Source organism: Bos mutus, chromosome 22, assembly GCF_027580195.1.
Source record: "Bos mutus isolate GX-2022 chromosome 22, NWIPB_WYAK_1.1, whole genome shotgun sequence".
NCBI classification, from domain to species: Eukaryota; Metazoa; Chordata; class Mammalia; order Artiodactyla; family Bovidae; genus Bos; species Bos mutus.
In genome coordinates this window covers 66,584,475-66,710,325 of record NC_091638.1, presented here as the reverse complement: position 1 = coordinate 66,710,325, position 125,851 = coordinate 66,584,475, and the positions used below count along the sequence as shown (strand labels likewise).

The following is a 125,851-nucleotide window of genomic DNA, read 5'->3' as shown; positions in this document are numbered from 1 at the left end:
TGGGGGCTGGCCAGAGGAGGAGGGAAGGGGAGAATCCAGAGGAACTGGGGTCCTCCTGGGGTCCTTCCTGCTGGAGAACCAGCCCACAAGGAGACCCAGACCCTGTGAGGGGGTGGGACAGCGCTGAGGAAAGACAGTGGAGTTGCTGACTCTCTTCTTCCGGATCTCCTCCTAGCTGAAGGCGTTAAGTCATGTGAAGGACTGGTTCAAAACTGGGAAATGAATAAGTCAAGGCTGTATATTGTCACCCTGCTTATTTTGTGCAGGGTACACCATGCTAAATGCCAAGCTGAATGAATCACAAGCTGGAACCAAGACTGCCAGGAAAAACATCAACAACCTCAGATAGGCAGATGCTACCACTCTAATGGCAGAAAGTGAAGAGGAACCAAAGAGCCTCTTGATGAAAGTGAAAGAGGAGCATTAAAAAGCTGGCTTAAAACTCAACAATCAGAAAACTAAGGTCATGGCATCCAGTTCTATCACTTAATGGCAAATAGAAGGGGAAGAAATGAAAGCAGTGACCGATTTTATTTTCTTGGGCTACAAAATCACTGCGAACAATGACTGCAGCCACATAATTAAAAGACACTTGCTCCTTGAAAGAAAAGCTATGACAAACCTAGATAGCATATTAAAAAACAGAGACATCACTTTGCCAATCAAAGTCTGTATAGTCAAAGCCATAGCTTTTCCAGTAGTCATGTATGGATGTAAGAGTTGGACCGTAAAGAAGGCTGAGGGCTGAAGAATTGATGCTTTTGAACTGTGGTGTTGGAGAAGACTCTTGAGAGTCCCTTGGACAGCAAGGAGATCAAACCAATCAATCCTAAAGGAAACCAACCCTGAATATTCATTGGAAGGACTGATACTGAAACTGAAGCTCCAATACTTTGGCCACCTGATGTGGCCAAGAGCCAGCTCATGAGAAAAGACCTGATGCTAGGAAAGATTGAAGGCAGGAGGAGAAGGGGAAGACAGAGGATGAGATGGTTGGATGGCATCACTGACTCAATGGGCATGAGTTTGAGCAAGCTCAAAGAGATGGTGAAGGACAGGGAAGCCTGGCGTGCTGCAGTCCATGGGGTTGCCAAGAGTTGGACATGACTGATGGACTGAACGACAGCAGTTAATCAATCAAGGGCTCTGAACCACTCCCCACACACCCATGCACACACCCCAGTGTGCTAATAAGGAAGAGAAGTGAGGACACCTGCCCAAGATCACACAGTACCAACAGGACACAGGTCTTCCTGAAGGACTGGGGTGACTCCTCAGACTGAAGCTCTGTTCCATCAAAGTGCTAGCGAGGTTTTTATTCAGAATTGTTAACGGGGATCCAGGAATCAGTAAACGAACTCTTTCTGGATTATTCTATGACACTCTTGGTTTCAGATACATTGATTCATTGTCAGATCAAGATTAGTAACAGTGACTAACTAAATGGGTGATGCCTGGGCTTCCTCTTCTGTGAAGGGGCAGTGGTAATACCATTGCTGGCTCACAGGTTGGAAGGGGTCATAACTCCCAGCCTAGTGACTGTGCAGCAGATGAGCCCAGTGGGTGTGATTAGTGACATCATTATTGGCATCTTGCAGGCCAGAGCCAACCCAGAGGGCAGCTCTGCTGCAGAGCTTATGACACTGTGGAGGGCCCTGTGGGGCTCCTGGGCACAGGACCTTTCTGTGTCCCCCATGTCTTTGATTATAGGGAACAGCCTTCATTCAGCCTCCATGACCTTCCCTGAGTTCTGATGGGCAGATCCAAGCAGTTGTTAATCAGGGAAGGGAGGGGTTGGGGTAGAAACAGTCAAGAGCAGCCTTGGGGTAAGATCTTGTTTCCCCATCAAAGGATACACACAACAATGTCTTTGAGCTATTTTGCAGATACTGAAACCCCCTCCAGGTATGTGTATGCTCAGTCAAGTCCAAGTCTTTTCGACCCCAAGGACTGTAGCCCACCAGGCTCCTCTGTCCTTGAAATTTTTCAGGCAAGAATACTGAAGTAGGTTCCCATTCCCCACTCCAGGGGAATCGTCCCAACCCAGAGATCAAACCTGCCTTTCTTGCATCTCCTGCATTGGCAGGCGGGTTCTTTACCACTGTGCAACCTGGAAAGCCTTCATACTACACTTGATTTTAGCCAAAAGGTCAAGAAGGGATGGGAGAAGTTAATGATTAATGATGATATACTGCCCACAAGTATGTAGATGACACAACCTTAAGGCAGGAAGGGAAGAGGAACTAAAAAGCCTCTTGATGAAAGTGAAAGAGGAAAGTGAAAAAGCTGTCTTAAAACTCAACATTTAAAAAATGAAGATCACGACATCTGGTCCCATCACATCATGGCAAATAGATGGGGAAACAGTGGAAAATAGTGAAAGACTTCATTTCCTTGGGCTCCAAAATCACTGCAGATGGTGACTGCAGCCATGAAATTAAAAGACGCTTGTTCTTTGGAAGAAAAGCTATGATCAGCCTAGACAGCATATTCAAAAGCAGAGACATTACTTTGCTGACCAAGTCCATCTAGTCAAAGCTATGTTTTTTCCAGTAATCATGTATGGATTTGAGAGTTGGACCATAAGGAAAGCTGAGTGCCAAAGAACTGATGCTTTTGAACTGTGGTGTTAGAGAAGACCCTTGAGAGTCCCTTGGACTGCAAGGAGATCCAACCCGTCAATCCTAAAGGAAATCAGTCCTGAATATTCATTGGAAGGACTGATGCTCAAACTAAAGCTCCAATACTTTGGCCAACTGATGCGGAGAACTGACTCATTGGAAAAGACCCTCATGCGGGAAGGATTGAAGGCGGGAGGAGAAGGGGATGACAGAAGATGAGATGGTTGGATGGCTTCACTGATTCAAAGGACATGAGTTTGAGCAAGCTCCAGGAGTTGGTGAACAACAGGGAAGCCTGGCGTGCTGCTGTCCATGGGGTTCCAAAGAGTCGGACACGACTGAGCAACCGAACTGACTAACTGCCCACAAGGATGTAGATCCCAACCAGTTGGATCTGAAGGTTGAAAATGCGGACTCCTGCTGACCTCACCACCAAGCCATCAGAAGAGTGTCCAGGAGCTGATCACACCCTCTTTGAACAATTTCTATAAAACTTGTCACTATCTTCCCCAAGTGGGGATATTTAAAGGGCATGAGCCCACTGTGTCATCCTTTGCCTGGCAATGCAATAAAGTTATCCTTTTCTACTTCACCCAAAACCCCGTCCCTGAGATTTGATTCAGCACGGGTGCACAGAGAAGCTGAGCTTGCAGCATCACTTAACACCAGCTACTGAGGGGTCTTTGTGGGTGGGAATGCTGGTCCATGTCTCCCACCACTCCAGTCACCCAGGACTGTTTAGGGCTCACCTTGAACACCCCCTTTGGGGGGCCACTCTCTACCAGCTCCCAGTGCTCCCAGCAACCCTAATGGCTCAGAGAGTAAAGAATCCGTCTGCAATGTGGGAGCCCTGGGTTCGATCCCTGGGTTGGGAAGATCCCCTGGAGAAGGGAATGGCATCCCACTCCAGTATTCTTGCCTAAAGAATTCCATATTTGGGCTTCCCTGGTGGCTCAGATGGTAAAGAATCCACCTGCAATGCAGTAGCGCTGGGTTCAATCCCTGGGTTGGGAAGATCCCTGGAGAAGGGAATGGCTACCCACTTCAGTATTCTGGCCTGGAGAATTCCATGGACAGAGGAACCTGCCAGGCTATAGTCCATGGGGTCGCAGAGTCAGACAGGACTGAGCAAATTTCACTTTCACTTTTCAAGGGTTCTCTTAACAGAGAAGTGAGGAATGCAAAGCTCCTTGGGATTCAAATCTCCAGGAATTCCATGATCTCAACTGCTGCAATACACCAACCCCCTTTCTGCCCCCAGCAGCCTTCCTGGAGCTCTCCGGTCCACTGAGTGCCCCGCCTCTCAACATCTGAGCTGTGCTGCCAGGCTCAGGGCTCACTGACCAACAGAGGAAGCACTCGGTGGGGGGGAGGGGGGCGGGAGCAGCAAAGCAGAGGCACCAGGGTGAAAAAGGAAAGGAAGGAAATAGGGAAGGAAGGGAGGGAAGCGAGAGAGAATGAACAATTTGGGAAATAATTTTATTTTTATAACAAAAATTAATCAAAGCACTTTGCCTCCATGATCTTCCTTCCCTAACCTAATCATGAGAAAAAACCCCAGTGGACAGATATTTCATAAGCTATCTGAGAGGTTGTCCTCAAAACTGCCAAGGTCATCAAAAATGAGGAAACTCTGAGAAACTGCAACACAGAGGAGCCCAAGGAGATAGGAAAACCAAGAATTCCCTGGTAATCCAGTGGTTAGGACTCCACGCTTTTACTGTCAAGGACCCAGGTTCAGTCCCTGGTTGGGGAACTAAGATCTCATAAACTGCAAAGTGCACAGCGTGGCAAAAAAAAAAAAAAGCAAGCCAAACGTGTGGTGTGCTGGATGAGACCCTGGGATAGAAAAAGATAAAAAGGTAAAAACTGATATATTAGGTATTGCTGCTGCTGCTGCTAAATCGCTTCAGTCGTGTCGGACTCTGTGGGACCCCATAGACGGCAGCCCACCAGGATCCCCCGTCCCTTGGATTCTCCAGGCAAGAACTCTGGAGTGGGTTGCCATTTCCTTCTCCAATGCAGGAAAGTGAAAAGTGAAAGTGAAGTCGCTCAGTCATGTCCGACTCTTAGCGACCCCATGGACTGCAGCCCACCAGGCTCTTCTGTCCATGGGATTTTCCAGGCAAGAGTACTGGAGTGGGGTGCCATTGCCTTCTCCTATATTGCTGCTAAGTCACTTCAGTTGTTTCCGACTCTGTGAGACCCCATAGACGGCAGCCCACCAGGCTCCTCTGTCCCTGGGATTCTCCAAGCAAGAATACTGGAGTGGGTTGCCATTTCCTTCTCCAATGCATGAAAGTGAAAAGTGAAAGTGAAGTCGCTCAGTCATGTCTGACTTTTATCGACCCCATGGACTGCAGCCTACCAAGCTCCTCCGTCCATGGGATTTTCCAGGCAAGAATACTGGAGTGGGTTGCCATTGCCTTCTCCGTCTCCTATATTAGGTATTAGATATTAGGTAAAACTAAGGAAATCTGCTAATGTATCAGTGTTGGTTCATTGAAGTGAAGTGAAGTCGCTCAGTCGCGTCCGACTCTTTGCGACCCCATGGACTGTAGCCTACCAGGCTATGCCGTCCATGGGATTTTCCAGGCAAGAATACTGGAGTGGGCTGCCATTTCCTTCTCCAGGGGATCTTCCCAACCCAGGGATCGAACCCGGGTCTCCTGCATTGCAGACAGATGCTTTACCGTCTGAGCCACCAAATGTAACAAATGCACCTTATATTTGTACAGACAAATATAAGGTGCTAACGGGGGAAAACAAGATGCAAGTGTAAATAAAATTCTCTGTATGATCTTATTCTTTGTTAATATAACATACAGTTTCTAAAATAAAAAGGTTATTTAAAAATTAGTCCAGGACATCCCTGATGGTCCAGTGGTTAAGAATCCGCCTTCCAACGCAGGGGACACGGGTTCAATCAGTGGTTGGGGAACTAAGATTCCTCGTGCCATGGGGCAACTAGGCCCAAGTGGCACAACTACTGAGCCCTGACACTCTGGAGCCTGCTCGCCACAAGTGGAGAGAAGCCCATCCCGAATGCCGCAACAGAGACCATCCCACCAGTGGCTCTTGCATTGCCCCGCTCCGTCTTCAGCCCAGCTGCAGAAATTCTCCAGGGTTCCCCCATCCTACCTGGCTTTGCCTGAAATTCTTCTCTCACCTCCACCACAATGCCCCATGCCAGGGCCCAGCCTCATGCACAGGTGACCAGAGACCACTGCCCCGTAAGGCTGATCTGGATAGAATTTTGGCCAGAGGCAGAAGGAGGCTAATTGTGGTTCTGGAGAAGACTCTTGAGAGCCCCTTGGATAGCAAGGAGATCTAACCAGTCAATCCTAAAGGAAATCAACCCTGAATATTCATTGGTAGAACTGATGCTGAAGCTGAAGCTCTAATACTTTGGCCACCTGATACGAAGAGTCAATTCATTAGAAAAGACCCTGATGCTGGGAAAGATTGAAGGCATGAGAAGGGAGTGGCAGAAGATAAGATGCTTGGATGGCATCACTGACTCGATGGACACGAGTTTTAGGAAACTCTGGGATATAGTGAAGGACAGGGAAGCCTGGTGTCAGTCCGTGGGGGTTGCAAAGAGTCAGACACAACTTAGCGACTGAACAACATATAGGGAGGCTGTAGCCAGGTGGTCCGGGGATCAGGGCCGCTTCTGGCGGTGGATAGCTGTGTCTTATTGTCTTGTGCCCTGCCCTGGCAGGCCTTTGATACCTGCATAATCCTTTCTGCTGAGGAGGCCCGCTATGGGGTGTGAAGAGGGGCCAGTGAGCTGGAAGAGCCTTGGGAGCAGCTCCGCTGGACACCCAGAGACCCTGGGAGGAGTGAACTGGTGTCCTGGGCCCTTAAAAACCAGGGTCACTCAGGCAGGCCGTCAGCCCAGGGGCGGGGCCGTGCCCTGGGACTCCGAATTGAGTTCACTGGGACCAAGGGCTTAGATGTGATTCCAAACTGTGTTTGGATAACTGACTGACCCTGACTCCTGGGCCAAGGGAACTTGGGCTCTGGCAGACCTGGCACAGCGAGAGTGAGAATGTGTGAGCAAACCCATTAGGGGTTGTTTACCTCTCCATTGTCTGAAGCCAGTGTCTGTTTGTTTAAACTTCAGGAGGTCTCTTGCGGGTTCATTTGGGTCTTTGCTGCAGTTGGGAACTTGAATTTCACAAGTATGTGTGAATTACACCCATCTTATCTGTCTTGCCTGAAAGTAGAGCAGTTCGGGCTTTAGACAGTCCACAGGCATTCAATAAATATTGTTTGTACTGAGGGATGTCACCAGGGGTGTCACCAAGCCTCTGGGACCTGCCCTCAGCCATTTTGCCATCTAGGTTGGACAGGGGGGTTTGCTCAGACCCTGATGGTTAGTCTTTAGGGGCTCTCAGCTGAAAGAATATGGGTCCCCCGCCCTGGCATAGGTAATAGAGTATCCAGCAAGTCCAGGGCTTCCCTAGTGGCTCACACGGTAAAGAATCTGCCTGCAATGCAGGAGACTCAGGTTTGATCTCTGGGTGGGGAAGATCCCCTGGAGAAGGAAATGACTAGCCCACTCCAGTAGAGGAGCCTGGCGGACTGCAGTCCATGCTTCAGTCCATGACTGAAGCAACAAGGCGGCAGCAGCCAACTCTGAGGATTTATCCAGGCATCAACTTTGATTAATTTAAATATATCTATATCTATATATATATATATCTATCTATCTTTAACTGATGTTGAAGCTGAAGCTCCATTACTTTGGTCATCTGATGCGAAGAGCTGACTCATGGGAAACGAGCCCTGTTGCTGGGAAAGATGGAAGGCAACAGGAGAAGGGGGCAGCAGAGGATGAGAGTGTTAGAAAGCACCAGCGACTCAGTGGACATGAGTTTGAGCAAGCTCCAGGAGATAGTGAAGGACAGAGGAGCCTGTGGCTCGCTGCAGTCCATGGGCACGACAAGAGTCAGACATGACTTAGCGACTGAACAATGACGATGATACATCTATGGATTTGGTTGCATCAGGTCTTTGCTGCGGCTTGCGGGATCTTTTGTTGCGGTGCTCTGGCTTCTCTCTAGTTGCTGCGTGTGGGCTCCAGAGCACGCAGGCTTAGTTCCAGGGCGCAGGTTTGTTGCCCCGCAGCACGTGGGATCTCAGCTCCCTGACCAGAGATTGAACCTGCGTCGCCTGCATTGGAAGGTGGATTTTTAACCACTGGACCAAAGGGAACTCCCTGAACCCCCTTTGGGGCATCTGCTCCAGTCACATAAGCTGCCTGAGACTCGAAGACAAGCCTGCCCTGTTGCCCCACCTCCTTCCTCTCCTCCCTTAGAGGCAGCTTCCGCTCCAGTCCCTCAGGTGCAGGGGCCACTGCAGAGAGTCGTATGTCCTAGGCAGGGAGCAGCTTCTCACAGCGGAGGCCCCCTTCTGCTGCCGGCCTGTGGCTGCAGCCCCTGCAAACCCACCACCCATCCCACCACAATTGCTGCAGGAGCTCAAGGTACCTTGGCCCCCTGGCTGAGCTCTCGTTCTCTCTCTCAGAAGGAAGCAGAACTTCAGTTTAGCAGCATTGCCTCATGCCTACCCTGGAGAACCTCAAGAGGAAAGTAAGCTTGAGCTGGGCAGTTGGAAGTAGCTCCAGAAGATCGCCCCACCAGGCTCAGCTTTGTGAGTGCGTCATCTCAGCACCTACAGAGCCATAGCGTCACCCCAGGCACAGCTAAGCTGCAAAGGCTCAGGACTTCATCCCAGGGATTGGTGTCCTCAGACTTGTCACAAAACTGTGAGCTTTGAGGTCGCGGCTGGGCACCTGAGAGCATGCTGCTGCTGGCCCCTTGCCTGAAACTCAACATCCCCATGCCCAGCATTGATCCGAGGACATCCGGGTGGTGGGGCGTGGGGGCATTTTCCAGCTGCTAACTGTAGTGCTCTGGTGTCACCTGCAGCCTGCTGAAACTTGCACGGAGTGGGTGGGGGGCAGGCAACTGTGGTTACTGGGCCTGGAGGGGGCAGGTGCCTTTAGCCTGCGGGCTGGGTGGACGGAAGCTGGCAGGCAGGACGGAGCGGGTATATGGAGGGGGAGGGCGGGGAGCAGGGCCTGCTTTTCTGGAGGAGGACTCATACCATACCGCCCTCCTGCTTCCCGGGTCCTCCTCCCCTCCCAGGCTGCTGTCACGCCCTGCGTGGCAGCTGTCACCTCCCTCTGGCATTTGTTGTGGCCTTTTTGATCTCCTCCACTGGTCTGTGGTTCTGTTTAAGAGAGACGCCAGGCAGGGCCTTCCTTGGCCTTTGCAAACTTCGTGCATGCTGGGGGTCTGACGGTGACCCCCAGTTTGCCTCCTCAGTCACGTCACGTGACATGTCTCATCCCCCAGCCTGTAGCTGTGCCCAGCACCCAGGGAATGCTCCTCACAATGCCCCACACTCCACCCGTGCCTGACCATCGCTCTGTAGCCATCAAAGCAGCCACCCGCCCTCTGAGAACTTCATTTTACCTCACTTGTCCTTCACTGCACACTCAGCCATCTGTGTGTTAACAGAGCGGGAGCATGCTCTCTTACGTTTTTCGTTGTTTTCGCTGCACTGGCTTTTAGTTGAAACACATAGAACCTTTAGTTGAGGCATGTAGGATCTTTTTTCAGTTGCAGCACGTGGGATCTAGTTCCCTGACCAGAGACCGCACCTGGGCGCCCTGCATTGGGAACCTGGACTCTCAGCCACTGGACACCAGGGAAGCCCTGGTTGTACGTTTAAATAATCCTTCTGGGAAGTGTGGTGTTAGTTGCTAAGTTGTGTCCGACTCTTTGCAACCCCATAGACTGTAGCCCGCCAGTCTCCTCTGTCCATGGGATTTCCCAGGCAAGAATACTGGAGTGGGTTGCCATTCTCTTCTCCAGGAGAACTTCCTGACCCCGTGTCTCCTGCATTGGCAGGCGGACTCTTTACCACTGTGCCGCCTGGTCGGTACATCCTTCTGGGGAGGCTGGCCTGGGGAACACGGGCCTGGGAACCCTGTTATCTGGGTTCAAACCCTAGTTCTGTCTGTTCAAGCCATGTGACCTTAGGTAAGACCAAGTGCTTGTCCTTCAGTCTCTGAAGCAGAGTAAACGTCACACCTCCTCATGGGGAGTTTAGGATCAGCGTGAAGACCGGAACAGGGCTGGGCCCTCAGTACACGTGAATGGTTTAGAGAGCATCTCTAGCAGCTGGTGGGGACCAGATGGTGGCAGCGGGGGGTCCTCTGGGAACAGGGGGTCTGGTGAGATGCTGCCGCCCTCTGGCCTCCACTCACTCTCGTCAGAGCTCAGCGGGTGCCTCCAGCCAGGCTGGCTCCTTTTGGGGTGGGACCCTGGGGCGGGTTTTCTCTCCAGAGGACATGCCTTGACACACCTGCAGACCCCTGCAGCCCCTCATGCCTAGAAAGCCTTAGCGAAGGACATTGCTTGTCTGATGACACTTTCTTTTGGGAACTGACAGCTCTCCTCAGGTGCCGCCTGCCCTAGTTCTCTCTCTCCTAGAACTTTCTCTCCACTGCATTCTGCTGTCCTGGACAGGGCACCCGCCCACAGCCCCTGGGCAGTCCCCATTCTGTACCTCTGCCTGGGGGGCTGCCCAGGCTGCGAACTGCCCCTGGAGGCAGCGCTCAGCCAATGACAGGGGGCAGCTGGTGGGTAGGTGACACTATGAGGCCTGGGCTACCATCTCCCACAGGCCGCAGCCAGGCTGACCTCCGTGGCCCTCTGTGGTAGTTTTTTTGTTGCTGTTGTTTTTTAATTTATCTGTGGCTGCACTGGGCCTCCGTGGCTGCACATGTGTTTTCTCCAGTTGCAACAGTGGGGGCTACTCTTCGTTGCGATGTGTGGGCTTCTCTTGCCGTGCTTTCTCTTGTTACAGAGCACAGGCTCTAGGGCACGCTGCCTCAGCAGCCCCACAGTTCCATTCACTCAGTTGTGTCTGACTCTGCGACCCCATGGACTGCAGCACGCCGGGCCTCACTGTCCATCACCAACTCCTGGAGTTTACTCACTCATGTCCATTGTGTCAGTGATGCCATCCAACCATCTCATCCTTGGTCGTCCCCTTCTCCTCCCGCCTTCAATCTTTCCCAGCATTAGGGTCTTTTCAAATGAGTCAGCTCTTTGCATTAGGTGGCCAAAGTATTGGAGCTGCAGCTCCAGCATCAGTCCTTCCAATGAATATTCAGGACTGATTTTCTTTAGGATGGACTGGTTGGATCTCCTTGCAGTCCAAGGGACTCTCAAGAGTCTTCTCTAGCACCACAGTTCAAAAGTATCTATTCTTAAGTGCTCAGCTTTATTTATAGTCCAACTCTCACATCCATACATGACTACTGGAAAAACCATAGCTTTGACTAAACAGACCTTTGTTGGCAAAGCAATGTCTATGCTTTTTAATACGCTGTCTAGGTTGGTCATAACTTTTCTTCCAAGGAGCAAGCGTCTTTTAATTTCATGGCTACAGTCACCATCTGCAGTGATTTTGGAGCCCCCAAAAATAAAATCTGTCACTGTTTCTACTGACTCCCCATCTATTTGCCATGAAGTGATGGGACCAGATGCCATGATCTTAGTTTTCTGCACGTTGAGTTTTAAGCCAGCTTTTTCACTCTCCTTTTTCACTTTCATCAAGAGACTCTTTAGTTCTTCACTTTCTGCTATAAGGGTGGTGTCATCTGCATATTTGAGGTTTTGATATTTCTCCCAGCAATCTTGATTCCAGCTTGTGCTTCATCCAGGCCAGCATTTCTCATGATGTACTCTACATATAAGTTAAATAAGCAAGGTGACAATATACAGCCTTGACGTACTCCTTTCCTGATTAGGAACCAGTCTGTTGTTCCATGTCCAGTTCTAATCTGTTGCATACAGATTTCTCAAGAGGCAGGTCAGGTGGTCTGGTATTCCCATCTCTTTCAGAATTTTCCAGTTTGTTGTGATCCACACAGTCAAAGGCTTTGGCATAGTCAATAAAGCATAAGTAGATGTTTTTCTGGAACTCTCTTGCTTTTTCAATGATCCAACGGATGCTGGCAACTTGATCTGTGGTTCCTCTGCCTTTTCTAAAACCAGCTTGAACATTTGGAAGTTCACAGTTCATGTACTGTTGAAGCCTGGCTTGGAGAATTTTGAGCATTACTTTGCTAGCGTGTGAGATGAGTGCAATTGTGCGGTAGTTTGAGCATTCTTTGGCATTGCCTTTCTTTGGGATTGGGATGAAAACTGACCTTTTCCAGTCCTGTGGGCACTGCTGAGTTTTCCAAATTTGCTGGCATATTGAGTGCAGCACTTTCACAAATCTTTTAGGATTTGAAATAGCTCAACTGGAATTCCATCACCTCCACTAGCTTTGTTCATAGTGATGCTTCCTAAGGCCCCCTTGACTTCGCATTCCAGGATGTCTGGCTCTAGGCGAGTGATCATTCCATTGTGATTATCTGGGTCATGAAGATCTTTTTTGCATAGTTCTTCTGTGTATTCTTTCCACTTTTTCTTAATATCTTCTGCTTCTGTTAGGTCCATGCCATTTCTGTCCTTTATTTTGCCCATCTTTGCATGAAATGTTCCCTCAGTCAGTTCAGTTCAGTTCAGTCGCTCAGTCATGTTCTACTCTTTGCGACCCCATGAATTGCAGCACGCCAGGCCTCCCTGTCCATCACCAACTCCTGGAGTTCACTGAGACTCACGTCCATCAAGTCAGTGATGCCATCCAGGCATCTCATCCTCTGACGTCCCCTTCTCCTCTTGCTCCCAATCCCTCCCAGCATCAGTGTCTTTTCCAATGAGTCAACTCTTTGCATGAGGTGGCCAAAGTATTGGAGTTTCAGCTTTAGCATCATTCCTTCCAAAGAAATCCCAGGGCTGATCTCCTTCAGAATGGACTGGTTGGATCGCCTTGCAGTCCAAGGGACTCTTCAAGAGTCTTCTCCAACACCACATTTCAAAAGCATCAATTCTTCGGCGCTCAGCCTTCTTCACAGTCCAACTCTCACATCCATACATGACCACAGGAAAAACCATAGCCCTGACTAGCCGGACCTTTGTTGACAAAGTAATGTCTCTGCTTTTCAATATGCTGTCTAGGTTAGTCATAACTTTCCTTCCAAGTGTCACGCAAGTGTATGTTCCTCCGTTCTTTGTCTCGTCACAAGAGACAGAGAGAGAGAGAGAGAGAGAGAGAGAGAGAGAGAGCGCGAGCCCGCGCATGCACGCGGGAGAGAGAGTCCCAGAGAAAGCGCTTTGGCTCCTCCTTTTATATGTTTTTTCTTCCACCTGGGCCTGCCCTATGCAAATTGGGCTTAGCCAGGAGTGCTGTTTGTTCTGCCTGAAGTTTTCACTGTGGTCGTCGGACCTTTCTTTGACCTTCCTTGTCTTTTAGCCACCGCCATTTTGGACTCCTTTTCCCTATTCTACCTACCTAACACAAGGAGTAGGCGTCTTTTAATTTCATGGCTGCAGTCACCATCTGCAGTGATTTTGGAGCCCCAAAAATAAAGTCTGACACTGTTTCCACCGTTTCCCCATCTATTTGCCATGAAGTGATGGGACCAGATGCCATGATCTTCGTTTTCTGAATGTTGAGCTTTAAGCCAACTTTTTCACTCTCCACTTTCACTTTCGTCAAGAGGCTTTTTAGTTCCTCTTCACTTTCTGCCATAAGGGTGGTGTCATCTGCATATCTGAGGTTATTGATATTTCTCCAGGCACTCTTGATTCCAGCTTGTGTTTCTTCCAGTCCAGCATTTCTCATGATGTACTCTGCATATAAATTTAATTTTCTTGAAGAGATCTCTAGTCTTTCCCATTCTATTACTTTCCTCTATTTCTTTGCGTTAATCACTGAGGAAGGCTTTCTTATCTCTTCTTGCCATTCTTTGTAAATCTGCATTCAAATGGGTATATCTTTCCTTTTCTCCTTTGCCTTTCACTTCTCTTGTTTTCACAGCTATTTGTAAGATCTCCTCAGACAACTGTTTTGCCTTTTTGCATTTCTTTTTCCTGGGGATGGTCTTGATCCCCGCCTCCAGTACAATGTCAGGAATCTCCATCCATAGTTCCTCAGGCACTCTGTCTATCAGATCTAATTCCTTGAGTCTATTTCTCACTTCCACTGTATAATCCTAAGGCATTTGATTAAGGTCATACCTGAATGGTCTAGTGGTTTTCCCTACTTTCTTCAATTTAAATCTGAATTTGGCATTAAGAAGTTCATGATCTGAGCCACAGTCAGCTCCCGGTCTTGTTTTTGCTGACTGTATAGAGCTTCTCCATCTTTGGCTGCAAAGAATATAATTGATCTGTTTCGGTATTGACCATCTGGTAATATCCATGTGTAGAGTCTTCTCTTGTGTTGTGGGAAGAGGGTGTTTGCTATGACCAGTGTGTTCTCTTGGCAAAACTCTATTAGCCTTTGCCCTGCTTCATTCTGTACTCCAAGGCCAAGTTTGCCTGTCACTCCAGGTATTTCTTGACTTCTTACTTTTGCATTCCAGTCCTCTATAATGAAAAGGACATCTTTTTTGGGTGTTAGTTCTAGAAGGTCTTATAGGTCTTCATAGAACCGTTCAACTTCAGCTTCTTCAGCATTACTGGTCAGGGTATAGACTTGGATTACTGTAATATTGAATGGTTTGCCTTGGAAACGAACAGAGATCATTCTGTCATTTTTGAGATTGCATCCAAGTACTGCATTTCAGACTCTTTTGTTGACTATGATGGCTACTCCATTTCTTCTAAGGGATTCTTGCCCACAGTAGTAGATTTAATGGTCTCTGAGTTAAATTCATCCATTCCACTCCATTTTAGTTTGTTGACTCCTAAAATGTCGATGTTCACTCTTGCCATCTCCTGTTTGAACACTTCCAATTTGCCTTGATTCATGGAACTGACATTCCAGGTTCCTATGCAATATTGCTCTTTACAGCATCAGACTTTACTTCCATCACCAGATACATCTACAACTGGGGATTGGTTTTGCTTTGGCTCTGTCTCTTCAGTCTTTCTAGAGTTATTTCTCCACTGACCTCCAGTAGCATATTGGGCACCTACCAACCTGGGGAGTTCATCTTTCAGTGTCCTATCTTTTTGCTTTTTCATACTGTTCATGGGGTTCTCAAGGCAAGAATACTGAAGTGGTTGGCCATTCCCTTCCCCAGTGGATCCTATTTTGTCAGAACTCTCCACCATGACCTGTCCATCTTGGGTGGCCCTACATGGCATGGCTCATAGTTTCATCGAGTTAGACAAGGCTGTGGTCCATGTGATCAGAATGGTTAATTTTCTGTGATTGTGGTTTTCAGTCTGTCTGCACTCTATGGAGAAGGATAGGAGGCTTATGGAAGCTTCCTGATGGCAGAGACTGACTGAGGGGGAAACTGGGTCTTGTTGTGATGGATGGGGCCATGCTCAGTAAATCTTTAACCCAATTTTCTGTTGATGGGTGGGGCTGTGTTCCCTCCCTCTCATTTACCTGGGGCCAAACTATAATGGAGGTAATGAAGATAATGGTGACCTCCTTCAAAAGGTCCCATGCATGCACTGCTATACTCAGTGCCCCTGACCCTGCAGCAGGCCACCACCGACCCACGCCTCCGCTGGAGACTCCCGGACACTCATGGACAAGTCTGGATCAGTCTCTTGTGGGATCACTGATCCTCTCCTGGGCCTTGGTGCACACAAAGTTCTGTTTGTGCCCTCCAACAGTCTACTTCCCCAGTCCTGGGTAAGTTCTGGCAGCTCTACTGTGGGGTTAATGGCGACCTCCTCCAAGAGGGCTTATGCCATACCCAAGTCTGCTGCGCCCAGAGCCCCTGCCTCTGGAGCAGTTCACTGCTGACCCCTACCTCCATAGGAGATACTCGAACACAGTTCTGTCTCAGTCTCTATGGGGCCTCTGGGTCCTGGTGTGCACAAGGTTTGTTTGAGCCCTCTGAGCGTCTCTGGCGGGTATGGGGTTTGATTCTAAACATGATTTTGCCCCTCCTACCATCTTGCTGGGGCTTCTCCTTTGCCCTTGGACATGGGGTATCTCCTCACAGTCGCTCCAGCACCATGCAGCCAGTAACCCCAGGGGATATGGAATCTTCCCAGACCAGGGATTGAACCCATGTCCCCTACATTGGCAGGCAGATTCTTAACCACTGGGCCACTAGAGACATCCCCTGTGCGGTGGTTTTGATGACAGGCCCTCTATTAAGGGTCTTCTTTCCTTCCTTGTCTATTCATCCTCCTCCCCTGTCTGGGCTCCCCAGGACCACTTCCCAAATAAACTTATACTTGAATCTTTGTCTCAAGGTGTGCTTCCAGATGAACTCAAACTCAGGTGTTGCTAGTGGTAAAAAACCCACCTGCCAATGCAGGAGACGTAAGAGACGTGAGTTCTATACCTGGGTCAGGAAGATCCCCTGGAGAAGGGAATGGCAACCCACTCCAGAATTTTTGCCTGGAAAATCCCATGGACAGAGGAGCCTGGTGACCATAGGGTCACAAAGAGTCGGATATGAATCAATCAACTTAGCATGAACTCAAACTAAGACAGACACAGTTGCTTACGTGAAGACCAGGGCCGGCTGTGCTTGTCTTTCTACGCCCAGTGCTCACTACAGCACCTGGCACTAAGAACCGTAGTGCAATCCTTCCAAATTCGTCCACGGATTCCGCATCTGCATGGGAGCCTGACAGCGTTCTCAGCCTTTAATTAACAGGATGAAACCCTCAGCTTGTCAGAGTTCCTGGGTGCAAACCATAGAGATTGACTCCAGCTAACCAAAGCAGAGAGGAATTTCATGGCTGTGAGCATGTGCAAGGGTACTGGAGGTGGTGGTAGCCATGGCTCCCAGAATGGACTGGGGGCTGAGGGACCAGGTTTGGCTTGGTAGGAAGCTCTGGAGCTCTGTGACCCCATTGCCAGTGACTTAGTAGGAATGATCTCCGCTTTCCCCCACGTCCTAAAGTCTCCTGCTTGGGTGTCAACATCGTGCAAGAGAGGGCCTGCTGGGTCAAACCTACGACACAAGCCACCCCTAGCTGCACGAGGTGAGGGGCTGAGGGCCTGGCCCCTTCAGTTTCCGCAGAGAGGAGACCACCAACAAGGGGTCTCCAAGATAGAGAGCCTGGGGTACCTTTAGGAACAATGTCTTTGAATAGGGTTGGAGGGGGACCACTAGTAAATGCAATGTTCACCAGCTTTGCTTTTTTCAAATTTTATTTGGTTGTGCCGAGTCTTAGTTTCAGCCATCAGGATCTTTAGTTGTAGCATACAAACTCTTAGATCTGGTTCCCTGACCAGGGATCAAACCCGAGCCCCCTGCCTCGGGAGTGTGGAGTCCTAGCCACTGTCCAGTGGGAAATCCCTTCCCCAGGTTCTCCTTGTTCCTTCTCTCCCGCTCACAGGGCAAAGCACTGACTATGTGAGTTTTGCTGCAGGAATCCAGCCTCCAGCAATGAATGGCCTGCTGCCTGCCTGGTGCTGTTGCCAAAGCTGCTTTTCCCAGCTCTTGCCTGGAGCACAGGATAAAGTTCTCTCTAAATCTTTTGTGCCTATCAGTGACTAACCCATTCCCACCCAGAGCTAAATTTGCCACCAGCTCCTTCTCCTCAGGTCCTCTTGCTTCTAACCCCACCCACTTGGCTGGGTCCTTCCAAAGTTACTCAACATCCCCCACCTCCTTTGAGTTACTTTTGATAATTGATGGTTACTCTTGCCAATTCCACCTCTTTCCTGGCAATCCTTCTCATCTACTGGGGTCCTGCTCTCACATTATCTTCACTAACATTGAGTGAGTGAGAAAATGGCTTTGTTTATTTTTTCACCTTTATTTTTTTTAACTTTTTATTTTGTATTGGGGTATAGCCGATCAGCAATGTTGTGATAACATCAGCTAAACAGTGAAAGGACTCAGCCATACTCAGTATACATGTATCAAAAATGGCTATTTTCCAGGCCTGATTCCAGACACAGTGGAGGAAACGAGTACATGCAGCCTTCAGGGGGCTTCCTCCCCTGGAGGGAAGAATCAGATACCCTGGAGACTTTTAGCACCAAGAGGGCATGCAGTAAAAATATGCCCATCCAGGTGGGTGGGTGCTGTGGGAATTCCCAGGGGGCAGCAGGGACGGCCTGGTGCCCAGGTTTGGGGGGCACAGCTGGGCGCAGGAGGATCAGAGCAAAGCCTGACTGGAGAGGAGGATCAGGTAGGCGTCCTCACCCTCACAGGGGAGTCCAGGGGAAGCTCTGATGGGGAAGCTGCTGGCCAGGTGGTGCCGGCAGAGGCTCTGATTATCTGTCAGCTGGGGCATCGTGCCCTGCTCCCGACTCGAGGCTCTCCGTTTTTGTGCAGGGCACCTGCCTGGGTCCTCACTGACCTCTGTCTTGACTTGTGGTCACAGGAAGTGGACTTCCCTCTATCACTGGCACTGCTTCTCTCTCCAGGGAAGCAAAGAGCACTAAGGCGTGGCTTCTGTTAGGCAGGAAGGGGTTGAAATTCAAAGCCGACAGGAACTGTCTCCTTCACCCTGGTTTTCAAGTGTAAACTCATCCTGCCTCTTGCTGCCATACCTGCCAATGATCTCCCTGACGACCTCTCTCCGGGGTCAGAGGAAGGCGTGTCTTCTCTCAGCTGGCACTCATCTCGGGGCCAGTCGGCCACCCTGACTGTCCCCCACTCCCTTATCCCTATTTCCAGGTTCCATTTTCAAGCCCTTTCTCTCTCCTGGCATCTTCTTGTAGGCTACACACAAGCATGTTTCTTTCCTTCTGCTCTTCTCTTCACAGCCTGTTTCTTTTTTTATTTTATTTTTTTTTTGCGGATTCTGACATGATTTTTATTTTTTTAAATTTTATTTTATTTTACAATATTGTATTGGTAACAGCCTGTTTCTTGAAAGAAGGGTGTAGGCGCCCCCTCTTTTTTACCTTCCCAGTCATTCTTGGCTGGTTGCGTTGTGACTCCGCCGCTCCCAGCTGCGCTGCTGCTGCTGCCAAAGGTTGCCAGGGACATCACAGCGGCTCCTCATCCAGGGCTGGTCCTCCTGTCTCACTTCACCTCTCAACTCCTCCCTCCGGCTGAAGCTCTCCTCCACGCTGCTTTCATCCTCTGTCCTACCTCTCTGGTCTTTCCTTCTCAGCTGTTTCCACGGGCTCCTCTTCCCCTGGGTGCTGCGTCCTACACCCATTCATTCTTCGAGCAGTAACTGAGCGCCGGCAATGGGCCAGGCACGTTCCTCCCAGACGGAGCTGTCCCTGGAGTTCCAGATTCCTTCTACACTTTCCATGGGCCATCTTGTTCCTTTCATGGGATTAACCTGGTGCTGCTGATTCTTGGATCTCCAAATTGGGTGCAGACTGCTCTCCACCACAGTCTTTACAGAGCCTCTCAGCCTTGATCCCATCTCTTGACCCACCTGGATTTCCCACTTCAGAGTTCTTTCTGAAACCTAAATTTCACCTTGTCATTCTCCTGCTTCCATGACCATCGTGGGTTGCCCCCGCCTTGGGAGGACACTCTCAGCTTTGTCTGACCGGCCTTGCCACCTCAGCCACTCTGGCCTGCTTTTTGAACATACCGATGCCCATTCCCACTGAGGGCTCTGGTCAAGTTGTTGTCTCTCCCTGGAATGTTCCTTTTTTGTCATACAGTCTCAACTCCAATGTCACCTTCTCACAGAAGCTTTCCTATTTTCTTTATAGACTTTATGTAATAAATTTGCTATGGGGCTCCCAACTGACTGCAAGCTCAGTTTATTTCACAAACTTGTCTATAAGCATCTACTATGTTCCAGGTGCTGTTCTAACCCTGTGAATGTTAAACTCGAAGTCAGATCCTATAACAAAGGCCATGAGGAGGAATTCTTAATCCTTTTTACAAATGAGGAATCTGAAACTGGAGCTCTATGGCTCAAGAAGGCTGCCGTGCTCACTGAGAGGGTCCCAGCTGGACCCTTACACCATGTTGCCTCCCAAAGCATCTGTCTTGTTCACAGCGTTCGCAGTGCCTACAGCAGTGCCTGCTACCTAGTAGATACTTGGTATTTTCTACCTGGATAACCAAACACCCATTCCCTTACAAAGGACAAATCCCCATCCACTTGCTGAATATGGTGGGAGAGGTTCTCTAGGCTAGGGTTACCTCTGTAGGCTGAGTCCTTGTCAGCTGTCCTGCTGTGTCCAGAGCACACCAGGTATGGGAAGCACGCTTCCTCCACCATCTTCTTGGTGAACCTCAAAACCTCAGTAACTTTAAGCATCACCTCCTCCATGACACCTTCCCTGCCTGGACACCCCTCCCCCACAGCAGAATTGGCCCCTCCCACCTTTGTGTCCTCATAGTATCCTGTCCTTGCTGTTGTTTAGCCGCTAAGTCCTGTCCAACTCTTTTTGTGACCCCCCCCATGGACCACAGACCATCAGGCTCCTCTGTTCATGGGATTTCTCAGGCAAGAATACTGGAGTTGGCTGCCGTTTCCTTCTACAGGGGACTTTCCTGACCCAGGGATCAAATCTGTGTCACCTGCATTGCAGATTCTTTCCCGCTGAGTCACTATGGAAGCCTTCCACAGTATCCCATACAGACCTCCTATCTATCCTGCATAGACCTGGTGTCCATCGCAATGCTTGACTTGGTTTACACTTGATGTGCGTATAGTTATTATTAGACCCTTTTGTTGTTTCAAAGGGTCTCAGTTTGGAGGCTAATTTGTACAGTCACCTGCCCCACCCCAATGACGTCTCACTGGCACTCACCTTGCAACCCCTGTGCCAAGCACACTGTCTCAAACAGGCAGGTGCTCTCTTGGAGGAAGGAATGAATGATTAAACATTTGATCTGATGGTGAAAAATGTCATCAGTTTGAGGAGCAGCAGGAAAAGCAGCTATGAGAAGACATGGTTTATGGTTCCAATTTCATTACTAAACTAGTTGCATGACCTCAGCCAAACTGCTTAACATCTCTGGGACTCAGACTGCCAGGTTTTAACTGAGCAGGTCGGGGTAAATGACCTCTGAGTTCCATCCAACCAACTCTAAGATTCTGTAATTCACACTAATATCCCCTTTAAATAGAGGAGGACCTAGTAGGCACTGTACGGAGAAAGTTAATGTGACACTGAGAAACGCAGCATGAAGGTGGGGGGTGGGTACTCCTACCTCCCCTGGGGCTCCGTGGGAATCCTCTTTACTTCTCCCTTCCCAACTCTGCTATGCTGCTGCTTGTCTATGAAAATTGGCATTTTCAAAGTGGTCATTTTTTTTTCTTCTCTAAATAGTAAGCTCTTTGAGGGCAGGGTCCAAGTCTTATACTTTAAATCTTGAAGACCCAGCCGGCAGTCAAAAATTGGCATGCATTTTGTGGTTGATGAGGATAATGGTCATAGAGAGATCCAGTCAAGTGTGAGACAGACGTTTGCAGACAATCAGAAATACACCAGAGAATGAAGAGAAAGCACTGGAAATTAGTAGTATATTGTTTTAGTATCAATAGCTTTCAGAATTACAGGCCTGTGTATTAAGGAGCAACTTAAATGCATATAGAGAGGAATATGGTCCCTTCAAGAGGAATAATGTGAATTCAGAATAAGCAAACTTCTGCCAAGTCTACATTTATCTTCCAGCAATCCAGAACTGAGAATTCAATTTGCCCACTTTTCTGAATTTGTCGACTATAACGCACAAGATATAGCAAATAGTAAATAAGCACTAAATACTGAAATGAAATAGAAACATTTTAAATATATCATAAAAATATTAACATATATACAAAACATAAGCCTTCACCAGTATAAAATGTGCATTAAAAACATCGATGTGTCAATCTTTGTTTTTGGCTGTACCTCTCAGTATGTGGGATCTTAGTTCCCCCAGAAGGGACTGAACCCACATCCCTGTAGTGGAAACTCCAGAGTCCTAACCAGAGGACGACGAAGGAATTCCCAATAGATGTGTACATCTTGTAAGCAGTTTCAATAATAAAGGACTAAGGTATAGATCTTACATCTCTTATATTCCTTATACCAATAAAATTATAGAAGAATTGAAAATTAACTAAGGATACGTAGTTTACCAATAAGAAGATAATTAGATCAACAATAGAAGCAGATTGAGTAATTACAACCAAATCAAAACATGAACTGCAAGCTGTGGCAAATCAAGTATATTTTCAAAAAAAAAAACACAACGTGGAAATCTCACCTTAACTGCAGTCAATATTTTTTTGCAGTCCCCCAGAGGGTACAAAAATAGATTTAGCCAGGAAGAAAAAGAAGACTGAATACATTTCAGAGTTTAAATATTTAGCAAGCATTTGGGGAAAAAAGGAGACTGTCATTTTAAAATTAACACTCCAAAGATAAAGAACATTAGTATAATTAAAGAGGCATTTTGAAAAAAAGTTGGCTGGTGATATTAACTTTATAATGTCATATCAAAAGCTGTGCTCTGATATGGACTCTACAGACGACACCCAGAAACTGCAGACGGCAGAGACAAGTGGAGCAGAAAGACCAGATCACAAGAGAAGCTACAATAGAATGATGTACTTGGCCTAAAATTTGCAAACTTACCTCACGGTATGGTTTGCAGTAGTAAGGACTTTAGTTTCTATCACCTCTACTCTAGCTGAAGTGACAGCTGCAAGAATAGTTTACCTGGAAAAATCGCTATTATATCAAACCTTTGCTGCAGAACATATGTGCCTTTCTTACTCTGTCAAAATCAAACTTTGCAAGCGTTCAAAGCCCTCCAGCCTTCATGCTTCTTTGTCCTTCAAAGCATCACTGATCTTCACTGGTTCAATAAACACCAATGAGTGTGTGAGGGCCAACTCCGCCTGGCACTGTTCTAGGCTCCCAGCGTGGCATCAGCAAACATAAACAAAAGGAACAAAACTTCCTGTCCCATGGGGCCTACAGCCGAGTGGAATTCTATATCCAGTTCTTCTTGCCTACATTATTTTCCAGCAATTCATTGTCATGACCACCACTATCTTAGTATGTCACGTCTTCCTGGCATCTCTTCCATGATGCAAAGTCTTCAAGAGTAAAATCCATGCTTTCTAATTTTTCAAATCTCCTTTTCCATCCAAGCACTTAATTTAGTGTTAAGCACAAGGTACTCGGTAACAAAACAAATCTTTCTTATAGGAGAATAAATAAAAAGAAATAAGAGAACCAGCAATCCTTTCTAAATATATTGTCTTCCAGCTTCCATAGGACATTGTTGATTAGTCCATTTGACTCCACAACAATCCTAGGAGGAAACGGAGCAAGGAGTCATGATCTCTGTTTTATAAAAGAGAGAAGTTTCTCATAGGCTAAGGGACTGGACTAATAACACACAGCTGGTAAGCCCCCTCACAAAACAGCTGAAAGAGCACCAGACTCTGAAGTTGACAAAAGGCAGTGAATGGCTTGAAGAAGATGTGCAGAGTAGACCCTCTGGGAGGATCCAGGAACAGGCCCAAGTTTTAGGCAACTAGTCCTTTGGGGATGTGGCTGGGGCACCTCACAGCTATCTAAGCCATCACCAGCTGAGCCAGCCAACAAGCATAGGGTTGCAAACAGAACCCTAGGGTGACACAAACTTCCCCCTACTAAACATAGGTGTCATGAGACATAGGGCTCAGCCTCTTTCAGTCCCACTCAGGAAGAGCAGGAAGTCTCTCCCTTTCAGATGTGGAAGTGAGGGTGGCCTGGCCCCCAGGCAAAGCTAAGACCGCTAAAAGAGCAGGTGGATCCCAGATACTGCTGCAGCTGTCCCACAGCCGAAGTCAACCCCACCATTCACGAGAGGTGGGTCTGCGCAAAGGCAGGCCAAATGCCTGGGGAAAACGGCAGCAAGGAGAGACTGGGCCAGGGAGGGTTTTGGTCCCATAGTCCCAAGGAAAGGGTCAACCGTGTTCCATGCAACTTAGAAGAGTCTCACGTTATCAATGTTCAACGATACAAAAATGTGCAGGGCATTTCTGTCTTCCTTTCTTTTCTTGATCAATTAAGATTTTACTTTCAGACTGAGAACTTTCCATCCTTTAAGATCCATAATCACCTAACACCTAATTTTTATCCTTCCTAAGTAGAGTTGGACTATAAAGAAAGCTGAGCACTGAAGAACTGATGCTTTTGAACTGTGGTGTTGGAGAAGACTCTTGAGAGTCCCTTGGACTGCAAGGAGATCCAACCAGTCTATCCTAAAGGAAATCAGTCCTGACTGTTCATTGGAAGGACTGATGTTGAAGCTGAAACTCCAATACTTTGGCCACCTGATGCGAAGAGCTGACTCATTGGAAAAGATCCTGAAGCTGGGAAAGATTGAAGGTGAGAGGAGAAGGGGATGACAGAGGATGAGATGGTTGGATGGCATCACCAACTCAATGGACATCAATCTGAGTAAACTCCAGGAGTTGGTGATGGACAAGGCCTGGCGTGCTGCAATCCATGGGGTTGCAAAGAGTCAGACACGACTGAGTGACTGAACTGAACTGAAGGTTGACACAGTAAGTACCTGATACTAACTTTGGAAGGTCTTTTGAGGGATACAGATGGGGCCTGGCCCCTGCCTTCAAGGAACTTACAGTCCAGTAGAGGGGGTGGAGAAAGATGTTCAGGAAGTGATTGTTACAAAACCAGAGAGCACACATGATTAGAGCGCACCAAAAATGAGTAGTGGGAAATGGGCAAGCAAGGTCTACTTTGATGATGAGAAAGTGGATGACATGAGCATGCCTGGAGAGAGGAATGAACACAATAGGTGATTAGTGGAAGAATGGAGAGAAAGATGAAAAGAAAGAGACTTTAGTATGCTTGAGTGATGATCAGGGAGAGGCAGAGTCAGGGATGATAGAAAAATAGAGACCAGAGTCAGGGGTTGAAGAGGAGAGACTAGGATTAAGGAAAGGAAAGAGGAAAACCTATGAATAAGTCACTCCTTACATGATACGTAAATCTGCTTAAACACTCAAGCCATCTCTCCTTAAGACTGGAGGTCAGAAACATAGTAAATGCTCATAATCTGTGGCTATTATGTGCCAGACATTGGGTTTTAAGACACTATTCATTTCATCCTGAGCGTTAGGTATTTTCCCCACTGTATAGAAGAAAAACCTAGGCTTTGAGGCGTTCATCAGGACCAAGTAGCTGGTAGTCCGAAGAGTACAACTTCAGTCTCTGATGCTAAAGCTTTTAAATCACTGGCTACACTACCTCCTGTGGGCTTATCAGGTGGCTCAGTGGTAAAGACTCTGCCTATCAATTCAGGACTTGAGTTTGATCCCTGGGTCAGGAAGATCCCCTGGAGGAGAAAATAGCAACCCAGTCCAGTATTCTTGCCTGGAGAACCCCACGGACAGAGGCGCTTAGTGGGCTACAGTCCACGGACACAACTGAAAACACATGCATGCTAACTCTTAGGAGATCTTCAAGACCAACTTTTCTATTTTGGTTTAGATCTATACTATTTAGGACATCCCTGCTGCTGCTAAGTCACTTCAGTCATGTCCGACTCTGTGAGACCCCGTAGACGGCAGCCCACCAGGCTCCTCTGTCCCTGGGATTCTCCAGGCAAGAATACTGGAGTGGGTTGTCATTTCCTTATCCCTACTTCTTCCTTAATATTTAGGGAGTGAAATGACATTGGAAATAGCTTAACTTAGTTGATCAGATTACAGGGTTCTCTTTTTGAAGGTGATACAGATTTTGGTTCTCAGTATTTGTTGGGTCTTAGCTTTGCTTAATATAACCTGGTAGCTCACTTGGTAAAGAGTCTGCTTGCAGTGCAGGAGACTCAGGTTCAGTCCCTGGGTTGGGAAGATGCCCTGGATGAAGGAAATGGCAAATCACTCCAACATTCTTGCCTGGAGAATCCCATGGACAGAGGAACGCAGCAGGCTACAGTCCATGGGGTAACAAGTTGGACATGACTTAGCGACTAAACCACCAGCTTTGCTTAAGAAAGCAAATATTTGTTAATATCTTACCAAGACACCAGTTTATTCCAGTCAGAGAGTCTCTTCTTAATGCCTCTAAAAGGAATTTTTCTTTCTTTTCTCTTCATCTACTACTCTTGCCCTCTCCCTGAAGCCGAATACATATAGCTGGCTGTTCACAGTTCTAGCGGCTTTCCTGGGGAATCCCTAAGCTCTGTTCTCCTTGAAAATGGCTCTTTTGGGGCAAAGCAGTTAGCCTCGTGATATGCCCTTGCCAACCAGAGCCACTGTGATTGTAGGGGGAATCACTAGCCATCTGCTTATCTCTTATCTCACCCTGCACATCTGCCTTGGAATATTAACAAAGCCAGCCTGTGGAGAAACCATTGTGGGTATCTGCTTAAAAGTCATGTCCCCCAGTGCAGACTAGTTAACAAATGGTTTTCAACTGGAAAGGAGCTGGCTGCAATCTGACAAACCTTTACTCGAAGTCCTGTTCAAAGTAAGTATTACTATTATTGTTCTTGGAGCTGCCGTGGGTTTCCTCCCAGCATAGGCACCTTAGTTAAACCTGCAGGAGGCATCTGTTATCTGAAGGTGAGACAGTTAATCACTTTAAGGAGTCCTGGATCTTAAGACAAAGGGCAAGACCAAGATGAGCTTCTGCTAGAGACCTCCTTCTCTCTCTCTGTTCCCAAGTAAATATTTCATGAATTTATAGGGATATATGGGAAGGAAATAAAGCCATTTATTTTGCAAATAGCAATGAGGCCTGACACTTAATCTGACAATGGCAAAATCTCTCCTTAAAGACAAAACAAGCAAGCTGCTGCCTTTTCCTCTACCTGCAGAGATCCAGATGCCTATGGGATCCCATCTGGTAGTGCCAGTGTTAAAGACTGCTGCCTTTTAAATATATTTTACTATAGTAGGAAACACTTAGGCTTTAGGCCTGATAATTTTGGGTGAAGCCCTTCATTTACTCTGGAAATCTAAGACATCTGAACAAAGCTGGTATTAGAATAAAGAACATTTCCCAGTGACTGGAATGCAAGAGGGCAATACCATATTAACAAACCTCTTGTTGTTTGTGAGGTGCTGAGGTCTGGTAAGGCAGAGCTGAACTCCCCTCTATTAGAGTAGTCATGCAAGCTGTTTAACCTTTCTGTACTTCAAGTGTCTTATCTTTGAAATGAGTATAATGCTACCGGGCACTTTAGCTTATTTCCAAAGATGTCCTGAGACAAAGCAAAGAATATCTGTAAAGCTCCCCAAGTTTGCATGTAGAAAAACCTCATGTGCTAATAAATTATAATATCTTGAGTTTACATACTGCCTTTACCCTAGAGTTCAAACCGAACTCTAAATCATTATTTCAATTATTGCCTTCCTCTAATGTTTTCCTAAAAGAGTTTGAGGTTGTTTATGGCAGTTGTATGATTCACTGCATGCCTTCCTCTCTCCATCCCCAGATTCCAGGAATCAAGAGTTTAAACGGTAGGAAACCAAGGCAGGGAGAAAAAAAGATTTGTGTGACACCTCTCAGCAAGAGTGTAGTGAAGCCAGTAGAGCTGACCCGGGTGCGTAACGCCCAAGCCACGGTCCTTTACGGGATTTATAATTTAAACGGGCCCCAAAGCACGAGATTGGCTGGGGAAATGCCCTGATCGCGGTTGGGCTGCTCGCATGGCGTTGCTCAGATACCTCCGGCCGGGCTCCGACGACGTCCCCAGCCTGCAAGCCCGTCGGGCAGCTGTCGAGCCGCGGGAGCCCGTTCGTGGGCAGGGCTGGCACGGCTCGGCGGCCGCTGCCCCGTCGCTGACCCTCGCGTGAAGCTGCGCGCACCGAGAGACGACATCTTCCCGGCTGGGCCTCCCGCGCCCGCCGCGGCCCGGGGCGGCGGGGTCGGCCCGGGGGCCGAGGACGGCTCGCGCACCCCTCCGTGGGGGGCGCCCCGACTCGCCGGGGGCGGGGTCACGTCCCACCCGGGCCGCCGGGGGCACGGGCGCTGCGGAAACCTGAGCGTGGCCGAGGAGCGGGGGCTTCCAGGGCCACCTCCCCGGGCGCCTCGGGCCCGCGGTGGGCGCGCCGGCCGCCAACGCCCCCGGGCCGTCGCGGCGACCACTCCCGAGCCTGGTACCTGTGGACGCCCTTGTCAAGCGCCCGGAGCTCCCCCCAGGGGAGCCGAGCCCAGGACAGACATGCTACTCCCGTTTCCTGCCCCTTTGGAGCGGCGAGGAGTGGGTGAGGCGGGGCCGGGCTGCTGCACCAAGCAGCCCCCCGAGCCGAGGGCGGACGGGCCCCGTGGCGGGGGCGCCAAGGGCCTGCCCGGGGATGGCGGGCAGGCCGGCCTCGGCCCAGCGGCGGGCGCGCGAGGGGAGGGCAGCCGGCGGGAAGGTGCCCCTTCCCTGCGCCCCCTCTCCCTGGGTAGTCTGGCCGACCCGGCCCAGAGGCCTGACCCCGGGAGACCCCCGCTTTGAGGCGGGCAACGGCTGCCCTCGCCCAGGCCGCCCGGCCCTCAGGTTGTGTGACTGTGACGGGCTGACTGGGGCAGAGGGCGGTTGAAGGGGAGCGGGGCGCTTCTCCCCACTGTTTGGGGGGTGTTGTGCTTTGTGGGGGGTCGGGGGTCACCACCCTCCCAGGCGAGGTGGGGGAGGGCCCCCAGCGCAGCTGGCCGGTGAGGGGCGGGGTCACAGAGGCGAAGTGTGTGTTCGAGCGAGGGCGTGTGGGGGGCAGGGCGCGCGCGGAGGCGGATCCGTGGCCTGCGCGCAGGCGCGAGCAGCGGGCCGAGCCGGAGCCCTGGAAGAAGGCCGACGGGGAGCGGGGGCGGTGGGCCGGCGGGAGGGCGGGCAGGCTGACGCGAGGCGGGGCGGGGAGCCGCGTCGGCGTCTCGGGGCGCGGGCGATTCGAGGCCGACGCATCCGCGCGTGCGCGCGCCGGCAAAGTGTCCGCGTTAGAGGGGAGTGACGCGTGCGCGTTCACGTGCACCCCGGAGAGCGGTAAGGAGCCGAGAGAGGATTGAAGGGGGGTGGGGGCTGAAGAGGCGAGCTGAAGGAGGGGTGGGGAGGCGGCGCCTGCGCAGTGCGCCGCGGAGGAGCTGTGTGTATGTGAGAGTCTGACGGGTTCAAAATGGCGGCGGCTGCTCCAGCGGCTCCTCCTGTGTGAGGGAAACAACACCCCTCCCCGGCAGCGGCGGCGGCGGCGGCGGCTGCGGCTCGCAGAGCACCTTCTCAGCGGCTGGGCCTGTCGCCGCTCTGTCTATCCTGGGCAGGGGGCGCTCCGGGAGGAGGGGCAACGCCAAGGGGGCCCATCCCCCGGAATCCTTCCTCTGCGACTGGGGAGTAGCCGGGGGCTCGTCCCGCAGCGCGGAGCTCGGGCTGAGGGGGAGACGCGAGGGGACCCGGGGCCCCCAGCCCGGCGCGCCGCGCCGCTCCCGCCCTCTCCGCCCCCCGGGGCCGGGGCCCGCGTTCCGGGGGGCCGGGGCGGCGCGGGCAGCCTCGGGTCGGCCGGTCTCAGCTGATCGGCCGTCGCTCCCGGGCTCTGGAGGCGGCCGAGCAGCTGCTCGCCGAGGGCACTGCGAAGAGGGCGCTCCCCGCGGCCGGGGCTGGTCCGGGGCTTGCGCTCGGGCTGCTGACCGCTCGCTCGGGGGAGGCGGGGGCGCCCCGGGCTCGGCGCCGAGGGGTCGCGCTCCCCTCTCGTGACGCCTCCGACTCCCGGTTTCCAAAGCCAGAAGAGGAGGTTTGATTCAGCAACTGTTTCCTCTCTTTTCCGGGTCGCTCTGACCCTCTGGATACTGGATTGATCCACGGAAAAAAACCGAAGACGACGTTTGGGATTTAATTTTTCCTCTCAGTTTTTGGAATCTTTGACTTCTCACTTGGACAAGAACTCACGAGCAAAATCCCCGGTGAGATTTCCCCCTCCTATCGTTTACCCCCCCCTCCCCCTTTGGAAGTTTTGGTTCGTTGTGTTATCTAAAGACTTAATGTAAAGTTTCTATTTCTTTTTCTGATGGGTGAACGAACCATTGAAACGCCTTTCCCGGGGGGAACCCGGCGAGATTTGCCATTTTTTTCTTCTCTGGCCCTGACTGTTCCCAAGCCCGGGCTGTCCTCGTCCAGGGGGTGCAAACACGGTTTGACTCCCGACTTGGGGCGACGGCTTCCTCCAGGAGGGCTCTGCCACGAACTGCTATTGCAAACTGTGTCATCGGGTCCTCGGGTCTCGTAGCAGTTTTGAAAGGATGCTCTTAACGTGGCCATAATGTAGTTACAAAACGAAAAAAAATCTGCATTCTCTGTGGAAGCCATTATCCCTGAGAATTATTTAGAAACAAGAAAAACCTTGGTATTAGGAATCGACCGTCGCGCAAACCGGTCTTTAATATTTGGAAAAGATGAATTTGACTTATATGTTTAAGTAAGATATCTTATTACTTTAAACAGATAGATCTGATCAATTTTTGTTCCTGATTTGCAACTCTCTTGAATTTGTTTCAGAGTTGTACGCGTCTTGTGTTGGGGTGGAGGGTTGGTTTGGAAATGAAAAGATCCGGGGAGTTTAGGAAGGACGGCGACGATTGTATACGGATTTTACTAGAGGTGTATAGGAAATGGTTTTGGAGTCTTCATTTCTTGTTCTCTTTATGTATTAGTCTGTCCTTTTCTCTAGTTTCTAATTACGGCTGAAAGAACTATTTTGGTTAGGATCTGGATTCGTTCAGTGGCTGCTTTACCTGGTCGGCGCTAGGAGAGAAAAGTCCTACCCGCCCCCCCGCTGCGGCTTTTTTTTTTTTTTTTTTTTTGCTAATGTTGCCGTGAAGGGGAGCCTTGCCTATGGTAATCCTGTGGGGAGAAACAAGTGGTGTAGCCCGACTGTAAGGAACTGAAACCATCTTTTGCCTATAGGCCTCAGACAGTTGTAATGTGATTGTTGATCTTGGTTTGGCACAACTTGCCCCAAAGCTGAGAGTTCCCAAACTGATGAAGAGGAACCCGGTTTCTTAGGAAAACTTTTAACTTACACATATCCTAAATACTTCATTCCAAGGAAAAAAAGCTTGAGTTCGAGGATGAGTTCTCATCTCTGCTCCTATCATTATTCTTTAGTGTTGCAATCTGGTTCCTAAGGAGGAAGAGGAAGGCAGCCCTGGAGTGGTTTCTTTCTGTAATTTCAACAGAAGAGTGAGAGATGGAACCCGAAGAAGAAAGGATTCGTTACAGCCAGAGATTGGTTAGTATTTACTTGCCTTTTTTTTTTTCTTCAGTTTTGAAGCAGAATAACTATTTTGTTTCCATTTGTGAACATACTGTGATTAAAACTTTTCAGGTGGCTTTTCTCTGCCCCAGAGGAGGAGGGAAGATAATATCTCATGTGGGTTTTAGGCCAAGTAGTTACAGCCATAATAGTCATCCTATTTGGAAATGAATGTATAGGTAGCCTTCTGCCAAAACGATTGTAAATCAGATGATTTTGTGAATTACAGCATGACAAGGATTCCTAATTTCAAAATACTGAAATTGTAATCTAATTCATTTAGATTAGAATGTAAATTTTAGGAGCAAAGCTATTTGAGGAAGAATAGTTCTGTATAATTTTCTTCTTAGATTATGGTGTACCAAGATCTGTGGCTTTGAGCTGGGGAGTAGAACTAAGGTTTTTTTTTTTTTTTTTAACACGAACATTGATAGTGTTGAAGGGTATTGATTGAGAGAAGGTAGAATACTGGATGCCGATAAAGTTCTGTATTTTGTATTTTGGGAGGGATGTATGTGATCTCTCTTACGGAAATAAATTTCTACTTAGTAATGATTTGGAGGGAATTGACTTGTGTCTGCATTGGATACTTTGTCCTTTAGGCCCTGTTTTCCTCTCAGGGTTTCCCTGCTGGAGTTAAAAGAATTTGATTTTTGTTTTTCTTCATCAAAGAGAGTTTTATTAATACTCAGCATATATTCATTTCAGAATTGTGAATTTATGTTTGTAGAGTGGGGAATGAGGAAAGCCACAGAACTGTCTGTATTATGTAAATTTGGTGAACTGAAAGACTTAGAAGATTAACTGAAGGAATTTATGCTGGTTTTACTTGGCTCTGCATATTAGACTGAATTTGGAGGAAAAAAGAATGATTCTCTAAAGCTTTTTCTGTTGATCTCCAGACTCTGAGAATAGGCTGTTTTTCCCCCCGCCCCACACCCCCTTAATGTGACTGTTGAAAAGGTGTGGTGTATGTTGGCAAATATTACTATGTCCAGTAGGCAATAATGTTCTGGTAAACCTTATTTCAGAGGTTTACTTCTTGTCTCCCAATCTGTGTTGAGATTATAATTCTTTATCTCCAACTTCTATAAATAAAGTATATCATTAATGGAATTTTGTACATATAGGATTTATTTTTTGTTTTGACATTTCTTGAGTTCGATTTTTCTTTGGGAAAAGAAAGAAGATGCTGCAAAACTCTTTCCCAGTTAGTTAACTGCTATTTGAAATTAGTTTTTATCATGTCAGCTGGTAGGATTGCTGAGCTGTTTTGTAAATAAGAGATCTTGGGATTTAGTCTTTCAAAACAAGTTTTCACATTTTTTAACAAGGTAGAAAGGTAGTGGTAAGTGTGATTTTTGCCCTGGTAAGTTTTTTTTTTTTTTAATTGTAAAATGATTGCTACCTGTTGCACACATTAACCTTTCTTTAGCATATTTTTCCTTCTGGTTTGTGATTTTGTAAAAGTGGTGTGTAAGAGGATAAAGCACAAATTTTGGGAGAATCTTAAATTTTGGGTAATAATCTTGGAGTTTAGAATTACTGTTTGTTTTCCTTTTTAAAATTACATGACAAAATTATATCTGAAGTGTAAATCCCTTCCATAACATAACTTTTGATATGATATTGGTGGCTTATTTGAATGGCAGTGTGCCTACCGAGCTCTTAATGGCTCTGTGTCAAACACTTACATTATAGCATTCTGTATTAAGTTAGTTATTTGAGGAATTTTAAGACTAACATGAAGACATAAAGGCTAAGTTTTACAGTAGTTATAACACTGTGTCTCTTTAAAGTAGGTCAGAGTATAGAATTTAGTTTTGCTTTGCAGTTACTGGCCATGGAACATAAAGTTTGAAAGAGAATAAATGACAGGTATACTAACTTGGCTTTATGATTAAAGTTTGGTTTCATGCTATATGTTTGTCAAATTGAATTGAATCACCTAGTATATTGATTATAGTGTTAACCGGCTTTTACTTCCATATTGTTTTAGAGGACAGAATCTAAATGGTAGTCCCTCTGTGACATATCTTCAAAATAGCTTCTTGGGAAGAAAATGTTGTACCAGTATCAACAGTCTGAGTCCAGACTCATGTTGGAACAAGACTTCTTTATATTGAGAACCTTTCACGTATCTTAAAAAAAAAAGTTGTATCCTTACTAATAAGAATGTGTATTATTCATGATTGAATAGATCCTCTTTAATGCTTTTAACTGACTTGGATTTGGTGAGATAAATTATGATGTTTATATCATCTTTGTGACAAGTCATCTTTTAAAAAATCAGAAATGGTTTTTAAAAATGGGCTTTTCTTTTGTCAAACTAGTGTTTGTGGAGGAGAATTACACTTTTGAAGATGGTATGTATGTTTTTAATGAAAATATTTTGTTTTTGATGAAAATATTAGTAGTTTTGTGTATAGATTTCTAGAAGAAAGCCACATACTCTCCATGGCAAGTTGGCATCCTTAAGGAGGTATGACAGTGAGAGGAATAGAACTTTCAGTTTTGGTGATGGGTGGTTATTTGGTTGTCCTGAGGTAAAGATGATTTATTTCTGTGTTTCTAGTAATTTGGATGTAGGACCTTACTGAGAAACATTGTCAGGTACTAATTATGGAACTTTTCTTCCTTAATTTGGTTTCAGGAGCCAAAGTGTTGGAGCAGTTTTGAATGCTTGTCACAGCTATGTATATTTAAGTGTTCATTTACAGGGAATGTTCTACATAGTATTTTAGAGTTTCTTAGTCTAAAATATTAGTTAAATCCTTAGCAGTTGTAGTTGATGATCTTTTAGGTTTTTGAAGTCACACCAATTCTGAGTAGTTTTTGCTATTGCATAGAAAGTCAAGGGCAAAATAATGTGCCTTAAAATAAATGAGTAAAGTGTAGTTACATTTGGTATGGAAAAAATTCACTAGCCCCTGCCAAAGGCAATTGTAGAAACGAATGACTAAATTAGCGTAAAAAGAAAGCGAAGACAGTATACTTCAGACAGTATGCTTCAGGGTAAAAGAAGTTATACTTTTTTCTCTTTCATGTTTCTGAATACTTTTTTCTCTTGACTTAAGCTAGTACTGTTATCTGAAGGGAGAGATGCTGATTTACTTGAGAGTTCAGCTTGCTTGTCAATCTTGATGATGAAATTAAGAGATTTTCTAAAGGATGTTATTACACTATTGGATGCTCAATCCTGTTAATGTGCCTTATATATGATTCTCTCTAAAGTAGCTGAATCATTTATCTGTTGTAGGAAACTGAGGGCCCCAATTCCTTATGATGTTCTCACCTTTCTTTGGGTTATCCTTAAAATCGTATCCCCCGATTCAGGAGCAATGAATGAACAGATTCACCCTTTTACAAACAGTCCCACTTTGAATGTACCCTCTGTAAGGTTTTTCTGGCCAGGAATAGACCAGGCAACACAAAAACCTAATTTTAAGCCATTTTTTTCCATAGCTTAACAATTAAAAAAATTATAGCATGGTCTAAATTGATGACTTTGCTTATTTATAATTATTCCATTAGACTTAACTGTCAGTCTGTATTGGTGAAAGAGTACATTTTCGCAGTCTCTTTCCTAGTAATATAGGAAAATCTTATTGCCTATTTTTGGTATTCAACATGCAGATGATGAGGGAGCTAATTTTTTATACTTAAGCATCAGTCTTCCACAGTGACCTGTATTTTGGGGACCCAAATACAGAATGAGGGATGTATTTAAGCCGTTACTTATTTTGCTGAGCACTCATCACTATCATACTTAAGTTTGTTTGTGCATATATCTCCATTAGAGTATAAGCTCCTTGAGATTTGGGACTTCGTTTTTGTTTGTGGTATCTACTAGATGCTTTGAATAGTGCCTGACACATAGAAAGTGCTTAATAAAGTAGCCTTAAAAAGAGAAAAGAAAGTACTCTCAATCTGCAATATATAGAAAATGCTCAATAAGTATTTGTTGATATTGTGGAAACCCCTTATAAATACTTTTCTTTTCTATGAGTTTTCTTGACTACTAGGAATAGATCAAGAATGGAGGAGAGTTTGGTGTACAGGGATGAACACACTGTTGGGGTTTGGGTTCTGTAGTGTATACATAAGAACCAGAATGCCTAAGCTCTAACAAATGAAAAACGTTCAGCACACATACCACATGAACACATTTATAGTATTTAGGCCACTAAAATAAGAAAATATTAGTTAACTGTAAAAGCTGTCTGAATTTTAAGTTCTTCCTCAAATCCTGTTAAACCTTCTGTGTTAAGGTTTTTGCTGACTTTTAAGACAGGCTTACGGTTGTGAAGTTGAAAGTGATGGTGGTTGTGTTAATCTCAAGTCTTGGTTTTGACTATTAAGTTGGGGAATGGGTACATTTGGTATATACCATGCAGAGGGACATAACACTCTTATTTTATGTCTCTCTTTATTTTTCCTCTTGGGGAATGGACGTCCTTAATCAAGTTTTATTAATTTGCTCCCTTGGTCTCACTTTTGGGATAATACTGTGTTTTTGCATTGTGCAGAGGTTAAAATTCAGTAAACATTTATCATGTGTTAGGGACTAGGCCAGGTTCTTTCAAACACATTACCCTGTTTAATCCTCAAAACAACCCTGTAAGGTAGATGGTATAATTTTTAAACCTTAATGTTTTTATTATGGAAATAGAGGCCTAGGGAGCTGCCTTGACTTGACCAGGATCACAAAGTTGATAAGGGGTGGAGCTTGACCTTGAACCCTGTTTCTCCTTTCATTCCTTATCATCTCATGCAGTGTATTTCATACAGAAAACAAATAGGTACTTCTGTGGTAGGAAGTTGTAAACTGAGTAGTTTATCTTTTTTTGAGGCTACTTTTGCAATTTCTTTTAAGTAGTTAATATAACTACTTAACATCCTAAATGAGATGGCTACAAATACTTGACAGCCAAAATATGATCATGTTTTTTAAAAGTTAGTGTGCTCTTTCATTTTTTGTCAATTCTGAACTTACTGCACTTGGTCTACTAAAATAGCAATATTTGTGTAGTTTGCATATATGTCAAGCCTTTTATTTATGCATGTCACTCATATCATTGTTTTCTGTTTTAAATTTTAGGTTCTTGGGGGTTTTCTCTATCTGTGAGTACTTGGTAAAAACTTAAAGCATAAAGATAAAAGGCAGCAGATAGTGACCAAACCAGTGGTTTTGACAGATACAGTGGTGAAGGCCTCCTTCAGGTAGGTAGAGAGGAGGAGGGAAGAGGGTGGCCTTGCAGAAGGTAAAGATAGCACAAGTCTTACTATGGAGTGGGGGGTCTGATAAGTTGTTAATAGGAAGTAGAAGATTTGTTTTGGGAGGTAGTGTTGATAATGTAGGGAACACATTTTAAACAATTATGAAAGCCAGGTATGAAAAGTAGAGAGCCACTAAAGTTATGGTTTGTTTTTAATTGTACACTAATTTGATCAGAGTGGTATTTTAGGAGTAATATTTTTGTAGTTTTATGTCAGGAAGTTGTCTGAAAGATTAAAATAGATTACCTCTTGAGAAGATCATGGCATCTGGTCCCATCACTTCATGGCAAATAGATGGGGAAACAGTGGAAACAGTGTCAAACTTTATTTTTTGGGGCTCCAAAATCACTGCAGATGGTGACTGCAGCCATGAAATTAAAAGACGCTTAGTCCTTGGAAGAAAAGTTATGGCCAACCTAGATAGCATATTGAAAAGCAGAGACATTACTTTGTCAACAAAGGTCCGTCTAGTCAAGGCTATGGTTTTTCCTGTGGTCATGTATGGGTGTGAGAGTTGGACTGTGAAGAAAGCTCAGTGCCAAAGAATTGATGCTTTTGAACTGTGGTGTTGGAGAAGACTCTTGAGAGTCCCTTGGACTGCAAGGAGATCCAACCAGTCCATTCTGAAGGAGATCAGCCCTGGGTGTTCTTTGGAAGGAATGATGCTAAAGCTGAAACTCCAGTACTTTGGCCATTTCATGCGAAGAGTTGACTCATTGGAAAAGACTCTGATGCTGGGAGGGATTGGGGGCAGGGGGAGAAGGGGATGACAGAGGATGAGATGGCTGGATGGCATCACTGCCTCGATGGACATGAGTTTGAGTGAACTCCGGGAGTTGGTGATGGACAGGGAGGCCTGGTGTGCTGCGATTCATGGGGTCGCAAAGAGTCGGACATGACTGAGCGACTGAAGTGAACTGAACTGAGGTGATAGGTACCTGTACTCAAGTGCAGTGGTTCTCAAACTGTGGTTCCTTTACCAGCAAGGTAGACCTTATCTGCGAATCTGGGAGCTGCTTAGAAATGCTTATTTTTGGACCCTGCCTCATTCTTGCTGGATCAGAAACTCTGGGTTGGGGCCCAGCGACCTGGGTTTTTAACAAGCCAGGTGGTTTCGATGCGTGCAGAAGTTTCAGAACCACCACTCTCAGGTGTAGATAGTAGAAATGAAAAGGAAGGATAGAAGCAAGACACTTGGGCAATGAAGGACTGACAAAACGTGCTGTCTGATGGATGGCAGTGTATTTTGAGGGAAAAGAATGCTTGACTGGGGATCATGAGCCCAGAGTCTTCATACAAACTGCATTACCAACTCTAGTTTTAAACAAGAGAACTGACCTGTTATTGAGGGAGTTGTACTGCTAAGTGAATTCTGAGGATTCTGGAGGCAAAGACGAATTAAGGTGGACTCTGGGATGATCTCGATTATCAGGAAGATCAGTGGGAGGGTTTTTAAAAGAGGGAGGTGAGAATATTGGTGGATATTTTAGACAGTTGGAACAGATTTATTTAAAGCAGAGATTCTCAGCTGGGGGTGGTTTTTGCCCTGTCAGGGGGGACATTTGGCAATATCTGGAGACATTTTTGATTGTCAGACTAGGGGTGTACTGCTGGTATTTTAGTGAGTAGAGACTACAGATGCTGTTAAAACATTCCATTAAACATTTCCTACAACAGAGAATTATCCAGTGTTAATAGTGGGAGTTTGAAAATTCAGATTTAAAGGGAGAGATTCAGTCAGTGGGTTCTGGGTCTCCATCCTGATTATCTTCTGTTAATCTTAGAGGTTTAAGTCCAACGCAGAACATCTTGAAATCATCTCAGATTGCGTTTTTTAGGGCTTTGCCCAAATAAGCATGAAATGGTTTTTTTGTTGTTGAATTTTCACAGAAGTAGCTTCATGGTCATGACAAGTCCTCAACCTAGTTGCAGATTTCTTTATTACTCCTTTTAACTTCCCTGGTGGCTCAGATGGTAAAGAATCCACCTTGCAATGTGGGAGACCTGGGTTAGGAAGATTCCCCTGGAGAAGGGAATGGCTACCCACTCTAGTATTCTTACCTGGAGAATTCCATGGACAGAGGAGCCTGACAGGCTACAGCCCGTGGGATCACAAAGAGTGGGACATGACTGATCAACTTTCACGTCACTTACTTATTCTAAGATCAACTAATGTGGGTAACCAAAGTAAATACTCAGTGTCTTGAGATCAATAATGAAGTTACAATAAATATTTTGATACTCTCTTTGAAGAATAGAAAAAAAAGATAAAAGGTGTGGTATTGACACGAGCAAATATTGAAATATTGTGTATTACCCTGTGGCTGAAAAACCCATGGCCCTTCCTGAGAAACAATCTGATGAACTGGTTGTGGCCCTCAGTGTGAATTTAAGGTAGCCCCAACCTTATTCATTTCCTTATATCCCTGGATCACAGAAGTTACAAATGCTTTTGTGTCAAAACTCTTTTGTATCATCTAGCCAGCCCTTCCTTTTTTTTGACAGTAACTTCGAGAGAATGTAGATTTGTAAATATAGTGCTTGTTTTATAGTATTTTAATCATTTCCAAAGTACGTTTCTATTTTTTGACTTTTGGTCATCTTACTTTTTTGAAACTCACAATTCTAGGAGTTGCTAGGAAATGGGGATGGTGCTACCATGTTACACAATTCCAGAGGGTATCATTCACATTTCTTAAATTTTGTGAAAGATGCCATTGGAGTTGCACAATGTGCAAAAGAAAAAAAAACCAAAAGGGGCGCTTTTTGGGTGGATGAGATAAAGGAAAAGTCACCTTGTATATTTGAAACAGAGGGAGAAAGTCCTGTCTGAGAGAGAGTTATCTAGTACACATTAATTGAGTGTATATTGTGTGCTTAGTACTGGCATTTTACATATATTAACTAATTTAATTTTCAGCAACCCCTTGAGGTAGGTTCTATGATTCCCATTTTCTGGTTTGGAAACTGAGGCATAGTGCAGTTAAGTAGCTTACCAGAGGTTATAAAGCTAAGTAAGCTGAGCCAATGGCTCAGACAGTAAAGAATCCGCCTGCAGTGCAGGAGACCCGGGTTCAATCCCTGGGTCAGGAAGATCCTGGAGAAGGGAATGGCAACCCACTCCAGTATTCTTGCCTAAAGAATCCTGTGGACAGAGGAACCTGGCAGGCCACAGCCCATGGGGTCGCAGAGAGTCGGAGACTACTGAGCAACTACGCATGCATACAGCTAAGTAGGGAAAAGAGCCAGGATTCATAGTAGGCAGTCTAAGATATACTGCCTCTTCTTCAACTTCGTTGGAGTAGAGCTTGTGAATGTTTTGGTATTTAGGATGTTCTCCAAGTCATCTTTTCTCATTCAGGAGATTCATTCACTTAAATGTTTGCTAAATGCTTAATCTGTATCAAGCACTTAACTTGGGCCTTGCTTTTTTAGAACTTCCAAATAACTATGGGTTCAGACAGTGCTGGATATTTTGAAGAAATTAAGAGGGGGGATGAAATACTTGTAGTATGGGGATCACTCCTTGAGCTTGGGTCATTGGAAAAGGCTCCCTGAGAAGATGGTGTTTTGTAACTGAGACCTGAGTGATGCAGAGCCAGTCTTGTGAAGTTCAAGGGCTTGAGTGACCAGATCTGGGTCAGCAGAGCTCTAGGCTGAGGGACCAGTTAATTCAAAGCCCTGAGGTAGGAATGAGAAAATGTTTGAAGCACTTAACCACATGTCACACACCAGGCAGAGCACTTGGGATACAGTGATGAGCCAGAGAGGCATGGCCCCTCTGTCACAAGATTACAGTGTTAGGGAAGTCAGATATTAAATACTTAATGCTAGTAATGTTAGTTACAGTTACACAAAGGACTATAAAGATAAATAGAGGATGCACTGAAGGTGTGTAATAGGGTGACGTAATCTAAGCTTCAGGAGTGCCAGCAGGCATTAGACAACACCTTGTCTTGAGAAAGCCTTTAAACCCGACACCTGAAGGGTGACCATGAGGTAACCAGGCAAAGGGAGAAGTGATTATCATAAGCAAAGCCCCCCGCTCTGCCCCCCGCTAAAAGAAATCTGACATGTTTGAGGAACCTACCAACTGAATAAAACCAGAAAGAACAGTGTAACTGGAGAGAAGTGAGTGCTGGAGACAATTAAAATCTCAACAAGGTTATCGGGTCAAGTAGGGCTTTATTGTGAATGCAGTGGGAATACAGAAGTTCAGCAGAGGAGTGTAACATGCTAGTATCAGTAGACTAGTATCAGTAGCTGCTGTGTAGAAAAAGGATGGGGAGAGACAAGAATGGATTTGGTGAGACCGACGGAAGCTACTGTGGTTTGGTTCAGCCACTCAGACGTGTCCGACTCTTTGCGACCCCACGAACTGCAGCACACCAGGCTCCCTGTCCATCATCAACTCCTGGAGCTTACCCAAACTCATGTCCGTCGAGTCGGTGATGCCATGCAACCATCCACTTTTTCACTCTCCTCTTTCACTTTCATCAAGAGGCTCTTTAGTTCTTCTTCACTTTCTGCCATAAGGGTAGTGTCATCTGCATATCTGAGGTTATTGATATGTTTCCGGGCCATCTTGACTCCAGCTTGTGCTTCAGCCAGCCCAGCATTTCTCATGATGTACTCTGCATATAAATTAAATAAGCAGAAGGACAGTATACAGTCTTGACATACTCCTTTCCCAATTTGGAACCAGTCTGTTTTTCCATGTCCAGTTCTAATTGTTGCTTCTTGACCTGCATACACATTTCTCAGGAGGCAGGTCAGGTGGTCTGGTATTCCCCATCTCTTGAAGAATTTTCCACAGTTTGTTGTGATCCACACGGTCAAAGGCTTTGGCATAGTCAATAAAGCAAAAGTAGATGTTTTTCTGGAACTCTGTTGTTTTTTCGATGATCCAGCGGATATTGGCAATTTGATCTCTGGTTCCTCTGCCTTTTCTAAACCCAGCTTGAGCATCTGGAAGTTCACGGTTCACTTACTGTTGAAGCCTGACTTGGAGAATTTTGAGCATTACTTTGCTAATAAGTGAGATGAGTGCAATTGTGTGGTAGTTTGAACATTCTTTGGCATTGCCTTTCTTTGGGATTGGAATGAAAACAGTTCAGATAAGATAAAATGCTAGTATGCTTGAGAGGCTGACAGTGGAATTACAGAGGTCTTCACAAACATTTAGGAAATAGAGTCAAAGGACTTTGGTTCATTGGTTGTATGAAGGGGAAGGTTAATGGGTACATACAACCATATACTCCCCAAGTTTTTCTCGCGTGAATGTCCTTTTACTGAGATAGATACAAGTCACTCTGAAAGAAGAGCAGGTTTGGAGATAGAAGGGAAGAGCTTACATTCAGTTTTGCGTAAGTTTGGATAGGTTAAGGGTGAAGTATCCGTGAGACATCATGGTAGAACCGTTGAGCAGGTAACTGACTGGTTCTAGGCTTTAGTTAGTGTCTGACTCTTTGCGACCCCATAGACTATATGTAGCCTGCCAAGCTCTCATTCCATGGGATTTTTCCAGGCAAGGATACTGGAATGGGTTGCCATTTCCTTCTTCAGGGGATCTTGCCGACCCAGGGATTGAACCCATGTTCCTGCATTGCAGACAGATTCTTCACCATCTGAGCCACAAAGGAAGGCCCATTCTGGGCTTTAGGAAGAGCTTATTAGCATATAGCAGGGTCTCATCGGCACATGTGTGGTAGTTCACACATGGACTTCCCTCCTGGCTCAGCTGGTAAAGAATCCGCCTGCAATGCGGGAGACCTGGGTTTGATCCCTGAGTTGGGAAGATCCTTTGAAGAAGGGAAAGGCTAACCACTCCAGTATTCTGGCCTGGAGAATTTCATGGACTGTATAGTCCATGGAGTCGCAAAATGTTGGACAAGACTAAGCAATTTTCACTTTCACTTCACTTCAGACTGGGACTGACTTGCAAAGAGGGAGAGAAAGAGGGACCAGAGCGATACGAGGAAAATCAAAAGTAGTGGTGCCCTGTGATTATCAGGCACTGTTCTAAGCATTAGTGTATTTTTACTCATTTAATGCTTGCAAATGTATGAAGTAGGTGCTTTTATTATTTCTATTTTATAGATCAGGGAAATGACCTAAGAAGGGACTATATAATTTGCTCAAGACCACTGAGTAGCCGCTGAAGAAGTTGGTTTTTGAATCCAGGTTTGTCTGACTCCAGTTTCTATTCTTCACACTGATAGTGTTTCAAAGAGGAGGGAATGGTAAGCTGAAGTGGTTGCTCCTTAGAGGCTGAGTATACTGAAGACTGAGATTTCTGTTGGAATTGGCAACATAGAGGTTCCTGGAAACTTTTAAACAGGAGTTTCACTGGCATTTGAGGGCAAAAGACATTCTTCAAAATAGATGTGAGATGAAACAGACAGTGAATGAATGAAGAGAAGTTTGGAGAAGTTTGGTTGTGAAGAGAGAAGGGGAGCAAGTCATTAGCTACAAGTGTAGGGTCCAGAGGATGTTCTCTTGAATGTTTGTTATGTTTTAAGATGGAATAGACCACTGCATTTTTTGTTAATGGCATTATCAACCGTTACTCCTTTCTCTGTTACTCTCCATATTTAATCAGTTGCTAAAGACTGCCTGGATTTCTTCATTTTATTGCGTTTTGCAAATACTACAGTTTTTACAGATTGAAGATTTATAACTCTCCATTGTCAAATGATGGTTAGCATTGTTTTTAGCAATATTTTGAAATTAAGGTATATTCATTTTTTTAGACAATACTTTTGCACACATAGGAGACATAACTTAATATAAACATAACTTATATACATGAATCTCCAAGATATGATTAGATGTCTATTGAAATGAGCAGAAATGTGTCGTGCATGTCCTTGAGAGTACATAAAGCTTATATAACATAGTAACTGAACCCTAACAATTAAAAAACCTTAGCTTGGTCATCAGGAAGTCTGTATCAGTTATCTCAGCTTTATTTTGTTTACCTGCAAGGTCTTTCTCATTTCAAATAGTTTAAAGCAGTTATTTTCAAAGTGTGACCCAGATTACCATTCTGAGAGATTATTAGAAATGCAGATTCCCAGGTCCTAAACCCAAACTTAACTGAATCAGAGACTGGAATGGATCCAGACTTGTTTCGACAAGTCTGCCAAGTGATTCTGATAGATGATAAAGAGAAGTGCAAGAGTTATTTTAGCAGTCTTTTTTTCTCTTCATTCAAAAAGAAATTAGAGTTAATTACCTTAATTTTGGAGAAGGAAATGGCAACGTACTCCAGTGTTCTTGCCTAGAGAATCCCAGGGATGGGGGAGCCTGGTGAACTTAAAGTTATTTTTAAAACTTTTCTTCATATGTGTTTCCTACCAGTTGACTTTAAGGATGTTTTTCTAAACTAGTAGTAGCTAGATAGTGAGGTTTTTGAATCAGAGGCAGTGGATTGAGAAGTATTTGAAGACTGGTGCTTGCCCAAAACAAAGAATGAGTATGTATATGTGCTTATATCTGTGTATACGCATCTAGCATACATACATGTTTTTCTATCAGTGGAAGATTCTCCTTAAAAGAGTGGTTAAAAGGGGGGAAAGATACAGTACTGGTATCTCTTAGGCGGACTCTCATGGGTGGTACGGCAGAGTAAGAAGTATCAGAAAGTGAAGGTGCTTTTTGTGCAGTAGTAGATCCACATACAGTCAGCCCACTGTGTTCCCGCAGCCTGCATCCATGGATTCAACCAACCAATTGAAAATATCCAGGGGGAAATTGAAAGTTTTAAAAAGCAAAACTTGAATTTGCTATGCTGGCACCTGCTTAATGTAGCATTTACATCACATTTATAATCATTTGTATAGTGTTGTAATAGGTAATCTAGAGGTGGTTCAAAGTACATGGGAGGATGTGCATAGATTATATGCAAATACTACACGATTTTGTAAGGAGCTTGAGTATGTGTGGAATTTGGTTTCCAGTGGCAGGGGTAGAGGGTAAGCGGAGTTCCTAAAACGAATCCCATGTGGATGCTGAGGGACTGTATCTACTTCCTGTAACAAGGAGCTCTCTTAGTAATAGATGTTTGCCTCTGTAATAGTAATAGATGGTTGTGTTACCTGCAATGAGTTGTTGCTGTGGACTGGAAGGTACTGATTATTGTTGATTCTCATTTGCTTCCTATAGAGGGAGTTGCACACTTTACTATTGGAAAGCATAATAATAGCACATGTCAGATGCATATTTTGTGCTTGGCACTATGCTAAGTGCTTTTCCATGTGGTCCACTTCCACCATTGTTGTTTGGCTTACTGCCTTGAGTTTAAATTTACTCACTGTTAAATTAAATAATAGAGTTCCTAAAAAGAACTCCTTTAAGTATGCCTGGTTGCACACTTCCAGGATTTAGTAAACAATATCATATTTGTTCCATTTATCTTTTGTGCTTTTTGTGTGTGTGAGAGTCAGTATTTTTATAGATTATACTCCATTTAAGTTTATTACAAAACAATGGCTGTATTTCCCTGTGCTGTACAATATATCTTTGTTGCTTATTTATTTTATACATAGTAACTTTACCTGTAGTTATTACCCATCTCATACTCTGTAAATTGAAGAAGCTTGTTTTCTTGCATCTTTCCTTACATGGAAGTTGCTTTTTTTTTTTCTCTTTCCTTTACTTTTTGTAATTGCCGTTCTCTAAATCTTTTCTACCTATTTAACTGCTTCTTAGTGTAAGAATTGTCATAGGTGCAGAAGTTTTGTTCTTTTTGGTCTTTTGCTCATTTATTTATTTATTTAGCGAACATTGTTGGGTGTACTGCTGATGTTTAACGCATGTATTGGGGATACAGAAACGAGTATCTGTATCCTGTCCTCATAGTCAGGAGGACACAGAATTGTGCTCTGCTGTGATAAATGAAATTTAGGAGGTATAAAGTAAAGAGACGAGAAAGGAGGGTATGACTGAGGAAAGAAAGTCTTAAAAGTGGAGGTAAACTAACTGGATATTGGGACATTAAGGTTGTTCAAGAAGCCAGAGGATGAGGAAGGAAATTCCAAGCAGAGGAACCAGCATATTGACAGGCATAGAAATAGGAAACAGCACTACAGCATTGCTAGTACTTCAGTGTTAGCTAGTAGACGCAGACTGGAGAGGATCTGAGATCAGAAGAGTCTGAATCCCGTTAAGTTGTTTGTACTGCAATAGGCAGTGAGGAGACCTGACAGAAACTAGAAACATGGGAATACTTGATGGTATCTGCTTTAGAAAGACCGCCTGGGAGGGTGTCGTGGTGGATAGACTAGTGAGGGAGGAATTGCAGTGGAAAGTAAATCAGATAAGAAGGTACTATAATAGCTGAGAAAGAAGTGATAACCAAGCCTTGGTACCAAGAATGGACATGGAGAAGTGACTGAGTCGAGATAGTTTAGGACAGAGTTGGTGGAACTTGATGATCCTATTAGATGCCCTTGGAGAGGAAGATGACTCCTGAGTTCTTGGCTTGTTCTTATTCCCAGTTGTTGGGTGTGTCACTCATTGAAAGAGAATACCATGGTTTTTTGCAAAGGTAAGAATGTAATTTTGGTATGTTTGTATTAGTCCTTGGGCTTCTTCCCTGGTGGCTCAAGTGGTAAAGAATCTGCTGGCAGTGCAGGAGACCTGGGTTTGATCCCTGGGTTGGGAAGATCCCCTGGAGAAGGGAATGGCCACCCACTCCAATATTCTTGCCTGGAGTATTCCATGGACAGAGGAGCCTGATGGATTACAGCCCATGGGGTCGCAGAGTCAGATGTGCCTGAGTGACTAATCTGTTAGTCTTTATGTCTATAGTAGCATATTTAAATAATCAATTATTTATTGGGTCTCTTCTGTAAAGAACCGTATCAGAGATTCTGGGCTAGTGTCATGAGGTATCAACATGTATTGGGATGACTTTTTATTAGGTGAAACTAGTCTACAACCATTATATTTTAATTACTATGTGGATTGCTTAATTTTCCTGTAGGCTTTCTGCTTTTAACTTGCCTAAATCAAAGATTAATAGTATTATGCTCATTCACGTGGCTTAAGCCCTTTTCTCAGTTTATCCCACTCTGTTTGAAATATTATTCTGTATTCTGTGTCATTTATGAAAATATTAGGAACTGTCCCAAACATTTTATTGTGGAAAACATATGGAAACATACAACTTATTGTTCTTACTTAATTTTTTAAACCAGTTCTCCATATATGATACAAAATTATTTCAAATTCTGTTTTTAAAATTCTATGAAGAGACTTTATTAAAAATTTTTGTAATTCTAACTAAATTAAATTTCTTGAGTTTCTCCCTTCATGGAATCCATGTGGCCATTCTAACAGCACATTTGGGAAAAGCTTTGTTGATACTTGGCCATCTTAAGTCAGGTTGGAGGTGTGAGGAACTCTCAGTTACCAGCCGTGAGCCAACAAGCTCTACTTTCACTGGGTAAAAGGAATTTATAGTGCTATGATCAGATGTCAAGTGGGTGGTGGTGGTAGTTTTAGATCTGGGAAGGCATCACATCTCTAGGCCTTTTGGTCTTTCCTGTGTAAGAACAACCTTGTCTCATTTTTTATAGACTGAGAGTTTTCTGATCACCTGGATGCATGCATGCTAAGTTACTCTCTGTGCAATCCCATGGACTGTAGCCTGCCAGGCTCCTCTGTCCATGGGATTCTCCAGGTGAGAATACTGGAGTGGGTTGCCATTTCCTCCTCCAGGGGATCTTCCCGACACAGGGATCAAACCCATGTCTCTTATGCCTCTTGCATTGGCCACCTGGGAAGCCCAGTCACCTGTACACAGCTCCTTAATTTGATGACTTAGTTCTAAGATCTATCTGAAAACTAAAAACTATTGGCTAAAATTTCTCAAATCTTGTTCTGTGATCATAACTATTGAAATGACTTACATATGCACACTCATATTAATCAAAGTAATTGACTTCTGTGAAAGCACTAATGGCAAAAGAATGGCAAGCTGACCATTTGAATCAAAACCTGTCTGTTCATTTCACAAGTGTCTGAAAGGTTCATTACCACAGGACTTGAAACTAGACACAGTGGCTTGCTTACCTGTGAAATAGGCTCTGTTCAATTTCTGAAAAGGGACAATGCTTTTTTGCATACTTTTTTGTTCTTTTGGGACAGTGCTTTTTTGTATACTATTAAATCCTAAAAATAGTTTATTGATTAGTTGTACTGTGGGACTAATTTGATAATAAAAGATTCCTATTAACATTACAATTAAATACAGAAATAATACAAAAACTTGAGAAAAATTCAAATAAGATTTTCCCATGGGTAAAATTTTGTTTTACCTTTTCCCATATTGATCAGTCTTTTGGAATGTAATACTGATGACTCTTCCACAATTTATTAGTGTTTTTGCTGTCTTCCCTCAGCATTGATAGAATCCATATTTTGGGTGAGTGAATGAGGAACATGTTTAAAGGATTTTACCTTGTTGACTGATAAAAGTTACACATGCTGGCTGTGAAAAATACAGGAAAATCATTCATAATCTTAAAAACTTAGTCATCATTACCATTTTAACATATCTCCTTCCAGTTTTTTTTCCCCATGCGTAAAAGTATTTCTGTGTAGCTGGGATTATGCTTGATACCATTTTATGTCTTGCTTTTTAACTTTATCATAATAATTTTCCAGTAACTAAAAATTCTTATTAAAGTTTTCATTGACTAAAGGTATACTGTGATTTCCTATGGTTTATTTGCCCATTTCTCTGTTATCGAACATTTGGGGAACATTGAAAATAAAAGTGCAGGGACTTCTCTTGCAGCCCAGTGGTTAAGAATCTGTGCTTCCACTTACTAGGGCTGCGGGTTTAATCCCTAGTCAGGGAACTAATCCTGCATGCTCTACAATGCGGCCAAAAAAAAAAAGTGGTGAACTTAATTTTTTTTTTAATGTTTCTGGGTATATCCTTATCATTTCTAGAAATACAATAGTTAAGGTTATGAATATTAAAAAAAATGTGAAAAAATTTAAACATACACAAAGTAAATAATAGTGGATATATTTCCCTATACCCATCCCCAGCTACAGCAATTATCAGCATATGGAACTCTCTCATCCGTATCCTCTGCTCCCTCACAATTATTTTAAATTAAATCCCAGATGTTTTATTTGAGTAATTTATTTCATCTGTAACGTATGTATATTATGTATATCTGAATTTTTAGTAAAACTTACTATGTGGCGTGTAAAGCACCTACAGAAAAGAACATAAAACATATTAACTACTAGTCCAGTGCGTGATCGCAGAATGAATCCTCTTGTAACTATCACTATCAAGATTTGGAGTTGCTGTCACCTCAGAAGTTTGCTCATGCCTCTCCCAAAAACTAACTCGCTTTTCTTTTCCAGTGGAGACTTCTAGGACTTTCATTTAGTTTTACTTGATTTTGAACTTTGGAATGTGTATTTTGTGTCTGGCTTGTTGGACCCAACATTTGGAGATTTATCTATGTTGCTCTGTAATATGGAGGCTTTAAAAGCATATTATTGATGTCTCAGTAAATGAACAGCTTCTCAATATCTTCATTGTTCAGATTTTCCTAATGACTGTCTCTCACTTTTTTTTTAAATGATTGGTTTGTTGGAATCAGGAGTCAGATAAGGTCCGTCCACATGTTGTGTATGGTTGATGTGTTTAAAGTCTCTCTTAACCTGTAAGTCACTGTTTCTCCCTTTTCTTGTAGAAAGATCTGGTTACTTGTCCTATAGAATTTCCTACTTTCTGGATTGTGCTGATTTCATACCCATGTTATTTTTTAAATTGAGATATATAAATATTTAAAATACAATAAAATATACAGGTCTTACGTTGGGTTTGGTGAGTGTAACATTTCTGTCTTCATGGAAAATTCCCTTGTGTCCCTTTGTCTTTAGTGTCCTCTTCCATCCCTGTATCTGACTTCTGTCACCATAGACTAAACTTGCCAGTCTTCATAAATATAGAATCATAGCATTTGCTCTTCTCTGAGGGGCTTTTTTCACTTAACATTATGTTTTTGAGATTTGTCCATGTGTTTTCATATTTTTTTCCTTTTTATTGCTGAATATATTCCATTGTCCTTACATACCATAATTTGTTTATTCTATTGATTGGATATTTAGGTGGTTTTGTTTTTGGCTATTGCAAATAAGGCTGTGGTGAATATTCTTGTAAGTCTTGATATGGACATGTGTTCATTTTTTCTTGAGAAAATACAAAGGAGTAGTTGCTGGGTCATATGGTAAATGTATGTGTACCTTTAAAGTGCTGTTGCATTTTATGCTTCTGCCAGCAGTGTATGAGATCTTCACTTTGGTCCATATCTTTGCCAACACTGTTGTTCATGCCTGCAGCTTTCGGAATCTTAGTTCCTCTACTAGGAATTGAACCTTTGCCCCCTGCGTTGAGAGCACAGCCTTAAACACTGGACCATCAGGAAAGTCCCCTAGCCAGCATTTTTGACATTCGCCATTCTAATGAGTGTGAAGGAGTATCTCATGATTACAATTTGTATTTTTCTGATAGCTAATCTTGTTGAGCACCTTCTCATGTACTTATTAAGCATTTGTGTATTTTCTTTGAAAAAAGTGTTGAGTCTTTTACCCGGCCCTCCCCTTTTTTATTGGTTTGTTCATCTTTTAATTGTTGATTTGTAGTTCTTCTTGTATTTGGATGGGGCTTCCCTGGTGGCTGATTGGTAGAGAATCCACCTGCCCTGCCAGTTCAGAAGACCTGGGTTCGATCCCTGAGTTGGGAAGATCCCCTGGAGAAGGAAATGGCAACCCACTCAAGTATTCTCACCTGGGAAATCCCGTGGACAGAGGAGCCTGGCAGGCTGCAGTGCATTGAGTCGCAGAGAGTTGGACACAGTTACCTAAATGGCTAAACAACAACAAAACAACATATATTTGGATGCAAGTCCTTTGTTAGACTTAATGTGCTACAAATATTTTTTCCAGAAGTTTGTGACTTAATCATTTAATTTTCTTAATGGTATATTTTGGTAAACAGAATTTTTTTAATCTTTTTTTTTCTTTCTTTTTTTATTTGTAACATGCTTTGTAAAACTTGATTTTTGAGGTGACTCTTTGAAGGGGAATGTGGTAGTGTCCTCATTTTGCTTATTAGGAAGTAGAGGCCCAGAGAGGTAAAATGACTTGTCCTAAAGTTATACAACTAATGGAGCAAGCTTGGAAACCAGGTCTTTTTCTTTCAGGTTGAATTTCTTTCCGTCACACTGTATTCTCCGTTTCTCTTTCCCGTTACCTGAAAATGATACTGTACTCAGCTACTTTCTTTTTCTTAAAGCTCTGTGTCCTCTTTCACTTTGGGGCCTTTGCATATGCAATTCTGAGTTGAACACTTTTCTTCCTCTCTTGAATTTAATTTATCATTCAGATTTCAGCTTCTATGTTTCATCCTTTGGGAAAATTTTGACATCTCCTTTTCCTGCAGGTAAGGTACCTCTTCTCCCTATTTCTTTAACAGTAGATTTTTCTGCTGTCATAGCAAATAATACCCTGATTGTCTTTCCACTTACTCTAGATTCTGAGGGCAGGAACCATTACAGTTTTATTTATCAGAATATTAATGTTTGGCACATGGGAGATGATTAAAAATATAATGAATTTGATTATATATAATTCTCTCCTTATCTACTAGTGACTGGTTTTATTTTTTTTTTTTACTGTATACTTAACCCTATAGTGTATTTAATTTAGCATTTTTGTGTAGTGTTACGATGCTCCACTTGTGATTGCTGAGTACCTGAAGGATTGTAACCTGTTAAAGGGAAGATTATGAAAATATATTTTTATTTCCTACATACTAGGGAGTATTAAAACTTAATTGAATATTTGACTAGCTTTAGGGAGTTTTCTTTATCCATTTACTTTATTTTTATTCATTTACTTTTACTGTTGACAGTGTCTTAAACAGAAAGTTTAAACTATATAATTGCCTGAAAGATACTACATCTGAAAAACTAATTTATACATTTCACAGCTGCTGTCTTTGACATTGAACAGCAGGCATTGATTCCATCTTTTATTCCTTAAGAGTAGATAGGTTCTTAAAAAGTAATCTCTAAAAAAAATACAAATAATCCTTATTCTTAGGAAATTCTTAGGAAATACATGCTTAAGTATTTAGGAGTAAAGGGACATCATATATACAACTTATTCTAAGATGGTTTGCGAATAAGTGGGCAACAAAATACACACCTGCAGAGTGTAAATTGGTACAGCTACTTTGGAAAACAATATGGTGGTTCCTTAACAAACTAAAAATAGAGTTGCCATGTAATCCAGCAGCCTCACTCCTGGGAATATATCCAGAGAAAATTGTAATTCAAAAAGATAAATGTACCCCAGTGTTCACAGCAGCACTATCCATGGTAACCAAGACAGGGAAACAACCTAAACATCCCGCTGAATGCCTAAAGAAGATGTGGTGCGTGTATGCAATGGAGCACTACTCAGCCATAAAAAGACTGACATAATAGGGAGCTCTTGTGATTTTCCAGGCAAGAGTACTGGAGTGGGGTGCCATTGCCTTCTCTTGCTCTTGTGATCAGGATTCAGCATTTTCACTGTTGTATTGCAGGTTCAGTCCTTGGTTGGGGAACTGAGATCCCACAAGCTGCTTGGCCTGGCCAAAAAAAGAATGAAATAATGCTATTTACAGCAACATAGATGGACCTAGCGGAGAAGGCGATGGCACCCACTCCAGTACTTGTGCCTGGAGAATCCCATGGATGGAGGAGCCTGGTAGGCTGCAGTCCATGGGGTCGCCAAGAGTCGGACACGACTGAACGACTTCACTGTTACTTTTCCCTTTCATGCATTGGAGAAGGAAATGGCAACCCACTCCAGTGTTCTTGTCTGGAGAATCCCGGGGATGGGGGAGGCTGGTGGGCTGCCGTCTATGGGGTCGCACAGAGTTGGACACGACTGAAGTGACTTAGCGGCAGCAGCAGATGGACCTAGAGATTATTAAACAAAGTGAAATAAGAGATACCATATGATACAACTTATAGTGAAAGTGAAAGTTGCTCAGTTGTGTCCAACTCTTTGCAACTGCATGGACTATACAGTCCATGGAATTCTCCAGGCCAGAATACTGGAGTGGATAGCCTTTCCCTTCTCCAGGGGATCTTCCCAACCCAGGGATTGAACCCAGGTCTCCCGCCTTGCAGGTGGATTCTTTACCAGCTGAGCCACAAGGGAAGCCCTGTCACTTATATATGGAATAAATGAACTTATCTACGAAATGGAAGCAGACTCACAGACACAGAAAACAGACATGGTTACCAAAAGTGAAAGGTGGTGGTGGTGGGGGATATATTAGGCAGATACAAGCTATTATATATAAAATATATAAACAACAAGGTCCTACTGTATAGCACCGGAAACTGTACTCAATATCCTATCAGATCAGATCAGATCAGTCGCTCAGTCATGTCTGACTCTTTGTGACCCCATGAATCGCAGGACGCTGGGCCTCCCTGTCTATCACCAACTTTCGGAGTTCACTGAGACTCACGTCCATCGAGTCAGTGATGCCGTCCATCCATCTCGTCCTCTGTCATCCCCTTCTCTTGCCCCCAATCCCTCCCAGCATCAGAGTCTTTTCCAATGAGTCAGCTCTTTGCATGAGGTGACCATACTTGGTAGTATGGGATTGTAAAAATGACCCTGCATACTTGTAAGATCCTTGTCAATGGGAAAAATGATGTGCCCTTTAAAATTTTTGTCAAAATTAAAAATGATTTCATCATTGGTTACAACTGTATGAAAAAGTGAAAACAATAGTAAACATATGTTTCTGGGGGCTTCCCTGGTGGCTCAGACAGTAAAGAATCTGCCTGCAATGCGGGAGACCTGGGTTTGATCCCTGGGTCTGGAAGGTGTTTATTTGATACACTATAATTTAAAGCATTAGAAACATTGAATATTAAAGTGTTCTGTATCTTTGTTAAAAACTTACTGTAGCTTGAAAGGTGCTTACCTGCTTCTTGTTATGTAACTTTAGATATGGAGCAAACATCTTCTGGATGCCTTGGCTTCCAGCATTTTATCCTTTGTACTTTCAATGTCATGAATATCACTGAGCGTTCCTTTTTTGCTGGTGTCGCTTTCTCTGGGACAGCCTCATCATCACCATCATCACTTAATGTCTGTGTTGAGAAGTTTGCCTGCACTAACTTCATCTGATGCGTGTAACTCTGTTTTCTACTCAGATTTCACTTCCAGCATTACTACTTTTTATCTGTTTCTTCATTTTTATCTCTGAAGGCCAGTTCCCTCTTTTGATTATCTATTTTTGTAAAATTTCATGTGGGTTTATTACTGGAGACTAGGCATCAACACAGTTACACACTGTGCTATTTGTATATGAACTGAATAACATGCCCAGTGACTCATCAACAGACTTTGAAAGGGGTGTGATTGGTCATTGGACACAATACACATCTGTCATTTTCATAGCCGCTTTTTTGACCAGTAAAATTTGTACTTAGGCAGCTACCCACGGTGCATATACTGTGGTACCTGAAATTGAACTATATTGTTGGGAGACTGATATTTAAGAATATCAGTATTCTTGATATTTGATATTCTGATATTCAAGAATATCTGATATTCAAGAATCAGAATTAAATAATAGCTTCTCTGGAAATGCTGGATCTTAAACTATTGAGGACAGAGAGCCAGAGAAATAATTTTAGAAAGTAAAGTGCAAAAGGCACGTTTTACAACTTAGTTGTCTTGAGATTTGAGTGAAATTAACTGAGACCCAATGAGAGGGTGAGAAGTTACTTTGATAATTAGAGTAGGATAGAGAGCAAAGGGTTGGCCTGACATTGTGAGGGAGGCAAACTATAATTGCTAGCTTTTAAAGTTTCCTTTATTGAGTCTGGCAGATAAATAAGCAAATATTTTTATTTAGCAATGGCAAAATTTAAGGAGTGTTTTTTCTTTACTCCTACATTAACTGAATATTCCCTCAGCAAGGCTGGAACTAATCTGTCAATTTCTGTGTGGTTTGGCATCCCTTCCAGATGCTGACATGGTGCGACCTTAAATGGGGCACTTCTTAACCTCTCAGAGTCTTTGTTTCAGTTCAGTCGCTCAGTCATGTCCAACTCTTTGCGACCCCATGAATTGTAGCACGCCAGGCCTCCCTGTCTATCACCAACTCCCGGAGTTCACTCAAACTCATGTCCATCGAATTGGTGATGCCATCCAGCCATCTCATCCTCTGTCATCCCCTTCTCCTCCTGCCCCCAATCCCTCCCAGCATCAGAGTCTTTTCCAATGAGTCAACTCTTCGCATGAGGTGGTCAAAGTACTGGAGTTTCAGCTTTAGCATCATTCCTTCCAAAGAACACCCAGGACTTATCTCCTTCAGATTGGACTGGTTGGATCTCCTTGCAGTCCAAGGGACTCTTCAAGAGTCTTCTCCAACACCATAGTTCAGAAGCATCAATTCTTCGGCGCTCAGCTTTCTTCATAGTCCAACTCTCACACCCATACATGACCACAGGAAAAACCATAATCTTGACTAGACGGACCTTTGTTGGCAAAGTAATGTCTCTGCTTTCGAATATGCTATCTAGGTTGGTCATAACTTTCCTTCCAAGGAGTAAGCGTCTTTTAATTTCATGGCTGCAGTCACCATCTGCAGTGATTTTGGAGCCCAAAAAAATAAAGTCTGACACTGTTTCCACTGTTTCCCCATCTATTTGCCATGAAGTGATGGGACCAGATGCCATGATCTTAGTTTTCTGAACGTTGAGCTTTAGGCCAGTTTAGTTATTTCTAAATTAGGGGTAATAATGATACTTGCCTTTTTAGAGTTGTTTGAGGATTTAATAGGATAATGAATATAGACTGCTTTGCAAACAATGAAGTTTCAATAAATGGTATCTATTATAATTTTCAAAACTTAAGTTATATAACCAGCTAGTTCTATATATTTCAGATATGACTGCTTTTTAATTATACAAATAGAGTAGGAATGTTGTTATATAAAGTATTAGAGATAAATAATACATTATTATGTAAAGTTAAAGTATTATAGATAAAGCTAAAGAGCCCCTAATGGCTTTGGCCCTGATCCCTTCCCCCAAAGGAACTATTTTATCAGTACATGTATCCTACCGTGTTGTCTTCTTTGCCTTTATATATGCATACACGCCCGCATGTACACAGATAATACACAGGTAAATGTATTTTCTACTTCATAGACCCAGTATAAAAAGATAGTATTTAGTAATTTTGTAAATATTACGAGTACTAGTTATTAGAATTTATATTTTATAGTCTAAATAATGCAAGTGTATGAGCTTCCCGGGTGGCTCAGTGGTAAGGAAGCTGCCTGTTGTCGACCTTTGTGTTCAGCTTTCTCGAACTGAAGGCAGCTGTCTACCTTCACAAAATGCAGTCACCCCCAAACCTTTGTAGTTTGGAAAAACTCTTAACACAGAAAAGTTGAAAGAGTAGTATAACGATCATCTGTATATTCTTCACCTAGAGTCCCGAGTGTTTTCTAAAAATTGCCACATTATTTCTGTATATACTTTCTCAAGGCTGAATTATTTGAAAGTAATATGCACATCATGACATGTTTGTGTGTGTGTGCTCAGTCATGTCCGACTCTTTGCGACCCCACAGACTGTAGCCCACTTGGCTTCTCTGTGGAATTTTCCAGGCAAGAATACTGGAGTGGGTTGCCGTTTGGTCCTGCAAGGGATCTTCCCAACTCAGGGGTGGAACCTGTGTCTCTTGTATCTCCTGCATTGGCAGACAGGTTCTTTACCAGCTGAACCACCAGGGAAGCCCACTTGGAAGCCCCTAAATATTTCAGCATGTCTTTCCTAAATACGGGTATGAACCTGATCACAAATCTGTTGTCATAACCTAAGAAAATAACAGCAGTTTCCTGTTACCTAATATTCACATTTGCCTAAATGGCTCTTTTCTGGCTTTTTAAAACTCTGGATTCATTCCAAGTTTATGCATTCCGTTTAATTATAGCTCTTCAGTCTCTTTTAATCTAGGATAGAGATTGACATAATATAACTCATGTGTCAAGTCTGACTAGCCACCCGTTTCTATACAGCCCCCAAAGTAAGAATAGCTTTTACATTTTCCCCTGTATTTTTTTAATTGAGGTAAAATTCACATAAATTAACCATTAACCACTTTAAAGTGTGCAGTGTATTGACATTTAATACATTCAGTGCATTCTATCTAGTTTCAAGACATTTTAAACACCCAAAAAGGAAACCCTCTACTGTTAAGCAATGTCCCCATCAGCCCCTCCCTTCAGCTCCTGGGAAGCACAAGTTGACTATCCATTCCTATAGATGAGCCTATTCTGGATGTTTCATATAGTTGGAATAATATATGACCTTTTGTGTCAGCCTTCTTCCACTCGGCATGTTTTTGAGGTTCATTCATGTGAATGAACTGTATCGATATTTCATTCTTTTTTATGACTGAATAATATTTCCTAGATATAGGTATACCACATTTTATCTGCCCAGTGATGGATATTTGGGTTGTTTCTACCTTTTGGCTGTTTTGAATAGTGCTGCTGTGAACATTTGTGTACAAGTATTTGTTTAAATACTTGTTTTCAGTTCTTTGGATTTTACATTTTTAAATGGTTAAAAACAATCCAAAGAATGGCATTTTATGACATATAGAAACTATATGAAATTCGGATTTCAGTGTCTGTAGGTGAAGCCAAGTGTATGCATTTGTGTTGTCTCTGGCTGTTTTCGTGCTACTGTGGCAGAGTTGAAATAGTTGTGATAGAGACCTTATGTCCCACAAAACCTAAAATATTTACTCTTTGGCCCCTTACACTAAACGTTTGCTGATTCTGAACAGTCCTTCTATCTTCTTTGTTTTGTGACATAGATTTTTTTTTTTCCAACTACTGTTTTTATTTTTAAAGCAGTTTTAGATTTGCAGAAAAATTGAGCAGAAAGTACAGAGTTCCCACATACCCCCACCTTGCCTCCCAGTTTCCCCTATTATTAACGTCTTGCATTAGCGTGGTACATTTGTTGTAATTGATGAACGTACAGTGATAAAAGGACTTCCCTGGTGGCTCAGACGGTAAAGCGTCTGTCTACAATGCAGGAGATCCGGGTTTGATCCCTGGGTCGGGAAGATGCCCTGGAGAAGGAAATGGCAACCCACTCCAGTACTATTGCCTGGAAAATCCCATGGATGGAAGAACGTGGTAGGCTACAGTCCGTGGGGTCGCAAAGAGTCGGACATGACTGAGCAACTTCATTTCACTTCAAAGTGATAAAACATTATCACCCAAAGTCTATAGTTTATATTAGGGTTCCCTCTTTGTATTTATAGTTATTTGGGTTATTATATCCATAGTTTTGCCTTTACTAGAATGTCAGATAGTTGGAATCCAAATACAGTATTATAGCCTTTTCAGACTAGTTTTTTTCACTTCGTAATATGCATTTAAGTTTCCTGTATCTCTCTGTGTCTTGATAATTCTTTTCATTGATGAATAATACTCCATTGTGGGGCTTCCCTGGTGGCTCAGTGGTAAAGAGTCTGCCTGCCAGTGCAGGAGATGTGGGTTCGATCTCTGGGTGAGGAAGAGCCTCTGGAGAAGGAAAAGGCGCCAGTATTCACTCCAGTATTCTTGCCTGGAAAATCCCATGGACACAGGAGCCTGCTGGACTATAGTCTGTGGAGTCACAAGAGAATCTGACACAACTTGGCGACTAAACAGCAGCAACACTCCATTCTATGGCTGTACCATAGTTTGTTTATCCACTCACCTAGTGAAGGGCATATTGGTTGTTTCCAGGTTTTGACACTTCTGAGTAAAACTGCTGTAAGTGTTTGTATACAGATTTTGGTGTGTGGACATAAGTTTTCAGCTCCTTTTGTGAATATCATCTCCCAGTCTGTGATTTCTCTTTTTATTCTCTTAAAGAATGTCTTTCACAGAGCAGAGGTTTTTTTATTCTAATGAAGACTAATAGACCAAATTTTTCTTTTGTGGTTTGTGTTTTTGGTACTACTGTGTCTTAAAAACTCTAAACCTGGAGTCATTTCAGTTTTTTCCTGTTATCTTCTAGAAACTTTCTGTTGTCTATTTAGGTCTATGGTCCATTTTGAGTTAATTTGTGAAATATATAAAGTTTATTGCTTGGATTTTTTTATTCCATGATTGTCTAGTTGTTTCAGCACCAGTTGTTGAAAAGACTGTGCGTTCGTTCCACAGGAAGGTGTTGATTTGCCCTTGGTCCTCTGTCGGAAATCGGTTGACTATACTCATGTGAGTGAGGTTTTTTAAAATGTCACACGTTCTGGATTTGTCTCTTCCCTCCTTGTGTGCTTTGTTTTTCTAAACTGTATTCCTTGTAAACTAGAACTTGAGTCTAGAGGATTAGATTCATGTTAAACATTTGGCAAGGATGCTTCCTGGGTGATTGAGAACTTCAAATTGGATCAAGTCAGAAGGGGCACAGTACTCAGTTGCCCCCCTGGTAGTGATGGTTAAGACTGGTTAAGGTGGTAAACAGCAGAACTCTTCATTGTAAAGGTATGTTTTCCCTTTGCAGTTAGTAAGTTCTCTTGGAATAGTACTTTGGCCGTGTAACAAATGAATATTTGAATCTGTATATGTCAGACATGCACTAGATTCTTAGAAGGCAGTAGTAAAAAGATTTCTGCCCTCACGGAATTTGCCCTTTCCCCTCCAGATTTGAAGATAGTAGTGGGATTGGGTCTGTCCTAGGAGAGGGGTGCACTTGCAATTTAGGGTAGGCTCATACCAGAAAAATAAGATCATTGAAAAAGTATCAACCAGTAAGGACAGACTTTGAGTATGGGATGATGTAAAACTTCTGGAGAAGGGTAGTCCTGTTGGTTGTATAACAGTGTGAATGCTACTGAACTGTACATGTAAAAATGGTTAAAAATCTTACATTATGTGTAGGTTACTACAATTTTTAAAAAATATATGCCATTATGATGCATCATTGAACTTAGCCCTGCCTCCCTGCCTTTTTTCTGATAATTTTCCTCAGGCTTCTTATTGGTCTGTTTGGACTAATTGAGAAACACCTGAGATAAAAATTCTGTCGTTCAGTTCTGGTAGAGAGGAAGAGGCAGTGATGTCATGTTTCATTCACTGCCTCCAGTAGAGTTTGTCTTTGTAGCCTCTCAGGGAGTCCACTGTTGAGATCTCTGGGTGTCCTGGATTGTGCCCAGGCTGTGGGTGGAGCTTCAGCTGTTGGTGCAGACAGGCTCTGCCTTTCACTCTCTGCTGTTTGCATTTGTTGCAGTTCGCCAGATGCAGGCCTGCCTTTGCCAGGATAAGGAGAGACATCTACAGCTTGAACCATTGTCTGAATGCTGCTCTTTTGACCCAGGAAATCCTATAGATTCAGGATGAGAGCAGTAACCATAATGCCAGCAGCAAAGTGATTGTTGACCAGTTTGCTGTGAAGGCAGGCCCTTCATTTAGGAAGTAAACCTGTTATTAAGAGCAGGAGCTCTGTTTAGAGGGAAGGAAAGAGCACCTTTGTTTGTGGCAATGGAGCTTGGATAACCCCTCTTGCCTTCCTATTTACCTGAACTGACTGTGGAAGAGGAGGTGGTAGAAAAGCATTAGAGACGGCTGTGGCAACAGCGTGAAACCATGGTAAGGTAAATTATAACTATTCTGTAGACATTTTGTCCATCTAAAACCTTCAGTTGCCTTCATGTTGGAGAATATCTAGATTCTCAGAATATATCAGAGAATATCACAGATTCTCAGAATGTATCAGACAATATCACAGATTCTCAGTTTTCAGCATACAGATGATAGGTTATGTGCATACAGCCTTTGGCTTGGCAGTAGTGTAGGGAAATTAAAGTGTGGGAGGGTGTTTTTCAGTTTTTGACTGCAGTAGGAAACACCTTTTTCAGTTAGGAGCCAGTACACTCATACACTTGGGTGTACATAATTGTAACAGATGTTTCAGGAAATGGTAACCCATACTGTGTTTTCTGATACTCTCCACTTCATTCTATTCATATTATTTCATTTAAAAAATGCAAAAATGACCTCAATTAATTTTTATGACCCAGGATTTAAACAGGATTGGTATGAAACAGTGGTTCCCACAGTATGGTACATACTCAGGATTCTTTTACGTATAGGAATCTGTGAAGTCAAAACTATCTTTGTAGTAATACTAAGATGTTATTTGCCTTTTTCTGTCTCATTCTCTAATTAAAGTGAAGATTTTCTAGAAATACAGTGGAGTTTTCCAGAACTATTTGATGTGTGATGATATCACTCAGGATTAATTGAATGTGTATTTGTATATTCCTGTGTTTTCTAAAATTTTGCAAAGTAGTAGGATTTATATGTGTTTTTTTCAGAGATTAACTCAGTTTGAGGTACTCATTGTGCTCTTAACTAGCTGCTTTTGATTCAGTTCAGTTCAGTGCAGTTCATTCGCTCAGTCGTGTCCAACTGTTTGCGACCCCATGAATCGCAGGACGCCAGGCTTCCCTGCCCATCACCAACTCCCGGAGTTTACCCAAACTCATGTGCATCGAGTGATGCCATCCAGCCATCTCATCCTCTGTTGTCCCCTTCTCCTCCTGCCCCCAATCCCTCCCAGCATCACAGTCTTTTCCAGTGAGTCAACTCTTCACATGAGATGGCCAGAGTATTGGAGTTTCAGCTTCAGCATCAGTCCTTCAATGAACACCCAGGACTGATCTCCTTTAGGATGGACTGGTTGGATCTCCCTGCAGTCCAAGGGACTCTCAAGAGTCTTCTCCAACACCACAGTTCAAAAGTATCAATTCTTTGGCACTCAGCTTTCTTCATAGTCCAACTCTCACATCCATACATGACCACTGGAAAAACCATAGCCTTGACTAGATGGACCCTTGTTGGCAAAGTAATGTCTCTGCTTTTGAATATGCTAAGTTGGTCATAACTTTCCTTCCAAGAAGTAAGCGTCTTTTAATTTCATGGCTGCAGTCACCATCTGCAGTGATTTTGGGGCCCCCAAAAATAAAGTCTAACACTGTTTCCACTGTTTCCCCATCTATTTGCCATGAAGTGATGGGACCAGATGCCATGATCTTTGTTTTCTGAATGTTGAGCTTTAAGCCAACTTTTTCACTCTCCTCTTTCACTTTCATCAAGAGGCTTTGTAGTTCCTCTTCACTTTTCTGCCATAAGGGTGGTGTCATTTGCATATCTGAAGTTACTGATATTTCTCCCGGCAGTCTTGATTCCAGCTTGTGCTTCCTCCAGCCCAGCGTTTCTCATGGTGTACTCTGCATATATGTTAAATAAGCAGGGTGACAATATACAGCCTTGACGTATTCCCTTTCCTATTTGGAACCAGTCTGTTGTTCCATGTCCAGTTCTAAATGTTGCTTCCTGACCTGCATATAGGTTTCTCAAGGGGCAGGTCAGGTGGTCTGGTATTCCCATCTCTTTCAGAATTTTCCACAGTTTATTGTGAGCCACACAGTCAAAGGCTTTGGCATAGTCAATAAAGCAGAAATAGATGTTTTTCTGGGACTCTTGCTTTTTCAGTGATCAAGTGGATGTTGGCAATTTGATCTCTGGTTCCTCTGCCTTTTCTAAAACCAGCTTGAACATCTGGGGATTACACCTGCTCTAATGTTTGTAACTTCATCATGGTCCAGTGAAACATTACTTTGAAATCTTGAAGTTTTTCTTGAGCCTTTGTGGAAATACAAGACTTGTTTTGCAATTACATATTTAGAAATTCTTCCATTTTAATTTGTAATCACTAAATATTGACCTGTATAACCCATATATACAAAAGCTGTTTGGGGTCCTCAGTAATTTTTAAGAGTGTAAGGGATTGAGACCAAAAAATTCTAGAACTTCTGTTGTAGGGATTAAGAATAGCTACTTGTTAAGTAATTCTGGTTTGTTACCTAACCTTTTTGATTCTTTCTTCATAACTGAAATTGACATTTTACTGTCTTCATTGGATTATTGTAAGGATTATAAATAAGCTATAAAAATGGGTTTGAAAATGCTTAACACAAGGAGGCATTCATATGTTAACTATTATTATGATAGAAAATGTAGTAACATCTAGTCACATTGATATTTAGCTGTAGCATTTCATAGCAACACTCACCTGTGTGAAAGTGGATTGTCTAAACCTGTTCTAAGTTCTTGTTTGCATTCTGCTCTTGCCTGTGCCTTTAGTCTTTTCGTGAGTTTTGTTTTCTAAACAAATTATGAGCTTCTGGAAAACAGCCACTCACGTCTATTTTTTCTTTCCTGTCTTGGACAGAACTCAGCCTACAGTAAGTACTCAGGACATGTAAATTCTGGTACAAAAGCCATGGGACTCACCAGCTTAGAATCTCTATGAGGATGATGGTGGGGAAAGAGCTTTTAGGTCTCTGTTCTAAGTCTTTACTCTGTGTCTCTTAGAAACTTTCTTTCAGTACTGAACAAGCTTTCTAACAAGTACAGTGAAGGATGAAGTATGGTTTATCAAATCCCTTCAATTTCTTTGTCTATTCCCCTTTCTCTTGGCAATATAAAATTTAACATAATTTACTTTTCACTAGAGTTTTCTCTCATTACATCCCAACAATACAAGAGAATCATAGCAGTACATGCCAAATAATTCAGATTGGCATGATTTAATTTTTATTTTCTTTAAATGTATATAATTATTACTCCTGTAACACCTTCTGAGATATTAGAGCAACACAGGCAGGTAGGTGTGAAATTTATTTTATGTCAACTGTGTTCTAAACCTTCTCCTTTTTGGTCACTTCTCTTTTTTCCTTTAGTCTTATCTTCAGTCTTCTGTTCTAGTCTGTCTTGATGTCCAAAAACTTCTTCTTGTATAAGCACGTAGCTCCTCTGTTCTGGCTCTGCACTTCTGTTCACATGTGACCATTCCTTTAATGGTCGTATTATTCCTGAAATGTTGATTTCTGGGTTCCTTCTACCCAGAAATCAACAACAGTAGAACCAACTCTACCACTTAGGCTTCTCCTAAATAACACCTTCCAGGAATGACCACTTATATTAAATTAAAAGAGCTGGCAGTGTGGGGATGAACAGGGTACAGTTGTTGGAGTTTGTGAAATTTTATCCCTAGGATTAGGTATTTGGTATAAGAAGATTTAGAGATGGTGGAACCATGAAAGAGCTCCTGAGAGGGTTAGGCTTAGAAAACTTATTAGAAGTCTGCCACCTGGGATGATAAAGAAGGAGAAACCCTTATCCATTGTTTAATGCTATATGAGAAAAGGCATGTCAAGTAGGACTTGTCTCTAGCCACGTAAACCAAATCACTCTTTTTGGGCAAGATGGTTATTTCCCAATCCAGTGTTGATTCCTGTTGAAAACCAGAATTCTTAATACTTTTTGAGCTCATGCCAGCTATTTTATGTCTTTTATCTCTCTTAACCCTCATCCAGTCCTGTGCCATGGCTTCTCTTTTAATTGTTAGTTAAGTGGCTCTTACACAGTGAGAGGCAGAACTGTTATTTGAACCCTAGACTCTGCCACTACTCCATTTAGCCTCTTTGTATAGGGCACTCATTGGAAAAGACCCTGATGCTGCGAAAGATTGAAGGCAGGAGGAGAGGGGGAAGACAGAGGGTGAGATGGCTGGATGGCTTCACTGACTCAGTGGACATGAGTTTGAGCAAGCTTGGGGAGTTGGTGGTGGACAGGGAATCCTGGTGTGCTGCAGTCCATGGGGTCGCAAAGAGTTGTGCACAACTGAGGACTGAACTGAACTGATAGGGCACTTTACAGTTTGCAGAGTGTTTTTGCATATGTACATTTAAACCTCACCACAATCCTGTGGTGTCAAGAATTAAGTGAAATTATTGACATATTCACACAAGAAAATGAAAGCTTAGGGAATTCAGAGCTCAGAGTACCAGTATCTAGACCCAGGCCGACACCTACTCCAACTCCGGTTGCTTTGTTCTCCTTATGTAGTTTTGCTGAAGATAATAAGTAATAAATGGGGTCATACCTGCAGGTGAATTTTTCTCAGAATGTTCGCTTGGTTGGGAAGTGATTGGCAATGTTTTAAATGTCTGGAGGAATTTAGCAAACCTCGTCATTAACTTGCATTATTGGTTTCTCTCTTAGCTTGAGTATAACTGCTTTATTGAGTTTTCCTTTTGCTGTTGGGCTTCTTAGTGCAGTGGGTTACTTTGCCACTCTTCTACTACATTCCTAGGTCAGTTCAGAAGTGAAGACTCAATTTTCTGTGCCTTAACCTTAGTCGACACAAATGAATGACTGAAAGATGGGAAGTGGTCTTGCCAGGATTCTAATGCGGCCATGGCAGTGGGGAGAGGAAGAGTATATGTGTCTGTGAGGGATATTGTAAAATACCAGCTTTTGATTGTTTGCCAGTTCCTTTCAGAGCTCCTGCTCCTTAACATGGAATTTCATGACTCCTCTAAATCTCAGATTTGACAGTTTGAAAGAAGTCATGTGTTGGTTAAGAGATTGAGCTTTGTCTATGAATCAAAGCATTAGTCAGAGCTCCAGAGAGGAGGGCCATAGAGAAATACATGTTGATTAGAGGAATATAGCAAGACTGGAAATAGGTGCGTTTATGGACTGTCTTCTGGCTTTAAGTGACTGCTTGCTGTCTCCCCTAACTCACCTAAAATTTAGGAGAAGCAGTGTGTGTGACACCTTTAATGGTTCATATTATTTACTGAGTAAGTAGAGTTAATGTTTTCCAAAATCAGCTGTCCTTTCAGGGTCACTGTACCTTTCTTAGTGACTGGCAGATTGTTCTTACTTCCCTTTTAAATTTGAGGTAAACTTTTAGGGGCTTTATCTTTTTCTATAAATTGTTTTGCCCAACAGATACACTAATCTTTACCTTCCAGGAACTGGAAATGCTCTGCTTGTGCCATCTATCATACTAATGACTTACAGTTGCATCACTTACAGAAGATGGTGAAGAAATTAGGCATTATCTTTGTTTCTGCATTCTAGGTGTCTGTTGCTATAGAAACAAACCAGGCAGTAAACATAGGTGTTCAGGGACTATTTGAATCTCAGAGGATGTTCATTGGCTAATGAAAATAAGTTAAGACATTTGTTGAGTTGAAGGACAAACTGAATATTTCTGAGTTCATTATTGTTTCCATTTTTAGTGGGTGGTATTTTCCATTTTCTTTATGTGTGAATAATTTGAAGATTATTTCCTAATGATCAGTCCTTCCAAAATTCCCTTTTCTGCTCTGGGAGATAAAAATTAGAAAAAGCAAACATTTTATATTCCTTTTAGATAATGATTTCACTTAACTCAGAGTAACTTTTGAATGTCAGAGAGTAAGAGTGCTAAGTTTAAGAAGCATTCTGTGGTTACAAGAAGGAGGTGAAGATTTGAGAGTGGGACAGAAAGGAGAGTGAGGAATTACACATCTCTTTTTCCCAGCTACTTAAGAAGTAAAACCCCCAAGGTGACTTGGACATTGACAAATGCTGTTATTTCCAGTTTCTTTGATGGTTTGACTGGGCTTCTTTTAGAGGATAAACTGAAAATTTGCATGTTGGTAGAACATGTAATATTGCTGAGTACTGCTTTTGCCAGTATCCAAGAAGAGAAGTGTATGTATGTATATTCTAGTAAAAACCTTTAGGGGAATGAAAATGTGCTTTTTCTGTAATGTCTGAACTCAGATTATTTCTCTTCAGGATGGTGTTGGGATGCCTGTCTTCATCCTGAATTTCACAGACTGATTTTGCTGCTTACACCAGTTTTTTCTCTTATAGAATTGTGGCACCATCATGATTAGTTGTGCAGCAAGCACACTGAACAGTTGATTATTCCAAACAGTATGCAGAAAAGCAGGGGGTGTTGATGGCAGAGATCCAGCACTGTAACTCATTTCTCAGCCAGTTGGGTTTTTGGAGGACATATTTGTGGTTGAGTAAGTGTATCCTGACTCAGGATTTTAGGATCATTCTGTACATACTAAGTATTTGACATTAGTTCTGAGGGAACTTTAGGGGAGAAGTTCACTTTGTGTTGTATATCCCTCTCCTTTTGAGCATTCTGCCTTCTCAGCTGTCTTTTTTTCTTTTTTTAAAATCAGAGACTTAGATGTGAATAAACTTCTTGCCAAATTTCTATTTATGGATTACTCTGTCTTGTTGGAATTACTGTGATCTGCTAATGTTTTGTATATATAGAAAATGTTCTTTGTGCTGTTGGTCTCTGCATAAGTTGATCTTCAGTTAGCCCAGAAATATTTGGAGGCTGAACTGTCAACAAAAGAAATGCAAGCTTTTCAGCTATGTAGTTGATAAGTACACGTTCTTTGTAATACAGTAACGCAGTTGTGTTAAAATTAAGCATGTGTCTTCCTTTATCCTTGTCCTCAAGCCTCTTACTATTTTAGGGGCAGCGGGTGTGTCATCTAAAGGTAGAAATGGGCCCAAGGGTTAGTCACTGTAAGGCAGTGATTCCTCCTGTTTCTGTACTACCTTAGGACGTTGCCATTAAAATCTCATGAGATGTAATGAAGTTACCACATTTTTCTAAACAAACAACTTTTATTTTTGAAAAATGATATTCACCCTCTGTTAAGGAGAGTCTCAGTAACCCAGTGGGGAGGAGTTTAGTTCAGTTCAGTTGCTCAGTCGTGTCCGACTCTTTGCGACTCCATGGACTGCAGCACGCCAGGCTTCCCTGTCCTTCACAATCTCATGGAGCTTGCTCAAATTCATGTCCATTGAGTCAGTAATCCCATCCATCCATCTCATCCTCTGTTGTCCCTTTCTCCTGCCTTCAATCTTTCCCGGCATTAGGGTCTTTTCTAATGAGTCGGCCCTTTGCATCAGGTGGCCAGTGTATTGCTGCTTCGGTTTCAGCATCAGTCCTTCTAATAAATATTCAAGGTTGATTTCCTTTAGGATTGACTGGTTTAATCTCCTTTCAGTCCAAAGGACTCTTAAGAGTCTTCTCCAGCACTGCAGTTCAAAGGCTACAGAGTCACTGCTACAGAGGAGCAATATAGAATCTATATCCGTAGTCCTTGGCACTTGGTAGATGTCCAGTAAAGTTATATTGAATGAGAAAACATTTCTTCTCTTAAGTCGAGCCTTCACCAACCATTCTACTACTCCTTCCTCTTGGACTTTCATAAATTCTGTACCTACCTGTCTTAATGCATATCACATTAATGGTAATACTGTAATTTACTTACATGTCTGTCTCCCCCTACTGGCCAGAAATCTTAGCGCTAGACTGTGCCTTTTATCTTTGTATGCAGAGCATCTGGCTTTAACTCCATAATGAGTGCCCTGTTTTATGAATGAGTAAGTGTTCAAATAATTTTTATATCACAAACACATGTACACACATAGAAAGGTGGTAGGCAGTGATTCATCTACATATGTACCTGCCCCATTGTGTGATCTTACAGTAATATCGGGTTTTCAAAAATATGGAAAGAAAGAAAATGAGAACAACACCTTCAAGCTTAGTTGATTTTTAGGATATATATGTAGTCATACTTTTGTGAAGGGGACCAGTTGAGAACCTGAGCTTGCTTCTTTCTTTGAAGATGTATAAGAGCTTATTAAGCACTTATCAAGTAGGGATTTGGTGTGTGTTGGAAAGGTTCAGATGTAATCTGTATCGCTTTATAAATTGATAAAAAGATGCCCCCAAACTTTTTCTTTAAAGCAGTATCATGATGTGGGACATGAAAATACACTTGTTACTTGGCTTCTTATACCGTCACCAGCAAAGAGGCTGTGTAATTAAAACTTTTCTCTAAGGTAGTGAGGTAGATCTGCCTCAGATCAGAACTTAGAGACAGTAGGAAATGTGAATCTTGGTTTAAAAAAAAAATGTTGGCAACGTCATCTTTACAGAAAGTGTGTGATAAATGTCCCTGACTACAAATATAGAGAATGAAAACAAATTTTAATTAGCATATATAATAAACGTACTAGGTTCAAAGCACTCTTTGATGTAAAGTGGTCTGTGGTTAGAAATTGCAATATTTTTATTTCAGCCAAAATAACTGAATGTCCAGGAAGTTAAGTAAAAGCTAGAATTAGAAGTTAGGATTGGTGAAATGTTAAATAACATTTAAAGGAAATGTTGTATCCCTTAGCACGTATCAGAAACCTCCCTCCCTTGGGAAGATATTTTGCTGATCTTTGTACCAGGCATGGTGTTCTGGTTGATAGACTGCTTCGTTGTCAACAGCCCCACCACTTCACCTCCTTGCTCTGCCAGAGCCATTTCATTTGTCTGGGATCTCCTCCTGTGACAGTTACTTCAGCTGCCCCAAGCCCCTGGTCTGGCCAGAGTTCGTTGCTTAGTGATTTCAGTAGTAGAGAGAGTAGTGGTTAAGACCACAGGTTTTAGAATTGGGTTCCAGTCCCAGCTGTACCACTTAATAGCTTTGTAACTTGGGCAGGTTACTTCTGTCCTTCATTTGCCTTTTGTCATACAAAAGAGAGGATAGTATCCTTACATGTGTTAATACATGCAGAATGCTTGTTACAGTACTTGGCACATAGTCAACACTGGAATGTTAACTGCTGTTACTACTGTTGCTTTGTCCTGGCATCATAGTTCACCTTCAAAGCAGTAGCCCTTCTGGGTGTTATTAATTAAAAAGCAACTGCCTTTTCATACTTTATACAATTTCTTCATTCTCTTGACTCCTTTGATCCCTTGGGGAATGGTAATTGCCTAAGCCCTCCAGAAATAACTGCCCTAACATCTGGTTGATTGAGATACACGGAGATTTGTTTAATATGGCGGGGGGCGGTGCGTGGGGAGGACAGGAGGATGATGTGGAAGTCCCTTGGAGGGCTGTCCTGCCAACCCACCACTCGTGCCTCTCAGTGTCCCTGGTCAGGACAGAGGGGGGGCTATGGGTCAGCAAAATGTGAACACAGTATAAGGTAAGAGAGAGCAAGGCTGAGAATCAGGTGGTGAGGACTTTATTGTAGAGCACAGAGGGACCTTGTATTATTTACCTCCAAGGGAAAATTAGGATCTAGAGAGGTTAAATGATTCACTTAACTGCCTAAGATCACACAGTAAAGTGTCTGTAGTAGAATTGACAAGGGATAAGCTCTCCCTTTAGATAGTTCAGCTTTCTTGTTTTTCTGTTTTCTAAAAGGGTAAACTTAGGTCAGTTTTACCTTTCTTCTTTGTAAAATAATTCCACCATATTTCCTGATTCTCAGAAGTTACCGTAGGCAAAACCTATTTGATATAAAATGAAGGAATTATACAGTGACTCTTAAAGGGAGATTTTTGATATATTGCATTATTTTTAGAAATTGTAAGATATTTGCAACAAAACTTGCCATTCTAACCATTTTAAGCAAATTAATTCAGTGGTGTTAATTCAGAGTATTGTGCTGCCATCGTTACTGTTTCCAAAACAAAATTACCCCAGATAGAAATTGTATAATCGTAAAACTGTAACTTCCCATTCCTCCTCCCCCCAGCCCCTGGTAATCTCTAATCTCTTTCTGTCTCTATGAATTGTCTACTTTAGGTACCTCATAAGTGGAATCATACAATATCTTTTTGTCTGACCTGTTGCACTTAGCATAATGTCTTCAGGGTTTACCCATGTTGCTGCACGTGTCAGATCTCCATTTCATTTTATAGCTGAATAATATTTTGTTGTATATATAAATACTACATTTTATCTGTCAATGGAAATTTGGGGCTGTTGCCATCTTTTTTTTTTTTGACCGTCAAAAAAAATAATAATTTTGGCATTATGAACACTGGTGGTGTAGTGTCTGAGTCCCTGCTTTTGGTTGTTTTCTTTTGGTTCTAGAAGTAGAATTACTGGGTCATATGGCAATTCTGTGTTAAATTTTTTGAGGAATTGCTGTACTTCTTTTTCACACAGGCTGCAACCAGCAATGCATAAGCGTTCTAGTTCCCCACTTCCTTGATAACTCTTGTTATTTTGTGGGTTTTTTTTGTTTGTTTTTTGTTTTTTCTTTTTTGGTGATAGGAATCTCAATGGATGTGAAGTAGTATCTCACTATGGGTTTGATTTGTGGTGATGTTTGGCATCTTTTCCAGTGCGTATTGACCATTTGGGTGTCTTCTTTGGAGAAATTCCTATTAAGTCCTTTGCCCATTTTTGAATCGGGTTGTTTCTTTTGTTGTTGAATTGTAAGAGTCCTTTATATATGCTAGATCCCATGTCAGATGTATGGTTTGCAGGTATTTTCTCCTACGGTTTCTTTTCACTCTGTTGATAGTGTTTTTTGTACAAATTTTACAAATTTTGATGAAGTCCAGTTTACCTGTTTTTTTTCCTTTTGCTTTTGATGTCATTAAAAAAGTCCTCTTTAAAGCTAATGCTGTGAAGATTTTCCCTTGTTTACTTCTAAGAATTTTATAGTTTTAGCTGTTATGTTGAGGTCTTTGATGTGTTTTGAGTTAATTTTTTGTACTAAATGAAATGGTTTAAGGTAAAGGTCTAACACATTCTCTTGCAGGCAGATACCTAGTTTCCCTTGCATCGTTTGTTGAAAATGTTTTTAATCTTAATAAACTTAAGTCTTACAGCTACGTGTGACTAGCAGCTAACATTTTGGACAGCTCAGATCTAGCTGATCGTTTAATTTTTCTCCTTTAATCTGTTAATGTGGTGAATGACCTTAGTCGATGGAGTGGAAATTCTCAGAACTAACAGACTGCTTTTGCGTTTCTGGCACAGCATGGTGGTTCCTGATACTTAAGAGCTTTTTTTAGTCATTTATCTATGTGTCCTTTCGTATCAAGTCAACTGAAATGGCGATGAAAATTTAGAAAAAAATTGTGCTTTCTCAAAAAATGTTATTACGCAAGATTTGGTCTGTGTCAGACTTTATTCTTATATCGTAAAAATACATTGCTTTACTTAAATATGTGCATTGTATTAAGCTTTTTTCTGTTATAGACTGCCCATCATTATTTTGTATTGAGATAGAATTCATATGCTATTCAATTCACTCTTTTAAAGTGTACAACTCAGGGAGTTCCCTGGTGGTCCAGTGGCTAAGACTCCACATTCCCAGCACAGGGGGCCTGGGTTCAGTCTTGTTCAGGGAACTAGATCCACATGCCACCACTAAGAGCTCGCATACCGCAACAAAGAGTGCAGATGCCACATACTGCAATTCAGACCCAACGCAGCCAAATATTTTTTTAAATAATAATAAAGTGCACAATTCAGGAGTTTTTAGTAGATCTACAAAGTTGTGAAAACATTCAAGTCGATCAGTCGTGTCCAACTATTTGGGACCCCATGGACTGAAGCCTACCAGGCTCCTCCATCCACGGAATTTTCCAGGCAAGAGTACTGGAGTGGGTTGCCATTTCCTTCTCCAGGGGATCTTCCCAACCCAGGGATCGAACCCAGGTCTCCCACGTTGTAGGCAGATGCTTTCTTTACTGTCTGAGCCACCAGGGAAGTCCTCTGTGAAAACATTACTAGTATCTAATTCTAAAATATTTTCATTACCCCAGTACACATTAGCAGTTACTCCCCATCTCTCTTCTCTCCAGCCTATGTCTTTATAGATTTGCCTATTCTGTACATCAGATAAAGGCAATCATAAAATGTATGGTCTTTTGTAATTAGCTTATTTCACTTAGTGTTTTTGTCGAAGTTCATCTGTGGTTGCAGCATTTCTCAGTACTTCACTCCCTTGTATTATTGCTTAACCATATTCCATTGTATGGATATATTGCTCAGTCCCTAAGTTGTGTCCAACTCTTTGCCACCCCATGGACTGCAGCACTCCAGGCTTCCCTGTCCTTCACCATCTCCCTGAGTTTGCTCAAACTTACTTCCATTGAGTCAGTAATGTCATTCAACCATCTCATTCTCTCTCGCCCTCTTCTCTTGCCCTCAATCTTCCCCAGCATCAGGGTCTTTTCCAGTGAGTCAGCTCTTTGCATCAGGTGGCCAAAGTATTGGAGCTCCAGCTTCAGCACCAGTTCTTCCAGTGAATATTCAGGGTTGACTTACCACAGTTCAAAAGCATCAGTTTTTTCAGCTCTCAGCCTCCTTTATGATCCAACTCTCACATCCATACATGACTGCTAGAAAAACCATAGCTTTGACTACACAGACCTCTGTTGGCAAAATGATATCTCTACTTTTTAATACACTGTCTATGTTTGTCATAGCTATTCTTCCAGGGAGCCAAGCATCTTTTAATTTCAAGTGTGGCTGCAGTCACCGTCTGCATTGATTTTGGAGCCCAAGAAAATGAAATCTGACAGTTTCCACATTTTCCCCATCTATTTGCCATGTAGTTATAGGACCAGATGCCATGATCTTCACTTTTTGAAAGTTGAGTTTTAAACCAGCTTTTTCACTCTCGTCTTTCACCTTCATCAAAAGGCTCTTCAGAACCTCTTCACTTTCTGCCATTAAAGTGGTATCATTTGCATATTTGAGGTTATTGATATTTCTCCCCACAATCTTGATTCCAGCTTGTACTTCATCCAGCCCAGCATTTCTCATGATATACTCTGCGTATAAGTTAAATAAGCAGTGTGACAATATACAGCCTTCAAGTACTCCTTTCCCAATTTTGAACCAATCCATTGTTCCATGTCTAGTTGTAACTGTTGCTGCTTGTCCTGCATATAGGTTTCTCAGGAGGCAGGTAATGTGATCTGGCACTCCCATCTTATTAAGAATATTCCCACAGTTTGTTTTGATCCACACAATCATAGGCATTACCATAGTCAGTGAACCAGAAGTAGATGTTTTTTTTGAAATTCCCTTGCTTTTTCTATGATTTTGACAGATGCTGGTAATTTGATCTCTGATTCCTCTGCCTATTCTAAATCTAGCTTGTACAGCTGGAAGTTCTTGGGTCACGTACTGCTGAAGCCTAGCTTGAAGGATTTTGAGCATAATCTTGCTGGCATGTGAAAGAAGTACAATTGTGTGATAATTTGAGCTTTCTTTGGTATTGCTTTTCTTTGGGATTGGAATGAAAACTGACTTTTCCAATCCTGTAGCCACTGCTGAGTTTTCCAAATTTGCTGGCATATTGAGTGCAGCACTTTAACAGCATCATCTTTTAAGATTTGAAATAGCTCAGCTGAAACTCCATCACTTCCACTAGCTTTGTTTGTAGTAATGCTTCCTAGGGCCCACTTTACTTCACACTCCAAGATGTCTAACTCTGGGTGATTGACCATACCCTCATGGTTGTCTGAATCCTTAAAAGCTTTCTTGTACAGTTCTTCCATGTATATTTGCCACCTTTTCTTAATCTCTTCTGCTTCTGTTAGTCCTTGCCAATTTTGTCCTTTATTGTGCCCGTCTTTGCATGAAATGTTCCCTTGGTATCTCCAGTTTTCTTAAAGAGATCTCTAGTCTTTCCCATTCTGTTTTTTTCCTCTGTTTCTTTGCATTTTCCACTTAAGAAGGCTTTCTTATCTCTCCTTGCTGTTTCTGGAACTCTGCATTCAATTAGATATATCTTTCCCTTTCTCCTTTGCCTTTCAATTTTCTTTTCTCAGGTATATGTAAGGCCTTCTCAGACAACCACTTTGCCTTCTTGCATTTCTTTTTCTTGGGGATGGTTTTGGTCACCACCTCCTGAACAGTGTTACGAACCTCCATCCATAGTTTTTCAGGCACTTTGTCTACCAGATTTAATCCCTTGAATCTATTCATCACCTCTTAGGTCATACATGAATGGCCTAGTGATTCCCCCTACTTTCTTCAATTTGAGCCTGAATTTTGCAATAAAGAGCTGATGATCTGAGCCATAGTCAGCTCCAGGTCTTGTTTTTGCTGACTATACAGAGCTTCTCTATCTTCGGCTGCAAAGAATATAATCAGTCTGATTCACTGTGTGTGTGTCTACACACACACATATATTGCCATTTGTTTATTTTTGTTTTTGTTTTCCCTTGCCTTTGGAGTCAGATCCAAAAAGAAATTGCTAAGGCTAATGTCAAGGAGCTATTGCCTAGAAGTTTAATGGTTTCAGATTTATATTTAAGTCTTTGAACCATTTTGAGTTAATTTTTGTGTATGGTAAAAGGTAGTGGTTCAGTTTCGTTCTTTCGTGTGTAGCTGTCCGCTTTTCCCAACGCCATGTATTGAAGAGACTGTCCTTTCCCTGTTATGTGTTCTTGCCTCCTTTGTCATAAATTAATTGACCTTGTATGTGAGGAGGTTATTTCTGTGTGCAAATGAATGCTTTCTAAAAATGATTGTTGTGGGAAACCATATTTATTTCAGTGGTATTTCTCTTGCTTTTTGACATGCTTGGAACTCATCTTTTGGAGTTCTTTTCTAAGACACATGTGAAATAAGGTGAGGAAGAGAACTGAGTGATGCCTTTCAAAACACAAACCCATTTAAGAAATTGTCAGCGAAAATAACCAGCCTCCCTTCAAATATAAAAGTACCTAAAAGTATTTTTGAGCATTGGTGGCATTTTTAGAGTAAGAGGTCTACTAAAAATAGATCTTTTGGCCTTTAAGATGTGACTTATGGCAACAAACTGCTAGGTAAGAGTGTTATAAGGGTTTTTTTTTTTTTGCCAAACTTGGAAAAGATAACAGGTATTCATCAGTGTTTCTACCTAAAACTGGTAAATTGAATCTCGCTCTCCTCTGGTGTGTAACCATCAGTTTTATTTACTTTAATTTTAATTTCTTATTTCTGCTCTTTCCCTTGTCCCATTCCCTAAGAGACTTTTCTCCAGTGTCTCATTTTCTTAACGTGTTTATATAAATTCTGGTGCTGTGTAATCGATTCTAGATCATCAGTATTTAAATTCTAGGTTTGGTTGTTCTTAGCACATACTGGGGTGGGGGCCTTCGGCACCTCAGTCCCCAAATCCATACTCCTTCCCACCTGGACCTCCCCTACCCGTTGGAACCTCAGTTGATGAGCACCGCAGCAGGCGTGGGAATGGGCAGCAGAGGCTGCGGGGAACCTCACCAGGAATCTAAGGACCAAACCAGCCTCTTTTTCCATTCCCAGTTTTATTTTTTTTTTAACCCAAGGCATGCTGTGCTCCCTGTTTTCTTCTGTTTGTGTTGATTGGGAGAGGGGTATTCTGAGTGGGGTGGTAGATATTTTTTCTTCGTTTAACTATTTTAATACTCAGAGGGATATGGGAAAGGTAAAGTGAGGAGCTCCACTTGGGTGTAACCAGGTGGTGGTAGGGTCTGGGCCAGGCAGGCCCTTGTGTAAGTAGTGGAGTGTGTTCTTTCTCTCCCTCCCTGCTGTGCTTCTTCCAGTGGGACCATAGCTCTTACCTTTAGCTGTATGTGGGGCTCAAGTTAGATTGGAAGGAAGCCATGGAATGTCTCTCTGAAAATCCTTCTTTTGCTAGTCTTCCTTCTGAGATTCCGCTTCTGATTTTCTCCCATGACACACGCATCTTTCCCCAATATCTTGAACCCTGGGGTTTTATGTGAACAGGGCTTCCCTGGTGGCTCAGGTGGTGAAGAATCTGCCTGCACTGTGGGAGACCTGGGTTGGGAAGATCCCTTGAGGAGGGCATGCAACCGACTCCAATGTTCTTGCCTGGAGAATCCCCCTAGACAGAGGAGCCTGGTGGACTGCAGTCCATGGGGTTGCAAAGAGTTGGACACAATGGAGCGACTAAGCACAGTACACCCTGGAGTTGGGCTCCTTTACCGTTGCCTCACACAAGTTGTCCCATGTGTTACAGAAATTTCAGCAAATTTTAATACTGGCTAAAGTAAACTATACCAAAAGGTAAATTTGCAGCATGAGCAACATGTTATCTTAAGAAAAAAATTAAAACAGGCAGCTTACCAAGATAATTCACATACCATAAAATTCACCTGTTTAAAGTGCACAGCTCAGTGGTTTTTAGTATATTCAAGGTTGTGCAGATGTCACCACTGTTTAGTTCTAGAACATTTTTAATTGTTCCCCAAAGAAACCCACATTGTTAAGTTACTTTCTATCCCTCCATCTCCCCAGTCTCTAGCATCCACTAATCTACTTTGTGTCTCTGTGGATTTGCCTATTCTGGACATTTCATGAAAATGAAACTGGCTTTTTGAGGGTAGTGACTGAGTGTGTGCAGCTGCCCCAGGAGCCAGAGCTGTTATAGCTCCTCCTCTTCCACTTCCTGTTGTACACAGTAAAGATCGTTTATACAGCAAAAAATTAAAATAAAAAATGAAATTATGTAATACACGGTCTGTTGTGTTTGGCATCTTTCACTTAGTATGTTGTTCTCAAGATTCGTCCATGTGTAGCACATAACGGTACTTTGTTCTTTTTTGTGGTCAAATAATATTCCGTGTGTAAATATACCACATTTTGTTAATCCGTTCATCAACTGACTGACATTTGGGTTGTTTCTGCCATTTGGCTGTTACAAATAATGTTCTGCTGTGAACATCTGCATTTTAGATATGTTTTTAATTCTTTTGGATATACACCTAGGAGGAGAATTGCTGAATCATGATTTACTGTTTAATGTTTTGAGAAACTGCCAAACTTTTCCAAAATGGCTACAATATTTTACATTCCCATCAACATTGTGTAAGGGTTCCAGTCTCTCCACATTCTCTTCAACACTTGTTATTGTCTGCCTTTTTTGGTAATAGCCATCCTGCTGGGTGTAAAGTGGTATATTTTTGTGGTATTTATTTCTAATGACCAATGATCCTAAGCACTTTTTATGTGCTTGTTGACCATTCGTATATTTTCCTTTGGGAAGACCTCTTTAATGCTAAGTATTGGTGGTCGGCTCTTTGGAATGCTGTTGTTTAGGTTAACTTTATCTGCTGTAAAAGAGGTTTTGCTTCATTAATTAAAATGTTTTAGTTTATTCTCAAAGGTTGTTTTAGAAAGCTAATCCAGAAGTAGCCTTCCCCATAAAAAAATTATGTTTTGTATCCTGGTCTGTAAAGTCTATAAAGACAGTTTGTCCACCCTCTGATAAACGATGGTAGATAAATAAAATGTTTCATAGGACTTATCCTGGTGATCTAGTGGTTAAAACTTTGTGCTGCCAATGCAAGGGGTGTGGGTTCAATCCCTAGTCAGGGAACTAAGATCTCATATGCTGTGTGGTGCAGCCAGGAGAAAAAAATGTTTAGTAGGCCCTATTTGGTCATTTGGTTTTTGTTGTAAATTTATCTGTAGGCTCAAAGAGTTAGCAGTGTAAAATTTACAAGTGGGGAACTTAGTGACTCATTTTAAATTTCATACATTGTGAGAATATTAGCTGACCTTTATTTGAGAAAAAGATCTACAAAGCAAGGCAAATGAATGCTTAACGTAGCAAGTGAAAATCTTGAAAAGGTGTATGATTTCATCCTTCTGTCCCTCTCTCCCCAGCGTGGTACCATGCGACGACGCTATGAAGATGATGGCATTTCAGATGATGAAATTGAAGGAAAAAGAACTTTTGACTTGGAAGAGAAGCTCCACACCAACAAATATAATGCAAATTTTGTTACTTTTATGGAAGGAAAAGGTCAGTATCATTTGGATTCAGACCTGCAGCCACTTGATGTAGGAGGTTGTAGACTCTGGGAGCTGTGGGCTCAGCATGTCTGCAGCCAAAATACTGCCTGTTAATGCTGTGATGCTGTTTATCTTTATTTTCTCTTCTTACACAATGCCACTCATGCACCAGCCTCCCCCGGTCCCCCAGCCCTACCCCATGAGTCATTCTCTGCTATATTGGAAGAAGCAAGCGTTTATTAGGACAGGAATGTTGGGATTTTTTCCCCTAAAGACCTCTTCCTTCTCTTATCCCTTGGTTTGGGTTTAATTAAAAATAGTTCAATAGCAATTCCTTTATGCATGTACCTGCTCCACCATGACTGAGCTCCGTGTGTGTCATGCAGCTCGTTCTTTGGCAAACTGACAAGGATGTCATGGTGTGTATTGCAGGGGGCAGAATTAGATGTTAGGCTGTTAAGGCACAGGATATGGTTTCTGCTTGGGATTTATGAGGTGACTCAATAGTACTATCCCCTGTTGGTTAAATTCTGAATGATTGTGGAAATCTCTTATCGTATTACGTAGGTCCTTTTATCTTTTTCCAGCTAAACCTCTTGGCCTTTCTAACAATTGTTTTCTTATGGTGACAGATTTTAACGTAGAGTATATCCAGCGGGGTGGCTTAAGAGATCCTCTGATTTTCAAGAATTCCGATGGACTTGGAATAAAGTAAGTGTTCACTGATTGGGTTTGGCTGCAAAGTGGCCACATTAAACACAGGGCTATAGACAATGCAGTATTGATAATCCAAAGCATAGATCATTGAAACTATCTGAAGTGTGTTATATGTAAATGAGAAAATATAGATGAACTATAAAGAAAATAAATTTAAATCTCCTGAAATCTATCACCCTGAATAATCCCTATTAACCTTTTCTCATATATTCTTTTTTCCTACATATATATGTACATCTGTTTATATATGTATAAATATGTTTATATATGTATAAATGTTTATATTTAAAATATATTTTTTAATCCTCAATTTGAAGATTGATGGGGCTTGACTGGGGAGTTCTTAGTTCTTTAAAAAAAAACTCACCCTGACTAGAGTAGTTGTGCTTCCCATTATACTTACTGGTGTTTGTTTCATAGGATGCCAGATCCAGACTTCACTGTGAATGATGTCAAAATGTGTGTGGGTAAGTGCTACACTCAAGGCCTTTGTTTTTGAGGCAAAGATCTAAGATTTACAGCTGAGTCTTAAATCTCTTACTGAGATTTTAAGGTTTAGGAGCATTGAACTATATATTTATTTGAAGTATATACTACTTGAAATACTGTCTTGATTAGATAGTACTATTTAGCAACTGAGAATTTCCTCAAAGGGAGTTACTGAAGTTGCTTCATTGAGTACTTCTCATTAGACCACAGCATCTGAACATCTGCCTCTTTCCTACCTTCCAGTTTTATCTCTGTGCGTCCTTCCTTCTCTCCATGAAGAGCCTGCCTTCGAGGGTAAAATTTCAAAAGTAGAATTATATTTCTCTGAGTCAAGAATGAAACCTCATTTATGATTCTCATCCTTCCCTAAAAGCCATAGAGAAATTTCCAGAAAATTTTCACTAACGCTACATTTGGTTATAGAATGTGGTCCACTGGAGAAAGGAATGGCAAACCACTTCAGATTCTTGCCTTGAGAACCCCATGAACAGTATGAAAAGGCAAAATGATAGGATACTGAAAGAGGAACTCCCCAGGTCAGTAGGTGCCCAATATGCTACTGGAGATCAGTGGAGAAATAACTCCAGAAAGAATGAAGGGATGGAGCCAAAGCAAAAACAATACCCATTTGTGGGTGTGACTGGTGATAGAAGCAAGGTCCCATGCTGTAAAGAGCAATATTGCATAGGAACCTGGAATGTCAGGTCCATGAATCAAGGCAGATTGGAAGTGGTCAGACAGGAGATGGCAAGAGTAAATGTCGACATTCTAGGAATCAGCGAACTAAAATGGAGTGGAATGGATGAATTTAACTCAGATGACCATTATATCTACTACTGCGGGCAGGAATCCCTTAGAAGAAATGGAGTAGCCATCATGGTCAACAAGAGAGTCTGAAATGCAGTACTTGGATGCAATCTCAAAAACGACAGAATGGTCTCTGTTCGTTTCCAAGGCAAACCATTCAGTATCACAGTAATCCAAGTCTATGCCCTGACCAGTAATGCTGAAGAAGCTGAAGCTGAATGGTTTTATGAAGACCTTCTAGAACTAACACCCCAAAAAGATGTCCTTTTCATTATAGGGGACTGGAATGCAAAAGTAGGAAGTCAAGAAAACCTGGAGTAACAGGCAAATTTGGCCTTGGAATACAGAATGAAGCAGGGCAAAGACTAATAGAGTTTTGCCAAGAAAATGCTCTGGTCATAGCAAACTCCCTCTTCCAACAACACAAGAGAAGACTTTACACATGGACATCACCAGATGGTCAACACTAAAATCAGGTTGATTATATTCTTTGCAGCCAAAGATGGAGAAGCTCTATACAGTCAACAAAAACAAGACCGGGAGCTGATTGTGGCTCAGATCACGAACTCCTTATTGCCAAATTCAGACTTAAATTGAAGAAAGTAGGGAAAACCACTAGACCATTCAGGTATGACCTAAATCAAATCCCTTATAATTATACAGTGGAAGTGAGAAATAGATTTAAGGGCCTAGATCTGATAGATAGAGTGCCTGATGAACTATGGATGGAGGTTCTTGACATTGTATAGGAGACAGGGATCAAGACCATCCCCATGGAAAAGAAATGCAAAAAAGCAAAATGGCTGTCTGAAGAGGCCTTAGAAATAGCTGTGAAAAGAAGAGAAGCAAAAAGCAAATGAGAAAAGGAAAGATACAAGCATCTGAATGCAGAGTTCCAAAGAATAGCAAGAAGAGATAAGAAAGCCTTCCTCAGCAATCAATGCAAAGAAATAGAGGAAAACAACAGAATGGGAAAGACGAGAGATCTCCTCAAGAAAATTAGAGATACCAAGGGAACATTTCATGCAAACATGGACTCACTCGATAAAGGACAGAAATGGTATGGACCTAACAGAAGCATAAGATATTAAGAAGAGGTGGCAAGAATACACAGAAGAACTGTACAAAAAAAGATCTTCATGACCTAGGTAATCACGATGATGTGATCACTCACCTAGAGCCAGACATCCTGGAAATTGAAGTCAAGTGGGCCTTACAAGGCATCACTATGAACAAAGCTAGTGGAGGTGATGGAATTCCAGTTGAGCTATTTCAAATCCTGAAAGATGATGCTGTGAAAGTGCTGCACTCAATGTGCCAGCAAATTTGGAAAACTCAGCAGTGGCCACAGGACTGGAAAAGGTCAGTTTTCATTCCAATTGCTAAGAAAGGCAATGCCAAAGAATGCTCAAACTACTGCACAATTGCACTCATCTCACACGCTAGTAAAGTGATGCTCAAAATTCTCCAAGCCAGGCTTCAGCAGTACGTGAACTGTGAACTTCCAGATGTTCACGCTGGTTTTAGAAAAGGCAGAGGAACCAGAGATCAAATTACCAACATCTGATGGATCATGGAAAAAGCAAGAGAGTTCCAGAAAAAAATCTATTTCTGCTTTATTGACTAGGCCAAAGCCTTGGACTGTGTGGACCATAATAAACTGGAAAATTCTGAAAGAGATGGGAGGAATACCAGGCCACCTGACCTGCCTCTTGAGAAACCTGTATGCAGATCAGGAAGCAACAGTTAGAACTGGACATGGAACAACAGACTGGTTCCAAATAGGAAAAGGAATATGTCAAGGCTGTATATTGTCACCCTGCTTATTTAACTTATATGCAGAGTACATCATGAGAAACGCTGGGCTGGAAGAAGCACAAGCTGGAATCAAGATTGTCGGGAGAAATATCAATCACCTCAGATATACAGATGACCCCACCCTTATGGCAGAAAGTGAAGAGGAACTCAAGAGCCTCTTGATGACAGTGAAAGAGGAGAGTGAAAAAGTTGGCTTAAAGCTCAACATTCAGAAAACGAAGATCATGGCATCTGGTCCCATCACTTCATGGCAAATAGATGGGGAAACAGTAGAAACAGTGTTAGACTTTATTTTTGGGGGCTCCAAAATCACTGCAGATGGTGACTGTAGCCATGAAATTAAAAGACGCTTGCTCCTTGGAAGAAAAGTTATGACCAACCTAGGTAACATATTGAAAAGCAGAGACATTACTTTGCCAACAAAGGTCCATCTAGTCAAGGCTATGGTTTTTCCTGTGGTCATGTATGCATGTGAGAGTTGGACTGTGAAGAAAGCTGAGCACTGAAGAATTGATGGTTTTGAACTGTGGTGTTGGAGAAGACTCTTGAGAGTCCCTTGGACTGCAAGGAGATCCAACCATTGCATTCTAAAGGAGATCAGTCCTGGATGTTCTTTGGAAGGAATGATGCTAAAGCTGAAACTCCAGTACTTTGGCCATTTCATGCGAAGAGTTGACTCATTGGAAAAGACTCTGATGCCGGGAGGAATTGGGGGCAGGAGGAGAAGGGGACGACAGAGGATGAGATGGCTGGATGGCATCACTGACTCGATGGACGTGAGTCTGAGTCAACTCTGGGAGTTGGTGATGGACAGGGAGGCCTGGCGTGCTGTGGTTGATGGGGTCGAAAAGACTGAGCGACTGAACTGACTGACTTAACTGACATTTGGTAACATGGCTAAGGTTTGAAACTTCATAAACTGCGAAGTAAATACATTAAAATATCTCTTCATCAGTGATTGGTTAACTTGAGTCTTTAGTCAGATTTGTATTTCATTATATTCAAAATTTAGGGGGAAAAAAGCAAATTAGAGCAGTATAATTAAAGAAGGAAACTTCTGGTGTCACTTATGAAAGTCACTCAGTCATGTCAGACTCTTTGCAACCCCATGGACTGTAGCCTGCCAGGCTCCAGGGATTTTCCAGGCCAGAATACTGGAGTGGGTTGCTGTTCCCTTCTCCAAGGGCTCTTCCCAACTCAAGGATCGAACCCTGGTCTCCCACATTGCAGGCAAATCTTTTACCATCTGCTCATCATTGGTGTTCAGTGTGGCCCTGAGACATGCCAGGATCCTCAGGAATTCAGAGATGGTTACTCTCATATACATGATAAGGCAGTAAAGTGGATAAAAATGTTTTAGAAATGTTTCTAACAGAACGTGAAACGAAAGGTGCTTTGGGCTTCCGTTGTGCCTTGTCCTCTGTGCTGAAGCTTCAGTGCCAGCTTCCCCTTTGAAATGAAGTATTGCAGTACTGTCTATTGGCCACTTGAGGGCTTTTTTTAGACAACTGAAAAACTGTTTATCCAAGAGGTGAATGTCCGAGGTAGAGGAAGGTTCTCTAAATCCCTGTATTTTTCACTCCCCTACATGTTTTTGTGTTAGATTTCGCTTTTCCTCCTGTCACTGTGTATTTCCTATTACTCAGCACAGTCTCTGGGGTGTAGTAGATACTCAGGAAATCTGTTTAGTAGTTACTCTTCACAAGGCAGGGTTCTCAGGGGGCTTCAGAAAACCTAATAGTAGAGTACCTATTGGTCTGTTACTTGACTTTTTTTTCCTAATGACCTCCAGGAAGTAATTCTTTGGATCCATAAGTTAATGGGCCACCACAGCTTTTCTCTATTGGTCAGGCATTCTCATGGGTTTATAGTCCACAGATGACTTGCATCAGAATCATATGTTCAGTTCAGTTCAGTCGCTCAGTCGTGTCCGACTCTTTGCGACTCCATGAATCACAGCACGCCAGGCCTCCCAGGCCTGTACCTCCTTGACCACTATTTTCTTAACTTTTCAGCTGGACTGCCTCTCCATATCTTCTCTTATGCTATTACCTCTGCTTGCAATTCACACTGTTGAATCTTGCTGAAATTCTGTTTAGTCCTCCAGGCCCAACTCAAATGTCTCCTCTTCCCTCTCTTTTTCTAAAAGCCTTCTCCGATCAGTCTAGTTAAAACAATTTTTGTCTTTTGATTTTTCATTTTTACTACCGTTTAATTAATTAGCATCTATTTTATGTCAAACATTTTACTTCATTGACTAAATCCTCACATTGGCCCACAAGGTGATATTATTCCCAAGTTATAGAAGAAAATATTAAGGTTTAGAAAAACTAAATAACTTGCCTAAATAATATTAGAGCTGAGATTTAAACTTAGGTCTCTTTGACTCTGAGGCTGTTTTTTCTCCCCCTGCTATTTTATGCTGCCTCTTTGGCATTCTGCCTTCTGTTGTGGTTATTACAGTTGGTTGAGAATCTTGTGTCCATTAAGATGTCTTTATCATTCAGTAAATATTTATGGAATGTACGAAATTTATCATCTATGAATGGTACTTAGTACTTAAAATTGTTAGGATTGAGATATTGAATAAAGATTCAACGCCTGACCATGTAGTAAACATGCCATAGGGAGTGATTATTGTTTTTAGTATTAATCATTGTCATTCTCATTCTTTCTGATTTGATTTTCTGTTGATTACCTCTTTCAAGTGACAATTATTTCCTGTCTATTTATTGCTGAATACTGTAAGGGAAAAAGGATAGTTTGTTTACTTTCATTTGTATCTTATATTCTTAATATATTTAAGGATATCAGTGGCTCAGTAGAAATGATGAGTGCGTCTTTCATGGCAGGGAGTCGTCGTATGGTGGATGTCATGGATGTGAACACACAGAAAGGCATTGAAATGACCATGGCTCAGTGGACACGCTACTATGAGACCCCAGAGGAGGAGCGAGAAAAACTCTATAATGTCATCAGCTTAGAGTTTAGCCACACCAGGCTGGAGAACATGGTGCAGAGGCCCTCCACGGTTAGTCTAATCGTTGTCTCCACATTGTCTTTGTCACCAGGAGGGTTGTTTATACACTGGGAGAAGTTCTTAAACATACCAGGATGAAGATGAAGATGAACAAGAAAATTTAACTTGTATTTAACTTGTATTATTCGAGGGGTCATCATTTCCAACATCACTTGATTATGTTATAGGGAGAGGCCATTCTGATAATTTTGGAACTTTGTCACTTGCATGTAATGGGGAAGAGTCTTAAAATTCACTCTGATAAGAACTGTAAATAGGAAGTTTGCCTAGTAAATTTCTATCCTGTAGGTTTATACTTGTAGAGGTGCTTGGGAGAAAAATGATTTAGAGGCAGGTGAGTAGATGCTGTTGGATGATTAGTAGTAACAGATTGACAACCCAGCATGGGGGGAAGTTAGTTTTTGGTGCTTAACTTTCCTGAGGTAGATACTGATTTAACCTCTCTCATGAAAGTGGCTATCTACAAGATCCTTTCCTTGAGGGGGATTGGTTTCACTTTTAAAATATACTTAGTCATTTTTGGACCACTTTTATTCCTCTCTCAGAACTCACTTGAGTCAAGTATTCCATCTGGAGCAATGGAATTTGGAATGTACTAATATTTTAAACATTATTTTAAAGTCTCAGTGTTTTATCCCATCTTCATTTAAATTATCCTAATTGTACCCTTTGACTTTTAAAGTTAAAATGTGGTTAATTTGTTATAATAATGTTTATATATACGTATACATACGTACCTTCAACTTACTAGATTGTTGCATTATTACCACTAACACATTGGTATGTACAGACCAAGGGAAAATGTTCTGTCAGTGTGATGTAAAGAGATCTCCAATCTTGACATGAAACAAGAAGTGAGGCAGAGAAGAAAGACCAGAATCCCAGGCAGGAGGAATAGTATGTGCAAAAGTAGGTGCAAGGAGAGTGAGCTGGGCAACTTTGAACTGTCCATTTTGGGTGGTAGCATGAAGTGAGATTCTGTCTAGAGGAGAGAGATGGCTTCTGCTCTCATTCCAGCAGTAACTTAGAAGTAGATGAAGAAGTAGCAGATACAATGTGCAAGTTTGTTTGGTGATGGGGAAATTAGTTCATGGAAGGCGATGAGCTGTTTTTGCAGTATGTGATTTGATTATGTCCCAGTTTGGCCCTGTATTGGTACAGAACAGGTAGAAACTGCTGATTATCCGTCCTGGAGACTTGTTCTCAAACGGATGTAACCATTTAGCAAAAGGCCTATCCAGAGCCTAAAGAGTAACCTAAGAAGGAGGTATGAACACCTTACTACAGTATTCTTTTGGTAGTCAGATGATACCCAATAATATCAAACAGAAAGAGGATAGAGAATGACTTACTGCTGCAGGTGAGAACTCTAGCCAGAAAAATCCAACTGTCTCTGAGTGAACACTTAACAAAAAAATACTCATATGTTCCTAATTTTTCCTGTTCCTGTCCAGACATAAGAACTTAAGAGTAAGTATATTGAACAAGTCAGTTATCCTTTATTCTGGTAAAGGCTTTCCAAAGGACAGTTCCAGGAGATGAGAGATCCTGGCCACTACACTAAGAGAGCAGAAATTAGGTTTTGTTTGATGAGAAGAAAGAAACCTGGAGCTCAGTCAGTGTTCCTAGGCCCAGTGGATGCTTGGTTAAAGCTGTTGGATCCCTGAGTGGAAATTCTTTGAAATGGGCCAGAAAGTGAATCTTCATAGTTGTTCCTCACTTGCTTAAACTTGCATGTCATCAGTGACCCCTTCCAAAAACTCGCGGTTTACATCTGAGTATCCACTCGATATTCGCCTATATCATTACACACAGATTGTATGCATTTATCTAGATATATCGGAGAAGGCAATGGCACCTCACTCCAGTAATTTTGCCTAGAAAATCCCATGGATGGAGGAGCCTGGTAGGCTGCAGTCCATGGGGTCGATAGAGTCGGACACGACTGAGCGACTTCACTTTCACGCAATGGAGAAGGAAATGGCAACCCACTCCAGTGTTCTTGCCTAGAGAATCCCAGGGATGGGGAAGCCTGGTGGGCTGCCGTCTCTGGGGTTGCACAGAGTCAGACACGACTGAAGTGATGCGGCAGCATCTAGATATATGTTGTAAGGAAATAAATGATGAAGTATATACAGACATAAGTTATACAGCTTACCAGATACATCTTTTTTATAGCCATAAGTTAGACATCTGTAGCACCAGTGCTTTGCTGAATCCATGGTTGTTTGACTCACACTTAGCTACTTAAGACTGTTTCTTGGAGTTCAGTGGTTGGGTGCAGACATTTGAAGATATAGGACATGTTACAATTCAGTGTAAAGTGTTTAAAGAAGTTCATACTGTTTTCATTTCTCATTTCTTTCAGCACATATTATTTAAAACAGGTTCCTGGACTTCCTGGTGATCCAGTGGTTAAGACTCCATGCTTCCGTTGCAGAGGGCATGGGTTCAGTCCCTAGTGGGGGAAGTTCCCCATGCTGCATGGTGTGGCCAAAGGAAAAAACCAGATTCCTAAACTCTGATAACATTATTTCAAAAAATTTTAACATGTTTTTACATGTAATCCTCACAATATTCCTTTGAGGTAATTATCCTCATTTTACAGATAAGTTCCAGAGCCTCACAAAAGATCTTGAGAAAACGTGATAGACCTGGAACTCTGATTCCTAACCCAGTAGGTTCTGTAGCACATTGCTCATATAAGGCTGAAAATCCCTATGGAATTCTTTTCTCCTCCCCTTTCCTTTCCTCCTCCCCTCTCCTTTCCTTTTCTTAAATGTTTGGTATCTTGGCTCTTGTAGCAGTTTGTCTTTCAATAAGTTTACAGGAATCTTCCAGACAGTGCCTTTTATCTCCACCCTTCAACCCCCACCCCCGTCAGTATAGCTGGTTATGCCAGTCTGCCACACAGAGGGTTTTATTGGGTACTACTGCATCATTTAATGACTTTTTTTTTTAATGACTTTGTTTTGATTAGTGCTATCTTTGTGATCATGCTCGTGGAACCATTAGTCTTTATTTTCACTTAATAATTATATCTATAATGTTTGCCTGTTGACCCCGAATTTAACAGAAGATTGTTAGCTTGCTGGAAGTTAAATTGTAGTCTTTCAGTATGTGTTTTGAGAATTTCTGTTTTTCTTGACTTTAGCTTTCTCTTTAATCCCAACCTAAACGTTCTTCCTCCTTTTAAAGGTGGATTTCATTGACTGGGTAGACAATATGTGGCCAAGGCATTTGAAAGAAAGTCAGACTGAATCAACAAATGCCATCTTGGAGATGCAGTATCCTAAAGTGCAGAAGTAAGTGGCTTACCCTGCATTTCCTCAGTGTGCTGTGGGAGACCAGAGTGATAGCAAGGAATGGGTCCTCCCTTAGCAACCTTGCTTCATGTCCCAAGACAGTCGAGTTTAGTTCCAAAGGAAGAGTGTATGTAAGAGCCCCATAGCCATGGTAACATAAAGGAAAACAAACTTTTCTTCTGATACTATGATGACTTGAGATTGCATTCCTCTCATCAGCTGGGAGTTCATATCAGGTGGAAGATGGAGGGGAGTACACAGGGGAGAGTGTGGCATTGTGGTGGGAAGTCTCCTTTTTCTCATCAGTGCACTAACTCTACTGCTTTTTTTGGGTCAGGTACTGTCTGATGAGTGTTCGAGGCTGCTATACTGACTTCCATGTGGACTTCGGTGGTACCTCTGTTTGGTATCATATCCATCAAGGGGGAAAGGTATGGTCACAGTTGTGATGGGGCTTGGAATCTGAAGCCGGTTATATGACTTAGCTTCAGTTCATGCATGCTTCATATACCCTGAAAACTAGTCTATTAGGAGATACACATACACGAATCTGGAGAGAATCATAGACTAAGTTGACTTTCTTGGCTAGAATCCAGTAGAAATTGGTATCTATCTAGCCCATTTTCCTTTTGCCAATATTGGCACCAGTACTTAGTAAACTTCAACAGTCCTGTTTATAAATTCCCAAAGCAGAATTCTCCAAATGAAGGCAAGGAAGTGGTTTTAAGAGGAAAAGATAACTTCTCTATGTGGAAGTATAGTAAATAGTAGAAGGGAACACAAAGTGGGGCTAGATTGACAATGAAATCAGTCAACTGGGTCCCAGACCACTTTTCCCTATATAGCGACATTGGTCTGAAATGTAGCCAGAGGAAGCCTTTAAGTCCTGTATGGGGATATAAATAGATTTTTAAAGACTATCCTCATTCATAAAGCCTTATATTCCAGCTTCTGAGAGTGCTTCTGAATGCTGTATGAGAATGGAAATGTAGAATTAATACCAGAGGTTTATAGTATTATACTCTTATTGTGATCCTTTTTTTCTTGTTAAGAAGTAAAAGCATTTATGAGAGAAAAGTAGAACTGGAATGAAAACAGATGATGCTTTTAAAATGTGAGGGCTGAATTAGAACAGCTATATCTCCAAATCCAGAGTCACTTTGTTTACTTTAAATCTATTTAGATGGTGTCCTGAGTTTTGTCCTTTTGATCTTGGAATCGAGCAACCCAGGCCTGTCTTTTGAAGATATTGTATACCTAACTAACTGAGGCCAGCCAGCTAGGGGCAAGGAAGGGACTGCCTAGGTGACAAGCTTAATGCCCTCCTTCTCTCCAAGTCCTGTATAGGTTCCGGGTTCTACAATCAAACCCCAGGGAAGCCCTAATGCTGTTTGATCAAGTGGAGGACAGAAAAGGTCTACTTCCCTGAGGCCTCTAGAATTTCCCAAATGGTCAAGTTCTGTAGGCTGGGAGGATTGCTTGCTTCTCTTCTACCTGTTGGTCTTAACTTTGTACCTGTTTTATCAGTTGAGGGAGACGACTGGGTCATGTCAATGGCTGTTAACAGACTGAAGTTTTTTAACTCACAGGTCTTCTGGCTCATCCCCCCTACAGCCCACAACCTGGAGCTGTACGAGAATTGGCTGCTGTCAGGGAAACAGGGAGACATCTTTCTGGGTGACCGGGTATCAGATTGCCAACGCATTGAGCTCAAGCAGGGCTATACCTTCGTCATTCCCTCAGGTAAGCAAGATGGAAAAAAGTGAGTCGTCTACTCTAACCTCTGAGGGAGCCACACTACAGTGAGTGCTTATAGCCTCTGCCCTCCGTTCCCTTTCTCCTAGGCTGGATTCATGCTGTGTATACTCCTACAGACACCTTGGTGTTTGGAGGCAATTTTTTGCATAGCTTCAATATCCCCATGCAGTTAAAGATATACAACATTGAAGATCGAACACGGGTAAGTAACTGTAAGAATTAAATGTGAAGATGTTTCATATATCTATTTTTACTCTGCTTACTGTGTAACACTCAAACTATTTACTTTAACATATAAATGTGTACACCGCCTTTCTCAACTGGGGTTCCATGAGAGAATTAAACTTTACAGAAAATGATTTGTGTGTCTTATTTTGTCAGTTTTTCACAGGGTGTTACATAGCTGATAAATCATCCAGGATATATAGGGGAAAAGTTACATGCAGTAGATACCTTAAGGCAAGAGTTGACAAACTTTTTTGTAAAGAACCAGATAGTAAATATTTTAGGCATTGTGGGCCATACAGTATCTGTCACAAGCACTTACTCTGCCTTGTAGAAAGAAGCATTTAAACAAGTGAGGATGGCTCAAATATAATACAATTGTATTTATGGACACTGAAATTTGATTTCATACAATTTTCTTATGTCACAAAATTCTCTTTTAGTTAGATTCTGCCTTACCCCCTACCATTTAAAAGTGTGATATGTTAATGATTGATGAATCATGGAAGAGCTCTGAAAGTCTTAGTGGTACTGCTCTATAAACTTGGTGGATTTGAAAGTTTTCAGGATTAAAAATTTAAAAATAATTAATGAATTCATAATTTTTAGAAGGAATGGTTACTGACTAATGATCAGTTAATCATTTTGGTGCCTGTTTTGAAACATGTATTTTGGTTAGAGCTACCTATTACATAAATATTATACATAAGAGACAAGATTGTTGCTGTCGGAGTTATAGAGATTGCCCTGTTAGAATTAAGAGACGATACAGTGCTTGAATTTTATAGAATTTTATAGCTTGTTTGTTAAAAGTAGTGAAACTACAGAAGATATAATAGTAGTTTAGTAAATTGGAAGTTAAAGTAACAGTAAAAATAGTTAAAATTTTTAAAAGAGAAAAATCACATAATTTCATAGTAAAATACTCTTATTTAACTCAAAATCATTTTGCAGTAATACCATCTACCTTGGTGTAAGATTCAATCTGAAAATATTTTTAAAAAGCATTTGCTTTTTTGGCTAAAAATTGCCATTATGTCCATTGCTTAATTGTTTGCTCAGTTTGAGGGAAGAAAGGGAGGATATATATTTAATACTGTAGGTAAAATGAGCACCTTAACTCTTCATGGAAAAGTCTCCTGCAGACTGTTAAACTGGTAATAACTAATCTTGGTTTGTCTATCTGATTTTCCTAGACTTTGTTTATCAGAAAATGTCAAATTTCAGTATCTGACATACTATTCCATTTTTCCTAAATATGTCTTAATTCTTTCCTTCCAAATAAGGAACTCTCTGTGTTTCCATGAAATTTCACTGGGTCCTCTACACATGTCCACACACTTTTTTTTTTTTTTTTTTTTGCTTTCCACACCCAAGCTTTTACATTGCCAGTACCAACCTGACATACATTTATTATGTTACCAACTTCTTTAAACTTAACAAAGTTTAACGTAAAAGAGAATATGTAGAGAATGCTTTAGTAAAGAAATATAAAATATGTTATAAATTTAATGCAATATGTTAGTTACTTTTGCCATGCCGGTATAGAAATAGACTATTTGAATTGAGCATTGGTAAGTCTATTGATAGTGCTTAAAGGTTCAATAATTTTATAATGAATATTAAAAACTTTTTTTTCAAGAATTCCAGCCCAGCCTTAGAAATTGTGTGCTCTGGGTATCTAGCAGCATAGGTAAAATGTAACGGGGTAGTTTGGGTGTATGATGTCCTGGCTATTATTAGTTCAGTCTCTTGAGTTCCAAGTGAAAAATTAAAAGTGTAATGCCCATTTTATATTTTATTTTACTTTATTTTATTTTTTAAAACTTAAAAGGCAAACAGAGAAGTGCAGTGTATTATGTTTAATTTAGGGGGGATCAAGTATCTGTTAATTCTTGTGTTCCCTCCTGGTGTACCAGAAGTAAATTTATTTTATTTTCAAACAAGGGAGGAGAAACCTCTTCTAGTTGTTGAAGCTGTAGTGGCATCAGAGACTAAGATTCAGAGCCTAAAGCCCCTTTGCATTGGAAAGCTAATGAAAAGTACATGTCTCTCCTGCCTTGCAATGAGGAAAGTGATCTTATTCCCCAGTGATGCCCTGTGACCTAGTGAAGGGTTTTGAAAAGGGATGTCCATCTGAGTCTCCTCGATTTGAAAAGATTGCCTGACATGGAGCTTTGAAAAGTAGGTGGGAACATTCTCAGGAGTTACATATTCAGATCAATCCTAAAAGTATTGTTTTCCTTATCCTTTTGAAAGAAGCCCTCTCTGAAAGAAGACAGGCAGAATATACAAGCATACCTCAGAGATCTGGCAGGTTTGGTTCAGTACTACTGCAATAAAGTGAATATTACCATAAATTGAAGCACAGTATTTTTCTTTTTCCAATGCATATAAAAGTTGTATTCACATTATACATAGTCTGTTAGTTATTTTTACATTACTTGTCTGTTAATGTACAGTAGCATTATATACATAATGTACAGTAGCTTTTAAAAAAAGTATGTACTTTAATTTTAAAATGCTTTATTGCAACAGAATTCTGTAAAGCAGTTATCCTCCAATTAAAAAATGATTGATTAAAAAAACAAACAATAAAGATAGACAAGAGTTAAAACAGGAAAAGAAAACACTTTATTGCTAAACAGTGCTAGTCATCATCTGACAAATGCAGGATTGCTACAAACCTTCAATTTAAAAAAAAAAAAAAAAGGCCACAATATCTCTGAAACTCAGTAAAGTAAAGCACAGTAAAATGAGGTATGCCTGTATTTAAGATAATCTCCATGGTTGATCTTGCTCGGTGATTGATCCATGCTGATATGCAGGTTCCCTGACCATGATAAATCTAAAGGGCAGTTATTTTTACTATAATTCACTTGGAATAATTTCATACTGTTTTGGGGAAGAATGGAAGAAAGCTAAAGAGAGCAGCTGATGAGGCCACATGGAATAGTAACCTGATTTGCGGACATACCATCTTGGTAGAGTATTATGAAGCAGGCAAGCTGAGAGCTAGTAGTGGGAGGAAATACTCAGTCTAGTGTCCTAGATGAGATATAGCTTGGGAATGCATTTCTAATTGTACCTTTATGTATGTAAGGACATAATAAAAACATTTTCCATTATATTCTGTGTTTCATGGCCTTCTGATTCAGGTACAGGCAAGAATGGTTGATATGTACAGAAAGTATATTGTGCCTTACTAACATTTTACTCTCTGCCTCAAAACTTCTGTTTGATGCTTTCCCACTCAACAAGACAGCTTCTTGATAGTTGTAAATGGTCTTTCCAAGTACCTCTTATCTTTTTTGATGATTTCCCAAGACCAACAGTTTTTAAGTTGAGAGATTCACTTAAATTCTTGCTCCACATGGCAACCTAGGATTACATGTTAACTAGAGAGAGATTTTCCTGGGCTAGTTATTGGAGTGATTGTTTGTTACTCTCTTTCCTGAAAAATTGTTATTAGCTTGGCTTTCTCATTATTTTGTTCCCGTGTTAGGTTCCTAATAAGTTCCGCTATCCATTCTACTACGAGATGTGCTGGTACGTGCTGGAGCGCTATGTGTACTGCATAACCAACCGCTCTCACCTAACTAAGGAATTTCAGAAAGAGTCTCTTAGCATGGGTAAGTGTTCCACCTACAGGAACTTTCAAGATACTCCACAGGACTGAGGGTAAGGCCAGGAATATTCCAAAGGCTATTCCCCAGTTGTTTTTTTATGGTTTATCTTTTTACTTATCTACTTAGAAGTACCGAATCCATTCATTGAAGTTAATATGGTTACAGTTGATCTCCTACCCAGATGTGAATTATTAGGGCTAAATGAAATATTCTGGATCTCATCTGGTGTTAGTACTTTGCTCTTCAAGAAAGTAATCAGTTGGAAATTCCCTGATGGTCCAGTGGTTAGGACTCTGTGCTTTCACTGCCGTGATCCAGGTTCAGTTCCTGGTTGGGGAACTAAGATACTGCAAGCGGCTCTGTATGGGCAGAAAAAAGTCTTAACATGTTCTATTGTGTAAAGAATGGTCTTTGGCACAATAAAAACTAGGATTGCATCATCAGAGTTACTCTTACTGTATTTCAGGCACCAAACTAAGCAGTCTGTATCCATTAAGTTGTTATTACCTGTGAGGTGTGTATATCATCCATATTTTACAAATGGTGACATCAAGGTTCAAGGAAATTAAAAAACTTGCTAATGATCTAAGAGTTAATAAATGAGAATGTTACAACTTAAATCATGTTGGTAAGATTCTAAAATGTGTATTCTTCTGAGTTTTAATGTCTCCCTAACTTACATTGGAGAAATATTTTATTGGATGTCAAGGTAGTTTCAGTTATACATTTTTAGGCTAGTCCATGCCTTGAAAATAAAGAGGAGCCAACACTGCCATATCCTGTGGTCACGTAAGCAAAATACTTTTTGCCTTAGCATTTCCTCTGAGGATAATTGATGTTGTCATTTGAAAATAAAACATGCTCAACAATATGTAAAAGCAAGATATAGAATTGTATATACAGCATGATCCTAATCTTGTTTGAAAATATGTCAAGTTGTAGTTATACACATATGTATAGAAAAAGATGGAAAGACAATCCATCACACGGTTGAGTTTCTCCAAGGGTGGAAAATACAGGATGACTTACTTCTTTGCACCTTCCTGTATTTTCTAAATTATTAATAGTCAGCATTTATTTCTTTCATAATAAAAGACTAGTTAACATTTAAAAATTCTTCTTTCAAAACTTTCTTTTGTTTTGACTATCAAAATCTTTCTTTAAAAAATATTCATGTTATTTTATTAGCCATGTTGCTAAGATTTTGATTCCAAAGCTTAATTTTATGGCCAAAATTTTGAACAAAGGTGGTTTTTAAATATATGTGCTTCATGTTTTTGTTGTTTCGTTACTAAATCATGTCTGACTCTTTGCAACTCCATGGACTGTAGCCTGCCAGGCTCCTCTGTCAATGGAATTTTCCAGGCAAGAATACTGGAGTGGGTTGCCACTTCCTTCTCCAGGGGATCTTCCCTGACCCAGGGATCGAACCCGTGTCTCCTGTATTGGCAGGCAGATTCTTTACCACTGAGCAACCAGGGAAGGCAGTGTGCTTCATATTAGTACTAGTCTTTTAAAAGATAATGAGATCATAATCCTTAAATTAAGTTTGAACTTGAAACTCATGTACAGCTATTTTCATGGGTAACTTATTTTCAGCACACTGTTTATTAAAGACTGAACCCTTCCCAATCCTTTAAAAATCCAATTGACTGTTGCCTCAGTTGTCCTACTAACTCAGGATCCTGTTTTTACCTGTAACTGATTTTCAGCAGTAGATAAATGGGTTGGAATAGGGAAGACTGTTTTTAAACTGGGGTGACTTTGTTGTTTATAACTTCAGGGCCCCTCCCATAACTACCTATTTCTCTTGTTGATCACATGGCCGAGTGGCACATTCATACCACACTTTCTCTTCATACTGGCAGATTTGGAGTTAAATGGGTTGGAGTCTGGAAACGGGGACGAGGAAGCAGTAGACCGAGAGCCCCGGCGCTTGAGCAGTAGACGTTCTGTCCTCACCAGCCCTGTGGCCAATGGGGTCAACCTGGATTATGATGGACTGGGCAAAACCTGCCGAAGTCTTCCAAGTCTGAAGAAAACTTTGTCTGGGGACTCATCCTCTGACTCTAGCCGGGGTTCCCAGAATGGCCAAGTGTGGGATTCCCAGTGTAGCCCCCGAAAGGACCGACAGGTGCATCTGACCCATTTTGAGCTTGAAGGCCTTCGTTGCCTTGTAGATAAATTGGAATCTCTGCCACTGCACAAGAAATGCGTCCCTACAGGGATAGAAGACGAAGATGCTCTCATTGCTGATGTGAAGGTAAGGGTTCATTGTGTTGCATAAAGGCTGCTAATCTGGCTAGGACAGTCAGTTTCTGGATTCTGAGAGAAAATTCGGGAGTTTGGGGTGATCTTGGTTCAACCAGAAAGAAGTTAAGAGTGTGAGTGTGTGTGTGTGTGTGTGTGTGTGTGTGTGTGTGCACGCGCATGCGTGCTTGGGCTGTACAGTGAGTGTTTCAGTTCCTAAAATGAGGTTAGGTCACTATTAGGAAAATGTGAACATTTGTATGTTCAGTTAGGATTTAAATCCAATCTTAAAAATGCAGATTTCAGGCTGACCCTAGAAAAAGGGTGAGCCTGAGAAAAATGTTTATGTTAAGAAATGTTACTTAGAACTTAAGTTACACTCTGATAAAGAGGCCTATTTCAGAACAAAAATGGCCGGTAAAATCTCTAGCAGTCTTATCCCAAGCACATTTGTTGTTGTTCAGTTGCTAAGTCGTGTTCAACTCTTTACAACCCCATGGACTGCAGCATGCCAGGACATGAGTTTGGGTAAACTCCAGGAGTTGGTGATCAACAGGGAGGCCTGGCGTGCTGCAGTCCATGGGGTCGCCAAGAGTCGGACACGACTGAGCAACTGGCGACCCCATGGACTGTAGCCTACCAGCCTCCTCCCTCCATGGGATTCTCCAGGCAGGAGTACTGCAGTGGGTTTCCATTTCCTTCTCCAGGGGATCTTCCCAACCCAGGGATCGAACCTGGGTCTCCCGCATTCCAGGCAGACGCTTTAACCTCTGAGCCACCAGGGAAGCCCAGTCCATGGGGTTGTAAAGAGTTGAACACGACTTAGCAACTGAACGACAACAACAAATGTGCTTGGGATAAGACTGCTAGAGATTTTACTGGCCATTTTTGTTCTGAAATAGGCCTCTTTATCGGAATGTAACTTAAGTTCTAAGTAACATTTCTTAACATAAAACTGAACTGAACTGGGCTTCAAATTTATCTATATTAAGACTTAAATACATTAGGGCAACTTCTGAGAAAAGTGTCATTTTAAATGTAATTCATCTTACTGCCAAATCGAGTTTCTTCATGTTGTATATTTTTCTTCTTTCTCTGTAAGTCTCCCAGCATTCAGTTGAGTTCAGGCGCTCAGTCGTGTCCGGCTCTTTGCGACCCCATGCACTTGCAGCATGCCAGGCTTCCCTGTCCATCACCAACTCCCTGAGCTTACTCAAACTCATGTCCATTGAGTCATGATGCCATCCAACCATCTCATCCTCTCTCATCCCCTACTCCTCCCACCTTCAATCTTTTCCAGCGTCAGGGTCTTTTTCAAATGAGTCAGTTCTTCACATCAGGTGGCCAAAGTATTGGAGTCTCAGCTTCAGCATCAGTCCTTCCAATGAATATTCAGGACTGATTTCCTTTAGGATGGACTGGTTGGGTCTCCTTGGTGTCCAGGGGGCTCTCAAGAGTCTTCTCCAACACCACAGTTCAAAAGCATCAGTTCTTCAGCACTCAGCTTTCTTTATAGTCCAACTCTCACATCCGTACATGACTACTGGAAAAACCATAGCTTTGACTAGACAGACCTTTGTTGGCAAAGTAATATGTCTGCTTTTTAGTGCTTAGTAATCTTCAGAGTCCATCCCACTCCTCATATATTGGTCTCAAAGAAATGAATTTATTTTTAGGGAATCCAGATTGGAACTGTCTGAACTGGAGAGAGTTCTAGTAAATCTTTCCTCATGTATCTCATATGAAACCATTGGGGGCTACCCCAGAGGGCCAGTGATTTAGACTGAGCTTCCACTGCAGGAGACATGGGTTCAGTCCCTGGTCAGAGAACTAAGATCCCGCATGCCACCATATGTAGCAAAAAAAAAAGTGACCATTAATACAAACACGAAAAAGTCTTTAAATCACTGTTTGGAATTACGTCTTCAGCGCAGGGCATGGGTATGAGTATTAGGAAGCTAGTTAACCATTTGTAATATGTTATTTTTAAAACCTTTTGTATATGTTGTTTTAAGCCACAGAAGAATTTATAAGGAATAATTTTATGTGACCTTAAGGAAGATGGGCTAAATATCTCATAGTATGACTTTTTTATTCCTAATCCTTATACAAGTGTTTCTTGGCTACCACTAAACAACCAGCCGAGGTTTTCCCTACCTTCTGCCAGATACCTCAGGAAAGAACTCCAAAGACTGGGCTAAGACCTAGACTTCTAATTTTTTTTCTTTTTTTCTTTCTTCAATTGACATTCTAACTATATCTTATTATTTATGCATCATCAAGATGATAAAAACTTTAAGAGACTGATAGGATTGGTAACCTAGTGAGTTTGGTCCTCTCCATACTGATAGAACCTAGGCAGTTGTTTTTACAGTTTAGTTTTATAACGTTGTAGACAAGGCAGGTGGTATTGTGGCCTTGTTTATGGGAGGAAATAACGAAGCTCCAGGTAGGTGTGGTCCTGTGTCGATGATTGGTACAGTGCGCCAGAACAAAGTTAGCAGTACTTTCCCATATTCACAAGCCAGTTCCCAAACTCACTTCCCACCCCTGAGTGAACAAAGGACACTATATTTTTTGTTTTTCATTGCAATGGGACATATATATTTTCCTGAGAGTTTGAGTATAGCATCTTTTTTTTTTTTTTTTTCCTACAGAAGGTTGTGTCTTTTTTTGGCCAGGCCACACGGTTTGCATGATCTCAGTTCCCTAACCAGGCACTGACCCCAGGTCACGGCAGAGAAAGTCTGAAATCGTAACCACCAGGCCACCAAGGAATTCCCCAAGGTTTCTTCTTTCTTTTTTTCAAATTTTATATTGGCCGTGCTTTGTGGCATGTGAGATCTTAATTACCAGACCAGGAATCGAACCTGCGCCCCCTGCATTGAGAGCATGGAGTCTTAACCACTGGACCACCAGGAAAGTCCACAAGTTTCTTTTTCCTAGCTCTTCTGCCATGGATGTGGAAAACATGAAATCGTGACTTTGGTGACTTACTAACTTGCCTTTAGGAACCCTAAGAAGGAAGGTTTTATAAGTTTATCTCTCAATAATCTTCTTTTGGCCTGGGGATCTGCATTTTTAATTTATGAAAAAGAGAAATATCTTTTTAATCCTAAGGGATGTCTATAGATAGATTTTATTTCATTGAATTCAATTGTAGGAAGTCATATTATAATTCACTAATCAGTTGTACAGGTCAAATGTTATGATAGAAATACACAAACTATTAACTAATTTGACCAAACTCAGGGAGATAGTGAAGGACAGGGAAGCCTGGCATGCTGCAGTGCCTGGGGTCACAAAAAGTTGGACACAACTTAGCGACTGAACAACAACATCTCTTAACTAATATAGTTGCTGCTAAGTTGCTTCAGTCGTGTCGGACTCTGTTCGACCCCGTAGACGGCAGCTCACCAGGCTCTGCCGTCCCTGCGATTCTCCAGGCAAGAACACTGGAGTGGGTTGCCATTTCCTTCTCCAAACTAATATAGTTAAATAAAGATATTTATAGAGGTAGAGTAGTAGGGGAAAATGTAGAAAGATTTGTGTCAAACTTTAGGCAGAGTAAAAGGCGGCAGCAAGAAAGGGAATGAGTTAAGAAGAGCCATCTAAAGAGAGCTCTTAACACTGTGACAGGTGCCCTAAGAGAGCTTGCTATTTATCAGGAATCATGGAAAACGTGGGTGCCTTTGCTCAGTAAGACAGAGGTGGCATAGAGACCAGGTCGTAAGAGAATGAGTGGCCCAGTAGGATGACTGCACAGACTGGCAGTGTTTGAGTTCTCCCTTGTTTACCCAATACCATATCAAAATATAGCTGATGACAGAAGACAAAAGATTTAGAGACTGGCTCTGCAAGTACTTTCAGTTAAGATCAAATGGATTACTTATTCCTACATTGGACCTGTTATATTTAATTTGAGCTTTAGATAATAGTTTCAGACTTGAATACTTTGAAAACCTAAACACCACCAAAAAGAAAAAAGCATTGGATCGGGTGGGTGCCGAATCACTGCCCAGCTGGAGACTGCAGTGCCAGAGCACTTGGTGCTGTGGTAGCACAGAAGGCTACACTGCAGCGAAGGACTAAAGCAAGCCCAGAGTTTACCCTTCCTGTAAGAGAGAGGAAGGGTCTCTTGTTGTAGCCTATGTGGCTCTCACAAATAACTAGGAAAAGAGGTTAGAGGAACATTGGTGGGATGAGATACCCATAATTACATATTCCCTGGGAGAAGCAGATCTAGTGATGTGGTTAAAGGGCTTTGAAGCTTCTAAAAATGTTCTACAGTATTGAAGAAAGAATAATACAGAGTTGCAAGGGGATTAGATGAAATATGGGGCATTAAAAAAAGTTGATTTATTGGCAGTTGGGGGAAAGTAATGAGTGTATATAAAGTCCTGTTTTGGAGGGGTTATAAAGTAACCTTGACTCCTGATCTAAAATTGAGAGGCCATGTCCTTGAGAGATGTTGAGTAAAGAGTCAGGAGCTGGAGTAGTATGTATAGTGTATAGTGTAATCCCATTAGTGTTTAAAAAAAAGTATCTTTGTTTGTATGTGCTAAAATTACAGAGGGCCTGGAGTGGGAATGTTAACTCCTTACTGACCGTGGGTCATAGCAAGGTGGTGGGAATCAGCTGGAAGGCTGAATTTTTAATCAGACTTTATTGTTTTCTGTTTATTTTGGTAATAAAGCAACTCTTAATATATGTATAAAAAGAGGCACTTAATATATCAATACATCTGGCTGCCCAACTCAGTTAATGAAACAATTTCAGAGTTTTTGAGTATTTTTCTACTTTCCTATTTTCTCTAAGACATTTTGATACGCTTGGCAGAAATGTGACTGTGGGGCAGGATACTAGATCAATAAGAGCCCGTTTTCTCCTCTATAAAGTAACATCTACCTCAGTGGTGATGTTGTGAAATACAAATCTTTGAAATTCACTTATTTCACTACTGTAAGTAATCCCTGCCTGCTCTCTGCCAAGAACCAGGCTTAGTGTTGGTATAAATATGCAAACATACTGTGGACCAAACCTCAGGGGGCCTACTAAGGTCCAGTGGAGGAGCAGGCATTTTAAGTGGGCTAAGAAAGTGAGTGACTGACTTCTAGGTTTACAGGTGCTGGACCTGACCCTGAGGACTGGTGGTAGATTCTGTCCTGAGGGAAGGAGGCGCCCTTCTTTTTAGTTAACTGGTTAAAACCCTTGCCTGTTAGATGATGCAGACTGATGACTACAGTATTATCTAAATGATAAAAGCTCTAAATTTATAAATTTGAAATTCTTCCTTTGTGGTACAGTTGGCTACTGCTGCTCTTATCTAAGAGTCTATCTAGCGTTTTATTTTAAACTATGATCTAAAAATTTATATGAAGCTCCTCAGGAGGATGATGGGACTGAAGCAGAGTTACGGTTGTGAATAAATACAGAAACACCAATCAGGAATGTTCCTTCATCTGACACTTTGGGAGTGATTCTGACACTAACAAAGAGAAGAGCTGATAGAGAGCCCAGTATAATTGGATTTTAATCCATCAAGCCAGATGAGGAGGGAAAAAAAGAATCTGTATAAATAAAACTTCATTTGTAGTTTTTACTGATATTTGTAATAATTACTGAGTAAAAAGTTTTGAATAACTCACCTACAAGGCATATAAAGCTAGATTAAAATAGAGACAGTTCTTTAAAAATGTTTCATATAGTCCTGTATTATGTAATGTTATGTTCTTACTAATTCTCATCATTGTTGCCTACCTTTTATTCTGAATGAAAAGGAGAAAAAGAATGGGCCTTATTTATAATGTGTGATTTGGGAACTTACTTGAAATGAGTTTCCTAGTGCCCTGATTTTTGTTCTTTCCTGGTGGCCTCTAGAATTTGTGCTTGCTACAACTTGGACTTGTGTTTAGTTTTGGAGTAACTTGTTTCTCTTAAGTATTTGAGCATACTGTATCATCCCTCTAGGTTAGATAGCACTAAGACCTAAATAAGCATTTTCCAAGAGGACCTCTCACAATGTTAAGGAAGGTTTTTCTAACATAATAGGCTAATTACAGAGAGTCCTTGAATCGTAAAAGTACAAGTTTAGGATTAGAATGACCATTCACACATTTCCAGGAAGAGCTCCACAGAACAGTACAAAAGTCTCTCCTTCCCTTGGTAAACTAATGTCAGAAGCAAACATGCTGCCCCTGGCACCAGAGCCCCAGGCCTCAGAGAGCCTACTCGGCCATTTGACTGTGCAGGAGAAACTCACCGAAACAGCTGTCCTGGAATAAGCTAGAATAAATAAGCATGTTTCCATTGGTAAGAGCTAGGTTCTCAGTGGCCTGAGGTGTTTATTTCAGAGCCACTTCTGTAATTTCCCAGAAAGCCAAGTTACATTTATTAGAGTCTAAAAGTTACATAAATCTGGCCCCAATATACTGAATGCTGAAGCCTGAGAAAAGAGTGCTCCTTCAGTCTGAGTTTAACCCTGACTGTGGATCGGTGAGTGCAGAGTAGGTGACACGTGTCACTTGAGTGGCTGTCAAAAGTGGCACCAAGATGTGTGACCTTATGGGAGACTGGTTGCTTCATCAGGCAATGTCAAACGACAAGAATAGGAAGAGTGCGAGGGTGCTGGTATCCTGAGGATGGAGTGGTGAGAGGCAGAGTCCGCGCTGTTAACTGAGGCCCCAGGAGAGCGGCAGGTGTGGAGTCGGAGGCGGTGCTGGTCCTAGGTTCCCGGTTAGGTTCCCGGTGCCTGATGCCAAGCAGGGGAGTGAAGCTCCTGAGGGTGCACCTCAGCCGGTCTCACTTGGTCACGAGGGAGCCGCCCGCAGCGGGGCGGCTCTCACGGTGTGGGCTGGGGCAGAGGCCGCCGCAGTTGTGGAAGTAGCTGAGATGAACAGACGGATGGTATCGGGTCCCCTCCGTGTTGGTGGGTATGCGTCATGCCCAAGGTGTTTCTGGAAACGTGTGCTGGTTCTGAATTCCGGCCTAGGGGAGGGGCAGCGGGGGCAGGTGAAGCTGGCCGGCGGTGGGGAGAGAACGCAACTCCAGAGGCGCTCGGCTCCGGGCCGGGCTCTGCTGCAGAGGCTGAACTTCAGGCGACTCGCTGTCTGCCCGGGCACGGGGAGAGCCCTGTGCGCAGCCCGGGGGAGCGCGGCCGTGACAGGGAGGTGACCCTGAGGGCCGGGGTGTGGACCGCGGCAAGGATTTTGCAACGCGGGACCCGACTCGGCACGGGTTAAAGCCTTCCCTTCCCTCCGCTGGCGCCTTCCCGAAGTCGCCGGCGAGAGCGCTGGGGGCCGGCCCTGGGTTCTGCCCCAGCGCTGACGGGGCGGTGGGAGGGAGAGGGCGGGGCGGCGGTTCCCTCCCGGCGGGCTCTCCTCCAATCGCCGCGCCGGGAGCGCTGCCCAGCACGCCCCCTCCTGACTCTGCCGCAGGACGCTGGGCCCTCTGCTGGCTCGCTCACTCGAGCTCGGCTCCCCTCCTGCCATCTTCCGTTGCAAAGCATTTCTGGGAGCTGCATGTGGGTGACGCAGCAGCATTGTTCGCAGGCACAGGAAGCCGCGGCTGAGCTCTGGGGCTCGAGAAGGAGCGCAGGGCGCTGCGCGCCGCTCCCTCCGGGTAGCCTGAAAGGTGATCGCCCGATTGCCCTGCCTTAAGTGCCCTGGGAGATTTCAGATTTTTTTTTCAATAAACTGGGATTTTTCCTAGAGGCAGAACACCTAACTCCTTCAGCACAACTTCCAATACAGAAAGCAAAACAAAGACGCTGGGGAAACTTCATCCAAGAGCCTCGGCAGCTCCAGAGGACGGGAAACACAAGGTCAGATGGGCGGGCGGGCGGCAGAGCCCTCTTGGTCTGGGGTGTGTGGTGTGTGGAACTGCAGGGACCAGTCTCGGCGGCAGAGAGGCAGGAGAACTGCCTGGCGGCGAGTCCGGGATAGTGCTGAGGTATCGGTGGTGCCGTCGTCACTGCACTTGTTCCCTCTCCCGGTGGGATGTGCTTTCGAATTGGGTCGTTTGCCTTTGGGAGTCTCTTCCCCTTCTCCGCCCAGGCGCCCGCGGTTCTCGTCGCCTTCCTGGGCTGTGGCGGGTGTGGGCTTGCGCTTGAACATTCTCTCATGCCAGAAGGCTAGATAGGCGTAAGCCTTTCCGCACTCCACCCCCACTCCCTGTCCCAAACCCCCTCTGGTGAAGGGTGGTGGCTTCTTTATATGGTTTCTTGAAGGGCCTCAGCTGGAGTCTGCCTTTTTTGATGAAAGCAGGGCGTGCTTGGTTGTATGGCCCCAGTGAAATAGGGCTTGGAAGGAAATCTGCATTTCCCTCCACACCCACGCAGACCCTAGTAACTGAGTCGTGCCTCTGTGAACAGCTGCCCCCACACCCCACACCCTCCACCCCCGCCCCAACACAGACACAATTTACCCACCTACCCTTCCTTGTCCCCCACAGAAATCTAGCAGGTAGACTGCTTTTGGTGATAGTTAGGTCCCTGTTCTACTCTTGAACAATTGTGGATCTTTCTGTGCAGTCTGTTTTGCTGAAAGTGGAAAGTCCCTGTTTGTGGACAGTTCAGTGCTCTAGGGGCGGAGGAAATGGGCAGAGTCCTACTCCGCGGCAGCAGTGCGAAGTGGGGGAGGGGAACTCGCACTGCCTAGCACACATTTTGAATGGACCTGAATTTCTCACCCCAGGGAGATTGGGAGCGGGACGGAGCCTGGTCCCACGTGGCACCGCACCCCGCCTCTTCACCCCTACGCAGTGTGGTGCTAACGGGAGGCTCCAGAATAGGATGCCATAGCAACTCGAAGTAAATAAAACGTCTGCAGAGGAAATCAGTTTGGGGGAGGGAGAGAGGCATCTGGGGGACTTGGCAGAGGGACTTATCCTGGAGGAGCTTCGTGGGTACTAGTTAAAGGGTCTTTCTGAGTCCCAGCTCTGGATCCGGAGCGTGATCCTTAGGTTAAGGATGAAAAAGCTTCGTAGAGAAATGCTTCATGCTTCAAGAGTCCTGGTCTCTAGGCATAGAGCCCACAGGATTCTGAGAATGATTATTTAAAATGGCCCAGGCATGCTGGCCTGTCTAGGATCAAAAGTTTACTTTTTCTTGAAACAGTTGATATCCTGTATACATCTAAAGCAATCAGAAAGAATTGTGTGATTTGTCTTCTGGATTTGTGTGTGTGGGGGTGGTGGTGTTTTGTGGTTGCCATTGCTTTAGGGCTCATGAGGTCAGGTGAGGAGAGATTTCATTGTGCTAGAAGGTTTGGGACTGAGAAATTTCTGTCTAAAACATAAAAGATTTGTTTCAAAATAATAACCAGTGTGACTCACTTGAGTGGCAGTTTCTTACTGTAGAATTGTTCCTCGAGGCATTCAAACTGGATTGGCTAAAGGCATGAGAACTATTGCCCCTGAGATTGTTGCTGCCCCCTCTATAGGAATAAAGGCAAATAAGTGACCATGTGTGCATATGGGTACATGTGTGTGTGCATGTGGGTGTGAGGGAGAGAGATTTGAGAATGAGATTTCTTTAATCGGCCTTCGAAGAACGGAGTCCTGGGTTGAAATCAAGATGTTAAGACCCTGTTATTCGTATTAGCCAATCCTTTTTGTTATTTTTGCCAGTCGGTATTTGATAACGTCGACAGAATGAAGGAATTATTTTAAAATATGATGGTACTCGTTAGCTGGTATAGAAAAGTGAAGAGTTGATGTAAAGTTTTACTGTCATGTATAGAAGTATGTGACAACACTTGACAACGGTAGCCTGGTTACAGTGAGCACACAAAGTGCAGGGTTGGAAGCAAAGGTCAATGTAAAGTCCTGATAGTTTGAGTTCTCTTCCATCTTCTGTTTTGCAGCGGGTCTCTATATGAACGGAAAATGTCGAAAGTTGCCAGCCTGCTCTTCCCCTTGGTGCTTAGGGGAACTGAGGCTAAGTCTGTCTGGATGCTGTTAGGAGTGGTTGACTCTTTGTTCACTGTGTCTTTTCTTCCCCTCTTCTCTCCTGTCTCACCCTTAGGTTTTGCTGGAGGAACTTGCCAACAGTGATCCCAAGTTAGCCCTCACTGGAGTCCCTATAGTACAGTGGCCGAAAAGGGATAAGGTAAGAAACCATTCTTCAAGCCGCTGAAACATTTTGCTGGCTAACTATTACCATTCCAGGAAGAAAAAGAACAACCAGAGGCAGACAGGTTTTGGTGCATTAATGTGAACTGACAGAAAATCATTACTCAGTTCTGTTTTGACTCTTCAGTCAAGCTATCTTTGGAGGTGACTCTCTTAACAGACTGTCAAACTAGAAGACCTGCCTCCAAGTTCAGATGCCATCGTGTATATTTGTTCACCAGAGTGGATTGGTTCCTATCCTTCTGCCCCAGTGACTCAATTCTTTTTATAGATCTGATGTAAAATTAGTTAAAATAATTAGATATACATTTAAAAGGCTAGAACGTTTCTCCATTGGAGTGAGACCACACTCTGAAGGTTCCCCTTGATTTGGACTTTTCAGTATTGAATTGAGAAGGGACGAAAACAGCTACCCATTAGTTAATAGATTGTGGCTTATGAATTTTCATGTCCCTTCAGTCAGGTCCTATATAATTCTATCCCATATTGTCCTTTGTCAAGATCAGTCTTAGAATTCTGATCTTGGCTGTGAGTCTGGCAAATAAATTAGGCTCTTCTTTGTTTCCCAGCTACAACTTGCAGAGCCATCACATCCCAGGAACATTTAGGCAAAATATAAAGGTGTGTGTCTAAAATATGTCTTTGAAGAAGCACTTCCTCCTTCCTCAGTGCTTCTGTCCCACTTGGCTTCTGCTTGGCCACCTGGGGCTGCCGCAAAGCAGGTTAGTCCTTTCTGGCCCTGGCTGTTGAGTGTTTTGTGTCCAAAAAGTGTTTAAGGCGCAGTGGAAGTTAAAGAAGTGGAAGACACAGTCCTTGTTCTTAAAAAGATCACCAGCAAGGTAAAATACAGGTGCTAAAATTATAAGCGTATACCTGAGAAATTCATTCATGTTCAGCTGTTATTGGAGTGTCTGCTAGGTGCCAGAACTGTAGGGTTGAATTAGAATAATAAAGAATAAGACTTGTTGCTCCTTCAAGCAGTTTCCTGTCTTCTTCAGAAGTGTATTCGGAGTAATAATATTCAGGATAAGGAAATATTGGAGGGCCCCTGCAATGCCTTTGGCACATAGAAAGCTTCAGGGAAGGGCAGATCAACCGAGTGAGAGGGACGTGGCTGAAGTAGTCTGAAGGGATTGGCAAACTTTTTTTGTGAAGATAACGTGTAGGTAATAAATGTAATAAAGATGATAATTTTTTAAATTTTGCAGGCTATTCAATCTGTTGCAGTTTCTCAGTTCTGCCACTTCACCATGGACAAAACAAAAATGAGCATGGTTTTGTGCCAATAAGATTTTGTTTACAAAAACAGCCTGTGGGCGATTTGCCCTCAGGCCATATCATCATCTGCCCACTCCAGTCCTCACTGCTTTCTCTTTCCAGCTTAAATTCCCAACCCGGCCAAAGGTGCGGGTTCCTACTATCCCCATCACAAAGCCTCACACTATGAAACCAGCGCCGCGGTTAACACCTGTGCGCCCAGCCGCTGCTTCTCCCATCGTGTCTGGAGCCAGACGGAGACGAGTGCGATGTCGAAAATGCAAAGCCTGCGTGCAGGGAGAGTGTGGTGTTTGTCACTACTGCAGGGACATGAAGAAGTTTGGGGGGCCTGGTCGCATGAAGCAGTCCTGTGTTCTCCGGCAGTGCTTGGCAGTGAGTGATCTGCTGGGTAAAGAATATGGGGGAGGGGTGTGGTGCCGGGGGTGGGGCTGCAATATACATATAGTATAGACCCGCAGAGCTGGAAAGAAAAGATTCTGCTGTCTATGGCTTTTTTCATTTTGCCCCTTTTGTCTCTGGATTTAGAAGGAAGATGTCTGATATTTAACATAATCTAATTTTTGCCTAATTTTCAAATGAGAGACTAGTGTTTGAAGGACAGATCACTGCAGTCCGTTCCCTCTTTAAGTGGATTAGAAAGGAAGGACCTGGGAGGCCAAGGATAGGCCAACTGAAAATAAACTGATCCCTGTTGGTCTCTACTCAGCTGGTTGACTCTTCCTATCTTCCTTAGTCATTTTCCTGCCAAAACCTCTCTTCTCTCCACCTCATCTCCATTCTCTCTTAAGTGTTTACTGGAGAATTGCAGGAACCAAATTGTCCACCTTCAGTTAAAGGGAAGCTGAATGATAAGGATCTAAGCTTGGTTTCTGTCTTTGTCCTCTTATAGCCCAGACTGCCTCACTCTGTCACATGTTCCCTCTGTGGAGAGGTGGATCAAAATGAGGAGACACAGGACTTTGAGAAGAAACTCATGGAATGCTGTATCTGCAATGAGATTGTTCATCCTGGCTGCCTCCAGGTGAGGAGAGGCCTAAGGGGCCCATGAGGTAACAGAGTGTCTCAAGACTCTGAGTGGAGCAGAGGAGAGTGGGACATCTGTCACAAGGGGCTGCTGAGGGTCACAGAGGGGTCTAACATCTGTTCTTGATTCAGTGTCTATATTCAGTGTTGGGGACCGTACTAGACCCTGAGGCTAAACTAGTACAGAAAATAGTCTTGGTTTCTGCTCTCATGGAGCTTACAGGCTGGCCTTGGTGGGTATGTTTGGAGTCCCCAGTCATCGTGGAATAGCGTAATTTTGGAATGCCTCACATTTTTAAAGTGTCTCTATTACATACTTCATTGTGTCCGTGGGTTATTAGTTCCTGAAAGATGGTGAGAGTAATACTGTCAGCTGACGTTTAGTGTGTGTTGAGTCTGTGTCAGGCTCTGTGCATACCTGGGGTAGTGCACTACCCCAGGTAACAATAGGAATTCTGTGGGAATCCAGTGTTTAGAATTATGGGCGTACACTGCTAAAGGCCCGGGTTCCATCCCTGGTTGGGAACTACGATCCCACAAGCCACACAACACAGCTTGGCAAAAAAAAAAGGGGGGGGGGTAATGAGGTTTAAGCCTTAACCTCAGATATTGAGTCAACTCTTCTATCATGGACCTTGGGCTGAGGTGTGTTCAAAAGCTCCCCAAGAGATTCTAATGTGCAGCCAGAATGGAGAAGCACAGTTTTATATGACTCCTCATTTAATCTTGAAGACAACTCTGTGAAATTGGGTCTATCTTAGATTTTCTGTAAATCTAAATTACATTGGTTGGTGCTGGTACTTTCTTGGTCTTTCTGAAGGTGTCAACTATGTCATGACTGCCACCTGGCTGACAATGATTATATAAGACACTGTTAATTGTGAGAAGCAGCCCAGTTTCAGACAATTCAAATGTGAAAAAATACGTATCTTGGATTTGATAAAATAGGGTATAAAATAGGGTATTATCATCATCATGATGACAATGGTTGGTACAAAGTGTTTACTACATGCCACACATTTTTCTAAGCATTTTATATAATATTTAATCCATTTAATCCTCACCATTACCATGTAAGGTGGATATTGTTATTTATCCTCACCCAACAGTTGAGCCATAGAGACCTGGTTACTAGTCTCCAAACCAAAGCCATAACTGCATCATAACCATTATGCCCCACACTCAAGATCATACTGGCACCATTCCTGTATGTTCACTTCCTTTTACAGAGTGGCATGGGACCCTCAGGAGAAGGTATGTGTCAGAGGAAGAGACTCCAGATTGGCTCAGACTCTTGGGAATCTTCTCTTGAAGGCTAAATTTGATCAGAGTGAGGGTGGCCAGTATCCCACTGGCTGAGAGTGAGGCCAAATGGCTCTTGATTTTGTTTTTTTTTTTCCTCCCCTGTAGACCAGTGGGTTTAGGAGTGAGTAACTCTTTCCAACCCTATGTCTGTGTTACTGTTTGATAAAAGAAACTTAAGAGACAGATTGGGTTTTGTCTGTTTCTTAAATGAGACAGATTTTTAATAACCTCTCTCTGCCTGTAGATGGATGGAGAGGGGTTGCTTAATGAGGAATTGCCAAATTGCTGGGAGTGTCCAAAGTGCTACCAAGAGGACAGCTCAGAAAAAGCCCAGGTAAGGGAACGTTTCCAGTCTCGCACTGTGAGAAGGAAGCAAGTGTCAAGTTTAGAAATAACGTTTGCCTTTGCATGTTTTTTCTGACCCAGGAGATTATTTTTTTGTTTGTTTGTTATCTTTTTTCCCCTTTGTTTAGCTATTTTTGAGTTGTGAATTTTGTTTTTTTGCATTATTGAATATTGTTCCCCCGGGACTCTGCAAATTCCCAGTGTTCTTCTACACCCTGGGGCCCTTGGAAAAGAGGAGCCACAGCCAGGCTGTTTGAGGAGGGAAATGAGGTGAGCATGGTCTGTGAGGAATGAAACTTGAGGGGAGGCAGCGACCTGAGTCAGCTGGTACATACAGTCGTACCCTAGAGTTTCCAGTTGCACGGGTTCACATTTTTGTCTGCTTCACCTTTGTGGCACAAAGTCCTGCCCTTGTGCCCAGTTGTGTCCTACAGAGGCAGTCCCTCTTCTGGAGAGAACCAGTGCCGTCACCTTGGCCCCAAGCTACTATGGTTGCTTGTCAGTAGCCACCAGTAATGTCAGAGGGCCAGAAGGACTGGTCTCTCAGGCCAGGAAGACACGATCTGCTAAGGGCATGCACAGAGGCGGCCATTGACCTCAGGCCAGTCATCATGCTCTGGCGGTCTCCTCCAGGTACCCTGTACAGGAGAGTAGGAACACGTTTCCTTGTTTCTTTTGGTTTTTTTTTTTCCTATTTCTTCCCACTCAGGCACTGAGGTCATTGAACTTCTCAGTCTAAATAGGTCTGAGGACACGGATTTCTGGAGTTGACGAGTGCTAGAGTTCTCATTGGAGAAGGCAGTGGCACCCACTCCAGTGCTCTTGCCTGAAGAATCCTATGGACGGAGGAGCCTGGTAGCTGCAGTCCATGGGGTCACTAAGAGTCGGACATGACTGAGCGACTTTACTTTCACTTTTCACTTTCATGCGTTGGAGAAGGAAATAGCAACCTAATCCAGTGTTCTTGCCTGGAGAATCACAGGGAAGGTGGAGCCTGGTGGGCTGCCGTCTATGGGGTCACACAGAGTCTGACACGACTGAAGCAATTTAGCAGCAGCAGGGTTATCATTTCAAGTTCTTCTAACTAGCAGCAGGTTCTTGTAGTAGTAACTTTTACTTTTGTCTTCTTCACTGGTGGTGGTGGTGGGTGCTTGCTGTAGCAGACAGGTTGGCAGATACTATATTTAGTGTTACCTTCTAATGCCTTATAAAAGCCAGCATCCAAAAGTTGCTTGTTCTCTTTCAGCCACAGTGATCTAAGAATATAAGGAGAAAAGGGAGCAGAATAGTTGCAGAGGGACATAGAACATCTCCTTAAGGGAGTCTGACCTGCTGCTTTGATACTCAGTGGAACATGGTGGTCAGGCTTCATTGCATCATAGCCAAGGTGGGCTCCAGGAAGGGACAGGGGACCAGAGAGCACAGGTGGCAGAGGGTGAGGTGTGCTTTTATTGTGGGATACTGGCTTCACCAAACTCGAATTCCTCATTTTCATCCTGAGGAGATTCCTCCAGGAGCAGTGTGGCTTCTCATTCTAGGCTTAATCTCTCACCTGTGGTTGGTCTCACGGGACAGCACGGGGTGCTGAGTAGAAACAGCCTGGCAGGGTCACACTCAGACCCTGTATAGGGCTAAAAGTCAGTAGGTTTACTGCTATCAGAATCTGCATCCTAGTTCAAACGTGTATATTTAGACTGTTTTTCTTCCAGCAGAAGCGTCTCTTGGGTGAAGAGCTGAATTAGAGGCAGAATTTAAAATGGTCAGATTGCGTAGGGGTAGGAGTTGCAGCCTCTTTAAAGGATTTCTTTACCCAGAGAATTATAACTAAAAAGTTGGGACAGGAAATGAGTAAGGCAGGCTTTGGAATCATGTTGCTCAAATGTGGATCCCATTCCTCTGTACTTGGACACAGGCCTTTCTGTCACAGGTAGATTTCCCAAGCAACTTATTTTGAGGGTTTTGCTCTATAATCAGCTGCCTTGATCACAGATGTGAGCTCAGTTACAGTCTGGTTTGCAGACAGTGAGATGACCACCCTGCAGCACACACAGGTCCCTCCCCCATAGAAAAGCAGCAGCCTGCCCTCTGCTAGTCCCCGAGAGCAGCAGAGAGGCTGACCCGGTAAGTGCAGAGGGTCTTGAAGAAAGGAGACACTGACACGGCATTTGCGGGCCTGTTTTGCAGAAGCGGAAAATGGAAGAGAGTGACGAAGAAGCCGTGCAAGCCAAAGTCCTCCGGCCCCTGCGGAGCTGCGACGAGCCCCTCACGCCCCCACCTCACTCGCCCACCTCCATGCTGCAGCTCATCCACGACCCGGCCTCCCCCCGGGGCGTGGTGACTCGGTCATCCCCTGGGGCCGGCCCCAGCGACCACCACAGTGCCAGCCGCGATGAGCGCTTCAAACGGCGGCAGTTGCTGCGGCTGCAGGCCACAGAGCGCACCATGGTACGGGAAAAGGAGAACAATCCCAGCGGCAAAAAGGAGCTGTCTGAAGTTGAGAAAGCCAAGATCCGGGGATCGTACCTCACTGTCACGCTGCAGAGGCCCACCAAAGAGCTCCACGGGACATCCATTGTGCCCAAGCTGCAGGCCATCACGGCCTCCTCTGCCAACCTTCGCCATTCCCCCCGTGTGCTGGTCCAGCACTGCCCAGCCCGAACCCCCCAGCGCGGGGATGAGGAGGGGCTGGGGGGAGAGGAGGAGGACGAGGAGGAGGAGGAGGAGGAAGATGACAGTGCAGAGGAGGGGGGTGCGGCCAGGCTGAATGGCCGGGGCAGTTGGGCTCAGGATGGAGACGAAAGCTGGATGCAGCGGGAGGTCTGGATGTCTGTCTTCCGCTACCTCAGCCGCAGAGAACTTTGTGAATGTATGCGAGTGTGCAAGACGTGGTATAAATGGTGAGCAGGGCTACAGGGATCAGGCACAGGGGTATGGGCGTAGGTGGCAGCTTTCCATGTGAGAACAGCATGTGTCTTGGCTCCTGGAGGCTGGTTGGGCCCTAAAGGATTAAATCCACCCAGTCTGTTTCCCAGACACAGGGGTCCTCTTGAAAGATGTGGCAGGCCGTGCCTGCAGGTGTCATCAGGGAAATCTGGCCCTTGGCCCCTTCTCCCTGCTCTGTACTTTCCCGTCTTTCCTTACTGGACTTTGAATGGATTTGTACCTTGGGGCTTGGGGGTGGGTACGGTGTGTCCTAAAACTTCGGAGTCATGATCCCCCTGCCCCCAGTTAGTTGAACACATCATGCATTTGTTACGCCAGTCACTCCTGGGGCTGGGGACACAGACGACTGCTCTTACACCCCTGCCCCATTACGTCTCCATCTCCTGAGAAAGGTATACGTGCTTTTCAGAAACTTTGCAGGTGCTCACAGGCTCACAGTTTTCCACAGTTCTAATTCTCATACTCTAAACCTAGGCCAGAATACCTTTCTCCAGCAAGCAAGGTTCAGTTTTGAGGCTTCCTGAGACTTTGTTGTCCTTCTTAGTGAAACCTGTCATTTCTTCTCAAGTTAGACATTAAGACCTAAGGGAGCATCCCTAGAGGTGATGAACAAAGATTTCCATTGGACACTGTTTTTCCTTAACTTCCTAAACCCTAGGATAAATCCTTTATATCTGGGTCAAATCCTGTTACGGTCGTTTTCAAAGTGTGATGCCCAAACCAGTGTCATACCTGGGACCTTGTTAGAAACGCAGGTTTTCAGGGCATATCTCAGACCTGCTGATCAGGACCTTGAGGGTGGGGCTGGGCAATCTGTTTTTAATAAATTCTCCACCAGAGGATTCTGATACACATTAAAAATTTGAGGTCCAGGGCTCTTGTTTTTGCCATACAAGTTTCACGTGCCCTGGGTGAAGTTTTCAGTCTCTAAGTGAAGACGCCATTGTTGCAACCATGAGTTTATGTCCCAAATCTGCATTGACATGTGACCTCCAGATTCTCCTGATACTTTTGTCTTTGTAGGGCTCAGTGGTGGCTCTGTCCCTCAGTTTCTAGGCCGAGCCACATAAGACTCCCATTATATGCCATCTCCTCTTGCCCTGCCAGCCAGACGCTGAGCCAGGCTGGGCTGTAAAATATTAAAGAGAAGCCGCGTGTTGCAGTGCTATTTGTGGCCTGTGGATTTGTCGCGGAAAGGCAGGCCTCTCCCTTTCTGTTCTGATGTAGACTGGCTAGAAAAAGTAAAGATAGCACTGAGGCAGAAACCTAAGGGTGGTGGAGGACTCTCCAGGCCTGATTTTAATAAAGAGCCTCTTGCGACCTGATAATGAAATGGGCTCTTTCTGGAGTTCAAGGCACAATGAGCTGGATGTGCCAAGTAGCACCACTCTGCGTCTCAGGCGGCTGGGAGAGACTTTGAGGAGAGTAGAGGGAAACCTAGTAACTTCTAGCAGTAAGAAGTCAAGAAATTTTTTTAATGTTCCTTTGTATACACTTTGGTGGGAGCCATACCATTTTAATGCAAATGAGGGGTTATAGTATATTGTTTTACTGTGTGTCCCTGACAGTCGCTCTGTGCTCTCAACCTGGCCAAAGTAAATTGGGGTGGACTGGTCAAGTAATCTCTCTTCGCTGAGGCAGGAAATGGCAAGGCATGATCCTTATATGCATGAAGAAGCATCTAGGGAGGGAGATCTCCAAGGCTCTGCTTTTCCCAGAAGCCTCCAGCAGCCTGTGGTGAAGTTCCTCTGACAAGGGATGTGAGGTCTTGACAGCTGGTTCTCTTTCCTTCTGTTACAGGTGCTGCGACAAGAGACTTTGGACAAAAATTGACTTGAGTAGGTGTAAGGCTATTGTACCCCAGGCTCTCAGTGGCATCATCAAGAGGCAGCCAGTTAGCCTTGACCTCAGTTGGACCAACATCTCCAAAAAACAGCTGACATGGCTCGTCAATAGGCTGCCAGGTGAGCAGGCCCGTGCTGTCCTTCCAGGGGCCCAGGGCTGGCGGGGAAAGCTGCATTATTGGCAGTGCTATTTAGAATTGCTTTCGGGCAATTTAGGGCAACAGTCTGTGCCATCGTTGCCTTTCTGCTTGGCAAGAAACCTGGCCGGTCCCACCTTAACTGCCAGTCCCCAGGGTGCCACTGTGGGCTGGCGGGTCAGGTGCTACCGCCAGCTCTGCAGGTCTTCTCGGTGTAGTCTCTGAAGAGAGGATTTGAGTTAAGATGTCGCCTTGATTAGCCCCTTGTAAGGATTCCCTTAAGCACTTTGAGGTCTTAGAAGTCACACACACTTGTTACTCTGCTGGAAACCAAGCAATCCATTTTACCACCAGAGTTAGATGTAGTTTAGGAGGGCAAAGAAGTTTTTGAGCAGGATTACTAGAATAAGTTTAGGATATGGTCCCTTCCTCCATTCGGCTGGGGATCTGTTTACCTTGGTCAGATCAGCTGGTAGTTGAGGCTTTGGACAGCTGGTAGAGTGTGTTACTGCATGTCTGTCTCCTTCCGTTGCAGGACTGAAAGACCTCCTCCTAGCAGGCTGCTCCTGGTCTGCAGTCTCTGCCCTCAGCACCTCCAGCTGCCCCCTTCTCAGGACCCTTGATCTTCGGTGGGCAGTAGGAATCAAGGACCCTCAAATTCGGGACTTGCTGACTCCACCGGCGGATAAACCGGGTATGCTCTAGGCCTGACTTCCCTGTGCTCCTTTCAGCATTCCCAGAAGCTCAGGTAGTCCCAGAAGTGACACTGTTGAAAAGTAGAAAAGTGGAAGTTGAAAACAGGACGATGGACTATGTACAAGTACAGTTAACTATTTACAGATAGCTACCTGCAAAGAAAGGAGTAAGTCCGTTTTGTGGGTCAGTGGAGTTTGGGGGTTAGAGAGTATAAGCCTGAGGAAGTCTGGGAAGGCATCATGGTTGAGGTGGAACGTTGAAGCCTGTTTCCCTGATGGTCTAGAAAAGTGTGGGAGTGTGGGAAGGAGAGGAGCATTCCACACATACCCCTTTGCTGTGTGAGTGAGGCACAATCCAGCAGCTGGGAAGAAAGAAAACGTGTTTGGTTTCCTGGAAACGGCCCCCACACACTGCTCGCTCCCTGAAGGCAGGGCTGGGTGTGGGCAGTTCTGCTTGTTAACCCCTGCACAGCCCAGCCAGCAAATATCCATGACTGAAGCTGCCTGCAGCTTGAGCTGAACTAGAGTTAAGGGTCTGGATCTAGGTCCTTCTCTTGCCTGTGCAGGCCAGGACAATCGCAGCAAGCTCCGGAACATGACCGACTTCCGGCTGGCAGGCCTTGACATCACAGACGCCACGCTTCGTCTCATCATTCGCCACATGCCCCTCCTGTCTCGACTCGACCTCAGTCACTGCAGCCACCTGACAGACCAGTCCTCCAATCTGCTCACCGCTGTTGGGTCTTCCACTCGTTACTCCCTCACAGAGCTCAACATGGCAGGTATGGCACTGCCATGTTCTGTGACAGATGGTCCCCTGCCCTTTGGAAGCCCAGCCCTTCTTGAAGTTTGACCAGTAGAACAGAAAGAACATGGGCTGTTGACTAAACCGTGTTAATTCGTTTCCTCACATGTGGACAAGACATGGAACTCTGTTCCTTTTGTAACTGGTGGGGACCAAGGCCTTGAGCAGTTGTCAGGTGCCTAAGAATACAGCCAGCACCCAGCTGCAGGTTGGGCAGCTTTGCAGTGCAGGGAGTACGGTGGCAGGGGCCTTCCGAGGCTGCCGTGCTGATGGCATATCTGGTCTCTGAGCCAGGTAGTTACGGGGAAAAGAGGGACTTTTGTTTAGCCTTTTGAGGAAAGCTGGGGAATTGAGCGTCAGAAGCAGGCTCCTTTGAGTGTGTGTACGCAGCATTGTCCTTGTGGTCACTTTCCCCACAGGTTGCAATAAACTGACAGACCAGACCCTGATCTACCTACGGCGCATCGCCAACGTCACCTTGATCGACCTTCGAGGATGCAAGCAGATCACTCGAAAAGCCTGCGAGCACTTCATCTCAGACTTGTCCATCAACAGTCTGTACTGCCTGTCTGACGAGAAGCTGATACAGAAGATCAGCTAAGACACACCCAGCCCAGACTGAACAGGAAACCGATCTTCCCCCTGACTCCCCAGCCAGGAGAGCCTCTCTCCCCGCCCCTGCACGGGCTCCGAGGCCAGCGTCACACTCCCTCTCTGCTCTCCTGTCCCTTGAGCCCTCCCCTTACAGTCAGGGCAGAGAGAGGGGTGGACCCCAGGCTTACCGGCCTGTTCCTCTCCCTCCTAAGAAGGGAGTAGCAAATTGATCCAAGGGGAAAGCGCAGGCTGTGTGCTGTCACAGTGCCTGCTTGCTTGCTCACCCGCCCACTCACTCGTCGGCCAGGAGGCCGGGTTCTCACTTTGGGGTGTCTGTGCAGCCATCACCTGCACTGGGCCCTGGGGCCCTCCTCCCCCCATCCATGGTCCCCAGCAGTGCCTGGTTCTGAGCAAACTCCCAGGGAAGAAAGCGGCCCTGTCTCCGTGGCCAGGTTCTCCTCGTGGTGTCCAGTGCGTGTCTCTCCTCCGTCACACTCTCCCGACTTACGCAGGAGGGGCCAGTGGCCCCAGGAAGGCCAGACCCATGCAGATCACACTGGTGCTGTTGAGGTGTCCACACCTCTTGTCTGTGTCTGTGCTCTCCCTCCTCTCCTTGTAGCTTGATCCTGTCCGATGCTCACGGTAGTTCACAGAATGAGGTTCCCCCACCCCAGACTTTCCTGCTAGTTTCTATGAAGTCCTTGTTGCACTTATTGGGGTTGAGGCTCTTCAGAGGAGCTGGAACTGTCTACCCCAGGGACACCCAATTTTACTGCTTCCCAGGCAGATCCTGAGACAGGCACCGTCTCCCCATCCCTTCCCTCTTTGGCCTGCCCTACCCTTTTTCACACTTTCCTTTATTCCCACCTGAATAGGGCTTTCCCTAGATGTCTATCCTCAGAGGGAGCAGCCTGTCTCCCCCAGCTGGGGGGTCAGAGAACTAGGCCAAGTCCCCACCTGCCCCTGGGCAGGCTCCAGGCCTCGGGTCCTGTAGCCATCCGAGCCCACGCCTGTGTCTAGCCTCAGCGGCTCACTGATCCGGCGCCTTCGGAGGGGTGGGGAGTCCTGCTTAGAAGCCAGTCACCTGCCCTCTGCCTGCAGCCATGGAAGGGGGTGTGCATGTGCCTCTGTGTGTGTGGCTGAGTGTATTAAGCGTGTGTATGGAGGGAAGGAGGGGAGCCTGGCGTCTCCCGCTCCACTGCCCTGTGTCGAGCCCCATCAGCTGCCCCCTCTTACTTTGCATTGAACGGCCTGTCCAAAGATCCTCTCTCTAGGGCAGCAGAGAGCTTTTTGCACTTTAAAAAAAAAAAAAAAATGGAACGAAAGGTCGGGATTTCTTTTGGGTCAATATTTAAGTGTGTGAGGAGATGCTCAGTAGCAGCAGCCTGTGGCAAGAGCTGATAAACGATAGACGCGGGTTTGCACTCCGCTCCCCATCCGAAAGGAAGGCGATAGCACAACCTTGCCCCACCATCTGGAACCCAGCCCATCCCCTCCCGGCCCCTTTCCTGTAGCCCAGCCTCAGGCTCTCCTCCTCCTGAAGCCCTGTGGGGGAGGGGAAGGAGCCCAGGCACCTGGGGTCTGAAGTGTGAGCCACCCCAAGGAGAGACGCCACGTGCCCCCTTGCCACTTCCAAAGCAATAGAGGCAGAGGGGCTCCCTCTTTGCCACCTAGCCCAGCTTTGACCCTGGCATTGACTGGCCTCCTGAGAGAAAATTGGGTCTTGGGAGGGGGTGGCATTGTGTCGGTTTCTTCCAATCTGCTGATTCTCTTGCTGCACCTTAAAAGCAGCAGTCTGCTCCCCTGACCCTCTGCCCCTTCCATTGGTCTCCAGGCCTCAGCCACCTGGGGCTGAAACCTTGAGGAAATGCCAGTGACTTATTCCAGAGTGCCTCAGTTAGGGGAACTTCTCTGTCAAGAACCCTGGGTATTGAGCAAAAACCTTATTAATGTTATTGTTAATGACCTATAATTGGAAGCTTCCTGCCTTTTTTCGGTTGCTCCTGTGGAAAATACTGAAAAGATGACTTTGTTTTGCTTTCTTGTCTTTTTATAAAAGGGGAGGTGGAGAGACCCCCTCAGAGCAGGGATTGTTCCGGGAGAGTGCCTCTGACTTTGGGACATCTCACCCATAGAGATTTCCAAGCTGATGGTTTGTTTTGGGCTTTGGCTTTTATTTTTGTTGTTTTGCGTTTGGAAAAATGAGCATTTTTACTGCGCACGTAAGTCGGTGAGAGGAAAAGGGAACCCAGGAATGGCAGCCAGTGGGCTTTGCTGGGCTTCCCTTTCTCTGGAACTGTGAGGGAGAAAATGGTTTTTAGAGGTGAGGGTTGGTCTGTGTGGAGGACAGAAATGTCTCTCTTTGGGGACAGAGGAACCCGGGAGTTCCACCAAATTTCCTGCCATCTGCTCGTAGACACAGCCTTGCCAGGAGAGCCTGCCCTCCGCAGACCACAGGACCAGACACCCTGCCTCCATCTTTCCAAGCACCGGGGCGAAAAACCACAAAGGAAAGGAAGAAAATTTATATATATATATATATATAATATAAAATCACTTGGTGATTAAAAAAAAATAACTGCTCCATAAATAAAACTCCTAAAGTCACTATGTTTAAAGGGTTTGGTTGTGTTTTTGTTTTCCGAGAAATATTGTAAATATATATTTTTTTGTTGCTGGTTTAGAGTCAATCTCCAATGTTGTGCTAAAAAAAAAAAATGTAAGCATTAAGAGGACAAGTCACGCTATCTCAGTTGACACATTGGGGTTATTCGGGGCCAGGGAAAGGAGGAAAGCTAGGCGGACTTTTGTTTTCTAAACGTTCTCCACTATTGGTTTTACAAAGAGCAAGGACATCTTTCCTCTGACATATGGGAATGGGAGATATTTGTGTAATAAAAATTTTTAAAACAAAAAAAGAAATAGCCTCCAGTGGGAAATATTTTTATTTGGGTTTTTTGTTTTTTTTTTTTTTAAATAAAAAGGCTTTCAAAACCAAAACAAAAATACCAAAAACTTTTCTGCCTTGGTGTGTGTGTGTGCGTGCATGAGAAAGAGGAAGTCTGGAGGTGCTGCAGCCTCTCCCCCCACCCCCCACCAGCCCCGCAGTTCCTCCCCCATCCCTGAGTGGCAACGGAAGTGCTGTGTGCTTCTGTGACTTGCTTTGCCTTCTTTTTTTTTAATGTCTGAAAGCAGCACTTGCTTAAATTTTACAGCATCAAAGGGAACTTTTTAATAGATGTGGAAATTTAGGCATAGGATTACCTGATCCCGACTCCTCCCCACAAGGCGGTGCCTGGAGAGGTGCTGCAGAGTTCTTGGGGAGAGCTGGAAGGACTGTGTGGTGCTCCCCTATGTACAGGCCTGAGGATTTCTATTCTGGCCATCCCTGGAGAGCCAGTAGCCAAGGCCACGGCCAACCTCCACCCACTGCAGCTACAGAACAAGCCTCTCAAGGACAGTGCCTGCTCGAGGCCACCAAGAAAGGTCTGTATCCGGCTCCATCGGCATTTGTCCCACTGGGTCCTGCCTGTTGAGTACAAGCTTCCAGCGTTTAGACGAGTGTCCTGCATGCTGCCCGCTGTTGACCTCAGACCTGACTGTGCCATCTCAGGAGAGCTGAGGTGATGCCCAGGAGGTCCCAAGAAGGCTCGCATCTCTCCCTTAAGGGATCTGGGGGGCTCCTGCCCATCCTCCTCGCCGAGCTGTTAAGGACCATCTCCAATTCTGTGCATCCTGGAAGAGGGATCCTGGACAGTCAGCCGATTCCATTTCCCGAGGATGGCTGCGATTGTGGCCGTTTTTGACGTTGGCCAAGGAAGGCAGAGTGTCTATTATGCCTTCTAAACATCACAGAAACCCATCTACCTCTTTATAACTTCATGCCTGCCACCCTAGTTGAAGCTACCATTTTCCAGAACCTTGACTCCAGCAAGAGCCCTGAGACTTCTCAGCCTGCAGTCCAACCCCCATCTGCCTTGTTGGCAGCCAGAACATTTCTTTTAGATTTGACTACTCTACTTAAAACCCATCAGTGTGTTTGTCTCAGGATACGTTCTCAAGCTCCCTCATCATTTATCCCTCCTCTCTGGGCTTCCCTGATGGCTCAGTGGTAAAGAATCTACCTGCCAGTGAGGAAGTGCAACCCACTCCAGTTTTCTTGCCTGAGAAATCCCATGGACAGAGGAGCCTGGCAGGCTATACTATAGTCCATGGGGTTTCAAAAGAGTCGGACATAACTTAGCAACTAACAACTCCTCTCCACCCTTATAACTAACTCCACTGTCTCTGGGCCTTTGCTGGTACACCTTCCATACACCTTCCGTATACAGGAATCAAGCTGTCATGTGTAACTCTCCAGGGTCATGTGCCACTGACCTCTGCATCACTAGCCACCGTCATCTGTAAAAGGAGAAGCACCGGGCTGGCGGTAGGTGCTTCCAAGAGGCCTTGAACAGGCACCTCTGTAGCCCCCAGGGTTGCCGCGTTCAGTGGGTGTCACTTCACCACAACTATGAAAACCTATCCTCCTTCACCTTTTCCTCCAGAAGCCCTTCCTGTTTCTCCTCCAATCAGAAGGGATTAACCTGGACATTCTGTATACCTTTCACAGGCAACAAAATAAAAACAGCGGGCATCTACTGAGCCTGTGTGTTGACCCAGACTGGTCTAAGTATCTACACATGCTAACTCCTAATCTTTACAGCAACCCTATTTTTTTGAAGTATAGTTGATTTAGAATGTTGGGTTAATTTGTGGTGTACAGCAAAGTGATTCAGTTATACACATATGTATACATATTCTTTTTCATATTCTTTTCCATTATGGTTTATTACAGTATATTGAGTATAGTTCCCTGTGCTATACAGTAGCACAGGCTGTATTTACTATATAGTTAGTAGTTTTTACCTGCTAACCCCAAACTCCTCATTTATCCCTCCCCTAGACCCTTTCATGACTCAACGGACATGAGTTTGAGGAAACTCCAGGAGATGATGAAGGACAGGGAAGCCTGGTCTATGGGGTCACAAAGAGTCGGGCATGACTGAGCAACCGAACAACAACCCCCTTTCCCCTTCAAGAACCACAACTGAACAACAAAAACAGCCATAAGTTCGTTTCCTATGTCTTTTAAGAGTCTGTTTCTGTTTCATAAATCAGTTCACTTGTGTCATATTTCATTGGTTTAGGCTGTGCTATGCAGCTTGCGAGATCTTAATTTCTTGGCTAGGGACTGAACCTGGAATCATGGCAGTGAAAGTATCCCATTGTAACCATTGGATCACCAGGGAAGTCCCTTGTGTCATGTTTTCGATTCCATATATAATGATAGCACATGGTATTTGTCTTTTTTTCTGACTTCACTTACTGTGATAATCTCTAAGTTCATCCATGTTGCTGCAACTGGCATTATTTCAATCTTTTTTATGGCTGAGTAATATCCCATTGCGCACGTGCACCACATCTTCACCCACTCATCTATCAGTGGACATTTACGCTGATTCCATGTCTTGGCCACTGTAAATACACAGCAACTCTACTGTTATCTTGTTTTTGTTTTTGTCGGCTGTGCTGGGTCTTCGTTGCTGCATGGACTTTTTCTCTAGTTGGAGAGAGCAGGGTCTACTCTTTAGTTGCGATGTGCAGGCTTCTAATTGTGAGGGTTTCTCTTGTGGAGCACGTGGGCTCCACAGCACAGGCTCAATACTTGGGGCACTCAAGCTTAGTCGCTTCACGGCATGTGGGATCCTCCCGGATCAGGGATCAAACCTGCATTAGCAGGTGGATTCTTTACCACTGAACCAGCAGGGAAGCCCTACCCTCATTTTAAAGATGAGAAACTTCAGTTTATGGACATTGGCCTGAAGTGTCTTGGCTAGTAAAACCTGGAGACTGGCTGCAGAGTCAGTCCTATCCACCTCACTTCCTAGCCTCTGTGTACAAGCAATGGCATTTCACACTCAAACTCCACCCAAGGAAGGGAGTGGGCAGGTGGCTTCACTCTACAGATAACACAGCCCAGGCTGAGAGAGGAAGTGAAGGCAAAGCTGGGACATACATGAACACTGGGCCAAGGACTCCGGAACTTGGGCCTTCCCCCCCCTGCCCCCCAGTCTCTCATGCCTGCTGAGCAGCCAGGCCGGGTGTGTGCCCACAGCCCCTCCCATGGCACTCTGAACTCCTTGAGGGTGGGGCTAGACTTAGCTAGCTTGGCTTCCCCTCCATCTGCTCCTGAGCACAATGAAAGGTGGATTTATAGGAAAAGGAAGCAGGACTGATTTCATGGGTGAGTGATCCATGCAGTCACATGGGGCCCTGCCCTCAGATGGATCCCACACTGGGTTTAATGTGCTCTTGTCACCATCTTGAAATTCTTTTTTTTTTTTTAGTTTGGCTGTGCCAGTCTTAGTTGCTGCACTCAGGATCTTCGATCATTGTTGCAACATGTGAGATCTTTTTTAGTTGTCCCATGTCAACTCTTTCTTAGTTGCTGCATGTGGGATCTAGTTCCCGGACCAGGGATCAAACCCGGGCCCCCAGCATTGGGAGCGCGAAGTCTTAGCCGTTGGGCCACCAAGGAAGTCCCTTGAAATTCTTAATTTTTGAAAAAGGGGCTGTGCACTTTATTTGCAGTGGACCCCACAAATGAGGTAGCTAGACCTGGGGAGAAGGCCAATTCCAGCTCCTCTAGCCCTCCCAGGTCAGTTCTGTGCTAAGTGCCATTCGGGTGGCCACCAGCAGAGCAGGCCTGGCACTTGCTGGGGAGAGTCACCCTACCTCCCCACCTTCCAGAGGCCCAGACCAGAAACGAACCCTCAGCGCTGACACCAATGTATGGGCAGGAAATAGAGCAGACACCCAAGGTCCGGGAGCACCTGCAGTTGCCCTCAGCCTAGCCTTCTGTCCCCTAAACCTGCCCCACGCCAGAGAGCGACAAGGGGCCAGAAAGCTGTTGTGCTTCCAGACTGTGCCATGGCAGCGCCAGGAGGGCAAGACAGGCGGAGAGGCAGAGAGATCCAGACCCAGAGAGAAACACCCTGAAAGATCCAGAAAAGGGAAGGCAGAGAAAGAGGCAAAGAACCTGGGAGGGGAGAAGAGAAATGAAAGGAGAGAAAGACCATGGAGGACGCTGAGAGGGAGACACACAAGTGGGCTCCAAGGTCCTCAGGATGTGTTACCAGTGACCGTTCAGAAAGACATCTCCTCAGCCCACCCACCACTGCATACACATCTTCATTTACCCTCAAAACAATTCAGTGAGGCCAGGCTGGGGTACAGAAGAGAAAGGCAGGGCTCAGAGAGGTCAAGTAACTTTATCTAAAGCACCCAGCAAGCGGCTTTTCCACACCCATCCTCCCTTTCCCTGACAGGCAAGTACCAGAGGATACAGCGGGGCCGGCGGGGCCTACGAGACCTCGACTGAGACGCTCAAAGGTCAAGGCGCAGACAAGCAGTAGGAGCTCAGCACGACTAAGCCTGAGTCGCGGAAGACGAGGCGCATGCGCACTGGGGACAGCTCCAAGAGGGCCCTGTGGGAGGAGCGGGGCGGGGTGGGGCGGAGCCTGGGCGGGGCGGGGCCGGATCCAGAGGCGGGGCCATGTCGCGCTGAGGCTCCAAGGCGGAAAAGGGAGACTGCGGCCCCAGGCGGCGTGGGGACTTGTGACTTTCCGGAGGGTTCCAGGGAGAGGCGCTGCTCCCGGGAGACTGGTCGGGCGAAGCAGCGGCCTGGAAGCCTGGCACAGAGTTGTGGGCTATCAAAGGCCCTTGGACTGTGCAGGAGGGAGCACAAGGCCTGTGTCCTTGGCGGAAATGCCAGTCCTCAAGAGTTTTCCCCGACTTCACCCGAGCAGGCTCCCGGCCCTAACGATAACTTGTCACTTGCCTCATAAGGATGTTTTGAGTATTAAATGAGATCATCTGGGTTCTAGGAACAGTGGCCTGCACATGGAGAGAACCCAGGAAGCGTCAGTGTTTATTATTATGTATGCTTTGCCCATAGATTCGCCGTCTCTCCTATGTTGGATGCCCAAGGCCAAGCACCAGGGCCTGGCATGTAGTAGGAGCTCAGGTACACTGTTGGACGAGTGACTGAGTAAACGAGGTGAAGTCCCAGCCTCCCAGCCAAAGCCTGGCACCATGTGGGCCCCGGACATCAGAGAGGTCGCTGCCCACATTAAGCAGGAGTTTCTCCCAGTCAAGTCTGCTCACCCCGGTGAGCTGTATGGATTGAGACACCCTCAAGTTCATCCTCCTGGCTCTTCAAAGCCCAGGATGGAGACAGAGGTGAAGCCCCAGCAAGAGGAAACCTGCGTTCCTGGGCCTTGGCACATGCCAGTCCTCACCCCCAACCTCACTCCTGCTCATGTGCAGACCATGTCAAGTTCAAGACCTTCGCCAACTCTTCCTCTTTTCCTGAGCCTGCCACCTCCTCCCATATCCTCTTGCCAGGTTAATTGGAGGGGGCCTTCTTCCTCTCCAGACCTGAGTTCTGTTTCTGTGGCCCTAACTTGGCATCCAATGTGAGGAATGCAGCAGTGACCACACCAGACAGGGGCACCAGGGAGAGCCCTCTGAACAGGAACCTTTCCACCCATGGGATGCAGGGCGAGCAGGAATCTGCCTTATGGGAAGGAAGTGAAAAGGAAGTCATTCCAGGCAAGGGGAATTATAAAGTCAGCACCCCAGAGGTAGAAATGAACTTGGCTAGTTGTAGTGTCAGAAGGAAGATCAGAGAGACTGGAGACTAAAGGGCACACGGAGGGGCAGGGGGATTGAGTTAGAGCGATGGGCAGGGGCCAAACTGTAAGTCTCACGGGCCACAGAAAAGGGTAGGTTTCCTAAGTGCAGGGGTGGTCATTGGAGATGGGGTTACATTTAGGCCTGTGAAGACTCTGTAAAAGACTCTGGCTAGAGGAGTGGCAGGGTGGAGGCTGGTGCAGGCATCAATGCCAGGCAGGAGGTGATGGGACTCAGATCGGGTTTAGCAGGGCACAGTGGAAGGATTTGGGATGTATCAATACCTTTGTGCTGGAGAAGACTCTTGAGAGTCCCTTGGACAGCAAGAAG

At 43.7% G+C, this 125,851-nt stretch overlaps 1 protein-coding gene and 1 non-coding gene across 5 annotated transcripts; one reads left to right on the top strand and one right to left on the bottom strand.

The window, feature by feature from the left end:
• Positions 1 to 28,677: 28,677 nt before the first annotated feature.
• On the top strand, positions 28,678 to 119,756 carry KDM2A (lysine demethylase 2A). 4 transcript variants are annotated; one of them, XM_070359789.1, is made up of 22 exons: positions 28,678 to 29,450; positions 30,652 to 30,775; positions 77,519 to 77,657; positions 78,280 to 78,358; positions 78,785 to 78,831; positions 84,331 to 84,509; positions 87,717 to 87,823; positions 88,161 to 88,254; positions 89,413 to 89,566; positions 89,668 to 89,783; positions 93,312 to 93,438; positions 95,304 to 95,698; positions 105,710 to 105,793; positions 107,197 to 107,466; positions 107,984 to 108,115; positions 109,667 to 109,756; positions 109,969 to 110,037; positions 111,952 to 112,664; positions 114,511 to 114,674; positions 115,227 to 115,385; positions 115,953 to 116,168; positions 116,611 to 119,756. In XM_070359789.1, the coding sequence occupies exons 2-22, from the start codon at positions 30,734 to 30,736 to the stop codon at positions 116,790 to 116,792; spliced, it is 3,558 nt and encodes a 1,185-aa protein (XP_070215890.1). In that variant the 5' UTR covers positions 28,678 to 29,450; positions 30,652 to 30,733; the 3' UTR covers positions 116,793 to 119,756. The 4 variants fall into 4 exon arrangements, with proteins under 4 accessions (XP_070215890.1, XP_070215892.1, XP_070215891.1 ...); XM_070359790.1 differs by lacking the exon at positions 28,678 to 29,450 and adding an exon at positions 35,901 to 36,022 and having other exon boundaries at positions 30,655 to 30,775; XM_070359791.1 differs by lacking the exon at positions 109,969 to 110,037.
• TRNAS-GGA (transfer RNA serine (anticodon GGA)) lies at positions 96,399 to 96,470 on the bottom strand. Its single transcript has one exon. It is a non-coding gene; the product is annotated as a tRNA-Ser (tRNA).
• Positions 119,757 to 125,851: the final 6,095 nt, after the last annotated feature.

Bases quoted from the DNA above. Each gene is read 5' to 3' on its own strand.
- KDM2A (XM_070359789.1), top strand. From the start codon at position 30,734: ATGGAACCCGAAGAAGAAAGGATTCGTTACAGCCAGAGATTG. The intron at 88,255-89,412 runs GTATGGTCACAG...TTTAACTCACAG, and splicing joins ATATCCATCAAGGGGGAAAG to GTCTTCTGGCTCATCCCCCC. The intron at 112,665-114,510 runs GTGAGCAGGGCT...CTTCTGTTACAG, and splicing joins TGCAAGACGTGGTATAAATG to GTGCTGCGACAAGAGACTTT.